The 144,179-nt window shown below is 38.0% G+C and overlaps 1 protein-coding gene and 1 long non-coding RNA gene across 4 annotated transcripts; both read left to right on the plus strand.

Annotated features, from left to right (window-relative positions):
* Window positions 1-9,332: 9,332 nt before the first annotated feature.
* Window positions 9,333-97,475, plus strand: LOC121653678. 3 transcript variants are annotated; one of them, XR_006012835.1, is made up of 5 exons: window positions 9,333-10,028; window positions 49,079-49,377; window positions 55,192-55,272; window positions 84,360-84,543; window positions 94,738-97,475. It is a non-coding gene; the product is annotated as an uncharacterized LOC121653678 (long non-coding RNA). The 3 variants fall into 3 exon arrangements; XR_006012834.1 differs by lacking the exon at window positions 55,192-55,272; XR_006012836.1 differs by lacking the exons at window positions 55,192-55,272; window positions 94,738-97,475 and adding an exon at window positions 85,243-85,423.
* On the plus strand, window positions 52,646-54,889 carry sox2 (SRY-box transcription factor 2). Its single transcript, XM_042007317.1, has one exon. The coding sequence runs from the start codon at window positions 53,040-53,042 to the stop codon at window positions 54,006-54,008; it is 969 nt and encodes a 322-aa protein (XP_041863251.1). The 5' UTR covers window positions 52,646-53,039; the 3' UTR covers window positions 54,009-54,889.
* Window positions 97,476-144,179: the final 46,704 nt, after the last annotated feature.

Here is a 144,179-nt window from a genome sequence, read left to right on the forward strand (position 1 = left end):
CTTTTCCCCCTTTATGTTATTATTAAGCTTTTAAAAAATGACTCCTATGCATCATTGGTTCCATGTGAGATAAAGCTATAGGATTCTGTCACATCTCTTGTTTGTATTTAGTCTGGAGAGTTAGGAGTACTCAAATTTAGCAAGCATTTCTGTTTCTTAATAAAGGTGAGAGGAGGTAAATCATTTAAACAGTTCCTTTGTCTAAAACCTGCAGAAGCAAACTTTGACTCGTTGAATTAAAAGGGGATTTTGAATAAAATGAAGCTCGTTAACGTGCCCAAATTGTGTTGCTTTTACAGTGCCAAACAACATATCACAAGTAAAAGAAATAGTCACTAATATGATTCAGTGTTTCCACTTTTGAACATTATGCATGCACAAGCAATGCTACTTACCTCAGATGGTACACTTACCTTGTACACAAATACCTAAACAAGAAATGGTTGTTTGTTAATGTTAATATCCAAACATTATAAAGAATTATTTAATATAGCATCAAAATGTTCTGCTAAAATATTTCTGCCTTTAATGTCCATTAGGATGGATGACAAATGGAAACAGCTATTTGATTGGTTGGCAGACATTTAAAACCACACAGAAAGTGTTATAGTTTCTCTATTTTCTATTTGTCTGTTTACTCATCTATGTATCTACATGGCAGATAAATAAGTACTTATTTAGCTGTCATGCTCAGGTGAATTGTTTCATGGTCGATCATCTCTTTGCCAGATTATCATTTGACCTATTGTTACAAACTTAGATACCTTAGCTTTTCCCACCATTTTTGATTAACCTGAACTAATCAGTAGGAGCCCTTTAATCAAAATAACTTTTTTACATCTTTAATTCTTGTATCAATGTGAGGAACAGAGCCTTGACCAACTAACTTAGCTTAACAGATACTAAAACCTTATTTTGAGTTCTTCCTTAAGTTTAACAGATGTTAGTTTTGCTAAGTGCTAATGTGAATCATTTATGTGCTGCTACTCTTAAGAGAGAAAGAAGTTAGAAATTAAACACCTTTTTCTTTAGCTAAAATACACACACTGAAACATAGTACATTGTCCTGAGGGCTAACAGCAGTCTTCCCAGGGGTTTAGGAAGCCCACTCGTTTTCCTGTAGAGCTGCACTGTCATGTAGATGTGACTCTGCGATCATCTCCTCCGTTTAGCATGCTGCCTTTGTTTTAAGTCTCCACCCTTCCTATGCACATGCATGTGTCAATGTGTATGTGTGTGTGAGTGTGTACACATAAGTAATTAAGTATCCCTCCCAGCATTTCCTGTCCTACGGAGCTCAAGCAGTGTTAGTCAGGGTTAGCTGCAGCTTTAGCACCTGCTGTCACTGCTACAGGCCCACTCACTTGTCCAGACATAATGCCTTTAGCTTGGTGATGAGGATTAGTGCTAGTAATGTGTGTTAAGAGCATTAGCTTAGGCTTGGGTGTGTAATAGATTGTTAGAAAGTAGTAGACAATAACAAGGAACTGCCAATAATCATAAATGTTGGAGATATAAAAAATAATGCCTGAGATTTGCTAAACAATTTATGTATGAGAAGTAAAATTTGTCTTGGTAACTCAGGTACACGACACAAGGACTCTATGTTTGAGCCAGTGAATAAGCAGAGGAAAGTGGACTTTATCGGCTTATCCATAATTCCGGAAACAGAAGTCAAAGAGAGGCGTAGCTGAGATTTTGATGACTATTGTTCTTTCTTTGAAAATGTGGACATGTGTTGCTCAAACAAGCATTTAGTCATTTTCAATTAAAGTCTTTATATTTGGCCTCATTTACCCAGTGAATAGCTGTGCAGTTGTTCATTCAAAGATGTACCTAAATATTCAAAATAGTGTAAACATTCTCAATTCATGGTTAAATTTAGAGGATTCAAAACTGATAATTAAAGTTTTCATATGATCTCCTGTAAACCATGATAATCGGGGTTGACCATACACCTGCCTGACATTAAGGTCTCTTATTCACAAGTGTCAAAGTCCAGTCCTGGAGGACCGTTATCCTGCAGGTTTTTGTTGTTTCTATGCTCCAACACACCTGACTGAAATTAATGGGTCATTCTGAAGAACTTGACAAGAAGCTGTTGGATCTATTTGATTTGAATCAGGTGTGTTGGAACAGCGAAACAACAAAAGCCTGCAGAATAGTGGTCTTTAAGGACTGGAGTTTGATACCCCTGTTTTAAACTGTTCATTAAGTTTATTTTCTATGAACAGATTTTTATAAAAAAAATGTTCATTGACATTTTGGTGGTATAAAATGAAACTACAAACAAGATGGGGGTTTTGTTTTGTATGTCTTCAAGTTACAGGAAATTCACATTCAGTGGAAAACTTTAAAACATTCGTTTACAAATTTCACATATGTACTGGTTTTTCTTTTTGGTTTTTTTGTGATTTTTGAAAAGAGTGATGTAGAAATGTTTCTTTCTTTCTAATCTTTGGGGTGTAAAATTGCTGTGTGTTGTGGTAAAATGTGTCAAAGCCTCTGGTAATCCCGTCAGCAGTTGCATAGGAGTTGAAGAAAAGTAACACAAAAATGACACTGAAGTCTAAGTCTCATTTAGGTTCCATTTATGTGTGTAAATCAGTATTCAAACACATACATACTCCCATGCATCCTTTACATTGGCATAGTTGTTATGAAACACATCCACTAAGGGGCAGTGCAGAGTTCAAAGTTCACCTCTAAGCTCTGATGTCAGTTTCAGACATTAGCAAGCATGACAACAGCGGAGGATTTTGTGATAATATACATTCTCAGTAAGCTTCGTGAAAAGAGGCAGCACAGCAAACAGCAGTGGCCTGTGCGGCCATTACATACATTACGGCTTTTTCTTCTTCTTCGACGTTCCTTGTGTTGGTCACACTTGAGCTACACTGCCCCTGCAGTTTTCCAATGGTATTGCTCCGATTTCTTTCACAACTGAAAACGAACCAAAATACATTCTATGTAAAGGATTCATGAGTCAGACAGAAACAGCTCTGTTGTGTGTGCTTTTAGCCTTGATCATCTCATTTTCTTGTAATTTGTTTCTTTTGCTTTTACACTCGTTTGGTTAGGTTTAGACCATAAAACTGCATGCAGATTCAGATACAGATCATAGTCCAAGTTAAAGAACAGAGCTTCATCATGTTAATCCATGAGGTCAGAAGCTGTGTGACAAAAATACACAGTTCAACATTTTATTTTATTTTATTTTTTACCAGATACTGAAAACTATTAAAGGTTACTTTCTGTGTGGTATCAAGGCTTCTGGATGATGTATGTAAAAGTATGATGCTGTCAGGGGGCAAGGAGTTTGGCTTGTAAGTGTAGACGGGTTATTTTTGTTTAAAATTCTTTAAGCAAACAGTTCACTCTAATGGAAGCCAGAAATTTATCAATTTGTCATGAAATGCTGTAAATGCTTTTAAAAGTCTAGCTTCCTAAATACAATGACTCACTCAAGTTTTCTTCACTGGATTTATGCCATCACGTAAAACTAGCTTCAGAGGTTAAACAACATGTGAATTATAATTTTGAATTCAATTTAAGCTCTAAGCACAGCTCAGTGTGCCTCAGACCTTTTGTACATCTTGACTGAAGTTTACTAACAAAGAAATCATTTAATTTGGTATCAGATCAGACTGAGTTGGGTCTGAATGCATCTGGATTGTTTTGGAACAAGCAAGACATGCTGGATCAGATTGGGACTGCACAGTTTGGAGGTCTTGAGCTATTCCATGGACTGGTCCCCTGCAACACAACAATGTGCCAATGTTCTAACCAAAAAAATGTTCATGGACGTGGAGGTGTGTTATCTGTACTTATGTTAATGTATATTTTACATGTCACTAGTAATGTCCGAATGAATTTTCCATGCAGAAAATTAAATTGTAACATGATCAGAATGTAATGTTGTGACTATTATTCTGACATATTTAAAAACACCTTAAAAACACAGAAAACTTTAAGCTGCATGTGTTTATGAGCTAAATAATCATATCACTCCCCCAGTGATTAGTATTCTTCCTTCTCTGGTAAGATATGTTATGATCACTGGTTTTCTGGAGTCCACTCGTTTTGACTGGCAGACAAACACAGTCAGGTCTCTCACTGGGTGCCAGCAGCAGACCAGGTAATGATGGTTATTTCAGTTTTCTCTACGCCTCGATCACCGTCAGTCTCACACTGAAACAGATTATCTCCTCTTCTCCTCCTCTCCTGCCATGTTGCCTTGTTTGGAAAAGAGGCAAATAGGAAGTGGGCCGAATACTCTCCTGTTGGGTATCAGTGGCGTGCCACTCACAATCACCCCTAGAATCATCAAATGGGGATCAGCACGTACACACACATACATTTGTATAAACACACCTGCACAGAATCATATGTTGAGCAACAGAGAAAAAGAGGAAAAGAGACGGTGATGGAGAAGAGCAAACACAAGTGTCAGAGGAAACTGAGCAACAAACAGACAATCAAGTGTCAAAAAGGAGAAATGACAGAGTAGAAAGAAGGCCTAAACAGAGACCCAAAGCAAAATAGGTCAGATGGTTGAAGTTTCCAGAGAAGAGACTGAGAAAAGAAAAATCAAATTAGATACCATCAGTGGGTGCAACAAGACATTAAAATCTGGTAGAACTCTTTGCTTCCGTAAAGAAGAGGAAAATCTCCAATAAGAAATTACACATTGTGGCTCTGAAATTGCAAAAGGTTGTCATAGAAACTCCTGGCAAGAAAGAAGCATCTGAAAGTGTGTGCTGATACAGCAAACAAAACTAAATTGAAATCTGTATCCTCCATGTTCAGTTACACAGCTAAAAAAAAGGTCTAATAAATGCTCTTTTTCTTCAGAGGGTGCTAATTCTTGTTAATTCACATCCACAACCTGAGTAAACTTGTGGTAGAAATAATATGACTGACTCTGATGTATGTACAGAAGCAGCGGGAGGGACTGAATGAGGGTTTCCGTGTTTCCTGCTGAACAGCAAAACGTCTCAATGTGTGTAAAAGACACAAGACTAATCACTCTCATTGTGGCTCATTTCCATGGTAACTCTCCACCGAGCGGTAATTTAGCCCCGCTAGCTAACGACATAGAGCGAGTCATTATCTTAGCGCCAGGCTAGGGCCTCCTATTTAATGATTCACACCATGAATGAACAATTAGAGGACGAATTGCTGGCCTGAGTTGGGGAGAAACAGGAGAAAGACACCTTTAAGGGGGAGAGAAGAGACAGGGCCAGTATGTAGTCACCCCATTTGATTTGTCCAACCACGCATCTATGTAGCAGGGCATTGCGTTCATGAACACTAACATTAATATTGCAGTTATTTAAACCATTTCTTTTTCTTATTCTGGACTTAGTTCATACACCTTTAAAGACAAACCAAGAAATACAAGAAAAGGTAATGATAAATTGGGATTGCATAGGTCATTAATTGGATTTAAAAAAGATACTTGTACGTTTCATGGACCTTTACAAGGATAAACATTTTGCTTCACTTCTTTAAGTTGCTTCAGCTAATTGAAAAAAATCCCACATATATGATTTCCTATGATATGGATCTTAAACTCTGGTCTTTATGGACCACTGTCCTGCAGGTTTTAGATGTTGACAAGTTCTGTACAATGACCCATTAATTTGAGTCTGGTATGTTGAAGCAGGGAAACATCTAAAACCTACAGAACAGAGATTGAGATCCCTGGTCTGTGATGTAAAAAACTTTTTTTAAGTTGCACTCAGATGTTACATTTAATCTTAAAATCCTATGGCAAAACCTAGAGATCTAGAAAAGTGTGGATTTTGAATTGAAAGTATTTAGGAACCTTTCAAACATATTAAAACCTAAACAGTAAGGAAGCTAACCCTGAGAGATAATCCTGCTATATGGACATAAATTTAGAAAACACTTATATGAGGAAAATGCTGGTTATTCCTGTTGGAAAATTTGTTGCATGGAAGAGATTATTAAAGAAGAACAAGGCCCAGTCTGCATACACACTTCAGCAAAAATATTCTTTCTATTTACAGCTCACACTCCTCTCTACCTCATACACATACACACCATCCCAAACAGCACAGCAACTCCCCCAAGGTCAGTGTGTTATTCAGACTGTACTGTCGTGTGTATCTGAGTGTGTGTGTGTGTGTGTTTCAGTTCTCTCTCTCACTGTCAGACCTTTTGTGTGTCTCCTTCTAAAGAAGCTGTCAAGTCGTACTGTTGAAGGGCTCACAGGAGGGACAAAAAGCATACTTTGTTTTGTTTTGTTTGCCTGCCGTCTTGTTCCGTCTGAATGTGTGAGTGGAGTGGGAGAGTGAGAGGCAGAGAGTGAGAGTGAAAGGTAAAGAGAGGCTGGTGAGAGTGGAGTATGGGGGGGGGCTAACATGTAATTTACTGTTTGCCCCACTCCACTGTACATTGTTTTAGTCATGCTAATGCTGCTCTTTGTTGGGCTGTAGAGATAGCCATCAATCACCTGTCAGATGCTTGAAACAGAGAGTGAGAGAAAAAGGAGGCCCCTGGTCCCCCCTCTTCATCCTCCTCTTCCTCTACTTCTTCTTCTTTTCCTCTGCTACCTAGCAAACTTGAGGTCCAGGGAAAGCCTGGCAGATGGATTCGGATCTGGAGTCCAGGTGAAGGATACAAGGAAGATTTGAGCAAATCAAAAAGTAGGAAAAATTGCTTTACCAGTCAGTTTTTCATAGTTTCATGATTATCTGTCTCCAGTAACAAAAAGGCCTCATTGTTTTCTTGTTGTTGCTTGTGTCAAGAAGCTTTGACAAAGGAAGCATCTAATTGTAATATGGCACCTCTGGAAACTTACTGTGCCACTCATAGTCGTTGGCCGCTGTCACCAGAAGACAAACCCTTCATTATGCTAGCTAATGTTAGTGCTAAGATAAGCTAACAGACCCATTAGTGCCAGTTCATTTAGCTCGTTAGCCAAAGCCTCAGGGCTGATGACATTCATTATATATCATTAGTGCACAATTAACATGTCTCGCTCTGACACTGCTGCTCCCAATGTTACACGACACTTTTAATCATGTTTTATGAAATGTTTCCGCTGGCGTGACATGATTTATGAGTTTTACATGACATGACTTTTATTACATTAACCAGCTGTGATCATAAATGGTGGAACAGAATTATTCAGTGTCCAGAGTCTAAATTCTGCTCAGTCCTCGTGAATGAAAACGAGATTTGGGTTTTCCAATACATTTCCCCCCATTTTACTGGCTTCTTGCTAATCTTAAGAAATACATTCTACACAATATTGTTTTCCTGTTTAGAAAATTACAGAATACAAAACTATTGGCAGAAAAAGATAGCTGAAATGAGATGAGACAGATTGTTTAAGTCACCTTACAGTCTGTATTTACCAACCCATGTATTTTTGGATATCTAGACCTGAACACCTTGTTTTATCAAAAGTAGGGTTGCCAGTCACAGATGTTGGCAAATAGCATTTTAGGAGGTTTTATGTTTATTTGAGGTTACTGTTATGGCCATTTAATTTAAATGGCTATTCTAACAATTTTCACATTACTTTATTTTATTTTGTAACATAAGAGTGTCTTTTGTTACTCAGCAGGGAGTAATCCAAAGTTAAAATAACATAGAATAAAAACAGATTGTCCTGATGTGTTTAAGAGTCTATACTTGCATTACCAGAAGAATAGAATTCATTATTTATTGAGCTTCACTCCTCCTATAAAAAAGGTTTCCTCAACTTTATGGGACTCATTATAAACCAATGGGGTGGTAATTACTGTGTAATACTTAATTTAGCTTCTATTTTTTTTTCTATGACACATGATGTGCTAAGCTTAAATATTTCAACTTATCTATGGATCCATTAATGAGCTTATACTTACTTTTTCTTATACACGTCTTATACAGGTCTACAGGGGGCTGTGGCCAATCCTAGCTGCTGTTGGTGGAGAGGTAAGGCACAACCTGGACAGTCCACCAAGTCACTCCAGGTTGCATTGTTTTACTTCTCAGTGCTGCCAACATAAACAACTAAACCTTGAAGCAATTTGGATAGTTGGCACATAACAGGAGCTCCTGGAAAAAAAAAAATCCAAACAGAAAGGTCAAAGATGACCAGCAGGTTCAAAACCAGAACCCTTATATTGTGAAGCAACAGCGCTAACCACCACCTGTCCACAAAAAGATGTTTCACTCCTGGGATAGCTATACTGGTCCATAGCTCAAAATTGAACAATTTCAGACATAAAATGTGTAAAGAAAAATTATCAAAACATTTTTTTACTTCATTGTCATTCCACTACAACTCCAGAAATGTTAAAGGACTTTAGATTCTTTAGAAAAATTTTAACATGTCTACTTTTCGCATTATATTTCTTCATAAAAGTAATATTGCATTGCTATAACATGTTAAATGCTAGTAAGAAGGCAGAATGGGAATAAGTCTGTCAACCTTTTGCTGGTGCTGTATACGTCTATTTCTCTAACAGATTTGCATCAATGTATGCATTAAGATTATGACAGAAAGATTTGACCCCAATTAAAATAATAATATATTTATTATTGCCCTAGCACATAAAGATCAAATACTGTAGATTTCCAGTATGGATATTGTTTATTAAAACTTACTTGAAATTTGTTGTGTATAAAGTACCATTTTGTAATATTCTGAAACTATATGAACATATTGTAATGATAGATGTCTATTAAGTAAAATATGTTTTCTGGATTTATTCATCTTTGATCCAGCAGATCTCCTTGTTTTTATTGTTCATTTCATGACATTTGCAACTTCTTAGTCTTTGAATGAACCAAAATATCTTTCTTGCCATGTCTTGTTTTTAAGAAAAGTATTGCTTCAAAAACGTCTTGTGCAAGAAAACCTTCAGAAATTCTTCATGTCCAAAGATCTAAGAATGTTTATATGCCCAAACGGTCTGTCATCACTACATACAAACACACAAACAGCAAAACTCTTTTTTCTCCCTATCACATTCACCCACCCACTGATCCACATACAGAGACATAGCGAAGAGTATTGATTTTGCTGTCTCCAGGCTGTTGAGGGTGTGTGCATTTGTGCTAGTGTGTGTGTATAAAAGGGATTAAGGCCTAGCTCGGCTGAGATACCATCAGCCATCAACCCTGCTAGTCCGCTTCGGGCTTTCCCGGCTGCCACATTGTCTATTCTGCTCCGCTATGTGAAAAATGTTGAATATCAACAATGGCTTTCAGTGGTGTATTGTTGAGTTTTTGTATGAACTAATCTTGCCTCAGTGAAAGAGACCTAGGGCTTGGACAAAACGTCTAGAGCCACAGCATTCCTAGCTGGCTCTCCCCTTGAACACTGAGCAGAAGGCTGGGGCTGAGGGAGGCAGAGAAGAGGGGAAGGCAGGCTGGAGAAGAGGCTGGGAGAGGGAGAACTGAGGCTGGGTTAGGAACTCCAAAGCTGGGGGGATAAGGAAGATGGCAGGCCAGGGAAGAATAGAAAAAGTGGGAAAGAGGAAGGGCAGGGTGGAACCCATCTAAGGTGAGAGAAAGCTGAGGGAGATGGAGGCTGATTAGAGGTTCAGCTATGACACCCTTGTGATGAAAGTGCTGTAGCTGGAAGAGGAATGCTAAGCTAAATATAGGAGTAGAATGGCAAGTAGAAAAAATTGTTGATAGCGATGGAAATGTAAGAAGTGGAGGGAAGATTCTGACTAGAGTGATAGGTGTGAAAAACAATGTGAAACATTTCTTACCAGCACTGATATGAAAGAAGTACTGGACATCTATTTAAGCTGAGGGACCAGATACAGGAGTAGGTTAGGCTTAGTCTGGATAAAGAAAAGATAAACAACAAGGGAGACCACTAAAGATCAAAACAGAGGCAGGAAAAACAGAGAAAAGCAACGTAATATCAGCGAGGACTCCATCTTTCTTTACCTGCTATGGATGTAAAGCTGATTTTTTAACAGCAGCTGACGTCCAATCAGACATCAGGATCACTGCCCTTGTCATAATGACAACCATGACATCATGACAAGGTAAGCTGACTGAAAGATTGGTGATTTATTGATTGTTGGTGTTATCGACTAAGTTACAGAACAGGAAAAGAAGACATAGCAGCGGCCATATCTTCTTTACCTGTTCTTTTCTTTTTCACTTTCACTTGCATTAAATTAGACCAGACCCAGAAGGAGCCCAGGTGCAGATGTAGTGTGAGTGAGGACAGCTACTTCCATGCAGGCCTTTACGGTTGTGCTGGTATTTTCATGCAGGTGTATCTGGTAGTAAAGAAGCCTGTAGTTCATGCAGTGTCTTTGTGTGTGTTGCCGTTCCTCTCGGCATGCCTCTCTCTGTCCTGCTGTGTCTGATGGGTCTCCTGCAGAGAGGAGAGATAAAGATGGCATGCGGTCCATATGCAGTATTTTTGTTTTGTTTGAAGCTGACATCTCCTTTATGTTCATCTTGTTATGTTTGAGTAACGTTTATGTAAATTAACAGTTTTCTGCAAATTTGCTTTTGGAAAATATTTATCTGAGTGACGTTTTGAGCTTCATCCATCCATTCAAAGCAATGCTCTCCCACCAGCTTCACCCAGATTCTGCAGAAATCAACACAAGATACTAACAACTGTGTACAGCCACAGCTGCAAGAGCAGATGCCTTTTTGGAGGGTACAGAAACTGAACTAAGACTGTATATTTATTTGTTCTAGCTACTGTTTTGCTAGTTAGATAGTTACAGTTTTACTGCAGCTACCTTTAATAACCACATATGTCAATCAAATTGTTTTAATGTTGCAGTCTGTTATAGTTGAGCTATAACAAATGTATTTACTTTAATCTAAATATATGAATATGTAAAGGAAAAGGAGTGTCAGAAGAGTTTAATAATTTTTTCTCCCCTTTTTTTTTATTTATTTAATTTTTCTGATTGCACAAGGTGACTACCAAAGTTTTTGTTGCTTCTATGGATTTTTCATAGTTCTCCTGAAAACGAGGTGTAGTACATGCAGAATAAGTTACCGCTCTTTCTTCTGGTGAGTCTAACCTGAGTTGTTTCAGACATTGTTTTTCTCTGGCTTGTGTGGGGCGCTGTGGGGTCTACAGGGGTCAATGAGGTTTCTCTCTCTCTCTCTCTCTCTCTCTCTCTCTCTCTCTCTCTCTCTCTGTGTGTGTGTGTGTGTGTGTGTGTGTGTGTGTGTGTGTGTGTGTGTGTGTGTGTGTGTGTGTGTGTGTGTGTGTGTGTGACAGTTTGAGGTCAGTGCCACGGAAACCTGGAACTGAGAAATGGTTGGCTTAACCACTCACCTCCACAACTCACACACACGCACCCACACACACACGCGTGCGCAGACATGTGGACATCATTGGAGTCTAATCGGCGGCCCATGGTGGTTTGTCCTCTCAGCTTGAAGCCCTGTCATTCCTTCCAGCTCTTCTCACAATTACAGCTCTGAACTGAACTAGAAAATCTGCTCCAATCTCACAATTAGTCCCAAGGCCACGCCTGTGTGTGTGCATGTGTGTGTGTGTGTGTGTGTATCTTCACATGAGTATTCTTGTGAGGACCAAGGGAAAAAATAATGTTAGCTTAAGGGGAAAAATTTACACACACACACATATATATATATATATATATATATATATATATATATATATAATGTATATATATATATATATGTGTATGTGTGTGTGTGTGTGTATGTGTATGTGTGTGTGGTTCAATGTGTTCATATTTGGCCAATTAATATTTTTGCTTCATTTTATCATTATAAACCAATTAGACCTTGACAATTATTTCCCAGCATCAAATTAAAATCAGTATTTTGTTTCTGTGTTCCTTTACAGCATGCTTTGTGTTTTTGTTGAAATTATTTCAAAGCAGATGTTTTCTGCTAAACTTCATTTATACTGTAACTGTACAGCCTTGTGATTGGTGCTTTAAAAGAGTACAAAAGATTTTTAGATAAATCATAAACGAATAAGGATGAGATACCCCCCCCCTTTGTCTTGCTGTCTTGTTTACAGTTTTTTAAACATCTTTTATCAGAAATAGACTCAGACAGGGCACAGTCTGTTAATTTAGAGTGAAAACAAGATCGTAGTTTTACATTTAAAAAAAATCTATTTTATCTAAATTGATTCTAATAAAATATCATTTTCCAACAGATAGTTCTGTAACCTACGAAAAATAAATGAACTGTAACATTTTGTGTTATTATTAATAATAATAATAATAATGATGATGATAATAATAATAATAATAATAATAATAATAATAATAATAATAATAAAAACATTCAACAATCTGGATGTAATGTAGAAAACAAAATATTGAAAGTTTTTAAGTTTGACACTTCATTAGATGCACGTTAATGTCAGGTTATCAGTTCCTCAGTTTGCTACAAACTGACAAATGACTTTCCTCTTAAATAAGTAAAGAGCATAATAAAACCTCAGGTTCGTAGATTTTTAAATAATCCAACTAAAGTCCTGACCAAAGCAGCAAATCCAGATGATAGCGGGAATGTTTGAGGTGGGATGAGGGGATGAAGCGGACAGCGGAGGAGAGAACACTGGTCAGAGCAGGATATCTTCTGTGGGAGGGAGGGAGGTTTTCATTGCCTGGGGGGAAGGTAGGCCTGACTGGGCAGCAACAGAGATGCTTAGTGCCGCATGGCTTCCTTCTAAAGACCCGGCCTCCTTTCCCCCTTGCGCATCTCACTCCTGTGTCTCCCTTTTCTCCTCTGCCACCACTTTCTCAATCATTTCCCTCTATCCTCCTTTTGTTCCATCCCTCCTTCACCCTCCAGTTCCTCCTGCCTGGTCTCTTTTTCTTGCTCCATTCCTTCATTCCTCTCACTTCCTTTTTTTTCTTTTTCTCCTCCCCCCCATCACGTCTGGGCCATTACAGACACTCAGGCCGGCTGAGAGGTGGGGGGTGTGTGGCTGCAGTGGTATGATGGGGAGATTGAGGAGGCACAAAAGGCCTGAGATGCAGCGGTCCAACGAAAGTGGCTGGCTTTGAAAAGAAGCTGGACGGCTTCTTAATGCAGCGAGTGGACGGACACACTTGGATAGACAGACAGAGCAGACTCAGCACTTTATCCTCATCCTTTAGCCGATGCCTGTTTTGGCCAAAAAAAGCACATCATTTGCTGCGCGCCGTTCCCTGTATGCCTGATGTTTTGTCAAACACATTAAGATGTGATGGAGGGATAGGTGGAAGGAGGAGGAAAAGAGGGTAATACAGCTGAAGGCCAGACACTTAAGAGGCTGAAAGAGAAAACTTTTTTTCTGTCTCTAAGAGGGAAGGCGTACGCATGGATGGAAAAGAGGAGTGTGCATGTTCAGAATTTTGTTCTGAAGTTGCTGTTTTTTAGGTACATTAAGACTTTGCACATTAGTATTTTAACTTTCCTACTGTGCAGCTCTTGTTTTGTTTTATACTGAATGAGAAAACATTGACAATGAAGTTGTATGCAGCACATTAACAGAGCTGAGAGTACCAATTCATTCATGCTTTCATTTTTTCACCACTTATTCCAATTCAGGGTTGCAGGGAACCTGGAGCCTATCCCAGCAATTAGCAGGCAAGTGGCAAGGTACACCCTGGACAGGTTGCCAGTCCATCTCAGGGAGACAAACAACCTCAGACTCATTCCTACGGAGAATTTAGACTGACCAGTTAACTTAACATGTATGTCTTTAGATGGTGGGATGACACCAGAGTACCTGAAGAGAACCAATACATACACAGGAGAGAACCCTTGCATACATGGGGAGAACATGCAAACTCCACACTAGCTCCAAACTAGGATAGCTAATAACCCCCCCTACACTAATAAAGCTAACTTTGTACCTTGAATCTTCAAATTACTAAACATGATCACAGTCAGGTAAAAAAAAAACCTTCATTAGTCCCTCAGTGGGGAAATTGCTTTGTTGCAACAGTACAGGCACAGTAAGCAGAAGCACACGTGTGATTTCAAACAAGAACACATACACACACAAATAATAAATAACAATATGTACAGTATATAGTCTGACATATAGCATATAAATATATACCTAAACGCGTATAAATATGTAAAGACAGTTTACACGTGTTCATTGTAAAGTCTGATAGCAGCAGGGAGGAAAGACCTGCAGTATCTCTCCTTTGCACAGTGAGGATGAATCAGTCTGTCACTGAAGTTGCTCTCCAGGGCAGAAGGGGTGTCCTGCAGGGGGTGGGACTCATGGTCATTGCCTGAACCTTTCTGTCACCTACCTCCTGCACTGAGTCCAGAGAACAGCCCAGGACAGAGCTGGATTTCCTGATGACTTTGTCCAGCTTCTTCCCCTCCTTCTCTGTGATGCTGCTGCTCCAGCAGACTACACCTTACAGGATGGCTGATGCCACCACAGAGTCACAGTAGGAGTGCCCCCTTCACTCCAAAACACTGCAGTCTCCATAGAGCCTGCTCAGACCCTTCCTGTACAGTGCTTCCATGTTGTGAGTCCAGTCCTGTTTATTGTTTAGGTGAACACCCTGGTACTAAGTCCACTCTCTCAATGCCAGACCCAGTGTAGCAGGAAGAAAACCACATCTTCCACTCCAATACCAGGCCGGTAGGCAAACTGCAGTACATCCATGGAGGGTCCCACCGTGGAGCAAAGGTGTTCCGGGATCAGTCTCTCCAGCGTCTTCATTAGATGGGACATGAGAGGCACCAGCCTGTAGCTGCAAAGTTCTCTGTTGTGCAATGTCTTTGGCACTGGTACGACACAGGAATCTTCCAGAGCTGTGATACCATATTCAGTTAGAGGCTCAGGTTGAAGACACGCTCCATAACTCCACACAGTTAATTTGTGCAGGACTTAAGGAGCCTGGAGCTGATGCCGTCTGGTCCAGCATCTTTTTTTTTTTTGCTTTGATCCTCCTCGGTTCCTTTCTCACCTGGGCTGCTGTAAAGAAAAGGGGTAGGCAGGGGGGTTCTGTGCTGGGAGGTGGCTGAGTCCAAGGAATTGTGGAGTGCTTTGATAACAGTGATAGTTGTGGTTGGAAACCTGAAGCTTTTCTATTTGGTTCAATTATTTCTGGCAGTTAAGAGATCAATAAAAAATAAAATAACTTTACAAATCCATAACTTTGTGGCACTAATCTTGGTGAGACAACATCAAATACAGGCAGCACTTTTCTTAAAAAGCTTTAGTCATAAACAGATGAGCTGAATGGATTTACTGTCCAGCTCCCTTTTTTATCAGCCTAATTCTCAGAGCAATTATGGCAGTTTTTATTCAGCGGTATTATTTCAGTCAGATGGGAGGGGTCCCTAAATCATATTTTCTGCCTACGTTTATTTACATGTGTTGGCTGTCTCTTTGTTGTGGGTGGTGTAGGAGTATTATTATGGATTTGGCTCTAGGAGCTTAGCTGGTCTGCGATTCTGATATCAGCTGGACTTTGATCAAATGCAACAAGCTTTAAATCCACTTTAATCAGAGCTGTGTTAGTTCACCAACAAGGAGATTTCATGACAGCTGCAGCTCAGGGACTTTTTCTGAGCAGCTGGGGAATAAATGCATGCTTAACAAAGCTTTTGTTTATCCTAATAATCTTTAATGAATATAAATATGCTCTAAAGACATTTCCTAAAAGTGGAGGAAAACTGGATGGAATGGTTTGGTTGAAAAGCCTGATGAACAAACACTTATCATTACTGATTTATTTGTCTTGCATCTTGGTCTTGGTCTTGATAATGAACTGAAAAGAGTAATAAGTGTAATAGTGTTTCGGGTCTACCTTAGGCAATAAAGCTGGATTCACACAGATGACATGCAAAGTTAAGTTTGGATTCACATAATCTGGCATACAAGAACTCAGGTGATTTGATTGGCTCCTGCACTAAATAATTGATCTATTCTTAACAGATGTCATCCTATTCAGATTGGATGCAAGGGGGAGGCTGGTCATGCTTCTGCAGTTTTTAATCTAAATTATGTACAGAAATAAAAAAAAAAAAAAAAAAAAACAAAAAAAAAAAAACAACATTCAAGATAAGAAATAGGATGGCTCACTGTAAAGACACTGTTCAGTTGTATTTGTGTTAATGTAATTTAACTAAATAAGTTTGTTTACCAGCCCTGGGACCACAGATGAAAATTTACTGGTGGCAAAGGGCACATTTACAGTAGAATAGTTCGGGGAACTCGGTTGAAAAAAAAAGGTCTACCTTATGTGGTTTGGTTTGCTTTCACACTGCACTTTACTAAAGTGGTGCAAACTACCTGTACAATGTTATGCATTACAAAAACTGCTCACTAGGGACAATAGTCCACAAACCAACCACTGACTGAAATGGACTTGTTCACTGCAAGTAAACAATGTAGAAACAATAAATGTATGCAGTCTTGAAGTTTGTTTTTTTTACTTTGGTGTTCAAACTTGATAGGGTTTTCACAAGAATCTCTCCCGAATGAGCAGCAGGAGAGGCATTGAGCTATCCAACATGTGGCACTACGACATATCTGACATTGTTTCCTCTTTGGTTCACTGGATGGTCCATTTGCTTTCACACTTCCAGCAAAAAGCACTAGGGTTCACTTACAAGTGAGACGAGACCCCTGGTTTTCAAGTAGACATAGTGCAGGGAATTCCACTCCATGATCTGTTTGGTCCACTCTACATAAACCCTGGTCCACTTCCACGGGTAGTACGGTTCGTTTGGAGCAGTGTGAACATGTATTCACACTCTGGTTTAGACCAAACACCAGGGTTCATTTCCAAGTGTATTTATGGTTACTCCATTATTTACTTGCAATGAACAAGTCTTTTTTAATCCTGGCCAATCAATAAGCTGGGTTTTCTTCTTCTTCTTCCTTTTTTCCTTCTTTTGGGGAATATCACCCATAACAATCAAGTTTTGTAATTTCTTGACACCGTAGCGTGAGTAGGTTCATTTTGTCTATTCCAGGTGTTTTGTAAAAATTCTTTTTGATCAGGCAAGGAGTTTTTAAAGGAGTTGTAATTTTACCTTTGGCCTGTGATAAGCCCCCTCATCATGGATGACACCATCAACCATGATGAAGAGGCATTCATGCTATCCTGCACATGGGACTTTCTCCTGCAAAGAGCAGGAGGCGTGACCAGCCAGGCAAAAATCTGTCAGATCGCCGGGCTGGTCACACCTCCGGGATGCCATCAGCTGATAAAGATACATCATGACAGACATTTGATGAGGTTTCTGAAGAAGACTGAAGTTACAGTCAAAACATGTAAAAAATTTAACTCCTTAAAAAACTCTTTGTTGATCAAAAAGAATTCTTAGAACTATTCTTGACCTCATTCAGGTGGTTTGGTCCATTTGAGCTAAGGACAGTGTGAACACAAACCAAACCAAAGGAAGGTGCAACACTTCTCAGAATTTTCTGCCCAATGGAGTCCTCCAGACGATCCTGGCGTGAATGCTCCCTTAGTCATAATTAGCCCTCTTGGGTGACTGTTGCTCAGGTTGTTGACTTAAAAAGAATTGCAACTTGGTCATTAATACATGACAAATACATGTTGTAATTTCTGGGGTGCTTTTCTTGACCTTCGTTACCAAAATCTCTTCACTATAATTACATAGTTGTGTAGGAGTAAGAGTGACCTTTATGTACCATGCAAATCTATTATCTGTGTATCTATTATCCTTTGATCACTCTGGTTCGAATAAAACTGTGATATATTTTTATTTATTAGATTTATATAATAATATATAGAATTTATATAGACACATTTTATTTTTTTCTGAAACCTCTTGCAATAGGGCATCATCATGTCTCAATTTTGATTTGTGAAATCAGTTTTGAGACTATCTTTCCCAAATATATATTATTAAATGTTACTTTTCATGCTTTACCTCAACATATTGATAGAGATATAGCATGTTCTGTCAGCAGAATATGGGTGTATGGGTATTAAACCTTAGTGAGTGTGCATATTAGCACAAACATGGGGTGGATAATAAAACAAAGAGGTTGTAGGAAATGAGAGGGGATGGATTTAATGCAAAACAATAGGTTTTTAAGGCTTAAACTGATCTGCTGCATACCTACAACAACAGCCAAACATACACACACTCCCCAGTCAGTGTGAGCATTTGCCAACAAGTTACACACACACACAGCTGGGATAACCAAATCCAGCTAGCCCTCTTCCAAGTTCGACCAAGTCTGTTCAGTGTAGCCACACACACACAACCATCCACATGCTGCTCAACATCCAAAACCTTGTGACGTCCAGGCCAACTCCCCATTTAACGCACACACATATGTATAGTGTAACCACACAGCTTAGCCCACCAGTAAGACCCACACAGGCGGCATCTGTGTGTGTGTGTGTGTGTGTGTGTGTTTGTAGCGGTCAGCACTGAGGCCTTTCTCTCTGGTTGGGGAGTATGGATGGAGGGATGGAGAGGAAGAGAGACAGAGAAAGAGGATTATAGTGATAGGGAGACAAAGAATGACAATAGTTTGCTGCATTTTGTCAGAGCGGATTTTATGGAAAAGCTGATTTGGAGTCTGCCACCAACAAACAACGATCGGAAATATGGGATTTATTACTAAATCAGTTTGAGAATTTGCAGGAAGTTTAACAACGCCTAAAGTGTGTTTGATACTTTTCAGTTGTGTGAGTGTTTATGAAAGCTCAATCAGCATCCTAACATGGTGTTTTTCAACAGTAATACATTATTTAGGAGCTAATTTGGTTTTGGTATGTAGGTATTGGTATATGGTATGTAAATGTTAAAGCCGTGCTAAGAGGTTTCACCATTTACAGTTAAGCATTTTGTGGCACAGATATATCAGCATATAAATTCACAAAATCCAGTAAATGTATTGGTCATGATTTAAGCAAAACAAGTCAAGTGGTGTGGTCTAGCTGTTTTGTTTTCTTTCCAATTTTGTTTTAGAAGCATGCAAATTCAGCCAGTTGACCCAGTTAATATCTGCCATGAGCTTTAACAGTGAAAAAATTTACCTAACATGCTGTAGGTCTACCAAATCATACACTATCTAGAAAGAAAGATGATTACCTTATGAACATTATAGGATTAAAGAAATCAATTTATTGCAGATTAACAGTCCAATGCATTTTGTCCTCTGCATTTAACAAATAAATAGTATTTATCCAACAAATTACAGAAACATGGTCTCTTTGGATTCTTTGCTCTTTTACTTCTCCCTCTGCTAAATGAGGCACTGCTGCCTGTGAGAGCCAAACCACTTTTACAGTTTAAAGAAAATGTCACCAAAGCAGCGGGTAGTGGGAGATCCAGGCACAAGGCAGCGTGAGGGTGGAAAACAGCAGGATCAGTCTGAGTGAATGAAATGATTTAATGTTTCAGAGTCGGCCTCGCCCCCAGGGAATGGAACGATATGGGCTCCTAATTGACACCAGGTCAACTGCCTCCCTCTCTCACACACTGACATTCTCACACTGCTTTCTGTTTCACACTGTCTCCGTTTTAGCTGTCCTTCTTTCAGACTCTCCCATACATGGTCTCCGCAGTGGCCCAGACCAGTCCAGCACTGGCTGGTGCTGGACAAACAAAGGCCTATGCTGTCTGGCTATAATGATGGATGACCACCAGGCTCATATCTTATAGGGATTTCACAGGAGTCAATTCGTTCCCAGACTGAAGTTCAAGTCAACTGCCTTCAAATGGATTCCCCAAAACTCAAAAACTGGGTTTTTAAATTCTTGAAAAAGCACAAATATTTTATGATTTTTATTACTCCAGAATTAACTATCAACAGAGCAGCAGTTAACAACAGCTGAATATGATTAGCAGGAAGTGGAATGTTTATTAGTGTGTGTATCAGCTGACTGACAAACCCTTGTGGTCATTATTTCTCACTTTTGCAGTGTGTGGGCATATTGTGACAGTGGTTGCCAGCTGAGCGCATGTTTTGTGCTTTTAGAGGGATTGTATTGCTGTGATACATTTTTTTATGGAGAAAAAGTCTCCATAATAGGCTAGTATTACTACATTTTATATGTTTTATTTCAAGAATTTTCTGAAATCAACATGAATTTTTCTTGTCTCTAATGCTGGAGTCTGGCTTCTTCAGTCTTCTGTTTGTGTCCCAAAAACTCCTGGAAAAAGAAATCCTGCATTTGAAGATTTTTTTTAAATCATACGTTTATTATTTAAGCTGCACAAATTTTCTTTGTAACCTTTAGCAGGTCATAACACTATTACACATGTTACAATATTTGTCCAAAGTACAGATTTTTTTTCTCTAGTGTCTCATACATATTTTGAGAATTCTCCAAAATAATTTGCTGACTGATTTCAGGAGATTAAATATAGAAGTATTTTTTAACTAACCAGCTTATAACATTTCTATGCATTTGTTTGAGGTAGCAGGGTTTTATTTTAAAGCTTCACAAAGCAGTAGCTGCTTCTAGATTAGATCCTTTACACAGAAGCATGCAAAACATAATATTTCCTGGGAAATTACTTTATTTTTGTTTATGGACATAAAAACAATTAAATAGAGGATGCAATCTCATAGCTTTTTTTTTATCAAACTATCATAAACTGAGTGAGCATTAGGAAGCTACAGGAGTTAGACACGAGTATCAGACTGTCAGTCTGTCCCCTGTCCAGTCCAATATCCTGCTCATTTTTTTTTTTATTAAATCTTTTCTTTTGTTTTTCACTCACTGTTCGGTCATGTTGAAGCATTTAACCATCAGTTAGAATTCTCTAATTTTCAAACACACATCAGCTGGTTCAGACACAAAAATGGGTGATTTTTTTTACTAAACTGAGAAGCAAAGTTCTGCAAAACCTCAGACTAGATGTTGGGAAAGTTACCCAAACAGGCTGTGAACCAAAATACTTGATTACAGTAAAAACAGTGAAAAAAAGCAACGTTATTTGCTTGTCTGGTAATTTTGTGTCTTTAAGATGCAAACCTTCACCTCATACAACCACCCTGACCTGACCTGGACTGACACTTTGGTTCCTGGTCGACATCAAGTTCCTTTCTCTATATATTGAAATAGATATAGAATATATATGAAATCGTGATCCTGTATTTAAATAAAATGACTAAAAAAAATAAAAAATAATTATATGCACTGCACTAGCACTACATGACAGCACCTGGGTCCAACTGGACTCAAAAGCGGTCTGACTATCACTTAATTATGACGTCCCATCTTGTTTGAATTCATGCTTGTGTTGTTCTTACTCTCAAATGTAAATCGCTTTGGATAAAAGCGTCTGCTAAATGACTGTAGAATAGAATATTCTTTTGGAATCTATTGAGCTACAGATCATAAATAGCATTAGCTTGTAGTTGTAAAATGAAAATGGATTAAGAGATGGAGAATTTTCTTTGAATGATGCCTCTGCTGCATTTTGTGAACCTGCTGGAAATCTTGCTCGAGTTTCAGACTACAGATCACATGTGGCATTTCAATCCTACTTTTAATGATACAATACAATACGATACACCTTTATTGTCAGACACATCTAATATTTCTTATGTGTCACATCAGCGAGATGTTTTACACAGAACAATATGTACACACATAAAATTTGCATTGGGTAGTGTTACAAATTTTCATGAACCTTCTCACTTAGTATACAAAATCCAAGTTTAATCTAATGAATGAATCAATGAATTCAGCAAAATCTAAAATTGCCGGTCTGGAGCTGTGGGTTAAATATTTATGTTATTTTTAATGCACATGGATCTGACTGAGCAGTGATCTACTCAGATGTAGTAGAGCATAATAATTATTCTTGCTCATGTATTATTTTTTTTTTTTTTTTTTTTTTTTTTACAAAAGTACAAACAGGCAAAAATGACATGAATTCCTGGGTTTGTTGTTGGCACCAGCTTGATAATTGCAGCAGCATCATGCTATTGACACAGGTGTATTTTATGCCATTTAATCACCTGGTATTATCTCAGTGTTGTTCTCAGGTTTCCTCTACAGTATTGTATAATGTGACCAGTACCGCCAGCAGCTCCACCTGCAGTGTGGATTTCACTGATTTTCGCAGAGGACTTACATCACAGGAGATACAGCAGTGATTTACTTTCTTTCCCAGTATTAACACCTATTTGAGGTACCTCATGCATTTGAAGAAATGATTTCAGTGTAACACTTAAGTGACCTTGTAAATATTTGTGAAAGTGAAAGATGAAACATCATGTTTTGCATCTCCAAACAAGATCAAATCTACTGAAGTTAAGAGACCTGCAGATGGAGGCCACGGCAGGAGGAGAAAGTGCAGGTGTCAAAGGCGACGCTAACAGATGATCAGCTCCCTCCCTGACATTTTCAACCCTCTGATTTATAACATGCAGCACGAGAACACGTCTCGCACATCTGAGCACCACCGCAATGGTATCTAATCAGATGCCAGAGGAGACGATGGTGTCAGAGCTTAGAGAAAACACTCTGATTCCCCACCCGCTGTATTGTCACTAAATGCTGCTTCTCACTATGGACTGTAAATGATTTAATTTGAGCGCCAGATGTGGCGTTTAGATTCTGCTTGTGCTTGTTGAGAGTGGCAGAGGGAGGAAAAGAGAGATGGAGAGAGGGAGGGAAGGAGAATGCGGAAATGACAGGAAGGAGAGAAACAGCTTGGCAAACCGACAGTCAACAGCAGCCCAGGCACTTGACAGAGCTTTCAAACACCATGATTGTGTGAGTGTGTGCGCTCATGAGTGTTTTTTTTCCACTTGTGTATCATGACAGCTGAATGAAAATCAATCTGCTTCTGCATCTGCCATCTTGAGTGTCGGGAGCACAGATGGGCCTTCCCTGTTACGCTGAGCTTGCTGGCAGCTGACCAACTCAGGTTTTTCTACCTTTTCCTTTCTCTTCTTTCCAATTTCAGAGTGCTCCTCTCCTCTCCTCTCCTCTCCTCTCCTCTCCTCTCCTCGATCTCGATCTCGATAATCAGATGCCAGCTACTGTGGAAGTTTTTCTTCTTTTTTTCCCCCTGCGTTGACATCTCCAAGTCAGTCTGACAGCAGATGTTTGTGGCCTTTCGAAGCAGCAATCTGGGCTCTAATCACCCTCATTGACGGCTCAGAGGGTCCCTATTGCAGCTCTGAATGGCAAATTAAAGCGTTTTTAGATAACGTTGGTAATTGGCTAAATCGTTCATAAGCCTGGAGATCACACTTTTAATCTTCAGCCTAACATGTCGGATCATGAAACCGAGACAGATCTCATCCATGTGTATCTTGTGGCACATTTCCTTGCCCCTCCATCCCGTTTTGGTTTCTTTCCGGATGTGCTACAATATGTTTGATGCTTAATGATTTGCCCATCAGATTAGCAAACACTAATCGTTCTCTCTGTTACAGTTTGTCTCTGTGTCAGGCTTCCCTGCCATCCTCTCTCTTCTCTCATCTCCCAAACCCATCTCATCTCTGACATTAACTCCATTAGCTTGGTAATTGGCTCTTAAAGCAGTGTTCACAGACTTCCAAGGCCACTTAATGTCCATCTTCTTTCCTCCATTCGCCCCTCTGCTCCCCAGTCGATCTTCTACCTTCCTCAGTAAATAGCATTAACTAGTCCTGCATAGAAATCTGAGGCCATATTAGTGTTATCCTCTCCTCTCAGCCTATTGCCAGGCTTATGAGTCCTGATCATTGAAGATGATATGACTAAGTGGATATTTTTTCTCACATCACTCCCAAATGGGGCTCCAAATAAACCCCAGCTGTTACAGATGAATATGTAAATTCTGGATATGGAGATCTCCCTCCATTTTTTCACCAGCCCAAGAAACCAAATCTGTATTTAAAAGATGTGGATGTGGAAATTCAGCCCATCATCACAGACTGCCCCCTCCTCAATGTTGGCCTCCCTCTTCATTTCCACATAGGAGATAAAATGTGATAGTATTTTTTTCTTGAGTGGAAATTTAAACTGTTTAGGCAACAGAAATTGTTAGTCCACATTTATTTTAGAGTTTCTTAGGAGGCTAAAAGAAATACCTAGATTGGATTGTTTTTAAAGAGCTTTTACCCACGACATGTGAAATGAATAGACAATATATGTGAGCAAAATGCTTAAGGATCTTAAAACCTTAAGGACATTTTGGTGCAAAAAGGTGTTTGGCTCAGTCAAAATTATCATGTTATTTGCAATCAAATAACTGTGTTTGTATTTGATTAGCTGTAATAATTTGCTGTACTACTGGTGACCTGTCCATGGTGTACCCTGCCTCTCACCTGTTAAAATGCTGGGATAGGCTCCAGCTCACCCGCGACCCGTAATGGAATAAGCGGTCAAGATAATGAATGAATGAATGAATTTGCTGTACAAGTTAAGATAAATTCATGCAGATATGTACATTTGAATCTTCACAACCAAGTTTTTGTCATGCAAAATGTGCACAAGTAAACCAGCTACCTGAGTCAAGAATACAAATTTAATTATTACTGGGTATAATAACACTTCATTGTGGTACATGCATAGCTTCTTTAGGGGCAAATTTTCAATGGATAGTTTGTATGACCCATAACTTTATTCTGTTTTTGTTTGGAGAAATACAAGCTAGCTGTATTCTGACAAGGAAAGTGTTTTAGAGAAACAATCTAAGAAGATTAACACAATTTAGGGCACTACTGATAACTCATACAGTATGTGGACAGGACTGAATTCATGGTAATACAAATCAAAACCTTTGTATAATTCTATATTAACATGTTCATACCTTGATATTATGTCAATACATTAATATTTCAAAATAGGCAAAGTGGGCCAATTTACTAGTTAATACAATATTTCTGTTGTTTGATTAAATGTCTGTCACATGCTTTCTGTAAGAATACTTAAATGAATAAATAAATAAATTACACCTTTGTTTTAAACCATGAATTTAAAGCTCTTTTACAGATTTGAAACCTTTCTGGTTTGAGTTATAATGTATATAGATTTAGACTAATTGTACTTAATAACACCTATAGCATCTTATTTCAGTACAAAAGAGCATACAGGGTTAACCTGAGAGCTCACACTAGCACACACAGCAAACTGAGCTCAGACTGAACACCAAACAAATTCATGACTGGCAATTTTATTGTCATTATCTTCAGTTTGACCAAGGACAGCTAGTACTGATACGTCTTGTAGGCTAAAGCCCTGTTTCCACCAATGGTACGGGTTGGTATGCATTTTTTGCCATTTCCACTGGCAAAAACTGGAAAGCATATCAGAATATCTAACACAACAGGCCCCACTTTTTTGGGACCTTTCCATTGGGGACCCCATTGCTCAGTGTTTTGTTTAAGTTTTTAGCTGCTAACATTACGATCTGAAGTACTGATAGAGGATTGTAAGTTCAATTCTTTCTTAGGTCTTTAAGTTTTTAAGCTGGTTTTGACTTGAAACCAAAATTATGCCTTGCATGTTGTTGTAGAACATCTGATTTATATACATAACTCATAGTTAGGGATATTCAACTTGAAGTGGATTAATATCAGTGCAGTTGATGCTACACTAATATTGTATCATGAATGTAGGGCATTTAAGTAGAATCGTAATGGTAATTGCTTAGTCTTAAACAATGTATTGAAACAAGAGCTAACAAAAGTGGTGGGCCACAACATAAAAATGTCTGTGTCGCGATAATTTATCATTTTTTGTCGTCCTTGTCTTGTAATGTCAAAATGTGAACTGTATGATGAATAGTGCTGTTTAAATAAAGGCTGTAATTAAACAAGAACATTTAGTGATCGATTCAAGTTTTAGACCAGGGCTACTCAATTCAGTCCTACAGGGCAGCAATCCAGAAGTATTCCTGCTTCAACACACCTGAATCAAATTAAAAGCCTCTAACAGCCAGTCAAATTATGTCCACTTACTCATTAATTTGAGTCAGGTGTGTTGGAGCCAGGATACATGGAAAACTGCTGGATTGCAGCCCTCATGTATGTTCGTTCGTTCGTTCACTATACCGCTTAATCCAATTCAGGGTTGAGGGTCGTAGTCAAGTTCTCTGAGTAAGTTTTCCTTTGAATGCAACATGTCTATATTAGAAGCAAGTGTCTTGCCAGTGGACTCCATCAACAGTGTAAACAGCAGTGCTATGTAGTGTTGCAAGGTGGCACATTTACAGTTTAGTCACAACTATTAAACTATTAATTTACTATTTATGAGTAGTTAGTCAGTGTGCCAGGTCTAACTGACTGATGAGCCACTTCTGTCCCATTGAATCACCCTGATTTTGACACTTCATTAGACTTTCTCTGTATTACTGAATGCACATGTGCAACTACCAAGGTGATTAACTAAAAAAAAAGAAAAGAAAAAAGAATTTACTTGTAAAAGTAATAGTGCACATTCATTCTGATGTCACACAAAAAGCCACTTATCCCTGACTTTTTATGCTCAGTGTAAATGTATATCTTCTAAATAGTTAATTATCTTAGTTTGTTTAGTCCCCCAATCTACCAGACACAAAGTTTGGGTTATAAAATGAACAACAATGCAGTTCAAACTTCACAACTGTATGTGAAAAACGCTAAATTAACTGGAGTGGTCTAGTTATGTCACTCCGTGGGTACACTTAAGCCATCAGATATGTTGGCTGTAAGCTCACATTTAGCATCATGCTTATGTTATGTCTTGTCCACTTAGATGTGGAAACCGAAACATTGGACTTTCATTTATAACCCTTCATCTTCTCTGGGCTGCTTGGTGATTATTCTTCAGACATAGTCAGGATTTCTACTAGAAGGGACAGCAACATCAGTCCAAACAGGTACCAAGATGCCAAGTGTGCTAAACAGAAACATTTCTCTGGTTGTTTACACTCTTTTATGATTCTCTTAATCCTTCAGATTTGTCCTTTACTTCGATGTTTATGTGCTATTTTGCAAAGCTCTTTTATCTGTTGTTTGAAACCTTGGTGGCTCTTCTGAGGGATTTTAGAAAACAGAGTAATTAGTTAGCGATAGAGAAGCTGTTGGTGTGAAATGATAGCTGCCACAGCCCTCCCCACCCCAAGAGAGAGACAAATCAATCAATAACCTGCTGATTTATTTCACGTCCTTATCGTCTCATTTAATTGCTAGCTCTTTTGTATCTGTGGATTCTTGGGGGAGGTTGCGGTGGTGTGAAGAAAATACATTTAGCAAGGGTGGAGGGATGCTGCAGAGTTGAGGGAAGATGCACACACTACTTTGTGTTGTTCTGTGATTTCTTTTTTTTCTTTCTTTCTTTCTTTATGCGTGGCAGCATTTTGCAGTGAGATGTTTGGAGATGCAGCACTCTGCTTCATATTTACTACTTCAACACTGCCTCCATTGGTTTGTAACTCCAACGAAGGAAACACACTCAGAGAAAGAAAGAGAGGGAAGAGCAATCCTTCAACAAATTATTAGAGAGAAAAAATTTAATTAGCAATATAAATGCCAGGCGGAGAACATTATGTGCAATTGTCTTGCTATCTTTCCAGAAATTAGTCTTTTAAAATGAATTTGCTGTATTAATCATCTCCTGAAATATTTTTGATCACTGAATTAATAGTTTTGCATTGGGGGGCTGTGTTTTTTTTAGGTATTCATTGACATAGGTGATTGCCTCTTAATTATGACAGCGTCCTCCTCCTATGCACGCCTATTAATTCCTGTGTTGTGGCGTCGCCGCAGCCCGCTGCCTGGCCCTGTATCTACTAATTACTTCTCTAATTGAATTTGCTCTCTGTTGCCAGGCTGTTTTTTAAGTGGCTGTTTGTTGCCGGGCCTCATTGTGTCTTTGCGTGACAGCTAGCTGCTCGCTGCCATGCTGACGGGAACAGGATGCACACTCTCTCGGTATTCATGTCTCTCCTTCTGTGTCATTACCTATACCTCCCAGACCTATGTAGTGCTTCCAGGATAAATGAAGGAGGGAAATTAATTACTGAGAGTCAGTGAAACAATTACATGCCCCTCCCAACCCACCACTTCTTACCGCCCTGCTCTCATTGGTTCAGGCCTATGTAGGATTGTTGTGACTGAGAGCCTGCTGCTCTTCAACCTCCCATTCAACATGGCATGTATTTGGCAGGATGATAAACAGCGTACAGGCTGGTTATTCTGCTGCATTTTCAATAAATAAAAAAAAAAAAAAAAAAAAAAAAAAGAAAAACAACAAAAAACAAACAGAAAGCTTGTATAGCTTCAGATACTTAAATGCTTGAATCTGGTCAGAGCTCATGTCGGATCTTCAGTGTTGACATGTTTTAGACCTTGATCCTAAATTTATATCTAACTGTTTATATAAAAATTATAAAGGCAGCCAAAATCCAGAAGAGATTCTTACTTATTATGTTTTAAATCAAAGTTAAATTCTCATTTCAGGTGTAATCTTGGTACTACAATGATTAAAATAAAACTGGTAGGTTATTTCATATATTCTTGTGGAAAGAAGATACTAGTCTGGATGTAGCAATTATATAAATTGTGTCAGTCTATTCAAATTGATAATAAACAGCCACAAAAAAAAATTTGTACTGATAAATTGCTGATGTTATCTTTAACAAAGTCAACACATCAGCTTAACCAAGATTTACAGAATAAAGATAAAAAAAATTAACGCTGATTCCAAAAAGCTTGCAAAAATGTGTAAAGTGTTAATTAAAACTGAATGCAATCATTTGTTAATCTCATTAAAACAATATTTTATTCACAATGAAAATCTAAAATATATATCAAACGTTGAAAGTGAGTGATGTTACTGTTATCTGAAAAGTGGTACTAATATGAAACAGCTGGACGAACTAATTCAATTAACTGGCTGCAGGTCAGTTAGATGACTGAGTGTTAAAAGAGCACCTTAGAGAGTCTCTCAGAAGCACAGACGATCAGAAAAAAAACTTTCCAAATTGTAGCACAATTTCAAAGTCACTTCTATATAAGTTGCAAAACAGTTAAATTTTACACCATCTGCAGAACATAATATAATCAAAAGTTTAAAAATATTTGGAGACATCTCTGTATACATGAGATATGCCTGGAAATCTGTTGCATGCTCATGACCATTGGCTCCTCGGGCAGCACTGCGTTAAAAACAAGTGTGATTTAGTCATGGAAATCCCTGCATGAACGAGCTCAGGAACACTTCCATAAATCTTCTGTGAACAGTTCATCGCAACATGAATGCTTTATCATCCAAAAATATCTTCTCTGGGCCAAAGCTCATTTAAAAGTGGTTGAGACTAGTTAAAATTGGTGTGGTTGTAAAATAAAGATAAAATGTTATACATAGAAATAATTTTAGCCTTTTATGTAGAATCCCAAGATTTCCAAAAATAATACATTAAGCATCCTGTCAACTCGCTGTAGCAGCAGTGAGATTGATATCGTTCTGTATCAGTTACATTCTCTTTATTTCTGCAGATTTGTTACTGCAGAAGAAATTGAACCAGCAATGTTGGAAAATCCTCAAATATTTAGCTTTTTTGTCTTTCATTGTTTTGACGTTTCCTTTGACATTCAGCAATGAAGGCTGTCTCTGTGCTGTCCTTGAAGGAGATTTGGTGAGTTGATGGAGATAAAGTTTTTACAGAAACATTACTTTCTACTCCAACATACACAGTTTTCCATGGATGTTTTTGTTTTAATGTAATGTTCAACTGGATGGATTCTTTTGGTCCTGTAAATTGCATGGGGTGCCTCTAGATTGTCGTCCTGTGACATTTTTTTTTTATTGATGCAATAGTGAGGTGTAATTGGTTTTCAGAAATGTTTAGAAGGGTGAAAGTGCTCACGGGTTGCTCCAAAAGTGAGTCCCCTACAGACTCCCATGTGAAGGTAATGTTGGGTTTTGAATTTTTTAAAGTGGCTTAACTTTCTGTTAACTTTAGGGACAGGTGAGTTACCCAGTAAATATGCATAGTCCTTGGATACTCTCCTAAACACATCTCTTGCACCTGTTCGCTAACTGCAAAGGTTCACGATGGCTATGACTAAATGCTGAACTTGGGGTTTTACAATCCACACATCAGTGAGTAGCTGTGCTCATTTTATTTACTGATGCGCAATCTAGCAAATTCCAAAGCAACCTTTTAATATCAGGACCAGATTATCACCAAGAACATTGCTCGGTGTATTGCTTTGCTATGTTACTCACCTCACCTGTCAATGATTTTCATAATATGTGTGACTGGTGTGTAGAAAAAAACAAAGAAATTTAAAAAGAATAACACCTCAGTAACAGTCTCCACATTTCTGTTTGATCTGTAAATTGTTCTCAGTACTTTACAGTGCTATGATACTTCCACAGACTTTCCAAAATACAACCTAAACTCAGCCAGATCTCCCCAGATGCTCCCCTTCATCTGTCACAGAAAAGAAAAAAAAAAAAAACATATAAAAACATGTCATAGTTATCTTTGTCCACTTGTCCAAAACACAATAGCTTTGGGAGATAGGATGATAATTTATCATTTTTCACAACTGTCTAACAATGTGAGAAGTCACATCTATACTATTTTCACTAATTCTAACTTTTTAATGTCTAACCATTTGCAGGTTAAAGTGCAACAGACAATTAAGAAATTCCATTGAACTTGCCTGGAAAAAGATCATTAAAAACATTTTTCTGGGTGGCTTTTGAACTTGCAGTCACATTTTCATTAAAGTCCATGGAAAAGCACTTTCCACAATTACCATTATTCCTTCTCACAAGCATTTATGGCCAATTAAAAACCAGCAAAATGTGGAAAATGGACGTCATCATGTCATAGAAATGTTTTGTTGATTTCCTAAACATCTCTTTTGGAAACTAAGGATGGAAAAGTAGGTGAACAGATTAGTTGCATGGTTGATCATTGCAGCTGGTTCAAGATCAGATTGCAGCAGGTTACCATTACAATAGTTTTAACCACAGATTGTGACATTTCTACACTTTTTAGACAAACAAACCTATTAAATGCTTTCTAGTGACCCATATGTAAGGATTTTCAGTAGATGCAAAGTATGTTGAGATTAAAGTAGGACCTTGTGGCTACTACTTGAGAGGCAGATATAGAGAAGGACATAATTTTTTTCTTTTATGGACAGTTCCACCTTAGTTTATGATGTAGTTCCAATAATATAAAAGGATATAAAAAGCTTGAGATGGGGTGCACAAAGAAGTAAGCAAACTAAGATGTGGGATTCTGTGAATAAGACAGAAAAAACATTGACATTGTTTTAAGACTTAAAGATTGTCTGGAATTTTGTTTTATTTCTTTTTTTATTTTTTTGTGTTTTTTTTATGTTACTTAGAGGAACCTTTGTTGCTGGGCTTTTTAGACTACACAACGTCAGCGTTTTGCTATGGTCATGTCAGCTTTCTCTCACCATGTTGCTCAGAATAGCCTAAAGAAGTTTGGCTGTTGGAAGATGAGACAGTAACATTACTAGTACCATTACTGACCCATCTCAGTCAATCCCTGCTTGAGTCTCTGTGTCAACTCTCAGCATCTTCTCCTCTATCCATCAGCCTGTCATCCTTCACTCACTCTCTCTGTCTTCAGCCACAGCCTTCCAGTGGTCTTTATCAAAACTCTCTCTTCCTGCCTCTCTTGATATTGATCCTTTCTCTCCATCCTCATCCATCCATCTTTTCCTCACTCCTCTTCTCTTCCTCTATTGATCCCCACTCCACTCCCTCTCTCCACTTGCTGTTATCTGGCTCTTTCTTTGTCTTCTTATCGAGGTTTCAGGGTTTATTCTGACTGCTGTTATTGACAGGCCTCTCGCTCCAGGGCCAACTAATGCATTCCTAATCCCACCTTTGTTAGTCTGGAATGCTGTCTCTCTCACACACAGCCTCACACACACACACACACACCCACACACACACACACACACACACACACACACCCATACTCAAGTTATGCTATTGCACAAGTGTGTGTAAAGAAATAAATAAATAAAAAGAAAGGTGGCCACAAGAATGATGATCCCAGCTTTCTATTTGCTGGAAAAACCATCTATCAATCAAAAAGGGCCTGCTGCCTGTCTAGTTTCGTATATGTGCGTGTGGACATACAAGCATGCACATGGGTCTTGAGTGACAGGCTGAATCGTGGCTGAAGACATTTGATAAGCTTGTATTGTCGGTCGCCCCCCTCCCTCCCCACCTCCTTCCACACCTCCACCTCGATAAGAAATACATTCGACTAGAGCTGATAACGGTGTCAGGAGCAGCAAAGCCCCACTCTAAAGAGACACACACACACCATGCCACGAGAGAGGTGTCTTTCTTCAAACACCTTGGCTGTAAATGATACTCTCAACAAACAGCGACGACAACACCACAAAAAAAAAAAAAGATCCAGATATCGTTTATGTGTGTGTGTGTGATGCAGGGTGTGTTTGTTGGTAGAATGATTTGTGATATGGCTGGAGTATATGCTAGGCTTATTGAATAAGGTCTTAGTGATAGCACCGCTATGTGTGTGTATGTGTGTGTGAACAGCAGAGAAAGAATACAGTAATAGGCTTAGAGCGGCTGAAGCAGAGTGTCAGACTTAACAAACAACACAATGTTCTCAAAGACTGACTGACAGCTGTTTGTGTGTGCGTGAAGCACACGTGAACAGATGTTGTTTGTGTGTTCATGAATGTTGTGTATGATTCATTGTGCAACAGGCTTTGCAGATGTAGGTCTAAGTTGAACATGTGTTGTGCACATCTGTCCCGATACACAAGCTTTTCCTGTTTCAGTATCACTCACTGAGGTTAAAAATGTCATCTCTCAACCGAAGCAGGCCACTGCCAGGCAGGTACAACTGCAGGTAACATGCCCCTTAATCAAAAAAATCAAGTGATTACCTTTGAAACAACCCTACCAAGTGAAGGAATGTCATCACTGAGGCTAGACACATTAACACCCAGTTTCTAAAGGTCATCACTGTGAACAGATGAATCATCATTGTGACAAAAATGTCACCACTATGAGATGAGGCATCGACAGCAAGGACAGGAATTGAAATGAACTGACATAGACTTGGTCACGGCCTGAGCTTTATTTCTGGCACTTTTTATGTATTTAAACCTGAAGTCCTGCAGAAAATCAACAGGTTATGTACAGAGTTACTTAGAATTGCATCAACTAAAATGAGCCAACAACAGTTTTAGTTTATTGATGATTTCAGTCACTTTAGCCCCTTTAAACAACAACTCTCAGACTTTATTTTATAATACATTATTCAGGTGCTAATATTGTAGATTTGAACAACCTTGACTGGTTTTTGTTCAGAAAATTGCCATTTTTCACTCCGTTTTTAAGTTGAGAAAATTGAGACAGTTGTTGATTATTTTTTTTTAAATAATTAGGTCAATTAAATCATCACGAAACCATGAAAACACCTTGAACATGACAGATGGCATATAAAGTTTAAGGTTTGTTATGCAAATTTATGCAAATCGGATTTAATTTGGTTAGATATGAAAATGAGTTTCTATTTTTACAATTTGACTAAATAAATAAACGGTGGGAGATGTATTAATTGACAGTAAAATTAGCAAATGTTTTTCTGCTGCATTTCTTGTCTTGTATTGATCTGATGGCATATTATACATTTTTGATAAGGAAAACTTAGAAAAAGTTAACATCAATATATGGGATACTCAAAATGAGTTTTTGTAGAAAAATAAAAACTATAAATACAAAAAAAAAATAAAAAAGTTACAATGATTGTCCAAAGGGGGGAAAATTAAACTGATCAGATATAGAGTATGTGCACAAGTCGTCCAGCACTACAGAGAAAGAACAGTGACCTGTGAAGAGATTTCAGGAATAAGGAAGAGGGCACAAAGTGAAGGAGATGAAGGAGATAAAGGAGGGAAGAGAGGGAAAGTGAAAAAGATAATGAAAGAGTGAAATTACCAGAGGGCAGGAGAAAAGAGGGTTATTGTGCATGTGCATTAACAGGGTGTATGATGAAGTTAGCTTTTTTGTGTTGTGTGCAGTGACTAGGGGCTAAGGAGTCGAGAAGAGAGAGGGAGGAGGTGGGAAATCAATGGCAAATTACACGCGCTCGGCTGGCCCATTGTACAGTATGGCTACTATATTCTAAAGAAGGCACTTCCAAGATGATGCAGCCAAATGGTGGATGGACTCCAAGATCATTTTTATTGATTTTGAGGAGCCATCAATAGAGGAGAGGGAGGGGAGGGAAGGAGGAGTAGGTGAGTGTATGCTTGATGGGGTTGGGATGTGTGTCACAGGACCAATACAATACCCCTGAATCTCAGCTTTTTGTCCCTGTCCACAAATTAGCAACACACCCCGTCCCACTGCTTTAATTTACATTAGTGCCTGAGTGGCGCAATGAAGGACACAGAGAGTCTGTGAGAGGGTTTTCCATTAAAGAATTGTTCTGGTAGCAGATGCCTGCATTGTTTGGGTTCGTGCGGGCAGAAATAGTTGTATTGGGATTTAGCTGTGGAGTCATCAACATTTCCACATCAGGGCTAATAGAGCTAAAGCTTTTATGAAGATTGAATTTTATGGTTGTCTTTGTGCAAAAGCGAAAAGTGTAGTGATTTTTAGGTACTCTGAAATTATTGAAGTGTCCATCCCAAAAAGACTCCAGCAGCATTGCAGACAAAAAGAAAACCCAAAGTCCACCAAGAAGCTGTTTCAGAGAATTTTTCATAGAATTTTGGATGCGATCTGTGTCAGAATAAATTGATTTTTGGTATGCTGATGCAGACATGTTGGCAAATAAGACTTTTAGTGTATAACTAAATAAATCTCACTTGCACAGGTAACAAAAAGAACATTTAAAGTTACAAAGAAAAAAAAAAGCAAAAAGTAATAAATCAGCATTTTCAGCACATATTGTGATTATATCATGTTTTTGATAACAAAAAAAAAAGTTTAATTGATAAAATTCAGCAACTAGTTGTCACGCATCACTGAATAGTGATGTGTGTTTCCACTATGAAAACCTTGACATATGTGCACGTTTCATTCTGTTAGATGGTCTATGTATCAGACGGCAACAAGTCAGCACTAAATGCAGCAGATGTTAACCATAGGAGGCCAAAACATGACAGCTTGGAGCTCTTTGGTTGAAGGCAAACACACAGTCACTTTACACTCATACATGATGATAATTAGTGGCACACTTATGGAGTAACACAGGAAAACATACCAATGGGTAGAGAGGTATAAACATACTCTGGTGGTATAAAGTGTATGCTGATGATGGCAAAGGCAGATGTTGCCATCTGTTGCAAGTTCCACTGGGTTTGTTTCATCAACAGTGGGGTGAAAAAAAACTCAAAACAGTAGGTTGATAAAAATGTACAAAACAGATTAACATAGCATTTCAGTTCCCAGCTTTTTGTTTCAATTGTTTCCAGAATAAATTAGCAGTGATATCAGTTACCAGATGCTTTGAAAAATGTAGCCAAAGTCACTGGTGATAAATTAGGGAAGCATTTACCTTCCGCTAATCCCTATTCCAGTAGCATTTTTCTTTTTGCAAAGCTGCCAGGATCTATTAGAAATAATGTTCTGTCTATGTTCATTGGAGAAAGTCAGACTGTTCTTCACAGCACTGTCAGCTTAGAAAAATAGCTGGCTGCACCGTAGATCATGTAATGCAATAAAGATCAGAAACAAAGCTGTATTACTTGATAATGAGGGTGACCCTACAAAAGTAGTGTAATAAGGACATCTTGTTGGGTAGGAGCATCCTTTTTTAAACAGCCAAATCATGAAAACACTTTTTTTTTTTATAAAATTTTACACTTGTGGGACAGCTGGTTAACACTTACAGTTTCTTTTCATCAGGCAATTATATTTTCCATCAAAATTTACAGGTTTTAACATGTTGGCTTCAGATAGGGGTGCAGGATTTTCCCCCCAGGCTGTAGGCAGAATGTTATTATCAGTTGACACCCAGTGAGAGAATCCACAGGCCAGAATTTATGAGGACACAAACTGTGCAGTCTGCGCAAACACAGAGAACATGATTTAACAGTGCAAACAGAAATCTCAATGAAGCCTCTTAGGGTAGTTTATGTCCGTCTTTACTGAATGCATCATTGCATTAGTACTTAAATCTAAATAAGGGTTATCTATTGCAAGAAATTTCCAAGTCCTTCAATTGAAATGATTTATTTAAACTAAAAAAAATGACCCATAACAGCAAAAAGTAGCAACTTCTACAGGTGACAGGGTGACACTACACCATGTAAGTTAAACAAACATACACAACACTTTAACCCTTACAGCTCCAAAGTAATTTTTTCCTCCAGGTGTTTTTAGCTGTTTACAGATAGTTATGCTACTGTTTCCCTACTATTCTCAAAGGCCAAATCAGCTCACTTTTGGCCCCACCATGTGTCGAAAACCTTCTTGGTTTTATTTCCACCATAAAGGACAGTTATGTTTGAATAAGACATACCGTTTAACTTTCTTGTCAGTTGTTGATCTTAGGCTGCTCCTGATTGGACATTACCATAGATTAAATTTATATAATTGGTATAAAGTTTTACAGGAAGTAGATCCATCAAAATTTTTGTGTCAAAATAGAAGTCTCTCAGCAGTATAGTAGTGATAGCTAAATTTTTTTTTTATTACTCAGTGTTCGGGGGGTTGACAATGATCTAACAGCGTTTTAAGGGTTAATAATACACTTTTGTCATGGTTGCATTTGGGCAACATCAGTTGTTTAGGGGTTAGAAAATGAACATGGTCCTGTTTAAAATCCCTTAGTTTCACAACGCAACTGTCACACTCATGGATACAGTTTTGCTTGTTGCCTTGGTTACATGTAAATACAAAATATTACAACAACACTGTTTCTTTCTTGTTTATTTTACACATCTAATTTACTTAGTTACAGCCAGAAATCATAATCAATGATCATGGATAGAACAAAAATACAATCCTTTTTTAAGATGACTGTCATCTTAATGGATGCCTTATTTACACCACCCAAGACAACATGTTCTTCAGACATAATAATTGCTCCAGCCTACATGGAGGACAGATCGCAGAGACTTAATGGAACATTTCTAGTTGTGTATTTATTATTACTATTTAAGAAAAGCTATTTATAACTAGATGTGACATAAATGCTCCTTTTCAGTCTCTGCTGTTGTACTACCATTTCCACAGTTGCTAATAGTACATATGATTTTCTATATTTTACGTATTCCAGTAAGCTCTACATTTTTCATTTAATTATTCAAAATTTTTCCAAATTAATCTCTGTATTTCAACTTATATTTCTGTTCTTATCATTGCTCAAGCAAGAAATAACTTATATAAAACTTAATTTTGCAGCTGTAACGTCATTCTTGGAGAAGATCCTTTCATAAAGGTTCAGCACTATCAACACTGCCTTTCACACTCTCATGTGTTCTTGCATATTTGCAAACCGTCTTGAAAACAGTCACTAAATTATGCAAACAGTCTTGATTTATTTTCCCGTGGACCTCAACACATTCTGTGTCTTTTAAGAGCTAGTTGTGAAATTCAACAGACACTGTTTAAATAGGATGGCTACAACATGTGTGTGTGTTCTAAGTGTAAGTCACGATTTGCCTTTGCCACAATGTTTGAGCCTTTCCTGAAACACACACACACACACACCCACACACACACACACACACACACACACACACCCACACACACACACACACACACACACGTATTATCAGTGAGGTGCTAGATTTCTCAGCCTTAAGATAAACACTGAACATTTATGACTTTTTGACTTTGCAGCTTGTTGACTTTCTGATTCTGACAAAGTCTTTTGCTGTGGGAGACACTGCAGGATGAAAAAAACCGTGTCCATGTGACTGAGCACATTTGACCAGGTGTTGAAAAGAAAAAAAAAATTCTTGTTCAATCAGTACCTTTAAGTGTGTTAGCATTTTGTATTTTGTGAAATTGCCTTACTTAAACACTTTATTAAGCAGATTAATGTAATCTTTTGGTCTAATGATGGTCTTTTTTGTTTTTTTAACCAGCTACCAAACAGAAAAAGTAAATGTATAAGACAGCATATATGTTGAGAGTTGTATTTCTGGAACTTATGTCCCACAGTAAATATGACTCCTCAATGTGACGGTGAATACACTGCTGCCATATACCAGCCTGTAGATAAGCAGCAACAGAGATGTGTATGTCATGCAATATGTTATTTAGTAATTTTGTTTATTAATGTTGTTTTTCTGTATAAATGTCATTAACATAGATGATATTTTAATATTTTTCTGTACAAATAAGAATAGCAATAATTGTGTCAGTTAGATAAATTACATACAGGAAGACCAAAAACTACAGGAGCATAATAAAATCTAATTCTCTTAATTTTGATTGGGAGCTTGTGTGTACCTGTATGTGCCACATGTTCCAGTCTATGTAAAGGCCAGGGGAATGTCCTGGTATGTCACCAATGAAGAGCCTTTTCCTTGCTAACCATCCAAGTCCATCACAGTGGTTTGATTCTGCCATGCTTATCCACAAACCTGGATAAACATCAAAACTCTCCTCTCCCTCTCTCTTTGCTAATCAGATACCAAGCTCAGTCACTTTGTTAGAAGACACGCCAACATACCCTTGGTGTGGACCACTGCAATCTCTGTGTGTTTCTGCCAAGCCTAAATCTTCCTGTCTCTCCTGTTGCCTCAGTCCATCTCTACCCTGGTGACCATGGCTTACAGGCATGGCTTGCAGCACGTACTGTGTGTAAAACCTAGTTTGAGAAATGCATCCATAAAGATACCTCAGATAAATAAAAGAGTGTGAGACATTGTCATCTAAGCAGATGAGTCTCAAGTACAAGAATGAAGATGCATCATTGCACAAACAGTAGCAGCAGTGGTCAAAGTGAGAGCTGTCTTTAACAAAGTGCAATGCAGCACTTGAAGAGTGCATTAATCCCTTAAACCCCGCCCATATTGTCAGAAAAAAAAACACCTAAAAAGACACACCGTAAGTAAATGAAAATTTCTCCACAAAAACAAGGTTCATGTGCATGTTTATGGTGTCTAGGGAAATCTACAGACTTTAGAGTATACATCAGTGTCTGTTACTACACCTGAGGATAACACCATGCTACTAATGATGGAAAAGCATACCATTTATCATCCTTAGCAGCAAAATAATTCCAAACCTTAAAGTTTACTTTGAAATGCACTTTTGGTTTTGCTTAGCAAACATTAGGGTCTTTGAGTAAGACTTGAAAATAAACACTGCTGTCCTGCTTTAATTATTTATGCATTCATGTATTTATTTATAGTAGGTGATTATATGTTTACTTTTCTTTAGCTCTTATAAGTGCATCTTGTCAGGAACCCTGATACAAAATAACACATGACCTTAAGGTTTTAAAATGTTTAAATTGTTTTAAACTTTTTAGATTTTCCTGAACATGCTGAACTGAGGCTTAACTTTGCTTTCAAAAGGGATCTTTTCCTAAACCTGGCAAATAAGTTGTAGAGTATAAACTTAACCAAGGATTTGTGTTGTCTAAAACAAACAACAGTGAGCCAAACAGTGATGTTTAGCAAAAACATGAACACAAAGGGGATACAGTCTACCTAACATAATTTTTCTTGTCAGGTTTGCATGTTCAAACTACTTGGTGAGGTTGAGTGAGCTCTATGGAAAGTTGAGGAAAGAGCTTCAGAGAAAGTAACAGATGAGTCTTTGATGCAGGAGATTGAAAAACATTTTTCTGGCCTGATTTAAGAGTCAAACAGAAAATGCACAGCTATGTTGAAAAATGAATATGTCATATATGAGTCTTCTTAAATACCAAAAATAGGTTAAATTCAGCATTTTATCATCACTTTCCTTTAGATATTCATGAAAAACACTGACTGGTCTGTCATTATAAAAAATTATCAAATCTACACAACATTCCTTTTAAATGTGAAGAATATTTAACTTTTCCAAAAATATGAGACTGTCCCCACGCATCTTTAGTTGAATATTTTTACAGTATACAGCATGAAAGTTTCACTCAAGCTTTTAGTTTAAGGTCAAGCTAAAGGTCAATGCCTGAGATTAAGTGTAACCATGAGAAATTAAACATTCATTATCATCAGTCAGTGTCCTGGCTTGTATAGTAAAGCAAGTGTGTATGTGGTGTATCTGTACGTGTGCAGGCGTGTGTGAAGGTATCATCCCAGCTCGGTAGCAGCTAGCTAGCAGCTAAATGACTCTCCACACTTCATTAACGGCGATGAGGTGAGCTGCTCATCTCTTCATTGTTAGCTAGCGCTAAGCTGCAGTAATCCCAAACAAAGGGCCAGGGCCTCGCAGCAGCCAGCGTGGATTAGACCGCTTTCTAGAAACATCCGAGAGAGATTCATTCTCATTCAAATTGGCCTGTAAACAAAACCAGCTGTGGCTGGAAGAGAGATGAGAGGAGATGAGTGTATGATGGAGTGAGTTTGAAATATACCATATGTGCACATGTGTAATATATCTACGTGTGCACACAAGTCATTGTGCATATTACAGAATCTGTGTTTTAACATTGGGCAGAATCAAAGCATGTGTGTGACAGAGGCTTAGAAATGGATAGAGTTTCACCCAAATTATGAAAGAACACGTGTTCTTACCTGCCACTGTTGGAATGAATGCTTGCAATTAAGTTTTCTTTGTTTATTTGTTCAGGCTTTCAGATACCTGTATGTGAGACTTGTACTGCTCCTCAAAGCAACGAGAGACAATGAAATTTCAGCTCTGGGGCCAATTTTAGAGAACAGAATGCAAAATAAGTGTCTAATGTAGTCCTGGTAGACAGATACATTGAAAACATATTATGTCAGGACATTTGCATTTATTCTTATTTTAAAGTTAGTTTTTTTAAATAACTTCTGATAAGGGGATTACCATTGTTTCTGTTTTTTGGACTACTTGTTTTTGTCTGTTATTTTGGAAATGTTTCAACTTGTTATGCTTCATGGAATTCCTTTTCTTTTAAAATAGAAAAAGAACTCCACTGCTTCCAAGACTCTGTACACCCTGGCCAAATCAAACTATATAGGAAGGAGTCTGTGTGCATTTGTCCTTCCCTTTTTACAACAACCGTTATCTGAAATTTACACTTGAAAAGTTTAATAGGAACCAAAGGAAGAGCAGTGTTGAATGTTTGAGGGGTAACTTTAAATGGAAAATGTAAAAAATGAAGAAACTTTATATGTGCAAAGTTTATATTAGGGATCATCAGTCCTGCAGGTTTTAGAAGCTTATGTGCTGCAACACACCTGACTCAAACCAATGGGTAACAGCAGCCATGTGCAAGCTTGACGTAAAGCTCTGGTTTATATGCTCACTTGAGGTGGCTTTTGTCCCTGTGTGAGAAGACTTGATACACATTACCAGGAATGGAAACAACTATTTGATTCACTTTTGGCCTGTCAAACATCAAAATGACTCAGCAGCAAATTTTTCTTCTCATGTTTTGTTTCTGATTAGGACAACTACTTCTTCTGTTGAATTACAATTACTAGCAATATAGCCGGTACTGCCACACTCTGATAATGTAATGCAGACTATTTTATTTGCTTTTCATCACTTGGGACTGGCTTTGCTATGGAGTGGACACCTGGCTAATGTCACAGGTGTTTGTTAAAATGACAGAAAATGCAAGTTTTAAATTAATTCATTTTTCCTTTAAATTATAACCACAAATACTGTAAAATAAAGCATATCTGGGTTTAATGTTTATATATATATATATATATATATATATATATATATATATATATATATATATATATATATATATATATATATATATATATATATATAGTTTAGTTTAGGTTTTAGTAGGTCTATGTCTATGTCTATGCCACTTGGTTAGGTTTAAAGCAAAGTTCACACTATGAAACCCCCTAACAGGTTAATTAATCCTCCTTGCATCCTGTCGCTTCCCTGAGTTCTACCAAGTGAGTAAAAACCAATTTGATGCTGAATCTTGTTTCATTTCTTGTTCAGTCACTTTATTTCCTTTCCTCGCCTATTTTGATAATTTCCCTTTGCATTTCTTTGCTGAATCAATCATAGTGTGTGTCCAAAACAATGTGTTGACATCAAGTTGCTGGCATGTAATGTGGTACCGCAACGCAAAAAGCAGCGGTCATATGATGCTCTGCTTGGTTGTTAAGTGCAGTTTTTCAGACTTGGAATGCTGTAATGCAATGACAGCCCTAGAAAAGTGCATAATGAATATCTGTGCTTCTGACTGGTTTTGATGGCAGACTGCGTTTAAATGCCAGAAACTGATGTAGTATTGCTTTACGGAAACGTTGTTTTGAAGCAAAACAATTAATGTCATAGCTCACAAATTGATGAGTCCTGCTCCATCTGCAAACAAACAAAAACGTGATGCAAACACTCTTTAATATGATGCTTTTCAAAGTTGTAGATGTTTGCTGCTGGGTGACCATCGGCAACAACACTATGTTATTATGTAGTAATACTGAATTATTGCAGCTAAATGTTGACAATTCATCCAGCTCTTCCTGCAATGAGTTACTATAATTATTTAATCATAAACTCATTAGAATATTACATCATTTTAAGCAAATGCACGGGCAATTTAAAACATGGTGTTCTATCATTGTTGTCTATGCATTATCACCGCTATTTGGTACACTTTTGTCATGGAGGAAATTCAATAAACTCATTAATAATTAGCATCTTTTCACTGGGCATGCATGAGTGCAGAATAATTCACAAAACAGTCTACAATCACTTGTATGTTGCTGCTACAAGAGGAAAAAAGATGGCTAAAGTAAAAACTGTGAAAGGAAGATGTGTTGAGTGGCACTGAAAAAACAAAATATGATAATTATGATAATCACTTAATCTAATCATTGTTGCATTTTACAGACAAACCGAGTAAAAAAAAAAAAAAAAAAAACTACCTTCACAGCAAAGTTTTGTTTTATTGTTTTATTGTTGCTATCAATTATTCCAATGCAGAGCTAGAAATGCAAAATTTTTATTGCATACATGCTTGACAAGTTTAAATGTTTTAAAAATGATCGTTCACATAATGTTTAAGTTCACATTTCTAATCCAGCGTTATCTCCATGTTGGTTCACCTCGATTGGATGTACTGGTGGCCTAGATCACAGCCATGATACCTAAAAGCGAAGCTAATGAAACAAGAATTTATGCAAAAATGCTCTGACCTTCTCACTATGTGCCCATGCCTGTGGTATCAGTGTGTAGTGCCTGGTGTACCTGGTGTAATGTGAGTGTGTGTTGAAGTCGCAAGTGACAATGTGTCCTGTCATCTGGATCTTCCTCTCGTGTGATGGATAGCTGTAAATCAGATTCAAATGATTTAATTTTCTGGTCTTTTCAGCCTGCTGGATGCAGCCTCTGTCACAGGCTCTGCAATACATTTTTAACTGTCGCTCAAATGACGAGAGTCATCCTTTGAGCCAGCCTGCTAATCTGACTGGATCACTAATAACCATCAATCATCACAGTGAAGAATTCATTTCAAAGTCAGCTACTTCATCTGTCTGATCTGTGCATCTAATATTTTTATATATTTTTTCTTCATTCTGGCAGATGATCAAGCATATTAGCTATTAGTCACATTTTCTGATGCACATCCATTTTATAAACACCAAAGTTCTTGCTGGATTTACTCAGTTTTAGCTCTACTTCAGATGAACTGGGCTATTATATAAACCATAATTATAAGAAGAATCCAGTAGATATGTTTATGATTGGATAATCAGAATTCCCATCAAGTATTTGTTCAATGTAATGATGAAGGATTGTAATTTTCTGGTTTAACAGAAGTTAAGAAATCTTGACTTGAGCACTAGTCATCATCAGTCAGTAGTTATGGTTTGATTGCCATTAAATTACGCAAGTTAGCAATCAAGTAAACGTAATAAAGGCTATCCAAAATAGTGCTTAATCAACCTAAATGACATTTTAATCAGCATCAAGATAATCCAAGTCTATAGTGATGAGAGCAGTCACTTATCCAGGCTGCGTAATGTCATGTTTAATCTTCAATCTAACCCTGAACTCTAAATGTTTGGATGTGTGTTTCACTGCATAGTGACATTTAACTCAGTCTGTAAGTGGTGTTTAATGATCTGCATGCAGAACAATCTTCTTGTTTGCTCACAGTGATGTTTGTTTTCATGAATAAATGTACCTTCTGTGTGAGTGTGTGCCACTGTCATGTCAGTTTAAGTTTGATTGTCTGTACATTTCATTTAGTTCAAGTGGTTAAATTGTATATTTTTTACTTTCACAAAAAAACCCACATGAAATAGAAAAAGAGGAATGACTGTTTTGGTGAGAGTGATAATGGCGTAGAACTATCAGTAATTCATTAAAATGTCCTTCTGTGGTGCAGGCTTGTCAATAAAAGACCTCCCCATCTCTCCATCGTCCAGGTAAAGGGGTACCCTGCACATCCAAAAGTGATGCTTTGGGTGTACCATCTGCATCCAAAATCACTGTATTCAACCATCTTGCAGGATGTGATAAGTTGGGAAAGAGAATATGCTGGCCTTGGATATGTAGAATACTTTTTGGAGACCTTTTGACCCCTTACTGGATACTGACACTAAGAAAGAGGAGAGAAAAGGTGCATGGATAGCGTAGGGCAAAAGGCTGCTCCATGAGGACTAAGCTTTTCATGCAATAGGTGCACTCTTACACAACCCCAATTTAGAATACAATTAAAATCTAGAGATGTAGAACCATAACAAAACAGCTGTTTTGATGAAACTAAGAGTGGAGTTGCACAGCATTTCCTCCATCAAGTTCATTGGTCACTCCTGGGTCTGCCACAAGGATCTGGTGCTGTGCCATGGTGCTGATTGGTTTAGCATTAGTTCTTCAAGCCTTAAACTAATTGTTTTGTCATTATTACTCCTTTTTTCATATCACTAAGTCAGATTAGTGATGGGGAACGAATGGGTTTAAATGTGTGGATTCATATGGAAAATGAGCAAAATGTTGTGAATAAATAAACATTTGTTTCTGACGGTGTCACTTAAGAAAACTCGAGTAATTAACAAAGTGATTTAAAAATAATCTTACATTAAATGAGTTTGCGCCCAAATACATGAAAACCTATGTAGTCAAGCATTTATTTAATGGTATTATGATGGGAAAAGCCACCTTGGGAGCTTCTCTCGGTGCAGAAGCTGCATGATGTCCAACCATGGAGGTCAAAAAGTGGCAACCATTGAAAACTTTCTGTGCTGCTCTGGTTAAACTGTGTTGCATCCTTAATTAATGAAATGCCAGGATAGTGTGCCGTTCAGCAAATATCTGACAGCTGTGTTTGTATATCCTCCTGCTGCTTCCTGAATAAGCATCCAGCTGCAGGACTGACCAACCACCTACGCTTTGGTGCTGGTCAGCACTTCGGTATCTTCAAAGCTTTAATCCTCAACTGTCTGGCTTCTCAAAGTATGACCATGTCCATATTAAGGTAGATAAATTTAAAATGCTGTTTACATATGGACATTTTTGCCTACACTAGCATTTTAAAATCTTTTTGAATTGTTGTTTGTCCAAAATTAAACTTGAAAGCAGTATCAAAGCTGCACACTTCATTATTTGGTGGAGAGGGACAGTTGGTGGACAGCGCCTGATGAGAGCCTGAGCTACAATAAACCTTTACTTTGACACACAGTGACCACATATGTAGAGCTAAGCTGATATATTGTACTAATGGTAAACAACTAAAAGAGGACACAATCTGTTTTTTGTTCAAAATGAGTCTCCTTATTTATACCACTTCCTGTCTGTCTCCTCAGCTTGCGCATGTCATCACGCTATTAGCATTTAGCTTTAAATTTCAATATTTATTTATAAAATATATCCTTTTTTTACTATTGAAATGTAACTAGTTTCAACAATAAATAAATCATGTTTTTGTGCACATGTTCTAGTTTACATGAAACCTGAATTTACACCAAAATCTGAGAGTTTGTTTTGCGTTTGGACTTTAAAGCAATTAATGAATAATATACTGATCCCCCTTTGCCAAATGAGGTTTAAAAGTAAATAATTAAATAAAAATAACAACCTTGATGAAAGTAAATTAAAGGACAGGAGTTATGAATGACAAAGAGAAAACATGAAAAGCAGTCTTGTACTCATAATATTCGATATTTTTAGGTAATGTTGAGAACCTTGGCTGAACCCGAAAACAGCTCCTCAATGACACCATCTCTGCTCAAGGACGAGCATATCAGTGCTAATGAAAGGCCGTTTGTCTGTGTGTGGTGATGTTTGTGCGTGCAACATGATTGACAGTTGGCTGGCTGCATCTCCTTCAGCCAGGGCCCCTGAATATTGTGTCAATGTGTCTGCATCACACACTCACTCACTCACACACATACAATGCAATGCAGACACACAAAGGGGAGAAAAGCCCTCTGTGGTTCTCTCATTAGATTGGGCTGCAAAAAAAAAAAAAAAAAAAATACACACAAAACAGACGTGTCTGCTCTCATGCATATGGAAACTGCAGCATATATGTGTAATATGCATTTGTGTGTATGTCTTAAACAGCATAAGTCTGTATGTGTGTGTGTGGACATTTGCTGTGTAAGTGTGTGTGTCAATAGACAGCTTCAGTGTAAAAGTCATTAGCATTCAGCGATGATGTTGGCCTTTCTGAAGGCTCTCTCGATGCCAAAGGACTTTCTCTTCATCTCTCTCCAGTTTTTCAAACATGCTATCACATCCTCTGGTCTCTGTGGAAGGTTTAGTAATTAAAACCACTCCAGCTCTCTAATATGAGCATTTTGACTATGATTTAGAATGTATGGCACAGATTGATCAGATAAAGCCAAAGAGTCATATTTCGTTACCACTAAGCCTATTCACACAAAGAGCACTGATCCTCACTCTCTCTCTCTCTCTCTGGCATCTGCTTTCTCATTCACATCTTCAAATCTTCCTCTGCTGTGTTTCCTTCCTCGGTTTCACACAAAATGTTTGTTAAGCCTTTTGCTCTTGCCACATTCCTGTATTGCACCCCAAAAGGTCACCTGTTAACAACTCTCTGTATGATTCAGGGTACAAGCCTAATAATGAGTAATTGATGTCACATAGCATCTTTCTTGTTTTCTCTTGTTTGAATTTTCATACTTTTAACTTTTTTTCTTTTGTTTTTACTTTTGGTCTGTCTTGTTGGAAAACAATGAAATTCCAAATATGTTAAAAAAAAAAAACTCTTACGTTAGCCTGAAAACTGCATGGGTGTAAGATTTATTATAACAAATTAGTAAAACACTTTCTTCTAAAGCAATTTTCATGTGTCACATACAAGAAGCTGAATAAGCGGCTTAAATCACATACATACAGTATGTTGTACATCATCTGTGGAAAGGAGCCAGTTTAGTCATAGCTGATGTGAAAAGGACTAGACTACTGATTTCAGCAATTTAAATGGATAGTGCTTTCAGTAAACAGTTACACAGGAAGTAATGAGTTTAAACAAAAATTTTGTCACATTTTTTAATAGGGAAAAATATTTTTCCTTTTAAAAAAATCTGTTTCTATAACTGTGCTTTTTCTTATAAAAATGTATGATTTGGTCAACAATCCAGATAAATATGTACACCTATAAGAAACAGGCTCAAATGGATGTAAGGCCTTATTGTTAATTCACTGGATGTCTGTTGCCAAGTATGTTTTCTCCAAAGTCGATGCAGATGAATAATGCTTCTGTATGTGTGACTCTATGTCAGTCCACTTCAAAATGGTTTCTTCTGCTCTCTTCACCTTTTCTATCCTCTATTATTCCTGCCTTTATCCCCTTTCCTTCTTCACTCCTTCCTGCTATTCAGCTCTCCAATCCTCTCCCCTCATCGCTTCATCTAGTGCCCCTATCTCCTCCTGCTGCCCTCCACCCTCCATCCCTGTGATAGACAGGGTGTCCTCACCTTGTAACGATCAGTGACATCCAATATGTTTGGCTTGGGATCATCCCCTGTGTGTCCATTGTGCCTCTGTTAAATGCTTTATTGATTAGCCATGAGTTAATTACAAATTACATCAACCGTGGGCAGACTAAGGTGGCTTGTACATGAAGGATGCAGGATCCATCCCGGAGCAACTGAAACATGTTGACTACACACACCTACAGGCATGCATCTCAACCTTCGCAGGGTTACATTAGTCATCCTCATTTTCCCCCATTATCATCCATACATTTACAACATTTCACAGTGCCTTATCAGTGCTTTAAGGGCATGCAATATATTCTGGGCAATTGTATAGCGAATGGTAGAATTAGGAACAGGAGGCTTCTGGAAGAGTCCCAAGATATGCACAGTGAATACTTAATTCTGTGGAGCACAACTTGACACACCCTATGCTAAATTATAAGTGTGCTAAATCCACTGCAGACCTTTGGAGGCTAATGTATTCTGGATTTAAGCTCTATTATAAAATCCATAACATGCCTGCACCTGACCTGCTCTCCTTCAGCCCTCTGGAAAAAAAACAGCTAAAAACGGACTTTTGCACAATGTGTAATAATAATAATAATAATAATAATAATAATAATAATAATAATAATAATAATAACAATAATAATAATTGCAGTAGAAGGCACTTTTTCTAGCATTTTCCCTTTTCATCCCGTGTCAGTTTCTCTTTGACATTGCCGTGTACTTTGCAAAAAGAAAAAAGGAGCGAAAAAAATCTTTATCAAATCCCCATTCTGAGGCTTTCAATAAGGCAGGCCATTACCTCACTGGCGCTTTTGTTCGGCCTATACAAGAGAGAACAAAATGGTTATTCAGGAGGACGCTTTAGATTTTTATTGTGGGCTCGCTATTCACAAAGAGCACCGTTATTGTATTAAAAAGAACCATCTGTGGCAGAAACAATGGCTTCAAATTATCTGTGAATACCCAGTGAACAAAATATAAAGCTTTTTCCTGCTCATTATGTGGGCTAAGCTAGGGGGTGGAAGATAGGAGAGGCATAGACTTTGCTATAACTGACTTTTGTTGTTCTTGCTTGCATTCTTCTCCTTTTTAAATCGGCCCCCTTTTCACATTGTGTGTCGCCATAAACGGCTTTTCTTGTTGCAGGGCTAGCGGAGAGAAGACAGCGGAGCTTCAGACAGAGAGCGGGGCTGCGCAGGGACTGTTCTCCGACCACAACGCACCGGCTGTCGGATCGAGCCCGCGCGGATTACCGGGGCTACGGAGGGTGGCAACACGCAGTACGCGCTGAAAGATGGGCGCCAGCGACCGGAGCTCTACCCCGGACCGACTGAAGCTGCTTCATCGGCTGAAGCGAGAGGAAGATATGAAGGAGGTTGACCGAAATGGCTTCTTGTTTAATTTCTGCCAATCAAGAAGAGAGGAGGACTACTCCCAAACAGGCAGTAAGTTGGAGAGCGATAGAGAGGAGAAGCCCAGTGTGTGTCCGTGTGTGTCGGTGTGTATGCAAGTGTGAGTGAGAATCGGAGTGTGTGTGCGTGTTCGTGTGTGTGTGTACGTGAAACACGCAGTGTTGTGGAATGACACCGCATTGCATCTAGAGCTCGTCGGAGTTGTTGGTCGTTTATATATGTGTGTGTGTATGTGTGTGTATGTATATATATATATATATATATATATATATATATATATATATATATATATATATATATATATGTGTGTGTGTGTGTGTGTGTGTGTGTGTGTGTGTGTGTGTGTGTGTAGGGAGAAACATGAAAAATTTATTGGAAGAGTAAAAAGAAACAGATTCTTAGATGAAGTGTGAATGAAGTATGAATTGTATAATGTAGGATTTATTTATACATTAGTTCTTGTGTTATGCGCAATTATTATTGTCTAAATAGTTTTATATAATCGTAATTTTTAATGTTTAAATATTTTAATGTTTACTTTACAAAATCCATTATAATGTTTTACATTTAAGGGTTTCATGATAATTTAATAATGCAGTTTGTGCATAGTAACATTCTCATTGATTTTTTTTTATTTTAGGTTAAACATTTTTGCAAATAAATTAAATCTAACTAATAAACCATGCTGCAGCAACATATATCTGCTATTCTTGTCATAAAAATAGTTAAATAAGAATTATTTTACTCATCTTTTGATCCAGAGGGAAAGGGGATTTGCTCTTTTTTCCGCATTAATTCATAAAGACTGACTTATTAATATTTTGATAAAGTATTTACTGTTCTGCGTCTTCATCCCGTGTTACGGCCCCTAGTGGCAAGAAATACAAGTTTATTGCACTTCTCAAATCTACATTTCTCTGCGGATATATACTAAATCATTATTTCTTTAAATTAAACAGAAAAGTCCCTTTTAAATTTTGGCAATTAAATGTATATATTATTATCAAGATTAAATGCCTCCAAAAATCAGTGAAACAAACTCAAAACTATATTTTAGATTGTTACGATGGAGGATCAGTTGAGAGGTTTATCCTAAGTTGTCATATAAAAGCTGTAATGAATTTTTTTCTTCTTTTCTTTTTTTTTTATTGACAGCATTTTATTCAGGCAATTTTTGCACAGATCCTATCACCTAAATTTGTGCAACACAACAGTATTGTAGTATCACAGCATGCCACTCCTTGTATTTGCAGGATCTGCCCCAACCTGGTGTAGCGGGGGGGCTTACAAGTGGTCCGAGGGAACCGCCCAACTAGTTTCTCCTGTTTTTTTGTCAAACAACGGCTTTAATTCGGGGTGATTGTAGATGCAGGGCCATTCCCAGCTGGCTGGGGCCTGCTTTCAGAGAGATGCAGGGCCCCGCTGTTCCTTTATTATCCTAAGCAGATTAGAGGTAGTGGGGAACACACTCAGATGCAGATAGCAGCCGAGCGGCCCATTTCAACCTTGCATTATAATGGACCGAGCTGCATGTGTCGCCTCTCGCAGCCTATTAAGCACAAGATGAATCTTATGTAAGGTTGCCGGGGCCGGCATAATGAGAGCACGGGGGCTTCGCTCCTCCATTTATTATCAAATGACTAAAACAAAATAATAAGGCTTGATCTATTCACTTTCAATTATGATTTAATCTGGAGACACGAATTTAAATTAAATTATTTCAGGTGTGTGTACTTGATCTATCTTTAATTATTGGGATTGTCTGACTTTGCAGAGCCAGACAGGCAGCAGATGGGTCTGCAAATGTGTTATGAAATTAAAATTGACTGTTGTTGTGAGATAAATATAATTTTGAATAAGTTTTACCATTTCTTATGTCTTGAATTGATCTTGTAAAAGCGGTGATTTTCTGCTTCTTCCCTCTACTTTGAGAAAACCCTCTTTTAGAGGTACTTGTAGTTAATCTTCTGTCCAGTAGGCGGCAGTGGTGTCACGCAGCACAGCAGCATGAGCGGAGATGGAGATTCGAGGTTTAGGATAAGACTCTAAACAAGTGGTATCAACACTTTCAGCCTCTAAAAAACTTTACTCGTTTTGACTATTAAAGCCATGTGAGCGAATGACTTATCTTTAGAGTGTGACGGTTTCATTTCTTGATAATCTCAGTCTGGTCGGTTTGATCCAGAGTTAAAGGGAAACAGGTGGAGGCGGCTTTTCATTCACACTAATTGGCTGACACGCTTGTTGGGGGCTTATATGAATGAGCTGCGTCTTTTGTAAAAGCACACTTTATCTTAAAATATTCTTCACCTTTATTTCTCCTCCTCCTGTGTCCCCCCGGTAGGGCCTGTCTCACCCCCCACTACAAAGCCCTAACAACAACAGCAGCACTGGCACTGGAAGTGGAATGGAGTTGGGTCTTTGTCCGGACAGATGTAGCGACAACATCCCAAACAAAAAACGCTTATTTGTGTTGAGATGAGCCCGTCTGCCTTCTGTGTGTTGGCATTCAACTTCACTAAACAAAAGAACTAGGGGGGAAACATCTTGGATTACCTTTCCCCTTTTCAACGATAAAAACCAGTCGTGGTCCCCCCCTTTCACGCACACATTCACACACAGCACGGCCATTCAAAGCTTTGAGTTAACTAACAAAGTTTATTTAAGTGTTGTTGTGTTATTGGGCCTATAAGTGGGGGGAATTAGTGACTTTTTGATTTTGAACAAGTGACACGGGTCATGGTTTTTAGAAGAACAATGTTGTTTCTACTTTTAGTAACATATATAAATATCAACAGTTAAACATTTCATTAACACTTTTATTAATCTTTGTTCTTATTTCAGTGCCAATATTAGCAAGTACATTTGGGCCCATCGTTGTAATCGTGATTAAAGCAAAAGAGACTAGGGTTGCTACGCTAGAATAATTTTTGGTAAATCTTATGTTTATTCGGAAAAATTTTCGCCTCACAGGTGTAAAGTTTGGAAAAAAGCGCTTTCTTTAAACATGCTCTGAGAATCTGTGCATCTCATTCTCACTCCGTATAAAGATGGAAAATATTCATTAAGAGCTACTATATATAAATAATGAAAAAGAAAAATCTTCAAACGTGTGGAAATAGTAAATATGTACTTTGTATTGGCTCATATGGGCAGCCTGAGTGAGTGCATGCCTGTGTGTGTCGGGGCAGGCAGACCCCGCCTATTTTATGCTAATTAAGGCCTCCCATTGGTGTGTCAGTGGAGAAGACCTGCTCTGATTGGCCAGGTCGAAGCCATTTATTCGCTGACAGCCCCGTCACATGAATGGTTGTCTATTAACTTGTTCAAAAACTATCTGGAGTTGTCAAGGCTCAGGCGGACAGAGGCGAAAAAGTACAGTTTGTTGATGCTTTTTCGGAGAAGCGACGGGAGAAGTTTTGTGGACACAACATAGCAGGAACCTACTGGGAAAAAGGCTCTCTGTCACACACACTCACACACAGTCTGACACACACTCAGTGAGAGGGAGAGAGAGGGAGAGTGTGTGGCGACGCGGCTTGATGCTCGTTGTTTTTGTTCAGACAAAAGTTGCAGAGAAAATCGACAGGTAACTTTAGTCCTGCGCTCCTCACTGTCTGCCTCTGGCTTGTGGAGTTTGTCTCTGGTTTTCTCTTTTTCGTCTGCTCGGGAGCTCCAAATAAAAGCTGTTCCTGATGTATAACATGATGGAAACTGAACTGAAGCCCCCAGCTCCCCAGACCAACACGGGGGGGACGGGCAACACCAACACGTCCGGCACCGGCACCAACCAGAAAAACAGTCCGGAGCGGGTCAAGAGACCCATGAACGCTTTCATGGTGTGGTCCCGAGGCCAGAGGAGGAAGATGGCGCAAGAAAATCCCAAAATGCACAACTCGGAGATAAGCAAGAGGCTTGGCGCTGAGTGGAAACTTCTGTCGGAGAGCGAGAAAAGACCTTTCATCGACGAAGCCAAGCGGCTGAGGGCCCTGCACATGAAGGAGCATCCGGATTACAAATACCGGCCCCGACGGAAAACCAAGACCCTCATGAAGAAGGACAAGTACACCTTGCCCGGCGGGTTGTTGGCTCCGGGAGGAAACGGAATGGGCACTGGGGTCGGTGTTGGCGTGGGAGCCGGACTGGGCGGTGGAGTGAACCAGAGGATGGACAGCTATGCGGCGCACATGAACGGCTGGACCAACGGGGGTTACGGTATGATGCAGGACCAGCTGAGCTACCAGCACCCGGGTCTGAACGCGCACAACCCCAGCCAGATGCAGTCCATGCACCGCTACGACATGAGCGCCCTGCAGTACAACTCCATGACCAGCTCCCAGAGCTACATGAACGGCTCCCCAACATATTCCATGTCTTATTCCCAGCAAACTACGCCGGGAATGACCGCCCTGGGCTCCATGGGGCCCTCCTCGGTGGTGAAGTCCGAGTCCAGCAGCTCTAGCCCGCCCGTCGTCACCTCATCGTCCCACCGGGCCGCCCCGGGCTGCCAAAGCGGAGATCTGAGGGACATGATCAGCATGTACCTGCCCGGTGCGGAGGTCAGTGAGCAGACCGCCCAGACCAGGCTACACATGTCCGGGCACTACCAGAGCACCGTGCCCGGGACGACGATCAACGGCACGCTGCCGTTAACACACATGTAAGAGACACAAAACACAGAAAAAAAGAAAGAAAAAAAAACTTTTATAAGATAAACTGTGGACTACTTAACGTTGGACTATTTTTGTACAGAAAATTTTCGGGGTGGGGAAAGTTGTATAAAAGTCTCCAGGAAAAAGGACACACGACTTTTCTTTTCTTTTCATTTTATTCTAAGGAAGCTCTAGAGGAACGGTAGGAGATGCCCTCTTCACTGGTGGATGAAGTTTTGGAAGACTAGAAAGTGGGAGTCGCAATCAAATGTTTTATTATTGCAATCACCTTTTGTACAGTATTTATCAAAGAAACATTACAATCAGATGAAACTGTTTGTTAACTGCAAGAGGTTGCATTTTTATTTTCTTTTTTTTATATATATATAAAGCAACGCCAGTTCTGCAGAAAATATAAAATTGAAAAAAATGGCAGAATTAAATGGGAGCGATCAGTTATGCTCCTTAATTACTTGCAAACATTGGAATGAAAAGGGACACAAGATACAGTTTGTTTTCTTTTTTTTTCATTTAAGGTCAATATTACTAAACAATGTTAATTTCTTTGAACGATTAAGACATTTGTTCTGTCATACAGCTTAAAATAGGTTGTTAATTTATATTTTCCGTCTCCCACTTTTCATCTGTTAGAGGTGACGCTTGTGCTCTTTATTTTCTAATTGATTTGTACAATTTCTGTATATATATATTAAGTTTTTATTTCAAAAATTCATTCCCGTAGTTGTATTTTAAAATTTGTGGCCTGTACGCAGATGCCAACCACTCCATGTATATATTACCGGAACTAATACCATCCTTATAACAGTTACAATTTCAGCTGAGTATATTTTTTTTCAATATGCAGTTTGAAATGAATAAATTTTGGAAATTTGGATACTTGAAATTGTATGAGTTTTAATTTGTTTCTGTCATTCATATATATATGTGTGTGTGTTTTTTGTTTGTTTTTTGTTTTTTTGGCATCACATGTTGAGTTGTCATCTCTCTGTGGAGTTTGGGTTTCTTATCATCTTTATTATTTTTGTAAATCAATTTTTTTGCAGCTTTATAATTTTTACCTCCATTACATATATATAATTTTTTGTTTTTTTACTTTTTTTTTTTTTACTTTTGAGGCGAGAAAATCAATCAACAAATCCAGTCTGTCGTGGTTAATCACGTTTTTGTTTTCTAGTGTCTGCGGATGGTCCCCATCAAGCCAAAGTTTCCTAAAAAGTGGGGAAGATTTTTCCACCATAATACCCAACATCCCCAGGTATAGACATGTCATTTCTCTTATATAATTAAAATATATATTTTTTATTTTTAGAGATTGATTTATATCTTGAAATAGTTTCGTTTTTATCGTTTTAAATATGCCTTATACATCGAGTACTTGGCATAGGCGCCTTCTTTTGAATCGGACATAAAACTTTATGGGGTGAAGAAGTATTTCAGATTCTTGTAATCTGACATAAGGCTTTCATTTTCTAATGACACCACTCAGTAGCATTTCCTAATATTTATATTTAGTCTAACATTTAAGTTCAGTTTTTTTTCTTTTTGCTTTGTAGTGTTAACCTCAAATCATATGTGCTAATGTGGAAATCTTCCTTTGCTTCTCCCAGAGTTTTGTTAACAACTGTAAACTGAAGATGAGCCGCCTTAGGAGACAGACGAGAAGCTTTTTCTTTTTCACTTTGTGCTTTGAAATAATTTCACATAGATTTTCCAGTGTTCTCGTTTTATTTTAATGTTTAATCAAACGGGTCCTGCTGTTTCCCGTTAACCCCGCGTCTCATGGTTCAAGCTCTCTGTTGACTGTCGCTAACCCCCCCTCAAAAAAAAAAAAAAAAATCTTCCCATGCTTTTTTTCTGCCAAGCAGGCTGATTTCCCCACTCACATAGTAATAATAATAATCCCTATGATGAGCTAACAGCTCTCCCTGGATGTAACTAACGGTTTTAAATCTGTGGGGAGTGGGTCGGCCTCAATGTGTGTGTGTGTGTGTGTGTGCAGTGAGGTAGATTAGGGCCGTTGAGTTTTGCAGGCTCGGTCCCGGGGGAGCGTCAGATGAATATTTGAAGAGGCCCCCTCGGTATTTATTCGTCCACTTCTCCGTGTCTCTCTCCCTCCCTCTCTCTCTCTCTCTCTCTCTCTCTCTCTCTCTCTCTCTCTCTCTCTCTCTCTCTCTCTCTCTCTCTCACGCAGACCTTCCAGAGGTCAAGAGATCGTTGGTTACCCCATTAATTATTGATCCGAGCGGCCGAATAGCTTGTAATAGCCAAGAACGCATATGATAAACAATTTGTTTCTTAAAAAGGTCGGAGAAGACGCATTAAATTCCCTTCTTTCTATTTCCATGAAAACCGGGCCTCTGTAGGCCCGGAGGCCCTGCGAAATTATTATTTTTCCCGACTGATCGCTGCACCTTTGATGTAATAATAATGAAAGAGAAAACCTTTTGAACTGACTGAATCCTACTTGATGTATTTGATTATTAAGCTTGTCATACTTGTTGCTAAGAATCAGTAAGCTCGGATTGATGTACGGGGAGCTTTAAAACCGAAAACAAAACCTGAACCACATTGTTTAACATTTAAGTGAAATTACATTTTGATTTTCAATAGAAGATCATGTTTCCGGTGTACCATACTTCCCGCTTTGATTTTTAAAATTTTTGTACTGTTTTTTTTTTTTTTGTCAAATTTCCAATGAAACAAACAAACAAACAAACAAAACTTTTTTTAAAATTATTTTCATATTTATCCCTTACCGTGTAACCACTTATTCACTTCCCCCAACCCCCTCTGCTTTTACAAAATCAGATTTAATCACGGGGAGCTACTCCTGGCGCTCCTGTTCCAACATTAAATAAGGGCGCGCAGTGGCCAGCACTTTGGAGATACAGGGTATTCCGGGAATCAAGTGTCTAAAATGTTACAGCTCAGGTGTTGATGCGGGGACGTGGACGGAATTCATTATGACACTTTCAATAAATCTCATCAAATTAATGAAAGCACTTTTAAGCGGCAAACATGTCAGATCCATTGATGAAGAGTGCGTTAACCCAGTTTCAGCCGGGTGGCTGTAGAAGCTGACAGGGCCTGATCTCGGTTTTTCCACCCTCATCCTTTTCATCCATTCACACATCTAACCATCCGCCCGTTCATCCATCCATCCATCCATATAGCCTTCTGTTCCTCGCGTGCAGAGTCTGGCGACCGCTGCTCGAGGATATTTAGCCTGCAACAGGTGGTAAGCGCGCGCCACTTTTTTTCTCTCTTTTTTTAGCCCCCGGTTAAAAAAAAAAAAAAAAAAAAAGAAACGCGTCCAGATGTTATCTGTAACCTGGCATGTGAGTGCGCCTTTGTAACGACACAACGAGGACTTTCTGTATGGTTTTCCTGATATATTTTTTCAGCCTTTGCGGCTGTGGGGAACAAGAAACAACATATTTATATCTTCTAATAAAGCATAAAATGATTTCTGTTGAAGGATTTAGCCTCTGCAGGTCATGAAGCATCCTAAAGACGAAACAAGCCATGGAGCAAACAGGCCTCCAAAGGAAGAAATAAAGGAGAAACTTATAAAGAAAATAATGGATAGAATAAATAAAAATGAAGATACAATAACGTGAGAACATAGTTCATTGTATCTGTGCATTGTTTTAGTCGTTGACCGCTTAATCCCACATTTTCTGTTTGTTGTTGAGATTAAATGATTTTTTAAATTAGGTCAAATGACCCACCTACATGCACGCGCGTGCACACAGGCAAACAATACGAGCTTAGTGACCTGTAATCCCACTAGAGCCACTTTCCTTTTTCACCACGTTGCGGATGATAAGGAGGAGACTGCATGACGTCATCTACACATGAAGCAGTGTGTGTTCCTCCCCACGCTGAAGCTGCGCTGTCTTATACTCCTGCATGACATTAACCCAATTATCATACACATTTATGTTCTTAGAAAACAGATAAGAGACAACGATTGATGCTAGATAAACATTGACAAATTGTTTCCAGGAGCTGTCTTTTACCCTAACTGATGAAAGAAATGAAGACGCTTCAGGAGTTAGCCAAGTTTTTATTTCAGTAAAATGTATCTGTGAAACGGAAAATTTTGAAAATAAAAAATTATTCTACTACAACCCCGAAGTAAATCAACGCTTCCTAAATATTATTATTATTATTATTATTAATGTTGTTGTTATTGTCTTTTTTTGTTTGTTTTGTTCTTTGCTGCCGGACATTTATCACAGAGAAGGACAGAACTGTCAGAGCAGAGAGCTGTCGTGTGTTTCAGCTGTGTGTGTGGGTGTGTGTATGTGAGTGAGTGAGAGACAGAGAGAGAGGGAGGGAGAGAGAGAGAGAGAGAGTTTGGAGCGCAGAGGGACTGAATGGCAGCCAGTAGCCTGCTGATCTAGCGCAGGTGCAGGGAAGGGAAGCGGGTGGTGTGTGTTTGTGCACGCGCATGTGTGTGTGTGTGTTTGTGGAGTGAGTTTTCTCTCTATCTCTCTCCCTCTCTCTCTTTCTCGCGCGCGCTCTTCAACTGACATGCGCACACATACACACACATGCTTTCCTCCATTGAATAGGACCACACACTGACACGCCAGCGTGCCATCAGCCTCGCGCTGCTCTCGGCTCGGCCCGCATTCTCAGAGGCTCAAGGCCTTTGCGACACCCCCAACCTTCCCCCATCCTCCTCGTCTTCCTCCCTTCTTCGTTCCCCATGTCCTCCCTCGCGACTCAAGCTCCGTTTATCATTTCTGCTCATCGACGCAGCTTCATACAGCGCCATCAGTAAAATATTGCGCAGTTTGCAGCGGAACACCAACAAGATGTGACTATTTTGTCAACTTGCTTTAACTGTAACTTGCTTTCTGATGGACTGAAGGGAAGTCGTGCAAACACAAAGCAAACATTACATTTTAGTATTCGATTATTAAGCTGAATTCTGCTTCATCTATAAGAAAAAAAAGTCGGAATTAGGCAGCAGGCGCGCTTTTTTTTGTTTTAATTGTTGGAAACTTTGACCTAAACTTCCACTTAAGTAGCCAATTTCTTATCCTTTCCCGACTTTTATTTGATTTCGCAGATATATTTGACAAATTGTTGGCCCATAAGTTACACAGGCTAATTAAAAAAAAAACATGGAACGAAAGATCAGGATCGATTTGTTTCCTGAGATTGAATCAAATTATTGATGAAGCTTGTACTTCTAATTTAAGTCTGTTTTGCTCTTTAGAGAGATTAGCATGCATGGCCCGGAAGAAAGGCGAGAGGCCAGGAGATGAAGGGGGGTAAGAGGAGTTTTCTCTCTCTCTCCAATGAGAAGAGAGGACAAACAACAATATAAGGTCTGTTGTACTGTAGTTAGGGAAACCCTTCTGCTCTGCACTAATACTTTTCTGAGACGAACCAACAGATTTAATTACATAAAAAGTTGTTGGGATATATATATATATAAGCCATTATTCACTATTTTAAATTTCGTTTACTGACAATAAGAGATTTCCACATGCAAATAGGTTTGTCCTCAACAAAATACAAGTGTCAGTGTGCACATTGTCTTATTACAAATTCGAGTTAATACAGCCATTATGATAGTATAACGGCAGGCTAATTGGCCTTTTTTCCCTCACAACAATGCAACCAGATCAGCATCTCTTTATTATTTAATAATGTCAAACGCTTGGCTGGCTGGATGCTGAGCCTGCTGGCTGCTGTGGGGAAAGAGGACAATGCAGCTCCAACTCAGGAGTTTTGCCTATAAGTTACACTGTCATTACACTGGATTTAATCTACTTAACAGATTTATTATTATTATTATTATTATTATTATTATTATTATTATTATTATTATTGTATTTGGTGCTGTAAGATACCCAGCTTGAAGCAACAGGTGACTGCACATCTCCAGTTTTGGCTTATATTTAGGTAAAGTACAGAATGGTTGTTGATCTTTCTATTTATTTATTTAGCTTTAATTTTGTTGCTTGTTTTTTAAACTTTGTGTATGTAGTGGCCTATGGCATGTGCAAATTTGAGCCTGGTTTGTCCATTTCACAGAATTAAGAAAACTCAACACAGCACAGTAACTGCATAAAAATCCTCTTTGTTGAATTCATAAAAACAGGGCAGCAATTTCCTTTCTGTTGTTTCTCTGGACCATCAGGTTTCCAGGTTGACTGCCACCCATACAGGCCCGTCTCAAGCAACTAATAGGGACCCAGAGGGGAGGGGAGAGGGAAAAGTGAGGTTGTGATGCTTGGTAAAGAAAGACACACAAGAGAAGAGGCAATCATTGCTGTAGTGACTGTCCTTTCTTCAGTTAAACACACCCCCGTTGCAGATTTGGATCAGTTGGCTGAGGTGTCTCAGCTCATCCAGCCACAGCTTTGATTTTTTGGCACCGTCACTTGTTGAATCAGGGTGATTTTGAGACAGAGGTCTCGATTTCTCTCCTTGAGGGATTAGTCTTTAGATAAAGATGGTGTTGTTTGTGACACAACCAACAGAATAAAAAAAGAAGCCTTCTGCATGAATTCTCACGGTCTGAGAAGTGTTGAGAAAATTGATTCATTCCTTCACTGTGACATAAAACTATAGTTCATACAGATGAAGGAATATGAGGCACTTTTCATGCCTTGTTTGTTGTGAAATAAATGACTGACTATATATCAAATCATGGAGAACTGTGAATGAGGAATTGATTTTAGAATTCCGCATCTCCATTTGTCAGAAAGCAGATTTAGCCTCTGATTTTTCTTTCACAAATATTTCTGTGGTGGCATCACTAAGCTGGAGGTGGCTCGTCGGCATTGGGATTTTCTTTGATAGAGAAGGCTGTTGAGCTGATGGGACTGGATCATCATTAACAAGCTAACAGACACAGGAACCCCCCCGACTGCTCCCCACCCTTCCTCTGGTCTCATTTCCCAGCATAGACACTAACCTCTTTCACTGTGTCATCAGCCTGACTCTCTCCCTCCACCAACTCCAACATACAGCACAGTCCATTGTTCCCTGCCTCCCTCCTTCTGCCTGGCCCCCCGACCCAACTGTTGACCAACAACTCCAGTCGCACATTAAACTGGGAGAGGGACAGTGGGGGTTGTCCTATTTTATAATATGACACATTCAAAAATGAATGCTAAGAGAATAAAAAAGTAAAAAAAAAAAAAAAAAAGCAAGTCTAAAGAACTGAAAGGGTGTGTCGCTCAACGTTTTTATCACGTATACATGCTGCCAGGGGATAAACAAGTACATAAAAGAAGAGAAAGAACAGAAGGAAAAAAAAAAGACAAAAAACTCAGAAATGCCAAGGAAAAGGAAAACTTTCCATTTTGATTTAAACACATGATATCCTTCCAGCAGTTATCTCTGTTGCCTCTTATTTCATATGTTCGGGAATAGTAAGCACCACTTAATACAGAAAGAGGGAATTTTAAATCCCGCGTGCCTTTTCAGCCCTCAGGGATGTGCGCGAGCCCTCTGAATGAAAGCTGTGTGTGAATGTCGTCCCCTTGCAGATATAAGTTTTTTAAAGTCACTTGAAAATACAACTACATTCATTAAAATTTTGTTCACTTAAAATGTTAGAGCCAGTTGCAGCATCGTTAAATGTGGAATTATGTAAAACCTCGGCAACAAATATTAATAAGCAATGATAATAAAGAAAAAAAAATCTTCTTATGGCCTTGGAACCTTACATGCAGCGAAAAATGGGATGTCAATTAAACTGACACAATGTGGCAGATCTAAAATCAAGTTGACTTACAGTTTTTAATTAAATTAGAAAAAAGTTTTGTGGTTTAAAGTAATAAATAATGTAAAAAACAACATAATTAAGTTTACGAATCCCAAGTTTTTACATCTTCTACGTGCTTCCTTTAACTGGTTCTTTATTAGTTTATTTTAGTTTACTTAAAAACATAATTTAATAATGCAACTCAAGTCTTTTTTAGAGCTCTCTGTGCAGAACTATAAAGCAGTCAGTGCCTCCAGCAAATTAGATTAGTCAGTGTTTTAGAGGAGATTACATTTCCACATGTCAGTAGTCAACGCTTGGATTGTATATATGTGTGTGTGAGAGATTGTTAAGTAGACCTACAGGACAAGGCGCTAATGTGTTTTAAGGGTAGGCTTACATTACAGCATGTCACAGTGATAGTGTAGCTGTTCAAAGGCTGCACTGACATCAAAATGACAGGCCCCTCTGCTTCATGCAAACACACACACACACAAACACATGGGCTGTGCATACATGCGTTATCTCCCAGTCACTTGTGCTTTCTCTGCAGTCCACTTATTTTCTCCTTCCTCCTGAAATCGACACATCAGATAAAAGAGTCTCTGGCCAGTGGATGGAAGCATCTTCTAAATGCCACTTACTAAATGTTGTTGTTGGTCTGAGTAGTACACACACACACACACACACACACACTAATATATTTAGACTCTCTCATTGTACTGGTGTCATATTGTTACAACAAAATCATGTTGACACACAGTCCAACACGCCAGGTTACATTCCAGCATGTGGAAATATCATATCTCTTTCAGGAGTGAATTATTCATTTGACCCATGACCCTGAGCTGTTTGCTTACAGTGCGCCCTCCATTCGCTCATAAGTAACTCTAAATATTATGCATTCAGGATGGATTCTTCACCAAGAACCACAACGATTCAAATAAACTCAATCAAGTTTTATGTGTTTATTTTATCCAATTAACCCGTTACAAAAAATGTTATTGGAACCATATCATAAAAAATATTTACTATTACAGCTGATGCAGCAGTGAAAATGGTCCATATAATGTCAAAGGAGTTGATTTCATGAATCATTTCACATAGCAGCGCACAAAAGCTGTCACACACATCAATTTACTGGCATATTAATCCTAAAGATAATAATGCCATCATGATTTCTCTTTAATTTAGTTATAAATCTTTGCATTCTTCGGATTATAATCTATTTGACATGTTTAATTTGTGAGGGAGCTGTACATGTGCATATGCATTTGTTTGTTTTGACTAATTCAGTCTCTATTTCTTTTTTTTTTATATAAGTTCTTGCATCACAGACATGGTGAAACGTCACCTATGGCTGATTGTCTGATATATATCTATGGTTCTTGGAAAACGTGAGATTGAACGGGTTCAAACCTTATCTGTTAAGTTGCTCAACATTAAATTTCCAATTTTAAGAGAAATCAAGTGTGTGGCCTATTCCCCTTAAAATGTCTGCATTCATTCATCTCCTGACGACGAGCTTTTTTCTTTCATTATGTGCGAAATCTCGTTCCCATTCGATTGTGTTGACTGCAGTGCAGATTTCGATTGATTGCATCAGTCACTATCAGGCTATTCTGGAGCTGGTGACTCTGAGGTCTCAGTCTCTCCCTCTCTCTGTCTCCCTGACAGAAGCTGTTGTTGAATGGAAGAGTGGCCTCTTTCAGTGTGGGTGTCCCCTCAGGGCCAACTGGGAGAGATAATCAGACAGGACAGTTACAGACAGACAGGCAGGCAGATGCAGTGGACTGAAGTTGTTTCTCCCCGACTGTGAGGCACATTTTACAGCATTTGAGATGGCTGTTTGTCATTTTCTACAAGTTGTGAATTCACTTCTGGACAATAGAGGTCATTATTGGAATTTTTTTTAAAATTATATTTATAAAGATTGCAAATCCTTGTTGTGCAGAGAGTAACATTGTGCATAAACTTGTGCAACATCTTATCTTTAAGTTAACACTGATCACAGATTAGATTAGATTGGATTAGATTAGATTAGATTAGATTAGATTAGATTTAGATTGTTCATGAAATAGGATTAAGCTGGTATTTCTACACCTAGAGAAATAAATAAATTAATTAACTTTATTAATATAATCTATAACTTGACATGATCATCCCTCAGTATGTGTCTGTATCTGCCTTTCTTTCAGTTGTTTTGTACACATATAATGTTCAGCCTAGATGAACCTCTCTGCACTCTCAGGGCAACCTAATGAGCAGAACAATGACTTATGTTACTTTTCTACAACTTAGAGATCTTTGAAAACCTTGATGCACAATGCAAATGTCCCAGTGACATGATACACGCATATTTTAACAACCACTTGCAAACTCCTTAACAGGTTGAAGAGACAGGGTGGAATGAGTCGTCAGACTTTTAAACTTATCTCCAATTTCCATTGAAGTCTGATTGTTTTGTCTTTCACAAATAGATTTGGATTAGAATAAGATCAATGTCTGGCTTACAGAGCGTCTTTCCACAGAAATGGTCTTTGCTCACAATGACGTGAAACTGGGCTCTTTTCGAACAGAAATGGTGAACCTGGATGTGGCAGAAATGTAACCTGCTTCACAAGTTTATTCCAGTTGCTTGTTGGGCAATTGTTTAACAATCAACAGAACATATTTTTTTTTCTTATTACCCAACATTTTTTTTACTCTGCAGCGTGAACACAACAAAAATGTTGTGATTTGCACATAGATACAATATAATAATATTAAAACCACAGGGCAAAATTCTCACTTACATTCTTTAAGATATAAACTGGCTTTACATTTGTTGACTAATCTGCAGCATATTTAGATAATGAAAGAAAAAACAGCTTGACCTTTATGTTCATTTTTCAAAAGACTGCATGCTCATTACAACCAGCCACATTACTGGAAGTTTCCATCACAGCTTTTCTGCGTACACCTGTATTTGTATATGTGTGTGTGTCTGTGTGAGTGTGTGTGTAAAGGAGGTACAGAGAGACACATGGTAAATATAGGGCAGACAGAGAGCGGTCTGGCTTGGCCTGGGTTGGGTTGGGTTGGGCAGGTCAGTGCAGCAGCATTTGATTGTAAATAAGAGAGGAGTCAGTTCACACGCCGATCAAGTGACTGCCGGGAACAAGCGAGCCATTTGAATCAGGTGGCTATCTCCCTATCTGAGAGATCAGAGCCCTGTCACCCCCCCCAAACCTGCCTCCTCCCTCTGCTCTCGTCATTGTGTGTAGCGCAGTAAGGGACACACACACCAGTGAAAGGACATGTCCCTCCTTTCTAGCTATAAGGGCAAGCAGAGTGGCTGGATGAGATTTCACTGTCTCACGTTAGAAAACTAGAGGAGGTAAGAGGAAGAGAGGAAAGCAGAGGAAGATCCCTAGAGTATAACACCCTGAGACGTTTCCTGTCATTGGCTTTGACATCAGACCAAGTTGCTGCATAATATCAGAGAATCATATGGAGATATCAGGTGATTTAGTGGAAGGTTTTTTCTTGTTTTCTGGGCAGAAAAACGGGGGGTCATTTTAAGACCTTATATGTTAAACTTTGTTCAAGTCTTGGTTTCGGTTTCTTGTAGGGATACGTTCAACATGTAGAAAGTGTATTTAAAGCTCTCGTTTATGGTAATCTTATCTTCAATAGCAGCACAGGTGGTCTGGTCTCACTTAGCCAGTTAATCCGCTTTTTACTATTAAATCTATTTAATGTTCAAAAGTGTTGATAAATGAATATAACAAATTCACAGAGCGTGTGGACCTGCTTTTATTTTCATTATGAATAATCCAAACCAACAACACAATCTTGAGTGTTGAAAATGTGAAGTGTGCTATTTTTTTTATCCTTCTTTGCCTGTCTTAAATTCTTTCTTTTTTAAAATTGGATCTAATTTAATTAATTTTTGTCACTCTGCAGTTGGTTTAATTGATTATTTCTGACTTATTTAATGTGAGCACCTATTTCACCTGAGGGGGGGACACTTGTTTTGACTAGCACACATCTAACAAGAAGAGGCTACTCAGTTAGCCTGGTTGTCACAGTAAAGACCTATGAAAAATGGATCAGATCCCATATGAAAGGACACACACACACATTCACACACTTACATATGTTTTTCTATGCTGCATCTTGACAATGACCCCCAGGGGAGATGATGATGTGGTACAGCTGCTGCCTGTTCATATTGATTAAATGACATCCAGGATCATTTACCGATTAACCGACTGATGGAGCTCAATTGCCCTGAGGGAGGTTTCAGGCCTGTTAGCTTGGACACCCTGTAGTTTATGTCTAGAGGCACCGCTTTAATGTGAACATCATCTTCTATTCCACTGAGAACTTGCAGGATGCACATGAGGCTGTTTAGTTATTTCTTTATATTATAGCAATCAGTAGTAAAACATTTGTACATTTGCATTCAGAATAACACATACAGTAGCAATGAAAGGTTAATACCCTTTAACTTTTTTCTTTCTATATTTCCTTTCTAAAACAGATATGAATGTTTGCTAAAGGAAAAATCTAAACAGAAAAATGAGCAAAATTTGCTCAAGGTCTAAATGGAAAAAAAAATCAAATCAAAACAAAACAAAAACAGTAAAACTGCACCAAAAAAAAAAAAAATATGCAAACAAAAATGAATGAAAATTCTGGGAAAGACATGACAAAACAGAATAAAACTAGCCGTCCCTTGAGAGGAAAGAACATGGCGACTCCAGAACAAGACGGGGTGAATAGTTTGTAAAAGACAGGACATTACAGGTAAAAGTGGAACTGGACAGACAAGAAAAATGTGTGACAAGAAACGGACAAGCAGAGCAAGGTCTGCAAAGGTCAGAAAAGGACTGGACATGTTGCTGCCTCCTTTTCATTTTGCAGTCTTATGTCCAGTGTGTGTGATGAGTAAAGAGCTATGGCAGTTCTGAGACAATTGGTAATATAAACTCCTGCCAACTGTCCCAGTACTGAGAGTTTTACCTCATTCTAATTACGTAGAGTGGGTGGCTTTGGGAACCAGCCAGGTGAAGTTGTTGAACACTGATTAAAGGAGATATGGATCAATCACTTCAGTGACTGTGTGGATGAGTGACAGCCAGCCTGGGGACACAAACATGAAGATTATTGATTTTGAGTCACCTAACATCAGATCTCTGAATTGCTCTTCTCAAGGCAAACACAAGCAGTCAGACATTTACAATTGCAAGCACACCCACACACTCAGTCATAACAGGTCTTATTTCTTTAACACCATCACCATTTTTTGCGTGATTCTATGTCAGTTGCAGCTTGATTGACAGGATTTGTAGTGTGTGTGGCTGTACAGGCAGGAATTGCCCTCTGGCCATGTTCTCTGAAGGTCTTGCAGGATATTTAACAGCATGGAGCGAGGTCTCTATGGCACTTAAAGGAAGCTATTAACCATAAAATGTTATATACTAAGATGTTTACAGCTTGTGATGAAGTGCAGACTAAAAAAAGTTCAAACATGTTGGTCAATACAAAAAAAGTGGTGAGTAAATAACCCAATAAACATAAAAAGCAGCAGGAGGTGCTACTCTGAAATTCAATCACACCTTCAGTTTTTCTTAACCAACATGAAACACTAAGTAATATAACAGAATTATGAAATTCTAAGAGGGTAATGAATAATTTGTTTTAAAAAAAACTATTGTCAAACCCTTTTTATTTAGTTAAATTTGGTCGGAGCTTAATCTAAGCTACAATTATAGACAGAGACAGGTAGATTTAATAAGTTGTTGGCTAATAAGACAGATACAAAGAAAAAGAAACATTAAATTGCTATAAATATAAGTTGCTTAAGCTCTTGAACCAAGAATCATTAATTCATTGTCTTCTGAAGGATTGTAAGACACTCAGGCCTTGAGGTAGCAAAGCAACCCAAACCATGATGCTCCCTCCTCTATTTAACAGTTGGGAGACTTTTAATGTTGCTGTGAATGGTCATGTGCTGTAAACCCATACTTTTGTTTAGTTACTGCAGACAATTTATTCTACGAAAAGGTTCAGAAGTATTTTGACATTGGCATAGTCATTATCATTTTATCTATTCATTTTAACACACTAAAGTTATGATTATTTAAAGATATAGGCTCATAGTGCAGACTCTAAACTTAAATTAAGGGTATTCACATTCATATTGGTGGAAGGATTTAGGGATTACAGCTCTTTGAAATGCAAAGCCCTTATTTCATGAGCTCAAGTGCATTTGCACAACTGACTGAATAGGTGTTCCACTGCCAGGTGGGGACTATTCTTCTGTTATTTCCTTTGCCAGTTTAAGAGTGGAATATCTGATTTGAAACTGTTGTTTGGAAATCGATCAGAAAAACTTTTAATCCTAACACCTAATTGTTTGATGGATTTTGATATAAATAGCCAAGTCTTTAGAAATACTTTTGGAGCTTTTCCCAGCTTCATACATCTATATATATTCTCAAAGGTCCTATGAAAGTTGCAGTGATCATAGCATAGGTCACACCAACCAGTCTATCTTAGAAAGGGCTACTTCCCACTACCCCATATTGTGTGCCTACATCTATGGTGACAGGCACTTCTACAACCTACACTCCATGTATCATCTGCATAAATGAAACAAGCATTTTTTTTAAAGCACATAAGTTCAATAACTTTTTTGTAGCCTGGATATTTGTCTTTTCTCTAAAGCAGTCAAACTGGTTGCATGCCATTACTTTAGTCACATTGTGTTTGTTCATATTTGTAACTGAAATGAGGATTGGACTACCATAATTATTACAGAAATTTTGGTTATTGTAACAAGCATTTTCTTGCAACCTAAATCATGTAAATGTTTTTCCTCCAAGTAATGCAACCAGAAATGAGACCATCCACTTAATAAATATATACAAAGTGGGCAGAAGGAGGAGATTTGTTGTTTAAAGCATTGGACTCCAGTACTGTATTTCCTCCTTCTTTGAACAGTTTTATCAACTATAGTTTGCCTCAGCTTTGATATGACTGAAATATGCTTAGATGAGTATTCTTTTTACTGATTAAAATGTTGACAGTAAACTAAGTTTTGCACAGCACTCAGATGAGCTGTTGTAACATTGTCAAAATGCTTTTTGGAAGTTGTTTTTTCAAGATGTTATGAATGCAGACTTGAGCAGTTTACCATGTCTTTGCAGAATATATATATATATATATATATATATATATAATTCTACTTTACTAAATAATATGAAGTGCATTCGATTAAAAAAAAAGCATATTGTATGAACACAAGGCAAAACTGAAGTCTCTACAAACAAACACATAAAAGCTTCAGTGTGGCTGATGATAATGGGAGGGGAAGTGTGTACTGGGAGCAGTCGCCTAATAAGGCTAAATACCAGACTGTGAATAATCTCCCAGTAAACTGTCTACTCATGAAAAACACAGAGATGCAACAGCAGCAACTCTCGCTTTCTGCCTGGCTGCCATCCTCCTCCCCCTCCCCTCTCTACCTCCCTCCCTCCCTCCCTCCCTCCCCCCCTCCCTCCCTACCCGTCCACCAGCCTCTGTCCACACTGGTCCCTCTCACCCTCTCCTCTTTCTTTACTTTTTCGCTCCTGCTCTTCTCCTTCCTCCCACCTCCTCCTCTTCCTCACTCCTCGTCTCGTCTCAGTAAGTAGGATAAGACTTGCAGAGCTCTGTCGTCGTGGTAACTGCCAAAAGTATTCAGTTTGAAGTTTGAGGAGGTCAGTTTGCGGGTCAGGGTACCCCCCCCCCCCCCCCCCCCCCCGACAAGCACACACACACACACATGCAAACAGAGAGGACAGAGACGGGGTGTTGAGGGGACCCCCATATGGGTCGGGGCCCTTTTACATGTGGGGATCAGGAGGGGGAATTGATGTTTTTGGAGGGGCAAGGGCCATTGCAAAGCTCTGCTTCTGAAACAGTTGTGGTGCCAGAACTTTTTAGAATTTTGGGATTGAAATTAAGCTGATTAGAAGCGATATCAGACATTATTGTATGTGGATTTTTTTTTCTGTTCAGTAACCCTGATAATTTCCATTCACCTAGAAAGATGACCATGCACTAAGCTTACGCTTCAACAATTACTTCTTTATGCTAATATGTGTTTCAAAGAATCTGTCTTTGAATGTGGAAAGAAATTGGAGCCTCATGGAAGTAAATACAAAGTGAGTAAATCAATACCACTAGGAAAAATATTCTTTTATAATTTAAAGTATGTTGGTTTTACTATTATGAGAACTGATAATCTTTTTTGACTGTTAAATTTGTTTTCAGCAATGTTACTTTAATATAGGTATGAGTCAGTTTACTCTACTTTTAGAAAAAGCTGAAATAAAAATAGAAATCAAACTTTTAAATTAATTAAAGTTGCATTCTCATGCTGAAGTTAAAAGCAAAAGGACTTAAATGTACACTAATTAACTTGTAGTTTATACTAAAACTTGACTGAGCTTAGTACTGTCTGCTGGGATTTCAAATTATTTCAAGTGTGCACGGTTTTTGTCCTCACAGAGTGTACGTCACAAAAGCCGGTGAAACACCAGCTCTGTTCCAACACCCCCAAAAAACAAAACCATTAATTGTGACCCAGCCAAGGTCCAACAGTTACCAAACTTTTGTGTTGTTGTCAATGAATTTTTGTTGTTGTTTTGACTGTAGGCCAAACTTTTTCTTTGCCCAAAAACAGTCCTGGTAGTGAGCAGTCTCACACCTTAAACACTCGAAACATTGGGTGGTGGTTTCACCCCATCAGTCCCAGACAACTGCTGCCCACCAAGCAAACACAGAAGTCCTCCACTGCCACCATACTGCCGCTGCAGGTGCAGTGGCAGCCACTTTATCCCCACATGTTGTTTAACAGTAGTGAAGGGGCAGGTTGCAAAACTGAACTCATTTATGCAAAACAATGGATTTCTGGATGCTTCTCAGACAGATGACAATTATTTCTGGCACATTTGATTATTAATAAAAGTTGGTGTTTGAAGGTCAGCAAAGCCTCATTGATTCTGCTTCAAGTGCAAGTCAGGTACCTGAGTTGTTGAAAGCAGAGATAATTATAGTCACAATGAAAAGTATGTAGTGCAAACTTTATTTCCTCTTGACACTTCCATCTGTTTCATTTTCCCCTACTCTTTCTTTGTGTCTCTATTCTGGGTAGGTTCTGATGTAAATGTTTTCAGTCAGTTGGCGGCTGAAGCTCAGCAGGTGGTCCACCAAATCCACCGTAACCCCCGGCAACCCCTGTCCAGCCAATCCAAATGCTGCCCTGCCTGCCACTGTGCTTAGTTATCCCTGACAGGATCCAGTTTTTGTGTGTGTATGTGTGTGTGGGTAAGAGAAGTAGCACTCTTCAGAGGACAGGATGTCTACTTGGAGTGGTTATTAAAAGTTTATTAAAGTTTTCAATAGTTGGGAGATTGGGTTTTAGTGTCAGGGAGGATGGAGACATCTGTGCATATAATCTGTGTCTGCTTCAGTGTTGAAACACAGTTACTGTCTTACTTTTAAAAAATAATCTGATTCACTTCCCAGCCATGTGTGTTTCTACTAAAATAACACAAGAAAGTCACAATAAAACTGATTCCTTGTTTTGAATCCCCTGTGGGCTTTTAAGGATTGTGGGAAATGTAGCCATTAAACCACAAGAAATTCTTTTAGGGTCAGACTAAAAAAATCAAATCTACTTGATATAACATCACAGTGAGTGTAAAATGCACAACTAACACTGGTACAAAACACAGAGTTCTACATTTGAAGATTGGCCAAAATAAGAGGTGCAGTAATGACTATTTATTTTTGAAATTGTGCATATTCAAAGTATTTCTTTTTGAGCATCCTTCACTCATTAGATATTTTCAAAATTTTAAAAGATTTAAAGTAAACCTGAAATGTATCTCGATGAAATTAGACTCGTAGACTTTCAGTAGTTTCTAATACACACAACAAATAGCATGATTTTAATATACTAGCATAATGAAATAGACATGTAATTACTTTTTTACACTAAAATCAAGTAACTCACACTAAGACTACTGAAACCAGCTTAACATTTAAACTTATTTGTTTACTTGACAGTATAATACTGCAATTAACTACTGTTTGATCATTTTGAATTATGACATATTAATTAATTCCTTTTTTCATTACCACTTTTTCCATTTCAGGGTCACAAGGGAAGGGGAGGGATACTATCTAAAACCACCGGGTGAGACATAGGGTATCACAGATCATGAAATGTCATTTTATTGAAATATTGTTGATCAGAAAATTACATTTTTTGCCAAATCATGGCAGCAACTAAAGACTAGTCTAAGAAATAGTATAGAAATAGAATAGAAATACTTTATTAATCCCTTCTGAGAGCCCTCAGGGAAATTTGTGGACCAGCAGCAATACAACACCAACAGTAAAGCAGGACAAGCACAAGACACAATATATACAGGTACAAAGCAAAATAGAGGCAAATGGAATGCAATAAATATAACAATAATAACAATAAGATAAGTTAAATAAAACAATATAAACAAGCAAATAAAATAATATGTAAAAAATAAAAACCATGGAAGATGGGCACTATAATAATTTGATAATAAATAAATTCCTATAATGAATGAATAATCACAAATAAATATGTAAGCTAGCTAAAAAGAATTGACGAGCTCAAAGAATTAGCAAGAACACAGCAGTAAAATGGAGATTGCAGTGTGATGTGTTTCTTGGAGCTTGAGACAAAAACATTGATAGGAAATCTAAAAGGAAGTGGTTCTGCACTTTTTTTTTACATTCATTTGTTAGCAGTGATGTTTTTGTACATGTTGTCTTTCAAAAATCAAGTTCAAGAATGCCGGCTCTGTTACTTCTTTTGGGGACTGATCTGGAGCTGATTTTCCAAAGAAGAATCCTGCAAAAACTGTTCAACATAATGAACAATTCTTCACACTCTCTATACAAAATAGTGAGAAAACAACAGTGTATGTTCAGTCAGAGGCTCCTTCAAGTAGCTTAAAGTCATAAAGATACAAGAAGTCATTCCTGCCAACAGCAAGCCCCTCCAGAATAGTATAGCTGGTAAATAATTGTTTCTAAGAAGTAATAAATAGATAATAAAACCTAGTATGAGATTATAATTTTCCCTCAGGACATTAATAAAGTATTCTTCATTTCATTTCATTCATTTCAAACCTCAGTGGTAATCAGATACTAACTGCACAGACTACAGACAACCAAGTGTCTGTTGGATAAAATGTTTTGACAATTTGAGTTTCAGTTTTAACATCCAGCACACTCTTTATACACCTGAGGAGTAAAGAAGAAGATAGCTGCTGATGCAGTTTGATTTCAGTTCTATGAAACAAGTCAGCACATTTATTTACACCTCATATGACTCAAGTCTCATGTGACTTTTATAAATTATTGCGAGTTATACTTTCACCTCTACAAATATGCCATCAATTATCAGTATGTGGAAATCAGAGCTTTGCATGTCCAAGATGTTCATAACATTTTTTTCTTTTTTAATTTCCTTCTGTTAGGGATGTGATAGTAATGATGAGCACATGGAGATGTTTTTATAAAAATATGTTTACGTGCACATGTGTGTGTGTGTGTGCTTGTGAGAGAGAAAAGAAGAAGCAGCGGATGGATGGGTGGATGGTGTGAATAGCTGAGCTATCATCAGCTTTGATTGGCTTTGAGAGGCTCTGAGTGCTGGGTCCATCCCAACCGCTTTCCTGGGTCCTTAGGAGCACTGGGTTGTGTGTGTAGGTGTGTGTGCACATATATCCTCGCTCTGTGTGTCTCATGGTGTCTGTGTGCAGATATGTGTCTGTAGAGCCATATTAAGCTCCTGTATGCCCTGCAAAGTACAAAAACATACAAGGGCATCCAGGAGGATGAGTGGTTTTAGAGACTGCTATTCATCCTGAGGATGAGAGCTGGAACTGCGTCAGCAAGCAGCTGCTCCACTGAAGTGTCCTTGAGCAAGATACTGTTTTTCCTATATCCAAAGATTCAGAGAAAAATGGAAGAACACAGTTTCTGCTGCTGGATAATTAAAGTATTGTAAATCAACTACATAACCTAAAAAATATTTTATTTTAAGTTCCTTAGTTCTGATGAGTACTGTACCTCAGCCTGCAGCAGCTCCAGACTGTAAGGCAAAAGCTAAGAAATACTGTTCAGTCTACTCAGTTACCACCTTAAAAACTTTCCCTATGTTAGCCGTAGTGCTAGCAGACTGAAAGTGCTGCAGTCACCTAACAGGAAAAAAAAAAAGGGTTTCCAAGACCTTATTTCCCCTGTATGGTTCAAAGAAATTCAACCAATAAACAATTAAGTGATGAGAAAAATGAGCACTCATTTCCTCCAAGCTGAGAGGAAGTATTGCCAACCTGATTGCCCAACTCCTCCCGCTCTTGTCTGAGCTGCATACATACCAAAGACAGCACTAGAGGGAAGAGAAAGGCTCTCAGTTAATATTTAACCAGGCTATGTAAAGACACAGTGAGATAGCTGAGCTTATGAGCAAATACACTCATGTGTGTGGGACAACAGTTTAATGGCCTAAATGTATGGTAATACCGCAGCCCTGAAGAGGCAGTGAAATGCTTAAAATGTACAAAACATGAATGGGTGAACCCTCTGAACTGCTCTATGGTGTAAAATGCCATACATATAATGCAATTTGTTGTGAAGTGTCAGTTATACTATATTTTATAAACTGAAGCTTAAAATGGAAATGTTAACTAATATTTCATCTCCAATTGCGCATTAATTTATTGGAATTGGTAAGACATCACCGAGTATCAAATATCACCAGCGGGTGGACAATTAAGTGTATTTAAAAAGTACACAGGTACATATGGCAGATTAAACTTCTGCAGAAGGCCAAATATATCCAGAAGTATAACCTCACTGTATACCCTGTTAGGCACAGATGCATTCATGGATATCTGCATGTATGTTAAAAAGAGAAGCCTTTGTTTTGTTTTTTTTTTTTGGCCTAGTTGGCATTACTTGAACCATGTGGCTCTGTGTGAGTGTGCGCATGCCTGTGTGTGTTGGTGTTTTGTATAGAAAGTGCTGCGTGCAGTAGAACGGGAATTTGGTGCCATCAGCACAGTGATGTCAGCACACAGACAAACAAAGCCAGAATCCAAACCCCACTCCAAACTCCCCACAATCCTGCTAGAAGCTGAGGGGGGCCCAACTCTGGGGTCCTGATACCGTGAAAGCACACATACACACATGTTAACATGGGTTTTCACACATACAGATGCACAGAAATGAACACGCATGCACTTGTGTTCACTAATCGGGAGGCCCACACATGAAACGCAAATGTACATACTTGTATTTGCAGTCAGCATGCACAGTAACGTACATTTAGTGTCTAATATACATACAGTTAAACCTTAGAGTTATATAAATACCCTAAAATGGTCATGATCAGCCTTAAAAGGGGATAAACCAAAAATATTTTAGCTTAAAAAACATCCTTTAACTCGGAAGGCAAAACCACCTGAAAAGCTATGTTTCTTTTCGAAATTTTAAAACAAACTGAAAAGCCTTTAAGAATCTGAAATTAACAGGGGATCGTCTTTTAGAAAAGAATGCAACTACTTATTTGTAGGAAAACACCTGTAAAAAAATGTATCTTTTGGTAGCTTTTATTAATTTTTTTGTCATTTAAGCCCAAATGCAAAGTCATTTGAATACCACTTTTTTGAGAACTACTCTGAAACAAGCCGTTGACACACAGGCGTTTGCTGTTGCTACCAGAATTCGACTTTGCATTGTGTGTCTGTATTAATTCTGTAACAGCCATGAGTGAGCAGTCAAATCAGAGACACACCTCTGTTTGCATTGGCCTGCCCCTCTGCCACGCTGCACCGGGCTCAGCCGCATGCTTTGCAATTTGGGGGGGTGAAATTACTGTTTTTCTGTTGTACTTCTTATGAATATACTGCGGCTGCACTAAAGGGGATATTAACATGAATATAATAATGTGTTTAGATAACATAAGGCTGTATGATCTCTAAGGGATCAGACAGAAAGAGAAATGCTGAAAGAAACGCACCTCTTTGATTTGTTTGAACAGGTAAGGCTGCTTGGTGAACATTTTCTTTTTTTAATCTGCACATAAAGATAATTAAACCAGGTAAAAACAGAAAGGTTAAAGCTTTTTCTCTGATAGTTTAAGGAATATAGAGTTCACACAGATGTTTTATGGCTTCTTCAGGTTATCATAAGTTCTTCTGATGTAAGATGTAAGACATGTATGTCTTGGACATCAAAATTTTATTGTACCCTGTGAAATGTTGTAATCCATGCATCAACTGTCTCTTCTGCAGATATGGCACTTTGTACATATTTATATGGGATTGGTTGCTGACTTCCATATTTATCTTACAAAATACTGAGACAGTCTCTCTTCTATAGCTGCTCACTGAAAAAAGGAAAAAAAAATGGCAAGACTCTCACAGGAACTTTGTCAAGCAGAATGTGATGTCACAGGGTCAAATCCCACCATGTTAGCTGGACGGTGTGCCACCGTATAAAGGAACTGTGCAGTTTTCTGTTTTAATGCTGCTGTAGTATTTCTTTGTTGAACTGTTACACAACAATTAGCTACTGTTGCTGTTTGTCTCAGTTCTTTAAATGCCCCTCTGTCCAAAACAGTCAGAGCCAAACTGGGGCTGGTAGTGTGTGTGCGTGTGTTTGTGTGTGTGTATGCATGTTTATTTGTGTGGCTTTTGCTTTCTTTTTTGGGGGGGTGGAATCAGGATAAGTGGGCATACTGGACCCAAACAGGTCCTCATTGTACTGATGGAGGAAGAACCCAGTCGTACTGCAAACTATTCAGCCGAGTTTGAAGTTGATGTGGGGGTGTATGCACTGTGTGTGCATGTGTGTATAGGTGCTTTTGTTTGTGTGTGTGTGTGTGTGTGTGTGTGTGTGTGTGTGTGTGTGTGTGTGTGTGTGTGTGTGTGTGTGTGTTTACAGTGTGCTGGGAGGCTTGGAAACTCTAGTTAAATGTGTATTGAGGGGGTGGATTTTATCTACCCCCATCCCTCTTCTTCATTCTGTCTATTTGTGTGTGTGCGTGTGTGTTGCAGAGGAAAGATAACAAAAGTTTCCTTTGACCCGTGTAATGAAGGAGTTCTTCATATTTAGATGGCTGCTGTTACTTTTGCTTCGGCCAAACTTTCACATCATTGAAAGGATCACTTTAAACTTTCTGCAAGTAAACTTCACTGCAGCACATGAGGGAGAAAAGACACCAAGTTACCGGGCCTGAACTGTATTTGTTGCCTGGTAACACAACCTTGGATCCAGAAACACTGGGAGCTATTGTGGGTGTACAAGGATTCACTGTGAACTCTGACCTTTTAGTCTCAGCAGCTTTTCACCAAGTCTGAGTGTTTTATAAATCTGCCTTCTGTAATTTCACAGGATTGATTTTACTTCTGCTATAAACACTGAATAGATCATCATATACGGTATTATCCTGCCATCGTCTATCATTGCACATGCTGTTTCAACCCAGACCTTTAACTACATACTGTGTATTAAAGAAAATTAACTAAATACTATGAATTAAAAAGGAAATAAACAACAACAGACTGCCGTCACATCACAGAAGTTCATGTCTCAGACAGTTACTTTGCATTTATTTCTGTATCATTTTCAGTGATGTAACTAGGGGTTGAAAATACACTCAAGAGAACCAGACAATACATGAACTGGATGGAACATGGGAACTGATGGGTACACACCCAAATACACACACCCAAACATGCACATACATGAGCACCCACACACACAGGGATTCTCATAGAGAGACACAGGAATGCCTTGGAGGGTGCCAGTCATGCCCAGCTTCCGCTGCGCTCCAAATTGAGCGTGGCACAGAGTGTATGAAGTCAGCCGTCTGGAAGAGAGCCAGGCATTGTTGCACCAAGCAGCTGGATGGTAATTACTAGGGAGAAGGGGAGAGTAGCTCTGCCACCTTCCCTCACTACTGTGCAATAGTAGTGGGGGAAGATTTATTATAAAACAGGGCTGAGTGAATAGTTATCTGCTGAGCATAAACAATGACAGGCCTTCATGAAGTGCACAAAATTTTTATTTACAGACATGATTATATAGATGACATGTAATGCAACACCAAAAACTGGATATCCAGTATTCACAAGGTGCAACAGTGTGTTTCCAATTGAGTTTACAAATGCTGAAATGCTGACCTGCAAAGAAATGAAAAGGGAAAATTATATAGTTGACTTGACTTTGTTCCTTTGGCTCCACCACCATACTGCAAATATACATATAGATATTATTAATTTAATTAAATTGTATATATATCACAGCTTCTTTTAATTGAGGGGATTATATAGCTGCTCTAAGTTTTTCCTTTTTATTTGGAAATGAGATAATTTCAGTTGGTTTTGTCGATTACATCAATCACAACTTTATCATCTCACAGAATTGTTCTTGCTGTCAGACCAGCAAAGATTTTAGGCCTCTTTGCAAGAAGTTTTCTTCACCAACAGCCAATTCTTTCACTGTTGTAAGATGAAGAACTGGTCTGAAATTAGAAGAAGCAGCTTTATTGTCATTGTATCAGTAGGACAAAACAATAAAATGATGTTGGCAACAGTCAGTCAAGCAGCAGAGAAACAGTAAATAAAAGTATATAAGTACAAAAATTAGAAGAACAAAGAAAATATTAATAAATAAAGACTACCGGTATACTAATCTTAAAAAAGAGAAAATTTATACAGTCGTGCCAGTAAATATATGGTATCCATATTGTGTATACAGTCATATACAGTCATTTACTGTAATCATGAGGCACAGTCACATTATTGCACATATTTCAGGGAACCGTCAGGAATTATAAACCGGTTCTGAACCAGCCTTCAGCTCATATACCGTTAATAAAAGATGAACCTCTGCTACATCACCTATTGGTTTGTGGGCTCCTTTAAAAGCCTGGAGTTCAACATTTTGGCATTTCCTTGTGTTCTGTTTGACTCTAAATGAGTCCTGCTGTATTAAAAAGGAAATTGGAAACTAACAGTATTTACCTCAGATTTTTTTCCACTGATAGAAATGCTTTAGTTAATGGCCCTTCATTGTATTCACAATGCAAAAGGCAAATTTACGTTTTGTACAAAAGAAAAACAAAACTGTAAAGAATATTCCTCCACTGTCATGAACCAGTTCAACTTATATCGGGGTTTAATCATCCACTTCATCTGTGCAGACATACCATGGTGTGTTTAGCAGTTTTAAAAATATCTGTTGTGTACATTATCTGGTCTTAAATCACAGATGAATATAGATAAAGTGAAATACATCATGCTGGAGGGAGACCGGGTGCATGGACGAGGGAGAGGAGGTGGAGCTCTGCAAACGTCCAGGTCTGAGGAATGTGTCAACTTGCTGTCAACTATGTGCTGCTTTGTCATGAGACCACAGAGCACTGGAAACACGTAAAAGCTGCCTTTTTCACACCTTCGAACCCTCCCGCCCTCCTTCTTCCTCTTCACCCCCCCCCCCCCCCCCTTTCTCTCTCTCTTCCCTCCACACACACACACACACACACACACTGTGGCAGCAGTAGCCAGGCCAGTGCTAGTGCAGCTGTGACCAGAACAATAGCATTCCTCAGGTTTTAAACGCTTGGCACTTAGATTCCTAACAGTCAAATTCCTGGCGGGTAGAAGCCGGGGGTTGCTATAGGACGCCAAGAGCTGTAAGAAGCCTTGTAAGGAGGCGTACAGCTGTAAAGCACTGTGTGATTTGGCTTTTTTATGAGGGATGGATTGGTGCATGGGGGGGCAGGGGTGAAGTTCTGTTGTCCCTCCTCACCTTCTTCTTCTTTTTTTTCTCAGATGTGACATTTTCAACACAGCAGTTGCAGCAGTTTAAGCTGAGAGGTCTCCTGTTGCTCTACCAGGGCATCATGTGTTGATAGAAGCACCTGCTAGGTCAATATGTGTGTCTTGTAATGCGCTTTTGGCACATGGGCTGCTGAAACTACACAGATGTGCTGAAAGTGACACATTACTTTAAAGAGTGTTAAATTAGGTGTTAACAAAGGACGCAAACAGGGGGTCGGTCGTGTTTATGTTTTTAGCAGGGAGATGCCGCTCAGCTTCTTTCTAACAAGAAAGATTATAAAAACACTCATTTCCAATTTTATTTGTTTTTATCATACAAAAAAAAAAAAAAAAAAAAGCTCTACAGTGTTTATGTTACTCATAGTTTAAGTTACACTAACATTAAAAAAGAAAGAGAGAAAATAAAAAGCTTATATTCAGTGGGCCTCACAACATGTGCACCTTCTCTGGTGGTTTGAGCTCACACAGCACTGAGCTGCCAAACTATCAGCCCATCTGAAATAACCCCCCAAAATAACGATTCTCTCATTAACCACGCCTGTTTCACAATTTAAATATAAATGAATCTAATTTAGAAAACCTCGGGCGCGATGAAGGGGACTCATTTAGAGCCAATCAAAAATTAATGAGGGCATCTGGAGAGAGAGAGAGAGTGGAGAAGGGCCCTGTGTGGCTTAACAGATACTGAAGTTAACAAGCTACTGTACTTTAAACACTGGAAAATCCCCATTAATTTTACATTTAATGCAGTACTGTATTCTGAATGGTGGAAAAGAGCTTTAATGTTCATTCAAACACATTTCAGTGACTCCTTCAGACTAAATCTTGGCCTTTCACTGTCAAGCCTACTTTATTTATAGAAACATTACACATTTCTTTTGGAGGATCTTATTTAAAAATGTTGGTGCATGTGTAAATCCGCTCTGAATTATCTATAATTGTAGCTCTACCTCACAAGTTTGTCTACTTTAAACAAATGTTCACTTTGTCACGTCCTCTCCCACAGCTACCGATCTAGTGGCTCGAGCAGATGCCAGCCAGCTCCCACAGTGACTGTTTGGTTTTGCAGGTTTAATTCCCGATGGGTTTGGGTCTAGAGTGATTAGGTTGAGCCCTAAAGGCCAGCGGGCTTGTCAGATGTCTCCACACATTAATGTCGTTCTGCTCACACCCTGAGCCGACAGCACAGCAAGGCAGAGGGGGAAAGAGAAGCGCTGATCTGGTGTGGTGGGAGGCGCAGAGGGATAAAGAGGAACTTCATGTTTAACTGTATTGTTATTTTATTGAATCACAAATTAAAAACTAGGAAGTTGAACCACTCAAACATTTTTCTCAGGAAGGAATCATGTGGTGGTGTTATTGATTTTAATTGTCCTTTAAAACCCTTTTTTAATTAAACTTAGGAGCATATTATGAGATTTTCTCTGGCTTCTGTGGTGAAGCAGTTGTGAGCTACGAGACTCCTTTCTGATGACTATCAGCTCTTTTCTGCCGATAAAAGCAAACTCACTGGTGGATGCTACCTCAACATTTTCTTTAGCCTTTAACCCTAAAACCAGCTGAGTGTCAACACAGCCCACTTTCCTCTGCTGGATTCAAACAAACTTGCATTGTGTCTGTGCACAAACAACTTCCTGAATGCAGACATGCAGCTTGTTAGTGGGTGGGGAGGGGGAGGGTGGACTACCCCCTTACTAAAAACTCTTCCTGCTTCTGACCTCCAACCTCATCCCACCCCACCCACACCCAACACTTACACTTTACACAGCATGGTGCAGCTATAGGAGAGGAGGAGTGGGTGATGGGAAGAGGGCATTAGACTTTAGTGTGTGCATAGGTAGAGGAGGTGATGTTAGACTTTAGAGTGGGGAGATGGCGGGGGAGAGGGGGGGACACTTGTGTCTTGTTCTGAAGGAGAAGAGAAATAAAGTGTTGGAGCTGGAGGGAAGAGGGGAGATGAGGAGACCTGCTGAGAGGGCAGCCTATACACTCCTCCTCCTTCCTGCTATACCTCTGCCTCTGTCCCTCTCTTCTTTTCCTCCCTCCTCCCCTCCTCTGTCTCCAGCCATGGGTGTAAAGTACATTACATGCTTGCTAATCAAACCTCCATTACAAGTTTGGAGGGAATGAAGCAAAATCTAGAGTGTTCTTCTTTGTTCTTCTACCTAACTCTTAAAACTCCCCTCACTTTTGACTTGCATGTAATATGCGTGCATTATTTTAGCTGTAATATGCAGCAAGTACAGCAGCAACATGACAGCATTTAAACAAACCACTAGGCACCTAAAATGCATTACATTGCATTTCTTCTTTTTTGTTTGTTTGTTTTTTGGTGTGACAAGCAATTAAATTTTCTAAAAAATGTATTTTGTCACTTCCTGCGTGACTTGGCAGTAAGAACAAAGCCACAACACACCATGTTTAAATAATCAGTGTCTTTAGTCTCTGTATGAACCACCTACCCCAATGTCTTCATCCCATTCGTTGTTAAAGTGACTTAAGTAGAATTAACAGTTCTTTAACTTTTTTTATGTTAGCTATAATTGATGCAAGACCTTTGGGCTTTCTGGCGATTCAATTGATTTAACTCTTTAAAGCCTGACCCAAGAAAAAATGGGCAGAAAATTCTAATTTTCTTAATCGGAGGTCTTTATCTGGCCCTTTAACAAATGTAAAAAAAAGATATATAATAAAAATATTTTTTGTATGTTTACTATCAAAATTATTGTTGTGCAAAAGATATCCATCAGGGGGCAGAGGACATGTATTGGATTGTGTTCAACAAGGTTTTTAACAAATATTTTACCATAAAATGATGAATAAAAGTGCTGAAAGTTGCATGTTATGAAAACGTGTTGCAATAAGATGTTGAAACCATGTCAAGACAGCAAAACTGAGAAAGATATTCCTTTTTCTATCCAATTATTGGAAATATGTTTAAAATCTTTGAAACCAACGGGACTTTTCAATTCATTTGTTTTTTAAATCAACACCAGAACAAACTGAACAAACACCAATTTGGGAAGTTATTTTATTTCATTGTCTCATCTCCTGGTTATTTTAATTTTCAAGTCCAAAACGAAAACAATTTAAATGCTTTTAACAATTTACAAATTCAACTTCATTCCAGAGCTTTAAGCCAGCTGGCGGCCCATCTGCGTGCATTGTTTTTTAAGACAAGCATCTTGTAATAAAAAACAGACCAATTTACTAAGGATTTTCTTTTAGCTTGGTTTTCTGTGGTTACAGGTGTGTGATATGTCCTTGAATCTCATCTTGGGAGGAATTTAACTAACATTTTTCCTGTTTGTTCGATAGCACTTCACATGAAAGCCTGGGGGTCAGCCTTTTATTATAATAATAATAATAATAATAATAATAATAATAATAATAATAATAATTATTATTATTATTATTATTATTATTATCTAAATTCTCTGAAGAACATGTCTGACAAAATTAGGTTTGGAGCAAGGTGTTTGGTAACATGAGGCAGACATAAATTTATGCTGCTAATGGGGCAATAAATCAGTTTAAAGGTACCACTGGTGTAAAATTTAAATTTTATGATAATTAATTAACAGTTTTACTCATACTCATAGAAGTCAAACAAACATGGAGTGTATCCTTTTCTTTTGAACCTTAATGCAGTTTCAGACTGGATCTTCATTTACAAGCAAATATAAGCCCAACTCACAGAAACTCAAATAGACCGGTGCACTGATTTGAATAAGCTATAAAAGCCATTTAAGAGCTCTGTGGTCAGCCAACTATTCAGACGATCAGAGGATGAGGTTTGCACCATACCACACTGGATCTACTGTACACAATAGCTGGACTTACATTTTATAACTGATACACAGCAATACAAAAGAGACAGCAGAGACAGTCTAACAGAAGTAATTATGCATGCGATAAACTGAAGCTCAATTATCTGTCCTAAGAGCATGAGCTTTCCTGGCATTAACTGGCAAATATAGAAATAATGTCCACTTTACTATCAGGTATTATATATAAAATACATTGGTAGAAGTGATGCTCTTGAGTCTGTAAAGAAATGTTTTATGACAAACTAAAAGTCTGATTTCATAGCATCTTTTACCACACGAAGACTGCGACTGCTGTATTACTGCCAAACCAAAAAGTGACAAAGGTTAGGTTTAACTGTTATTTAATGCTACTAATAATGTAGTGCTGCCTGTCCTAACCTCTCCTTCTGTGAGTAATTGGATTTAGCGAACACCTGTATGAGTGTAGATTGTTCAGAGGATTATGGCCCGGGAAGCCTTGAGTCACCACTAATTACCATCTTCCTCTGCCTGTATTTCACACACACAGTCCCTATATTTGCTCCTTGCACCAACATCAGAAGATTTAATTGATATTGTAAGGCCATTACTGCTTTACACACAATCCTTTCCAACAGTGATTTACTGCTTATGTCTTCATCATTTTGTTTAATGTTAAAACATGCTGCCTTAGTAAGAATAAGACATGATCATGTTCTAGTTCTGATTAACATTTTAAAGAAATGCACCTCGTGTTAAAGCTGTTGTATGTAGTGATGAGAGTTGTTTTTTTTTTCTTTTTTGTTTGTTTGTTTATCTTTTCCCTTGATAGTGCTTATGCAAAGATTAAATCGCATCCCTTTTTTTTTATTTGCAGATAAACTTCCAGAGATCCACAGAAGCTTGTTGGTCCCCTGTTGAGATAATGGCCATAATTTGCTTTGGTGCCTGCAGCCATACCACATGTCGTATCCTCCCAGTAAAATGGAAATACGGGCGGTCAGAAGTGTTAATCTGAGCTATTCAGATAGTTCACATGCAAAAAGTCAAATATGTTGTAGGTAAGTATTGAGCTTTACCATCTTATTTTCTTATTCTGTAGGAATTTTTTTTTTTTTTTTGGAGATTAGGCTTTTTTTGTTTGTTTATTTATTTATTGAGTGGGGTTTCTTTATACACAGAATAGCTGAGGTAAGAATCAGCACTCTGGTTTTGTGAAAAGTGACAGACAACAATTAGTTTGAACATGATGTACCATTTGTAAGAACATCTGTCATTCAGCAGCTCAGATAATAATAGAAAAATGTGTTTGTTTGACCAAAACAAGACTTAAAAGCATGTAAATAAAATTTAATTTATTTATTTGTTTACTGCAGCATCATCTAAGAAAAATCATCACTGAAGTCATTTTAAGGCTATGCAGGTTTATTTGTATAGCAAATTTAATGTACAACACAATTCACAATTCAAAGTGCTTTACATAAAATATTAAAAGAATTACAGCAAGAAGCATTAAAAGTAGATTAAAAAGAAACCTCAAAAAGAAATAAAAGCAGTTAAAGACAAAATAAAAAAAAGCTAAAGTAAAATAAAATAACATCATTTAAGACTCTGCAGTAAATTTCACTTGCACAATAAACCCCACCATAGAAGGTTTAAGCAACACCACAGGACTAACTTTCCAACCTAAAAATTCCATCCTTCTGACTTTTTTTGATGGGAGACTGACATTTATTCATGTATCCATCATTTCCCTTCAGTATCCCAAGGCAGAGAAACCACAATTCAGAACTTTTGTTATTCCTGCCCATGGCATCACGTTACAGCGGTGTTTCACTTTATGGTACTACATCACACACCAGCAACTGGATATCAACACATTGGCTGTTCTGAACAAACACCATAGCTAATTCAGCAAAGAAACCCAAGAGAACATTATTGGAGGAAGCGAAGAAAACAAAGAAAAAAAAGTTACAGAGTAAGAGGTAAGACAAGAGTCAACATCAGACTGACTTTTATTGGCTGGGGAGAGCTCAGAGAAGAGACAGGATGCAAAATGGATGCCGAATTAGCCTTCGTTAGGGGGCGTATAGTTCAATAGTGTTGCTTTAAAAACAGCTGAATGTCTTGAACATGTTTTGCACACAGTCCGATGTCCAGCATACTTTGGTGAATAACTTGATTACCCTCCCATTCATGCACATTAGGACAATGACGGTGGTCCAGTTTAATGGTCACCTCAGTTTTATTGTCGATAGACTCAACTGTTCAACCACAGTAACTTTGATGTGCAAATTTAACACAGTTAGACCAAAAGCGTTTGTGAGAGTTGGGTCCACTGGACTGTTGGGTTTACAAATGTTACTTTATCAGTAAATTTCTTTTTCAGCTCTCTTTCAGCACTCGTGCTCATGAATTATGGGGGTAATTCCTTAATAATTTTGATTTAAAAAGTGCATAGAAGGTTACAGCTCTGATTAATTTCTTTATATTCAAAATTTGTATCCTTTAGCATCTACTAAGCTGTATAGGCTTAAAGAAATTAAGTTGACTTATCATTAGTTGTGCTTCGATCAGGAGATGAAGTGATGATGTTAGCCTCAAAGAAAAAAGTTGATGGAAAGTTTGCAAACACATTTGACTTTAACACTGCAGACTGCTCGTTGTTACCAGTGTCAAAGATGCATAAATAATCATTTTTTTCTTTCAATAAAAAAAAAAAAAAAATAGATACAACTGCCAGGTTGTTAAAACAAGTAATTTCTTACAGTTTATTGTGGTTTATATCCTGTTAGTACACTATTATGAATAGTATTGGACTATATGATTGAAACAGCTCGAGGCCTTGTTGAGGAGTAAACCAGTGACACTGGATAGACAGAGGAACTGAAGAGGAAAATCTCCCCTCTGAAGTTGTTTCTCAAGCTCTCTAAACCTGCCTTTGTAAGGGGAAATGGAAACAATCATACAGCCTCATTATGTGCAGTAACATGAATATGGGTCAGTAAGTCAGCAAAGCTGGTGACCTACAGCCAAGTTGTTGGAAAAGAGAGGAGGATTCAGGGAGAGTAAACAGTGTGTAATAATTCAGGTGAAGGAAGATAGGGGAGACTGACATGGATGGAGAAATGTTCTCAGTCCCACAGTGAAATCTGAGACAGCAGTGCAGCTGTTGACTGAGGAGACAGGCAGAAATAGGGAGTGTGTGCGTTTGCGCAGGTATTACTCTTGTCAACTGGGACCTACATCTTTTTACGTAATACTGGGACTTATCCTCCTTATGAGGAGACATGGCAAGTCCCCATAATGTAAACTATTAGTTGTAGTCGTGGTTAAGTCACCAGGAACTGAAGTCAATGGAAAGTCCTCTCAATTCATGAATACACAACTCTGTGTGCATGCGTTTAGATGAGTGATGAACAGACCAGACTTGTCCTGGAGTGAAAGAGCTCCAGTGGCTTAAAAACACAAATAGACACTCATACAGATACTCACACACACAGGCAGGTAATACATCATGGTTGTGGGTGAGAATGAGGAAGAGGAGAAGGAGAGAAGACAGGGAGGGAGAGGCAAAGTGAAAAAAGAAGGGATGGATAGATGAGAGATGGTAGGGAAATATGGGGTAAACGGGCACCCAGTGGGGGATGCAGGGGAGCAAGAAAGGCCAACGGACAGTTCACTCAGCCCAGCTGATTTATCTTAGCGACCGAGACATTGATTACATTATTAAAGACACATTGTCACTGCTGTAAAAACTCTGTAAAGATCACCAATTAAACAAAGTCTGGTGTGTAATAAAATATATTTTTTTTTAGATTTAGTCGAGCCCATTACAAGTCTAGATGATATGATTTTCATCTTAAACTGTAACTTTAGTCTCTCCAGAGGAGAAAATCTGTGTTTTGGCAAGTAAGTGATAACACACACACAAAAAGCTGAACATAAAACAATAAATGAATACTTACAAGAAACACACAAACAAAATGTTTTTTAAAAATACTAAAGATAAAAGCTCATATAAGTGTAGCAGTGCATGACAACACTGAGATTTCTCATCCATCAGCTTTACACGACGTTAATCAAAATTTGAGTTTCATGTCCTTCACTTATTCACAATTAAAAAAAGATTTTTTGAATTATCCACAAATCACAATGAAAAATACTAGTTATCCAATCAAATGACTTATTCCTACTCCCAGTTATTTTATTCAAAGATAATTGTTTGATGTAATGTAATAATTTATGTATACTCTACCATTTATTAAAGTTATGTTATTATAAATATAACAAGTCAGATTAATATTTAAAAATGTAAAATGTCAACTATTCAACAAAACTATTGATAAAACTCTCTTTGCTTTATACAATATTTATTTATGAGGAAAAAAAGAATATTCACTACCAAATATATAGTTTAAAATAATTCTCTGTTTACAGTAACAGGAGAAGTAATGGGTCCATTTTACTATAAAACAGATGAGATGGATTAAAACAAATGCTCATGAACTACAATAAAAAAAAAAGTCAAATGAACAGGGCCAAATTCATTAAAAGTTGTAAACAGGGGCATTCCTGAAAGGCAAAAAAGTTTTAGACATGTTACTGGACAGATATCCTTTTTTTCTGTTTGGTTCAGAACTTTTTATATTGCACCACAAACCAGTTCTCTTTTAAAACTATTTCATTTCAGCACCAACAAATGGACACTAACAATTTGTGAAGATGACAACTTCTTAGTGGAGTAGCATCACTTTATAATTTAGGGTGAAACAGGTGCAGTTAGACTTTAAAACTGTGCCCAGTGTTACTTTAAGTCTCAGGGTAGCAAGATGCAAGGGGGGAGGAAGTGAGTGATGGACAGCTAGTGGGAGGGGAAGGGAGAATGGGGGATGGAATGATGGAGAGAGGGTGTATAGTGCAGCAGAAACTTCCCATGCTGGCCTCCCAGTGTGGCTACGTAATGAGGGCAAGGGACACACACACACACACATGCACACTCTCAGACACACACTCAGGGCTGAGCATGGCCCCACGGCTGATTAGCGGCACACAAAGGCCCCAAACAGAAGTAGCAGAGGGCACACAATGGGAGCAGGGCCTCAAGGCGTGGTTTACTTCTGCCCTAAGGGAGGGGGCGAGAGAGGTAGAGGGACAGAGAGAGGCGAGGAAAGAGAGAGAGAGAGGATCCCACTGAGTTGGACAGGCAACCAAAGTTGGGTGTGGGGAGGTGGAGGGGGTTCAGTGGGGTTAGAAAAGTGACAGAAGCGGAGAGGAGTTTTGTTTGTGTGCTGATAAAGACATGCTGGAGTTCTACTGAGTTCTATTTGCAGTGGCTGCTGCAGTGTCTGGAAAACAGGTGAAGGTTTCAGCATCACAGCTGCTGCTTTTCCACCTGAATGTGTTTTATATATGAAGCTTAGTTAGAAAAACCCATGAAGGAGAGTGAAAGCAGATTGATGCAGTGTACACAACAATCTCAGTAATTTGCTCACACTCATCTAGAAGTTATGTTTGGCTTTTTATAACTTTCTGGGTCAACTGATTACATAACATATCTCTTGAAAAAAGAAAATAAGCATAAATTGTAAAGTTTCTATTTCTAGAGGATATAACATACTCAAACAGGCTCAAAAATGTACCTATACCTAGTTAGATTATCAATTTCTTTGATGGGAAAAACTCTAAAATGTCTTTAAACATGTTGAGGCTGGTTTGCTTTCTGTTAAGGATCATAACTAAATCTGTCTCTGTCTCTTTTCACACAAGTTTTTGTCAGCTTTCATTAAGTTGACAAGCAAATAGCTAGTGTAGCTAGTGCAAGTTCATTCTTCCCATGAACTATTTCAGTCTTCAGTTCATTAAGTTTAAAATAAATATTTTACATTCTTATTTCACAATTTAAATTTTGAGTTAATTCATAGTTAAGTTCATTTCAATTATTATAACCTATTATAAGCGCCAAAGTAGCAAAATTGCAACAAGCACCAGGCCATGCCTCCAGAAAGAGAGCTTAAACCTGTTACCACTTTCCACTGCCAGATGGCAGACATGTGAACCGGCTGGCCATCAACAACTGGCTGCAGTCATCAACGATCGGCCGCCACTGCATTACCCGTCATCCCAAAGTAAAAAAACCTATAACTAACCAACTAACGTGTTGCTGGAAAGCCATGCCCCTGAAGGGCAGTGTTCTCTGGAGCTTTTGAGGCTTTTAGGGGGTCTTGCCCTTTCCTGACAACTTTTTTTTTTTTTTTTTGTAATGGCAATGACTTGCGGATATCGTTTCAAAGTGGATGGATGCTTCAACTCCACATGCCTTTTCAAATTAGAAGTCATTGAGGCAAATGTTCTAACTTGCTTTTTAACTGCAAGCAAACAAAACTTGCATAGAAATGTAGATTTTTTTACTGTCAGAATCTTCTGCAGGCAGTAGGTAGTACAGAAAGTATGTGATGCTCATGCTGCGTCTGCAGCTCCTCTCCTTTCACCTCCACTTCCATTTCTGAGCGGGACTGCACCAATGTTGTGTTGTAGGTTTGTTATGCTACAATACGCAATGCATGGCTGGTAACAGTTGGTGTAGTGCCGGTGAAAATATAGGCAGTGACTGTTACAGGACCTCACATAATCCAAATAAGTTCATGTTCTTTATTTAAAAACGTGCTGCGTTCAGTTCAGCGTTCACAGAAAAATGAACGTATTCAATTAGCGCATTCAAATGAACGCATTCATTTTTCATGCACAACACTGCAAATAGCAGAATGAGAAAGTCCAAGCAGTTAAATGCAGACCTAAACCAGTCAAACATGGCTCTTTGTAAAATTTATCAACATCTGCTGTTGCCAGTATCATCAGATTAATCTCCTATCTGTTAGCAGAAGTGATTGGAAGGTGTAACCAGTAATGGAGGAAGTATTTAAGTAAAAGTATAAATAAACAGACAAATATATATTGTAGTAACAGTAAAAGTACCTCATTAACCTTTTTATTTAAATAAAAGTAAGTACTTGTATCTAAATTTACTTAAAGTATTAAAAGTAAAAGTACTTGCTGAATGTAATGCATTGATCTACAATATAATTAAGTGTGCTGACTGTATACATATCTTAACACCTCAATAGTAGGAGCTGTGCTTTTTTAATGAATGAACAATGATACAGATGAGGCTACTGGGAAAACTTGAAAAATCTCATATCAATTATTTGAAAGGTTATTGTTCTTATCGTGTTTACCCTGTGTGAAATAGTTCACAGTTGGATTTATGATTCTATGAAACAGGATTCTTTTTTTTTTTTTTTAAGTGGTGACCTGTAGAGTTAAATGCCATTAACAAAAAAGAAGACTGACTCTAGAATCCATTTGAGTTTTTTTTTTTCGTTACCAACGGTTAGTGCTACTGCTGCCGCCTCTGAGGGTGAAAACATTACCTACCCACTTTGATTGGTTTGGTGGACCAATTCCCTTATATTATAGATCACATAAATCCCTTCGGGAAGAAAGAGAATTTGTTTTTTGATAATGACCGTGGGACTATAACTGACATTATTTTGCTTATCAAACGGGTATTTACCAAAATGATAAAATAAACTTCAGACAATATTTTATTATCATGAATTTCTGTTACTTTTGGGAGTGATATGAAGGGTGTGAATCTGAAACATTAAACTCCCTGTTCATAGCAGCGGTTATATAAAGACTATTGGATGGCCCATGCAACAAACAATGAAACCCACAATGTGACTAATGTTTAACACAACCCACTAAATGTAGCGGAGAAAAAAGGAAATATTTGCTGTAAATCAACTTAAGTAAAGTACAAATACATGAAAAACATGCTTGAGTAAAGTAATGAAGTACTTGTAATTTGTTAATTCCACAACTGTGTGTAACCACTTTGTCTGGAAGGAGGCCCAAATTTTTAACTTTGTGGAAACTGGTCTGCTATGAAGTGGAGGCAGGTGGAAAAAAATGGTGTTGCTATCTGCAGTTAAACATCTAAGTAAAATATTTACCCCCATTTTGTTGCTTCACAACATCTTCTTTATTTTTTGAGAAGTTCTGATTAAAACACCAATATAAGAATTACTGCTATTGACCCAAAACAACACTTACATGAATCAAATACTCATAATGTTGGAGTGAAGTGCTCAAGAACATTCTTCTCTTCGGGTAGTATGATAATATTACTCTTGAACTTTGCAGTATTGCAGAGATTTATGGTGACAAGTATTGCAGTAGCTGTATATGGTAACAAAATCAAAATTATAAAAAGAAATTCTTATTCATTCGGGTTGAGGCAGTAACATAAAACAAAATCACAGGCCTGAACACTAAAATGTCAAATGATTCTTTAAGGAAAGTTTTACAACAGAACGTGTTAAAAGCTTAAACATAATCCCACCAGCTCTTTGCCCAAACACATCTTTCTTACAGAGAATGAACATTATATGTAAATGTCTAATGAACATGTTCCTCTTTTCACAGAGGAGCAACGGTCGCTGTAATCTCAGCTGTTCAATTAGCTGCACTGACCAGGATGCCACCAACACTTCATTTACACAAGGCTGAAGCAACAGAATTAACCTTTTTCTGTTTCTGTCTGTCCCAAATTCCCTTTCTCAAACAGAGATAATGTAGCAGAAAACGTAGCCTTTTAGATTTTTATTTTATCATTAATTTCACCTTAAACACAGATGTTTTTATAATATTTACTTAGAAGCAACAGAAAGACAGAGGGGGGGATTGAAAAAAAGAGTGTGTGTGTGTGTGTGTGGGGGGGGGGGGGGGGGGGGGGGTGGTTGGAGGTACAAAATCTACAAAGACAATTTAGCTTTTCCAGTTTCTCTTCCTGTTTTTCCAATTACTTAATGCTATTTAAATAAATCAGAGCTGAGACACACGCACACACACACACTTACACACACACACATTAACGGTCCTCAGCAATGAAGAGGCTCCTGAAATATGTCACGCAGTAATTGTATTTGATAAATCATAAAGGGAGCCCATCAGAGAAAAGCTAGCTGTATTAAAATGATAAACTAGACAATTATGAAAAAATCCCTGGCCTTTAATTTCCTAAACACACTCTAGAGAGGGGCCGTTTAAGCTGCAGCGATTTGACGAGATCCTCAACACATTCTCTCCTCTCAGACAAACTGAATTACACCACAGGCCTCGGAAATGTCTGTAACATTAGCAGGACATCTCAGATCCACGCTCACTTATGGTTAATGTCTCCTCACCACGGTGATCTGTAGCTTCAGAGGACATTTGTCCAACAAAATATGATGCTTATACTTAAATAAAAACTATTCGTGCCTTAAATGTCTGAAAAGTACTTGCTAACATTATGTAAAGATTTTCACATGCGCACCATGCAGAGTGCTGAAATGTTCCAGAGATGTTCCAGAGTCGTGGCATTCACGCCAGACTTCTTGCAGAGATTTTTTTATCCAAGTCTGTGGTACAATCCCTGGAGACAATATATGAACGAGTCAGCAGATATTCTGGAGCATTTGCTGTTTCTGCACACATGACCATGTGTTGCATCTTCTTCCCTGTATTTCCATCCACGAGAGCACATCTCCAAGTGATGTGCTTGTAAATGAGAAAAAAAAAAAAAAGGCAGGAGTAAACTGTCTGGTTTCTTCTTTATGTGTTAAAACATCTCTTGTCAAACTGCCCCTAACATATAAAATTGTTTTGATTCAAACTTACTATAAAAGGAGCAGGAAATTGAACCACTGACAGTGATTGAATGACCACTCCTCCACCCTTGCTACAGTCACAGTCAGTCATCTGTGTTTGTAGCTAAAAGCACAAATAAACAGTAGTAGCTGACTAAAAATGAGACATCACCTGTTGTGTTTAATAGTTTTGAACATCAATGGAGCTTTTACAGGGATAAGATACATTAGAAAGTAAGTTTTAAAGCTTAAAATCTTGTACCTGAAAATCAATGTTACAGTTTCATTGGAAAAAAAAATTATCCATGTACGCTTACCTCTCAGTCATGTGTCACAGCACAGACGAAAATGTCTAAGAGTATGAACATAGAACGAATACAGTAGAGTTTATGTAAACACTAGCACAGTGAGGTACTGCAGTCTGGCTAATTAATCGTATTGTTTAGTAATGTACTAATACATTACCTGACTCTAAAGGCAATGTATAGGCAGGTATAGGCAATGGATGGAAGGGTATTATGTAAAGAAAAGTAAAACTTTATACATTCACTTCTTATTACAAATTTCCCAGCTGAGCTATTGCTATTATCTTGGAAAAAGTCAACACTTCTCGTTTATATTAAAGTTTCATAAAACTAGAAATCTTTTATACTTTAATCTAATACATAATACATTAATATAGATTTTCAGATGCAGTGTGTTTCCTTTTCTTTATTATTTGGTCTCATTATAAAATGACAATTCATAGTCTGAGAACTGATATTGTGTCAGATTGTTGGCAGTCAGATCTGGTATCATGTTGATGTAAACTTCACTCAGCATGCTTCCAGCACTAAACCTTCTACTGTCACAGGGATCACATTAACTCTTTGAGGCCCAGATTTTATTTCTCACGGTTGCGTAAAAGTCTCATCCCTCGCTGGCTCCTTTGGTCGAGACAGGCATGACGCGTGAGATCTGCACCACAAAGAGTTAAATAAAAAAATCTGATCTCTGGGTTCCTCATGTAAGTTCAGCCCGACTCTGTGTGTGTATGGGTGTGTGGGGGTTGTAGGTGCTTCTGTGTAAAATAACACGGAAAAGGTGATTTTCCACTATAGTGAGGTTTCCACACTATGTTTCCCGAGGCAGCGGCAGAAGCATGATTGAATTTTGTGTATGTGTGTGTGTGTGTGTGTGTGTGTGTGTGTGTGTGTGTGTGTGTGTGCGTGAGAGAGAGAGAGGGAGAGAGATAGAGAGAGAGAAATAAAGAGAAAAGGATAGAGCTTGGTCTGACCAAGAGACTTCATCCCCGTGTAGCTCCACTAACCTCCACCAGTTTTTTATCTTTCATTTCAACTGTTGGCTGAATTAAGATTTCATTATGTGCCAATAAAGTGAGCAAAATACATTTAGTTTTACTGCAAATGTGTTTTGTAACATAAAATGATGAATATTTTTCCTCAAAAGCAGACCTCCTGGAGATTTTAAAATGTATAAACCTGATTTTATTGTAAAGGAAAGAGGAAGACAAAGTCACATCCACCTGTCTTTCTCAGACACTAACTGATTCTCTCCCTGTAGGTGATGCTGATGATGTAACATCAATCCAGCAGAAGAGAAGAGGAAGATGCAGACATTTCACACACACATAGACACACATATCAGAGTAAATGGAAGTGCAATGTCAGGGGTGGGAACCCTTTCCAGGTGAATAACACCTGATTATACTGGATCGAGTTAAACTGGAAGGACATGGATAGAAGTGAAAATGATGCTCCAGCTGGAAAACTCTCATAAAAAAGACTAAATAACCTTGAAATAATGCAGATAAAAACATGCTTTGGAATATTTATTTTTGCAGGTTTAGCAGTATGTGGTGTTTACATTTACATTATATTATGTGAAATAATTCTCTTGTGTGCATTTTGTCATTATTTTCTTAAGTTCACGTATCTCTTCTTTCACTTTCCACTTAATTTATGACAGAGTTGTGTATTTAAATGTCACTTAATTATGTCCATTTTACTGAAAAACATAACTCAGATCTATTTTGAACTATTTGGTTTTGTTTGTTCTTCAAGATCAGAAAAAAAAATTACACCCCTTTTCCTCCCCTAGTCTCAGTCTTTGAACTGTTGTGGGGATTGAGGATAAACACTTTCAAGGATAACTGTTCTATAATTGCTCTGTGATTCTTTTTTTATACTCTTATTCACACTGAAGGAATACAAATAAATTATGTTTTTCTGTGGCCAATTATGTTATCCATAAACCTGTTATTAAGGCCGTACTTTACATTTAACCCGTTTTCCCCTTAGTTGTAGATCACTGTTATCATCCCACCAAGACATGAAATAAAAAAAATAGTTTTTCCCCCTTTTTCTCCCAAGATAAACATCCTTTGTTGTGTATTTGTGCAGTATGTTATTTATAATGTGTTTCCTGAATCATTTTCTTTCATCAACTTCTTTTGATTTTCCTGAGATATGATCAACTAATGTGTTGGTATTTTAAATCTTGACAATATTAATTAACTAATTTGTTTCTGTATCATTAAACAACAAGAACCGATGAGGACTGTTAAATCATAGCACAACACTTTTAAAGTTTTCAACATGCTTCAGGTGGTTTGGAATCATTTCATTGTCCCATGGAGAAGAGATAAGTTCAAATATTGACTCTATTCTTTTTGTATTTGTTTCTTTTGTTTTTGTTGTTTTCTTTTATAGCTCGGTTAGCTAAGCAGTTGTTCCTCAGCTGAAGGATTAGTGGTTCAATCTCTGGTCCCGGCATCTCTTCACCACTGAGGCATTGTTATAGTGTTATAGATTTTTTTTCTTTTTTGTCCAGAGAAATTCACATTTCTTACTTTCAATATTTGTTACGTATAACCTTTGTAAATCAGCTGGTGTTCCCCTATGATCAAATGCTTATTGATCTTCTAATACAGGCTACTACATAATAAACATCATCCACATTTGATATATCTCTTTAGATTTATTAAATGGAATAGATTTATTAAAATGGGATGCACACATTAAAAACTTCCCATAGCGTTTATCCTTTTTTTTTCATGTCATCAGTACAAAGATTCAATAATTTTTAAACACATTTAAATGAACTAAATTGTGCTCCTGGCTACTCGCAGCAGTGAGTGTAATTGATCACATAGCTGTGGTCATAACTCACATTCGTACGGGGAAACTAACACCCAGATCATGTATGTGTGTGTCTGTGTGAGTCATTTTAGACTCTTTATGTTGCTTCCTTCCCCTTCTGTCTCTTTTCACCTTCCCCATCCTCGATGCCTCGGGGGATGAAACTGACTCAGTTACATCAGACCAAACAACCCCCCCGCCTGTCTTTAGCCCTCTCACATATGCACACACACATTTGTTTGTCCACACTCTAGAACCACATTAGTGTGTTTGACCTTATTGATTAATTGTTTTCTATTGATACAAATCAGGATGATCCATCATTGATGTCTCTGTTTACGGGCAGAGATGAGTTGATAGTGATGGATAACAGATTAATCAGTAAACACTGTGAACTAAGAGCACGGGCACACACACACACACACACAGACATGAACACAGTGTTTTGGTGGATTTCAGATTTAGACTAAAGCTATTAGTTCACAGCTTGTTTCTGCTTTAAAACAAATTTCAAAGGTTCATTTTGATGTAAAAACAAAAGAAAAATGTAAAGAGAGTATGTAAAAACAAACAAAAAAGAACAGATTACCTGTAAACCAAAGTGTAGAGAAACACACCAACTTACATAAATAAACAGATATTAATGTTACGTATTGTTTATATAGGATCCCTTACAGAGTTGAATGATGTTAGACTGTCTCAGCATTACAACTGGGAGGTGAACATACATGAAATTCTAGTATTTGCCAAAGAAGTCCACAAGAATGATTTTTCTATCCCAAGTACACGCGTGCAATTTTGTTCCTGTCAACCCCATCACACCCCTTCACTTCCACCCACCCGTCTTTTTTAGAGATTCATGTTTATTAATTCATGTTAATTAATTTTATTAATTAATATTTTTTAAGTTAGGTATTGGAAAGAGTAAATGAAAATTTGTTGATACTTGATTAATTTAGCAAAATAAGCACATTATGCTTAATTGAGGCATATTTGTCCTTTTATTTAAAAGTTGATGTGACTGATAAGGTCACAGGATCAGCTTTTCAAATTTTGTTCTGATGTAGAAAATGAAGATCCTAGCTGTTTATAGAAAATAAACATAACCAATACTCACTCTTTAATTAAAACTGTCAAAATAAAAATAAAAAATTCTGATGACCTCTGAGTTTCTGTCTTCAAGAATCAAGGCCATTGGCTCTGTTTGTGTTATTTTCCTCATTTTATTATTATTTTTTTCAATTAGCAACCACAGCTCTGTTTTTTTGCAGCCATGTAAAGTGTATCCTGTACCACCATCTTCTGACAGCAATGTAGCTTATTCACTGATAACTGATGCTCACTTTCCATTCAGACTTACATTAGCCAAGTTAAAAAACAGGGAATTAAATGAAAAAGTAGTAACAGTCAGTAGCACACTGCTAGCTGTGTTAGCTATGGCCTAACCTGCAGTATGGAGCTCAGTTTGTTGACTGAGGACACTTGAACATGTGGAACAGGGAAATAAACAACCCTGTAATGAACAGACAACAAAATCTGTGAACAGTGACTTAGTAGGTGCTCATCAGGAGCTGAATGAGTGATTTCATACTAGGGCCTGTGTGATTCTTGCTTGCTTCTCATAATTATTGACTAATAAAAAAGTAAAGTGGCAAAAAGCTTCTAAACTCTTTTCACAGAACTTTGTTTTTTGATGCCCATTAGAAACTGCTAAATTAAACATTAACTCAGTTTAGCATTTGTGGAGCATTCCTCCTCCTCATAAATTTGATTAAATATGACTTAAAAAAAAATTATCTTGATGAGAGAAACAAGGTTTATATACAGAACAAATTGCAGAATAATCAGGTTTAACTGTAACAAGGTAATGTGAATCCACTTGTAAACAGATTTAGTTGAAGGTTTTGTGACTTGTAGTGTTCTTTTTTTCTTTTTCATTTATTGTTTTCACTCTAGTCTCTGGACCAGTGGAATGATGGGATGATCTGGTGAGTGTGAGAGTGTCGCAGAGAGTATTTGCTGGCACCCAGAGCATCCTTTGTGTTGCTGGAATTAACCATGACTTGTCACGTGTAACCGGCTGCTAACCTCCAACCCCATTCAGGAACCATCCCCTGTTTGTGTAAGTGTGTATGTGTGTGGATATGTGCGTACGTGAGAGAGAAAGAGGTCAAGCTGTCACAAACACAAGCAAAATCATTGTTCTCAATAGAAAAACACAGTTGCACTCAACCAGTTCTAGCACACATGTACTAGTCTGGCTTACACTGGATCCCACCTGCAGGTTTTGATGGGACACTGATCAATCTGCAATTACTGAAACAAAAACACATACAACAGAGCTAAATTTTAGTTCACATTTTGTTTCACACTGTTCATTCATATTAAACTTTTACCAAACAAGAATTATAATTAGAGACTTTTGTGGGGTCTTAAAGGAAATATCTTTCAAAAACATATTACAGTCAAAACTTTGATCCTTTTCCATGTTATAGGTATCTAAATCACTTCATTTTCAACATTACTACTCCTCGGCAATTATGTTTTTGCATGTGTTCTCACAAAAGAAAATAACAAAAGAAAAACGAAAAGACAATTAAAACCAAAAACAAAATACAAGTAAGATCGGTCAATAACGGTTGAAAGTGTAGAGAGGAGACAGTTATGTTTGCAGCTTGTCAACAACTGAGCTGATGATGCAGCATAATAAATCAGCAGGTAACATACTCAAGGTGTTGTATCTGTATCTTTTAAAGATGCACCATTTAACTTTTCGACCTCAAAACTTCATGTTCTGGGCTTGTTTGATGGCACAGTGACATCTGTTATGTACATTTCTGGCACAGTCACCATCCAGGGGCATCCTGAAGCTGAAAAACCGCACTATGTGACTTTTGATTTAGGGACGTCGCGTGACGTTGCAGCTGAATCTAGTTTTATGCACTGCATCGTATGTCTGTACGTCAGACACCGTGGCCACAAGAGGACATGAGAGGAAGAGAGGGAAAGAAAGAGAGAAAGGGACAGAAGACGACATAAGACAAGAATCAAGAGAAGTCTTTTATTGCTGGAGAGACCTCACAGTACAGTTAGGACGCAAGATGGATGCTGAATTAGCCATTGACAGGGGCGCGCCATGAGAAAATCTGCAAAAGTTCCATTGTACATCGCTAAAGAACCTCATTGCCAAGACTTAAAATTCCTGTCAGAATGGATGCTCCTTCTCAGTATCTTAGTAATATTTCCAGGGTTACACCAAAACTGGGGTTCATCCTTTTTTTCTGCCGCATCCTGTTCAGGCGCTGTCTCCTTGATGCAGCCATGTCTTACAGAATCAAGATAACTATCCATTCATCCATGATACTGCATTGATGATTTGAGTTTAAATGACTCATTCAACCAAGAAATTCAGATTTTTGAGTCATTGGAGTCAATGTGGCAGTCACCCAGTGTGCACAAATCCATATACGCACCTTCCTGCTTCCAATTCTATGATACATACAGCTAAGATTGGAAGGAAATCTATGTGTTTTATGTTTCCCCCACTTTATCTCACACATAGTAAAATAAAATATAAACGTAACAAAGCAAAAGTACAATGAATAATAGTCTATAGTGAAGAAAAAAAACCAAAACTTCACATTGGGTATATCCATCACTTTTTTCCCCATTTTGTTCTTAAATATATTTTAAGACTCAGTTAATGTAATGAAAAGGCAAAACTCAGCTCAACTTGTCATTGAGTTCTACGCGTTCTTTACGTTATTTACGTTACGTTATGCAAAGAGTAGCCAGTCACCCACTAGAGATAGAGCCTATCTTCAGACTAGAAGGATGTAGGAACTGACTAACTTTGCTTATTAACTTTGTGTGACAAACAACATGTAGACGGGATTTCTTTCTACAGAGTCACTCGCAGACCATCGGAGCAGCAGACTTTCAGCTCAGGTGAGGGAGCGACTCTCTCAGTGGTAAGAGAGTTTGAGCTGGGAATGAGTGACTGATACCTTTGTACTGTGAGCTACTGAGTGATGCGCTCGTGTTGTGGGTGGGGCCAGGTTACTGCCAACTCTGTACTGTCTTTTTAATTCCTTCAAAATTCATAGCAGGGAGAAAAATAGCGAGGGTTCCTGAGGGAAATGGGGAACTGGGTTGAAACAAGAAACACAAGCTGTTTATCTCAGAAATAGAATGATTAACTTGATGTATTTATACAAGTGCAGTCAGGATGGTAGTTGCACAATAGTGATATGTTGTTTGGGGTTTTCTCAGTTAGCTAGCTTGAGGGAGCAGGGAGGAGTCAATGAATAAGTCAATGGATATGAGGAATCGTGATTCATGAGTCAGTGAAGTGATTCTTAAATATTAAATGATTTGTTCAGGAATTACTACATTCCTGATACCCTTTCAGTTTGCTCTCCTCTTCAAGCTAATCCATTTTCATGTAATTTTTTTTTTTAATTAAATAATTTTATATATTTGGTTGTGTATTGTTTATTTAATTATGTTCTTCATTTTTCTATAAATATATAGGTCTACTCTAATAGTAGAACGTTCTATTTTTGTTTTGTCTGATCGAAATAAAGCACATTAAAAAGCAAAAAACTGCATTCCTTTATGTTGAAATCAAACATTACAGGCCTTTTTGCTTTATTTGCTCTGTAAGACATTCTGCAGCAGTATCAAAACTCATATATGTAAAAAAAAAAAAAAAAACTTTGCATATGCATGAATACTTTGCTTTTAAAGACTTGCAGTAATGTCTTTTACTCTTCTGAGCACAGTCTTCATAAAACATCAGATTCCTGTCTTTCCTGACCTGGACCCACAGAATGTAAAGTGGAGAGCAGAACCTCTCCTGTGTTTACTGTAATGACACTGACATCTCAGATCTTTCACTTCTCATGTAACACAAGAAAAACAAACAGTGTTGTATATTAACCTGTCAGTTAATGTGTCATAAAAAGTGCAGGCAGACAGGTTTAGGTGGCTCAGAGCGCCGTCTTGTGAATACGCACACTGACACTGTAATTGAAAATATAGCCCTTTGTGAAATGCCCTTAAGCTCCCTGGAAGAACCCCCGACCCCATCCCCCACCATCTACCACTGCCTTCTCTTGGCCTGTCTAGCTGCCATGAAATCAAATAATCAATTTCACTCTTGGAGAAGGGCTCTGCTAATTATCTGTTAGTCAGAGAGGTTACTGGAATCTTTCTCCGTCTTCTCTATATTGCAAATGCATTTTATATTAACATCTAACATCAGATGCCTTTTATTTAAAAAAAAAAAAAAAAAAAAAAAGAAAACAGAAAAAAAAGAAAGAGTGTATAAAGTTGCATTTCAGTCTATTTTATTGTTCATGGCTTCACAGTAATTTCCATGTCATGGACATTTTAACTAAATTCAGCACTTTGCTTTTTTACATTTAGGCTGTTACACTGTTATGGTATTTGATTGATTGATTGATTGATTGATTGATTATTATTATTATTATTATTTACTTATTTTTGCCTATTTGGTTTGGTGGAAGTCTCTGCTCTCTGAGTGATTCAAGTCTTTGTCTTTTCTAGTGGAAATGCATAAGCTGGGGAACAATATTTTGTTTTTTTGCGGGGGATTTTGTTTCATGTTGCTCCTGCAAAGATGTGAATTATAATTCACAGATGTGAGCTACAGTAGAAGATCTTCGAAGTTTTACCTGTCTATTAGTTTCATTCCAGAGATGAGGGCTTGCTTGGTTTAGTACTATGTTTGAACTCTTAATGTAATTTTCAGGAAATAAACTACTGTAGGTAATGCTGGTAGCCTCAGCATTCACTTTTGTTAGTCGTGTATTTTGGGCGTGAAACCCATATTGTGCCAATGTACAAGGTCACCCAGACAGTTTATTCAAGAGCAAATTGTCTACAAAACATTATACGAATGTGTTTCATAATGATGTTTTAAGGAAAAAAAATATCAGGATAATAATTTTATGTATCATACTGTTGAACATGAGTATTTTCCAATAACTCATTGTACTTTTGTATATTGTGGGGGGGTTTGCAAAATCTTTTTTACACAAAAATCAGGACAGCACACATGCAAAATGAAAAAAAAAAAATTAAATAAAAAGAAAACAAATCTAGGAGACCACAAAAGTTAATGGTCAGAACTGGTTTTCAGCATTTCACATTTCTAAGGCCCACAAAGATATTTTTAATGTTTCAATGCAAACCATAAGATCCTGGCTCCATTAAAAACTCGTCACGTCATGTAATCTTTTTCAGATGCAAACAGGTTTTTGAGGCTTTATTATGAGGCAAATAATGCTTGTTTTTTTTTTTTGTTTGTTTGTTTGCTTTTTTTTTTTACCTAATTAATCCTAACCTGGTAGTGTAGATGTTTGCAAGCCAATGAGCTAAAGTTATCATTTTCGTAAATCATCATGTGTAGAATCAGTTACCATATGTGCTTTTTTACATTGAGAAAACTTATCTCTCAGGATATTTGCAAGATGTGTGTGTTTTTGTATATTTAATCCATGTTTGCATGTAATGCGTTCTTTAAATTATCACAATATTTGCCACAAAGTCAATAACTAGCTTCAATGAAGTAGTAGCAGACTGATACCTTTGGACAACAGACGTAAGAAAGCCATCTAATGATGACATAAAAAAAAGCAACATGTGTCAGGTGTCACGTTCCAAGAATCAACCACTTCCAACAGTCTGGATGATTCCAGCAATGTGGCGAGACCTAGCAAGATAGTAACCATAGCAACCACAGGTGCGTGTCCCTCCTTGTCCTCTTCCTCTGGAGTCATTGTCTGCAGCTGGATTAAACTCAGTCCAACTCATCCTTACTGAGTGTAGTAAGTCACAATTACATTTTTGTTTCTTTGATGTTTTACAGAGTTGAAGGATCGGTTTGGTTGAGCTCTAGTTGCCTTTCTATAAGTGGAACTTATGTAAACTTATGCAGGTTAGTACTGTTCCTCCACGGTTCCTCTTTGACAGGAATGTCGAAGTTTGTTGAGTTGCCAGAGCATGATGAAAACATCTGTGTTGTGGTGAGTGTTAGCGTTTTGTGTAAAATTTGATCCATGGATTTGAACATATGTCTCTTAATATCACTATTTAAGTTTTTGATTAACTGATCTCAGATAGTCTGTCATTTAATTATAAAGTCAGATTTTTGGTTGAAATTGACTTTGTTATTCATAAATGAAATATTCTATTTTCTGTTTAATCTGTCCTGTTACATCTGATATCTGCTGGATCCAATTTTAAGTACTTGGACAATTGTCAAATACTGAAATATTAAACTGGAATTTGTCCTCTTATAAATTCATAAATCATTTGATAAATGGGGCCTGCCCACAGCAGTCAATTGCCTGGTCTGGTCCTGTATCCTGGAAAATACTCCTTAACTCCTACTAAACACAACATGCAGGAAGATGTGACCTCAGCAACAGGTGTTATGCTCTCCTCTTTTTTTTCCCCTTTGGTCATATTTTGTTGCTTTTCTTCAGCTTGAGGATCTATTTTAACATCATACAATAAGGAGATTTATCACTCTAGTGATTTGTTGTTTACATTTCTATCCATCAGCATATGAATACCTGTACGTATAGTTTTTTAAATCTGTTTTCGGTGAGTACAGTGCCAAGTAACAAAAACTGAGAACCAACCTTTACCTTTAATCTTTACCAACCTGAGCAGAAGTGCAGCAGCTCTGATGTTCCATCTACTGTGGCTGATGAGAAAAGTCATGTTTGTCTCACTTAAACTTCATTCCCTTCAAATCCTAATTTAGCTGAGTTATTAATGACACCAACAATAAGCAGCCCTGCACACTCAGTCAAGGTGCGCAAAATATGTGTATTTCCAGCATGGGCACCCAGTGGTGCCAGGGAATAAGAAGCATGATGTTTATCCACATGAAATATACTTATAAAAAAACATTAGCTTAGTCTGTTTACTACTGAGGCTACAGCTCTGAACATCAAACCTGTCCACAGAAAGAGCTGCTCTACAGCTCGGACATCGGGTCAATATGAAATGATGAAATCATGAGTTGGAGGGGAGGAAGAAAAAGTCTAAGAACTGTGGCAAGCGTGCAGGATGAGTTTCAAATGAATCATTTATTGCATCACTTTCAGTGGAGTAGCACAGTTCTCTATCCTTTCTGCTCTAAAAGTGAAGAAATTCACAGTGTGTGAATGTCAGTGTCACAAGTCAAAGACATTATCATGCAGAAACACGTGGCCATTGAATATTATCGTATAAGCTCTCCATTTACACAAAAGGAAACCAGGATGGGAAATGTAAGGTTCAAGTTTTTGGAACCTTGTAAAACTGCAAAGTTAATCCAATTCAGGATCACAGAGAGATGAGGCCCATCACAGCAACCATCCATGGTCAATTCAGAATCTCCAGTTAACCTAACCTGCATGTTCTTTGGATGAAGGAGGCCGGATTACGTGGAGAGAACCCAGCCGAGATGCAAACTAAGAACCTCCTTGCTGTGATGCTAACCACCACACCACTATTACAGATGAACCTATTTACACCAAATGTTAGTTAAATATATATAAATATATAAAATCTTGATAACTTCTAGAGCTCAGCATGGGCAAATCTCTCTAATAGATTTCAGAACTGTTAAAATCATACTCATGTAATCAGAAATTGTTCAACGCACCCACACCTAATTTAAAACAATGCTCCTTTCAAGCAGTTGCACCTCAACTAATACATGTCTTTTTATGTTATACTGAGTTTTGATTTCCTTAACTAGTGGATAAAGACCCTAAAACTATGCAAGCTGCCTGTTAGGAAACACTGTCTTTAATATGTCTTATTGTTTATTGTTTTTATTTTTCTTATGCACATTGTAAAGCATTTGTGATTTTTATCTCTGAAAATCACCCTCTGAATAAAACTTCCTTACACATCTTGTTATGAGATCAGTTTGCTTTCTCACTCATCTAGTGTAAGCTAACAATTCCACATTGTGTCACTGCATATCAGACTGTGTCCTTCCTCACTTCTTGCTGCATGAGAACTACAACAGAGTCTTAATGAAGTGCAGGCCATGGCCGGGGCTGATGGAACTGATTGCCCACAAACACAAACAACAATACAATCTCAGTGTGAGACAGCAGACAAGTCTCTTTTCTGCTAACAAGAAGGAACTTAGTCAAGTCTATCTTTCTCTGTCTATCCTCCCATCTCTCCCAGCCTCCAGCATCTCATTTTTTACACAGATGTCCTTCATTACACTTATCATCTCTCCTCTTGTTTCATGGCCATACAGTATGTAGAAGTAATTATTTTCAGATTTAACATGCACATGAATAGTTCATATTTTTTATTTAATTATATGTTTGCTGTTGCTTCTTTAATGATGAAGTGTTGTTTTACTAAATTTCATCATAAACATATATGAGAAACAGTTTACCATCCTAGACTGCCATATTCTGCCACATTCCTGAATCATCATGCCACAAAATGTTATGTTCAAAGCTATAATGGACCAATTGCCTTTTGATGTTATAAGCTTATTTCAAGGTTTATATTAGTTAGATATTTTGTTTTTTAATGTTAGTTTAAAGCCATTTTACACTGACTGTACTAAGAACTGACTAGAAAAACATGTAATTTTATTTCTACCATAATTTTATTAATATAATTACTTAAATTAATGAGTCATTGTGCAGAAATTGATAGGCTGTTGGATCCATTTAATTTGAGTCACTGTAAACAGTTATTCTGGGCCAGGCTGCAGGAAGGGGCCAGTACAATGTAAAATAGCAAGTTTGAAGTTTGGCTAGTGTTATTCTGTAAAACAAATTAGATATAAATCTGACCATATATGAAACCATGTGATCCGCTTACAACCCCTTATAATGATTACAGTGATGCTCATCTAACATTGGATGGGATTGAATGAATGAATAAATGTGATGCATCCAACCCAATCATATAAATAAAGCTCCACTCAAAAACTTCAGCTGTGTTTCTGTAAATTTTCTGTAAATTATGTTGTTGTAAAGTGGAGAAACTAATGGAAAAGAAATCCTAAAACACTAGATCTAAAATTCAATTCAATTCAGCTTTATTTGTACAGCGTCAATTCATGTCATCTTAGGGAGGAACTCTGTTTTGGTTGGGTGGCCTTCTGCCTCAAATGATTGGGGTGGAAAACTATTTGGCCAGGATGTAAACACATTTAAGTCCAAGGTAATGGGTGAAGAAAAAAGGAGGGTTGTGATAAAATGGTAGGACCCTGAAATCACACAGTACCACACAGGATGTTTGCCTTACCCATGGCGCACTCAGGGAAGCCTGGACTGGGAGCCTGGCCAAGTGTTTGAGTGGTACTCCAAAAAAATTGAATTTTTACTATTCTTTTTTTATTATTTTTGCCAACAGGGAGGAGTTTATTATCATTTAAAAGCACATTTGTCTGTCAAAAATATTATCTCAAGAGCAAAAATGCTTTAATAGGCATAAAACATGACATGAGTGCTGGTATTATATGACCACTCATGGCAGAAAGGTGTCACATCTGAGCAGTAATTTTAGTGTTAAAAAGTAGTGGTTAAAAAAAAAAAAAAAAAAAATTACTCAGCAGCAAATATTTGAATGCAAGTTTATGTTTTTATAAATGATTTTATGTGCAGCCAAACATTTTAAACATAATTTTTCTGCATGCTGTGTTGTCTTGGCAACAGATAGCATTATCCTCTTAGAAACAAGCTGAAAGGCATTTCACAGGAGGATACTGTGCACCTTGGCAGCACTCTGAGCTAAGTGTTGCTGGCCCTAACTGCATCCCTCATATCACCACCAAGGTGAAGCTGCATACATCTGAAAAATCAGCTGGCACAGATTCATACAGTTAACAGTTTCTGGCTTCACGTGGATGCCACAGAAAGTCAGACATTATCCTTTATGGATATGGCTCTTGTGTTGCCTGTCAAACACAATGTCCTTTCCTCTCCTTTTCTAAAAAATACCAAAACACACACACACAATAACAAACAGAAGTTAAACTATTTTTGACATGCAGTATAGAAGATGTTTGCACATATGGAAGCACCAACCCTTTCATGTTGCATAATGATAAGTGAGTTAAAAGTCACTACCAAGCATTGGCATCCAGATTAAACATAGTTCAAACTCCAGGCAGTTATATGGGAATGGAACAAAAACATGAGAACATCACTGCCCACTTTAAAGCTTCTTCTAATTTCTCTACTTCAAACAAACCACACAAACAAGGTGTCATATGAAAGCAGAGACAGCTGATTACAAAGATGTCTGTCTCACAACTGCAGGACAAAAACTGTGCGAGCTAGCAGCTAAAATAAAGCATGTTTTACTTTTGCTGTTTTGTGATAACAATTTTTATTTCAGCTTTGATTTTCAGCTCTAAAAACTCTGGTTTTTAGAGCTATTTTGGGTTTTTAGTGGTTTCCATAAAGGGGGTTTTAGATAGATAGATAGATAGATAGATAGATAGATAGATAGATAGATAGATAGATAGATAGATAGATAGATAGATAGATAGATAGATAGATAGATAGATAGATAGAAATACTTTATTAATCCCTTCAGAGAGCCCTCAGGGAAATTTGGGTACCAGCAGCAATATAACACCAACAGTAAAGCAGGACAAGCACAAGACACAATATATACAGGTACAAAGCAAAATAGAGGCAAGTAGAATGCAATAATAATAATTTTATAGTGAAGTATTCGTTCTTCCTATCATAGACTATCTCGGGCTTCACTTCTTTCTGGATTCTCACGGAGTTTCTAAGATGAATCTGGGGTATATTCGTTCATTCTCCTGATTCTGACCATTGATAGAGGTTTCTATCATCAACACCAGTCAATGTCTTCCTGAGATATTTACTGTGTAATGAAAACATCAGTAATACTGTTCAGGTTCACTTTTTTAACTTCTACTTTTGCACATTTCCTCATTAGACATTACTTTGCTAAATTAACTGGGCTGCTATCCTCTGGTTTTCACTGAAAGTAATGTTTTTTTTTAGAAAGATCTAGCCATTGGCATTTCATACTGTCTTCTAGTTGAATTTACTCTGACACAGGTATGTAACACATCTTGATTCTGACACTTCTTTAATAATAATGTCTCAGCTTTTTTTAAACCAAGATTGGACATACAACCCTTGTAGTTCTTAAGATATACTCAATTTATTTTGCATATGTAACTTCAGACAAGAGGCAGAAACAATAAGTCTCATCAAAATGAGGTTACATTTGCAGAATTTCCAGGTATGTCCTACATAACAGTCTTTTCACTTAAAGCATGTGGGTAAAACAGCAGCCACACAGCTTCTGTATTATCGTTAGTATTCTGGATTATTTCTTTGTTGCTTTGAGGAGAAGGCTTAATCACCTTGAACAGGATCTCCTCTACCATTGACCACTGAGCAGCTCAGGACGGTGTGTGTGGTTTTATGAGGACATGTGTGTTGCTCACTCATTCGGAGCATGAAGAACAGAAAGAGTTTGCAGATTAGGGGAAGCTCAAGGGATTAAGGTCATTTCCTGTGTTTAAGCTGTAAATTTTTCCCCTGTGGTACTTTAGGGTACCACAGGGGAAAGACACACCAAGTACAACAGTCCAGCCGGACTAAACTTATAGAATTATGTTGTGAATGAACTTCAGATACAAGGTGGCTCTGTATCTTATACCCCATGCATGTGCACTAGTACTTAAAGCCCTTTTTGTGTGTTTAGGAACAGCTGTTAGAGATCTGGGGTCCCACTGTTGATGTTGATCTCTAAAGGTCCCAAACTTTTTCTACATGGTAGAACAATAGAGTTAGACAAGATGTCGTTGGTTTTGTTGCTCCAGTATTTGCTGGATCACTGATCACATGTTGGAAGGCTTGTTATGAAGCATTTCCTGGTGCCATCATCCTAAAGGGTTGAATTTGAGTCCAATTTGAGAAGAGGTTTTACAACTTTTGGTTTCCTTAGAATGTGTAGTTTTAGTATCTTGCGAGACCCATTTGAGAGCACTGTTTTTAACGTTGATCTTACATATATACATTACACAAAAAGTTAGGGATATTCATCTTTCAGATGAAATCTACAGAAAATTTAACAATCCATGCTATCCAAAATTATTTCATGAGTGTAGGACATTTAAAGACACACTATGTAACTTTACAACCTTGAAGACCCACTACAGAACTTTTGCAGACTTTCTCAGTGATACATCCTCTATCTACAGCTAAAGGCCCATTTATGCTTCATGCAGAAGACGAATACGCAGACCGACAGGCAGTTTTGTCCATTTTCTGCAATGATTATGCAATTAATTTGGTGCATTTTCACAGAGCTTAGCCAAACATCACTCTACGCATAAAATGGAGCAATACTGCCAAAAAATTGCAGGGTCAGTGCTGAGCAGAATAGCCGACATGCGACCAGTGAAAGAAACAAACCAGAGAAGAAGAGGAAAAGGAAACACATTTCAACTGTCAAAACTGCATGGGCTTTTGAAGAAAGCATATGTGAGTGTTTGGGATATAATGGATCATTGGAAACTGTTTTACAGTGGCTCATTACCACCATCAACCGGAGTCTGAAACTGACGTTGGATCGCAGGAGGGAACTCTGAACTCAGCACTATCCACTAGTGGAGAAATTAACTTAACCATAGCAGCATAAAAGATGCATAGAAGTATGAGGACGATGATGTAAGATGATGTAAGACATCATATGACGACATATGACAAGGGAGCATAAATGGGCCTTGATTTAGCATCCATCTTGCATCCTCCGTTTACTGTGAGCTCTCTCCAGACAGTCTTATCTTGACTCTGGTCCTATTACTTGTCCTCTCCGAGTCAGGAACGCAGAGCTTTATGGTCAGAAAGTTACGTAATGAGTCTTTAAAAATCTGTGTTACTGACTTGTTTTGATGGCACCATTAATATGTAAACTTTTGGAGCCATTCCTGCCCAGCAGCTGAGAAATTGCACTTCACAATTTTTGCCACCAGGAAACTGTGTAACGTTACAGTTGAGTTCTGCCTTACATACACAGCTTTACTGGTTGGAGAGAACTCACAGTAAAGGTATTAGTGAATTTTGGTAGATAGGGGAGGCATCACTGAGAAAATCTGCAAAAGTCCCACAAGGCATTGTTAAGTAGAATCATGTGGTAATTCCTTCATCTCAAACAATTGAGAAAGAGAATAGAGCTAACAGCAGTGGTGGGTATACCCCAGCATAAAATGTGACAATAACTTGGTGTGGTTTTGGTCTGATTATGTCAAAATATGAGCAGTTTGATGACGAGAACTGTTTAAGTATGTTGAACCAGAACATTTAGTGGTCAAGTAATGGTTCAGACACTGTAGATTTTTTGGACATTGCCTTGTTAGAGAACAGCATGTTGACATGTAATAGTTACAGAGCATTTAAAGGTCATTCTGACATCATCCAAAAAGCCCAACTCCCTAACTTTTGGTGAAAAACACTTAACCTCTCATTTGTTTTCACAGGGACGCTATTGTGACTTCCATCAAGGAGACTCAGCTTATTCCCATTTTCTGGGCCATTAAATTTTTATGGAAAATTACTTTTTATTTTATTTTCCACTCACTTTACCTGCCTCTTGATTAACATCAGGCACCACAACAGATTATTTGAGTTTATTTTAAAAAAAAAAAAAACTGTAAGATGGGTTCTGGAAAACATACTTTCAATTTTAAACTGATCCTCTCCCAATGTCACTACAATATTATCAAGTTCCACTATGAAGAATAGCCAGGCTACAAGTCTATCCACAACAGAAACATGGCAGCAATCCTTCAATTTAAAAACCTTTAAAGTCATGCTTGGTGTCATAAAAGTATGAACAATTGCCATACAGCTCTATGAATTACATCACATTTTATTTAATCACTAATTCAACAATTTGCCCTGACTATCAGGTTGGATAGGAAGTTGGATTTTAGTACCAGCCACATTTGTTCTGCCTCATCATGATGCCGCTCTTTCCAGCTTTTAACTTTTATCTGTTCATTTATCTTCGGTCTCCCAGTGTCCCTTCTATGTAGTATTTTGTTGTGAGTTATCTCTTCCCCTTTCTTCTCAACATTCTCACACTTTTTTTTCTGCTCTCTTCTCTTCTATAAGCTCTTTGTTGGTTGATTAGTGGCCTCTTTCACTTGCATAGACACACATACTCCACACATACTAGGTTGTTTGCGTGGTGTATTTTTAGTAAAGTACGTACTGGAAAAATAGCACATTTTGACAACAGTGGTATTCTTTAGATTGTGTGTAAGTGAGAGAAAGACATAGAGTTGCCAAGCATTAACTGCATGTGTTCACCACTGTTTGCTAAAACTTAGAATAGTGAGGCCTGTTTCTCAGTGAAGAGAGCTCCTTTCTCTGGTCTGTTAGTGACTATCACCACCACTCTGTAGCCTCCACCACAGTCACACAATCCAATGTGGCACAACATAACTTACAGTCAAAATAGAAATCAAGTATTTTTGAGGAATGAACTGAGATTGATTTTCAAAGTTTAAGATATTCACTGTATCCTATATTTTAGATACTTTACGGTAGTCTGCAGGCAGGATAGTCTGTAGATTCTCTGTCCTTCAGGTAACAGTCATTTTAGGGCTGAACTTTTTTGTGCATGTGTACAGTGTCTACATGACTTACACACCTTTCTTTTTTCCCTTTTTACACAGAAGTAAACAATTTTGGGTATATATGTAAAAGTCTGCTTTACGATTTGGAGGAAGGAAGGTTAAAACATTATTATTCTATTTTTGAAAATATGTGTTAGAAGCTATTGCAAGTCTTGTCGCTGTTTTTGCCCACTCTTTTTATCTTATTTGATCAGCTTGACAATATTAAATGAATTATTATGTTATTATACACCCAGCTACGTCTTGGAGAAATACATGGCTAGAAAACAAAATACCAGTTCTGATGTGAGAAAAGAAGATCCTTTATGGTTTAAAACATGAACATTGCATGTATTTTTGGTTGCTTTTACGTCCTGTTTTCTGCTTAGAAGGCAACTAGTCTGACTCACTACCCACAAGACTTACTGCATATCAGACAAAAGTCGCTGTTAAAGAATACTGACAGTGACATGATCATCTTAATCTGGTCATGTAAACTGGACATAATATATGATCTCAAAGTTTAATTTTTGAATTTTTTGTTTGTTTCCTGGTTAAAATGATAAAATCAAGCTGTTCACTTTACGTATTTACACTTTACGAGCATTGATTTGCCAAACTAAAAACTTTAAAGCACCTCTCTCATGCATTTTCCTTGGATATTGTGTTGATCAGGATTTAGTTTTTCCTACTGTAGGCTGTTGTAACTTTTGCATTTTGTCTTACCTTTTTGCCGATTATGTCAGCAACTTCCCAGTTGCTGACATAATCGGCCCAGTTGCTGTTAACCATAAGAAGTTTATTTATTTATTTCCCTAATACCATCAATGGATTAGTTTTATTAAGCGCTTTCCATTGCCCAAGGACACAACAACAGATTGACTGTTTCAAACCGCCAACCTTCTGATCATTGGATGACCTGCTCTGCCACCTGAGCCACTGCCTGAATTCCTCTTTTGGACTCATATTTGGTCAAGGGTGCTTTGACATGCGCTGTACCGTGGTGTGGTGGTTAGCACCGCAGTTTCACAGCAAGAAGGTCACTGGTTCGAGCCTTGGCTAAGGGGAGGTTCGAACCTGGGGGCAGTGGTCTTTCTCTGTGGAGTTTGCATGTTCTCCCAGTGTACGTGTGGGTTCTCTCAGGTGGTGGCTGTAGCTTAGGAGGAAGAGCAGTCATCTTTCAACCGGAAGGTAGGCGGATCGATTCCAGGCTTCCACTGACTACATGCAGAAGTGTCCTTGGGCAAGACACTTGCCACGTTGCCTCCCAATGTGCCTATCGGGATGTGAAAGGTTGAATGTGATAGGTAGTGAAAGCGCTTTGAGTGGTCAAACTGACTGGAAAAGAGCAATATACTGTATGTACAAGTCCATCCAGGTCCATTCTCTCCAGGTTCTCTGGCTTCCTCCCACTGTCCAAAGACATGCATGATAGATTAATTGGTCACTCTAAATTCTCCCAAGGAGTGAGTCTGTCAATGGTTGTTTGTCCCTATCCGTGTTGGCCCTGCGATGGACTGGTGACCTGTCCAGGGTGTTCCCTGCCTCTCACCTGTTAAAATGCTGGGATAGGCTCCAGCTTACCTGTGACCTGTAATGGACAATAAGATAATGGATGTATGGATACTTTGACAGGAAATACAATGTGTCTTTAAAACAGGCTGTTATTAATAAAGTGCCTTAAGTTTAAAGTTGATTCTTACTTGTCTGTTAGGTGCAGACGTCATCCCTTGAGTGACTCATGATTTATCAAATCAAATGAACAAGGACTGGAGTGAAAAAGCAAGACTCATTACTTGTGAAATCATGATAAGAGAGACTGAACAATCTAAGAAAAAAAAAATGGCTTGTGATCCCTTCGCTTACACCAAAATGAGCAGAGTCTAAGCATGGAAGAATTAGTAGTAATCCCTTCATTTAAAGTTTGTAAATCACTTCACTTTAGTTAATTAAAGTCCCGGGAAAAATTATTGACTCTGTGGAGGATGGTCATCACTTTGTCCACAACACTGTGGACAATCCTGCAGACAGTGGCAGTCGTCATTGCCCTGTAAGAGGCCCTCACAGGCAAGCCAGTAAATGGTGACCAGGACCTTAATCTCATGGCTTCATCTATGTAGTTTTTTTCTGGGGCAACATTTGGACCAACATGCTAAAGTAGCTCCTAGATAGTCTAAAAGCCAGTTTTAGGTCAGCTCCTGAAAAAAAACAGGTTTAAGACTGGCACATTGGTGTTCAGTCAGCAGTAACTCTGTGCAGGATATTGGTCCTGTAGGAAAGAAACAATGGGATTGGAGAAACTTCGAATTAGACTAATTTTTGAACTGAAAGATGAATTTATTTAATCTCTTTTTTACACATTGCAATGTAACCTAAAGGTTGTAACTAACACTGAATATTTTCTTCTAGTTGGTGTAAGATGTAAACGCCATTGCAAAAATGTCTGCAGTTGCCCTGTAGGAGGCCCCACAGGCAAGCCAATAACTGGTATTAAATAATTTAATTAAAATGTTCTTGTTCATTAGTAGACCAGGTTGATGACAGTATTTTTTGTTAAATCCATCTAAAACTGGACTGGGCTATGTGTACCTGATCTTTTAATTGTTTGTTGTTCTAACTGTGTTTGGTGGACATAGAAATGGTTTAACTGAGCTGTTAGCTGGATGCTAACCCCTTATGGGCTCGACACATAACCCAATGACAGCAAGAGGTGAAATTCAATGCCAACAAAGGTGAAACCGAACATGCGGGACGTGACAAACAGAGGCGACGGAGGCAGAGCCGCACATCGCGCACTATCTCTTGTCTTCAAGAAATTTGATTGGTTATGATACTGGAGGTATTTTTTTTACATTTTCAAAGCAGTCCATGACAGGCAAGGTATGAAGGATGAAGAGTCAGAAGATTTTGCTCGAATTGAAAGAAATCTTGCTGTTTACTGTACAAAAGAGAAAGACAACCATGCGTTCAGTGAATATCATCACTTGATAGTGGACCTGGAGGCTGATCCAAATAAACCCAGGACCTATGTTTGGACAAATTCACCATGGTGCCACGCAGCTGCCTTTTTATTTACATCTCTATAAACTTTGTGTGAAGTATGGGAAAGTCAGTCACAGCTAAAATGATCTGTTCTATCATGTTGAAAGTGTTTGCAGACTGCACTGTATAGCCTGCTCTCAGCTCATTGGTTAGTTAATGAAGCCCCTCACAGATTGATTGTAGTGCCATGCAACAGCGTCAAAAATGGAACATTTTTCTATTTTCTTGTGTCACGCGCAAGCCCCCGTGAGCACGTCTATGTGAAAAAGTGCAACATTTTTCATGCGCAAATGTTGCCTGTTGCTTGGCTGGTGGAGGGCAGCGATTTTCGCCACACTGCGCAAGTTCCCGGTAGCAGAGGGTGCAGGCACAAGAGGTTAAGCTAAACAGTCAAGCTAAGAATGCAAAGTTATAGACGTTATAGGCAAGAAATCTGAATAATGAACCATTAGGTGCATGGTTAGTGTGAGATATTGTGAATATTTCTCTCTCCTCACCATCTAGAAGCTGTGAGATTCTAATCCTGCTTTCTGTCTGTTCACCTGATGCTGATATTCATCAGATACTGTTCCTTCTGTGTTTAGAAGGAAGCAGAAAAAAATTATTTTCTCTATTTATGCATTATTATTTTGTTGGCAGCGAATACCGCTGAGGTTTTATTCTAATAAAGCTTAAGAAAGTTAAATTTAAGAAACAGTTATGATGTGAAAGATTTCCTGATCAAGGACATGCATAGATAAAAATGTTTCAGATAATTACTTTTACATTAGATGCAACCTTAATTCACCACCCCGCTAAATTTACTGTCCATGTCCATGTTTTGTCCTTTGTCCTATTTCAGTGCTCTGCTAGCAGCCATGGTGGGGAAACACAATGTTTGTATTTACTTATTAATGTCACTCTGTATAAGAGCCTTAAATGCCTAAAATGAAAAGCATGAAAAAGAGAATCGAGCCTTGCATTACAATGCTAACAGTAAAGCTAGTGACCTCTCTGTGCCACCCCTACTCACACTCAAACACACACAAACACACACATACACAGGGTTTTCAGTGTTCCTTTCTTCATCACAGTCATCTCTCTGTTCCTCTGGTAAAGCTCGGAGCTGGGCTGGTGGTTTAATTAAGACTAAAGTGGCCCCAAAAAATCTTCCAAATGAGAGAGCGCTGAACCCCTGTGGAGCAAAGAGGAAATGGAACGATATAAGGATAAAAGAAAAGAGGGGGAGTGATGAAAAATTTGCCAAATCCTGGGTTTAAACAGTGATAGACTCATCAAGATTACATAAACTTTCCATGACTCCACTCTTAGGTTTTATATACAGAACTCTATTAACACCCACCAACAAAGGTTGCTTGAAATCCATTTAGGTAGGTACAAATAAAAATCAAAGCAAATGGTTTTGGTTATTTTTAATGGCAGCACTATCGCTACATTTACCATTTACACTACTCCATAGCGCATCATACATCCATTTGTTGTGTGCTTACTTTTATGTGTTACTGCCTGCCTCAACAGAGTGAAATTTAAACTAATTGACGTGCAGAGCAGAAAACCAAAATGTGGTGGTGGTTTGGTGCTATTAAGAATGAGACTAGTTAGGGAGAAATGAGGACTGAGGAAGTAAGACTTAGAAAAAGTGTTTAATACGAAATGGTGGAAATTGGTGTTTGACCAAGAAACAAACATAACATAATGTATGGACTGCAGTGTCTACACAAAAAAATAAATAAATAAATAAACATTTAATCTTTGGGAAAAATTATGTAAGGTAGAGACTGATAGACCACAAAACTGCCCAAAGTCATCTGAATAGCCAGAACATAAAGATCATCAAGACAGACAGAAAACAAAACCTTGAGAGAATACTGTTGGGTGAGGATGCTTTTTCATGCACAGGGTTATTAACAAGACTACTTTGCACATAGAGACAATCAGGAGCTTCTTAGAAATATCTCAAGTTTAGTTTAACTAGCAAAAATAAACAGCAATGATGCTGTGAAGACAGGATAAAATTTGGGGGCGCATGTGTCAATGTGCATCACAAAGATTCTTTTTAGGACAATTACATGAATGTATTTATTAACCCAGAAGCCACCCATCGCGCACTGTGTGAGCTTGTAGTCTGTTTCCAACCATGCTGTTGAACCAGGCCACCTCGCCACAATGTTGGTTAACTGCATTTGCTCATCACATACGATATTGATCGAATGACATTGTTTCCTGTTGACATATACAAATTCCTCATGTGATGGTGCTTTTATAGTAATGTGTGCTCAGTCGATAGCTCCGAGTTCATTAGGAAAACTGGCTTTTGCTGCAAATTGTGCTTTAATGTTACCATGTTCGGCTGTATTGTATGGGAATATGATGTACCTGGCTCACATGTGGATAATTCTGTCCCACACAGCTGTCATGGCTCGGGTCAGGGTTGACTGACACAGTCCCGATCAGTTTGCCAGCTCCCTCTGGAATGCTCCTGTTGCTGGGAACCCCAGTGTGGTCAGCACCTGTATGGGCACAGGCAGTGCATGGCTCCTCGCTGTGTTGCGCTCCAAGACCGGCCACAACTCTGCACACAGTTCCAGGAGTATTGCCCTTGGGAACCTAAAGCAGTTGATGAGTTAGTTGTCATCGTGTGCTAGTAAATCCTCTCTGTCTCTGAACATACGCTTTCATCGTATTGCACCAATTACAACGTCTTCTAACACTGCTACAGCAGCCATTGGATTTAAAGGTATTTTTTTTCACCTCGTTGTGCAGCTTTCATAGCCACTCATGTAATTGCAGACATGTGGATGTGTTATTTGCTCATCAGTGTTAATTGTTCATGTGTCTCCAATGTGCACATCACTCAGTCTGAGGACTGACTGTTTTCACATTTATTTATTATAACAGTTTCCCAGCATCACATCTAAGTTTTGCCAAAGCATCAACAGTTGTAGAAACGTGTGTACGCCAGCTGTTAAGTTAGTGTAAGGCACCCCACGTTTCCATAGTCATTTCACTCTTAATATATCTGAACTTTGCCCTGACAAACAGCATAAGCAACATTTTTGCCACCCTTTGTACATGAGGCCCCTGGTTATTACTGGCATTTGTTTCCTATTTGTTTTTCTTTCTTTTTTCTAATTTAAGATCTTGAGGCATTCAGAACAATCTCCATCAATCACATTATTAATATGTACTTTAAACACACGATTATGTCAGCTTCCACAAAATTCTATAAAATAACCAAATAAGTTGATTGGAGTTATCAAAATAAAGATGAGGAGGTTAAGTATCTTTTACTTAAAACAAATAAAAACATTTAGTATTTTGTCCTTATTATAAGTAAATGTCGAAGACTTATGGAGAGTCCATTTCATAGAGTTACAGTACAATATTCATAATAAACTAGATTCTATGATTTATAGCAGCCTAAAATCTTTTAATCGGTTTGTAATTCAGGACTTATTTAAAGCCACTTACTCATGGTAGACAAAGCATGAGAAAATTATAGCTAACTTACGTAAGATGAAAACAGCAATGAGGTCACTTTAAACTCTATAGAGTAGATCTCCACACACACACACACACACACACACACACACACACACACACACACACACACACACACACAGAGAGAGAGCGATGTGGCAGGGTTTTTGAAGCAGAGCAGGCAGACACACCTGAGAACCTGCATTCTCTGTTTGAGAAGGGAGACCTGTTGTTACCTGCCTTTAGGCTGAGTTCACACACAAATACACACAAAGTCTATGGCTAAACAAACTAACCAGGTGTGTGTGTGTGTTTGTGTGTGTATGTGTGTGTGGGCAGGCGGACCCTCCATCAGCATCCTGTCACACAGAAGATGTTTATCCAATTTGTCAAGATAATCTTTCCTCAAACTGGCTGCCAAGGAGGGTGCCTCTTACTCACTCACACACACCTGGGGGAGGTTCACCGATACCCACTGCTTGGCCTGAAATGGAGGCCCTCTCTTCCATCTTGCTGGCAGGTCACTTCTCTGGGATTCTGTTTGTCTCAAAGTCAACTTGGCTTCATTTTAATATTACTCATTAAAGAAATGCTTCAAATTTGGTCAGACTTGTCAGATATTTATCTTTAAACAAAAATTTAATTATAATCTTCCACCAAGGTGAATTAAAAAGTGGATTTGTTGTTGACAAGGTGAAAAAAAATATCTTCAACCAATAGAACTAGACCAGAATGATTTACAAGGGAGCATGCTGCTTCAAATATTTAATTTGTTTTAAATTATTTATATGTGCATTGCTAACAAGCTCACAGGTCAGTACAGAAATTTGCAATAAACAGTATCATGCAACTAATATAGATTAAACTTTTGGTATTCACTTTTGTTACCTGATAAGTTGATAAGAGGTTATGATGACTTCATTATGCAGTTCACAATTAAACACAGTTAAAGCATGAAATAGAGTATCATTGTCAGTTTATTCTAAATAATGTTGGATAATATCTATGGTTCATATTAAATGATTAATTTGAAGCAATTTAGATGTGACCAGCAATGCCTTCATCCTTCTCCAAACATCTGGAAACAACTAATGACATGCAACATTTGACTACTATAGATTCTTTTGATGGCTCTGCACAAAGGGATCTGGTTACTAGTACATTGAATAACTGGCTTGCAGACAGATTTGCATTCATTGTTGTCATTTGCCCTTTTCACAAATGAAATACACAATTGCATAAGTGTTCTGTACAATTCAGACAGGATTGTGGAGGCGTGGGTGAGCCACAGTGCATGTAGTATGTTTGTGATTTGTACAAGATTGGATGGTTTAAGAGACTTTGTAGTGCCACAGTTTTCTGACAACAGATGGTAAGCCACTACAAGCACTGCTGTGTATCACGAACAGCTCTGTCCTCTCATAATGAGCTATTACATCAAAAAAGAGTGGAGGATTGAAGCAGGTTCAAATACTTATATGGCCCCGGTATGACCGGTGTCAGAGCTTGGTCCACATTGCCGGCATTAAATCAGATTTGTTTCCATTGAGGGTTGGAGACTCCGCCAAGGCTGCCTTTTGTCACCGATTCTGTTAATAACTTTAATGGACAGAATTTCTAGGTGCAGTTGAGGTGTTGAGGGGATCCAGTTTGGTGAACTCAGGATTAGGTCTCTGCTCTTTGCGGATGATGTGGTTCTATTGGCTTCATCAGGCTGTGAACTTCAGCTCCTGCTGGAGCAATTTGCAGCCAAGTGTGAAGAGGCTGGGATGAGAATCAGCACCTCCAAATCAGAGACCATGGTCCTCAGCCGGAAAAGGATGGAGCGTTTTCTCTGGGTCGTGAATGAGGTCCTGCCCCAAGTGGTGGAGTTCAAAGATCTCAATGTCTTGTTCACAAGTGAGGGAAGGATGGAGCAGGAGATCGACAGGCAGACCGGTGCGGTGTCTGCAGTGATGCAGACTCTGCATCGGTCTGTCGTGGTGAAGAGGGACCTGAGCCTAAATGCAAAGCTCTCAATTTACCAGTCGATCTATGTTCCTACCCTCACCTATGGTCATGAGCTGTGGGTAGTGACTGAAAAAACAAGATTGCAAATAAAAGTGGCCAAAATTCGTTTTCTCTGCGGGAGCTCCCCTTAGAGATAGGGTTAGAAGCTCGGTGATCCGGAAGAGGATCAGAGTAGAGTCACTGCTCCTCCACATCGAGAGGAAGCCAGATGATGTGGCTTGGGCATCCTGGACACCTCCGTGTAGAGGTGTTCCAGGCACGTCCCTCCGGGAGGAGACCCCGGGGAAGACCCAGGACACGCTGGAGGGACTACATCTCTTGGCTGGCTGATGAGCTGGCAAATGTGGCTGGGGAGAGGGAAGTCTGGGCTTCCCTGTTTAGGCTGCGCCCGTGACTTAACCCCGGATAAATGTTAGAAAATGGATGGATGGATGGATGGATGGATAGATAGATGGATGGATAGATGGATGGACAGACAGACGGACGGACGGATGGTCAGACAGAGAATTAAAGCTTTAGCTGCAGCTCAAACATGCTTAGGTCATTCATTTGGCTCAGGCACTGAAAAATATAACTTGGTGCTGCAGCTATTTATTGTAGATTAAAGCATGGCAGAGAAGAGCTAATAACTATGTCATATGCTTTTTATAATATAACAACCTTTCAAATTCATCATGTCAACTACTCATATGTCAAACAAACTCATGACTATCCTGATTGCATCGAAATACACTTGTTTTGTGTTCCAAGCAATACAACTATTTATTGATGTAGCCAGAAAAACATCAGTAGGCTTAGTACACAAAGTTGTTCTGTGGATTAATAGACAATGCATGTGTGAAGGTGGCTATGTTGCCCATTCAGTGGGTATCCTATCCCTATTAAATGAATTAAAAAAAAAAAATTATGAAAGATTTTATTTCACTGGCATGAAATTATTACTTAGGACCATTGTCTTTTTTCTTTTCCTTTTTACTTCGAAAACATCTAATTTTAATGTATTTCTTCTCATTAATGTCATGAGAGAAAATATAAATCAATCTTTTCAAAAATGTCTTTTTTTTCCTTTTTCTTTCCTTGTGACTGGTCTGGAAATTCTAACCATCTAAAGAAATAAAATAAAACTGTGAAATCATAAATAAATAAACAAATAACAGTTTGAAAATCAAAAGTAATAATAAAAAACTTAAAAATATATACATTTTTTTCAGTTTAATCAAGACCTTTTTTTTCTTTCTTTTTTGCTGTTGTTTTTTTTTTCAAATCAGACCTAAAAATAAGGCAGTTTGATTTAGACTGGTATCTACGATTAAGATTTTGGTGAAGCTGAAACACTTGAATAATCAACCTTTAAAAAAATAGAAAAAGCTACATTATGCAGACTTAATTGGCATATACTTGATAATTATTTTATGTATAATTTACTTTTATGGCCAATTTCTTGTGATTTTTGTTTTTCTGAGAAATTTTAATAAATCACAGTAAAGATCTTTAGATTTTACATTATTGTTCAGCTGGAAGGTAGCATTGTATTTTTAACTAGTTATAGACAAAGATTGATTAAATGAATTAATCAAAAACATGTATTTTGTGATTGAAGCAATCATGTGTTGCAGTGTGATCTCACTTTTAAAATGAACCAGACCACCATCAACAGCTTACTGTGATGCAATCATAGTGTTATTAAAAACAACTATATTGTTAGCATAAGCAGGAAGCTATAAAGCTGTAACCAGTAACTTATTTTCCTAAACTTGAAACAGGAACACAAATCTTCTGGTTGAAGGAATCAATTTAGTGGTTACCTGAACTTGAAGGTTGGCCAGAAAATTAAATCTGAAAAATGATTTTCTGAGATGTGGTATTCTTTATAGATAACAAATCTACATAACAACCGAAAAAGATATCTGATATAATGAACTCAGGATTAGAGCTAAATACTGGCAGTTATGTCTAAATAAAACTGATGCTGTGATTTGCGTTAATAAGCAGTTTAAGAAAGCACGCATACCTGCACCCATGTTAACTGCACACAGGCACATTTGCATACTGAAACTTGCTCTCTTATATGCCTAAATGCAAATACACACACACGCGCGCGCACACACACACACACACTATAGTAAAAAATCCTGGAATGTTGCAAAGCTGATGATTTTCTAATGCATATTTTCATTGGCTATGGTGAGGATTAGTATAAAGGGATTGGAGGGGAATATTTACATGGTTTTAATGATTCTTCAACTTTATATTTAGAGGTTCATTTTATCAGCGCCAATCATCTCCCAGCTTGGAAAACAAACCACCAAGTCAAGCAACGGCACAATTACACGCCTGTGCCATGTTCTCCTTGGTCTGTCGCCTTCGACAACATCTGTACTGTTACTGTGTAACACATTAAAATGTCTGCGGGAGGAAAGGATGAAAGACTTAACACTTTAAAGTCTCAGGCCCATCCCTCATCAAACATTTTCCCACTTGTGCTTCTAAGTTCAGCTGTATTAAAGAGAAGTACAGAAAGCTTCATGGGAAAATTTGGAGTCTCACTAACACTTCACCTTGTCTCTTAGCTGGAAACACTCCATTATCATGTAGATGTGTGTGATTGTTGAGGAATTATAGTTTAATTAGTGTTACAGCATGTTGATGATATGGTGACAGGTTACACATACACACAGTTTGTTGAAAACATCCGTTAGTCTAAGCAATTTAGTTTCTACCACCTCCTGGGTAAAGACTGCCATATGTAAAAGTCAACCCAATGGGTCATCTGTTGAAGAACCATTAGAAAAATAAGCACCCAAGTGCTCATTTGAACAAGTCCACGTGACATCTCATGTTGACACATTACTAAGGAAATGAGCAAAATCACTCTCTAATGTACCAAAAACGTTGCAAAGTATTTTTTCTGTTTTGTTTTGTTTTTTGACACAAACCACTTTTCATAAACTTAACAAAGAAGTTTGACAGTACTCAGTCATAGTTTTTTAATCCCTACCAAGTAGTTTAATTACCAAAACCTAACTAGCAAACATATGAGTGATTTTTCCAGATGATCTCTTTGTTCTTGGATGGTAAATCATCTGATGCCTGAGGAGAAGTTAGTTTTGAGCATATTCCTGTGAGTTGGATTTACAGCTTGAATGAATGATTTATAGTGTGTAGGGAGGTTGTAGGGGTTGGAGGTCTTATGGAATCTGCATTTGTCTTGATTTGGATCAAAGCACACCTGCTGTCTGCGGTCATTTTGTATGCAGTTTAAAATGCTAACTTCATGAGCTGCCTTTTGGGCATTATTTTAAATTTGTGTTTTCTAACTGCAGAAAAAAAAACAACAAAAAAAAAACATGTGTACAATGCTAAGGTCAACAGCCTCAGTGGATACGAACATGAGCTGAAAGGCAACATCCAACATTAGGAGAATTCAGGTGCTTGCATTAAATAATGCTGGTCCTTTTTATCATGAACAACAAGCAGGAGTTTTATTTCTTATTGATGTTCTCCTTCTGGTGTGCATGCATGAAACAAAATAACTCCTCATTTACAAACTCTAAATATATTCCGGAGATTTTTTCATTTTTTCTTTTAGAAGGGGGCCATGTCATATTTTTGCCCTTGTTTCCATGAATATCTATAAATACAGTCACCCAAACCTTAATGAGCGTTATCAGACTTCAGAGGAAAATGCCTTGAAAGCTGTAGCTTGCAAACCATACACACACACACACACACACACACACACAAGGCTGCTGAAACTTTCCTTATCTGAGGTGCAGAAGAGCTCCAATCAGAGACAGATACTTGGTGGCACCATATGGCTTCAAAACTAGTTGTAGCCTGCTCGTCGTCTCTCTGTCCTGTATTATGTCGTTCCCTCCCTCTGTCATGCACACGCAAAGAAATCCCTCACCTTCTTTAAAGGGAGGACACACTCAAAAGCAGATTTGTCATACAAAAACAGAGCAGTCTTATCTTAATCTGTGTTTTGCTGTTTTGATGAATGTTCGGATGTTTTTCCTGCACCAGCTAGTGAGGTAAGTGGCCCACACACACGCATATGCAGTAAAGGAGATGGAACGGGTCAAACAGGTTTTCTTTTTTCTACTAGACTGGGACTAAACATGTAGTGCTTGCTCAGGAGAGGCTTGCACCATCACCGCCCAGTTCACACAGACCTGCTGGGAATCCTAACATCTCACTGCTGCTCTCACAGGTGGCCTTTGTGAGTCCTTATCGACAAGTTGCTCAATAGAGTAATGCAGTTCAAGGGGACAAAAGTATGTGAAGGCTGATGTTATGGAAAGTGTTAGAAAGATTAGAAATAACCATAAATTATTCAGTTGATAAGACTGGAACACATTTATCTGTCACCGAATGAATTCACTACATTGTAATGCATGCTTTATATGCCGAATATGTACATACTATGTATTTTGGACCTTAAATTTTAAAATCTACATTCCTAACATCAACAATTAACATAGATACAATATTAAGCAAAGTTATATTAATGAAGAAAACATACTTAAGGCTTCATTAGCATTTGAATTACATATTGTGAGCTGCAAAATTTGTCACTTCCCATATTTTCTAATATAGAATTCAGTCACACAACCATGCATCATACATTGGCACTGCTAAACAAGATAAAAGATAAAAATAATGACATCTCTATGTCTCTTTGCACTCACTTGCTGCCTGCATCGGTTTTCCATCATTGGGTGTGTCTATCTGCAGAGTTTGCAGACATTAAGTCAACCAGCTTGTTGCGATGATAAATAGGCTGCAGACAGCTGAGAGCACCTTCTGTCAAGGAAATAGTTTGTATGTAGAAGGCAGAAAGTTGCCTCAGAATAGACGGAACAAACCTGCTTCAGCTTTTTAAAATCAACATTCTTTAAAGGTTGTTGTCCATGCAGATCGGGGTTTGAAAGTTAAGTCAGAAAAGAAATCAGAAATTCTTGTTTATCAGATTGTGATTTCATCTTCTGAAAAGTCTTGTGGAAGCAAACATGATACAGACATCAGTGGTCGAGGAAGCTGATATCTTTCTGTGAAGCAACCACTGTGCGTTGTCTGGTATCAGGTAGAGCATAAAAGAATGGCATTGCAGGTTGAACAGTGTGTGTGAACAAACAACAGATTGATAACAGTGTGCTTACATCATAGTGTCAAACCCTCAATAATTGGAAAATGAGTTATGGATTCTACTGTGTAGAATGCTAAAGTCCTTTTTTCACTAAAACTTAGTCAGCACACAAATGTTTTCCTCTTACTTAAAGCAGTTGTAACCTTATAGAGATACAAAACGTAAAATAGCAAAACATATATAAGTCATCATATGTCGCAAATCCCTACCCTCTGTGTGATGTTTAGCACAGCACACATATTTCTCTATCTTTCTGGTTAGGGTTACTTCTATAAGTGTGCTTACAAAAAGTAGACTGAATACATTTATATTTACTTTCTCGGTGTGCACTTTGACAGAGTAGTGTTACCTCAAATTGAATACAGCAAGTTTGTGCACCTTACAGAGAAGATGATTGCAACAGCTGACTTTGAGCGTTGCACCGGCTGCCTCTTTTTGTGAATGTTTACAGCTTGTTAAGCCTTGACTAAGTATCCTACACAGCAGTGAAGGGGACAAACTTAATGTACATATCTAAATGGGGACCATTCAGGGTGAACCACGTTCAGCATTCGAAACTTAATGTTTTCACTGTAAAGATGCTGCCATGCTGCTACTTATTGTGCAATGCATGCAGCCACACTAGCGGGAGTAATGTAATGTGTAATGTACAAACTCAAAACAGTAATGCTTTGAGTTAATGGAAAGGACCTTAGTTGGCAAATGTTACTGTAAAAAAACATGTATGACATTATAGAAGATATATGGTTAACAAAAACTCAGACAAATGATGTGAAACACTGTCCACTGTGACTTCCTTTTAACACATCTCAGTTAACAATACCACACAACGTCACAATGACAGAGACGTATGGGCCAATACCTTCACTAGTAGCAGTAAAGTACCTTCTTCTAATGAATCGTCTTAAAATTGTTCTAAAGTTCATCAGATTTATAAATGTGCTCATAGACTGTAAATTGTTTCTCTTGGACTGGTGAATACCAATATATTTATAAGTTGAAAGGATGGACTACACCTGAAAAAGCCCATTAACGGTCAAGACTGATAGGCTGTATGCTGACAAAGGCAGAGGTGAGGAAAATAACAAACATCATGCAAAAAGAATGAATAATAAAATAAATAATAGTAAAAATGTGCACTGAAACCTGTTTGTCCTCATTTTTGAGGAAACAGATCAGGCGAGAGTGCCTTAATAGACACTAGCTGCATTTCCATCACATTTCAATAAGAAATGTATAATTATGATACAAAAATTATCTCACATTTTGCATAGTTTTAAACAGTGTGAAAGTGTTCTCAATATCTTAGTGTATGCATGTTTCTGGCTGCTCACATGATTATGGCATATTTTGTATTTTGATTTTCAATCTTACAAAGCCTCAAATACAGTACAATCCTGTGTTTGTGCTTGTGTGATCATGCATTAACTGTAAGTGTCCAGATGAGTGTAAAATAGGGTCGTTAAGTGGACAAAAAAAAAGTTTTCAGTATGCCTCAATCTGGTTTTAGTTCTGTCCCAAAGCACAGTCTAATGGAGCATGACAGCTCCCTGGTTCCCTGATGACCTCTAACCCCAATCATGGTGGTGTAGGACCCTTCCCTACCTTGCACTACTCACACACACACCTCCGCACATTGTTTCAACAGATTAAAGGAGATTGCTGGAAAACTCTGTCAGACGTGCAGCTTGTGTGCACAGCAGAGCGAGGTACAGACGACTGGGATGTAATTTTTTCACTTCCTGTTTCTTTGGCCTTGTCTCTGATTTGTCCCTTACTCTTGCCTGCATGTTCTGTAAATCAACACATTAATTGGTATTTTGGCTTCTGCCATGCTGTCATAAGGAAAACACTTAACTATTTTGTTTTAATAGTAGTGACAAAAATAGTCAGGTCACATTTTCCTTGTAGGACGTTTGTTGACATTAGGCTGTTTTTGTATCTGTTATCACATCTAATTTCTACATACCATTCATTTCTATCAGTTTATGTGGTTTTTGCTGAATTAGCGGCACTTTTTTTCATTTTTTAAATATTTTGTGTTTGACCACATGTGGGGTCTAAGCACTAACTTCAGTGGCATTGTAGTAACCCAACTTTTTCCCATCATTAATGCCAGCAACACACACACACACACACCCACACACATTTACATCTGTCCATCTCCTGTGGTTAGTGACAGTGTTTGTCTGAGTGTGTGCGGCTGTAAGACGCTTCAAATACTTGTGACAGAATCCCAACCAAGCAGAAAAGAGGCCATCACACTTGTATGTACATGAGCAGGCACATAAACTTGTGTGTGTGTGTGTGATGCAGATTTCCAGTGACAGCTCACTGCTGGGGGTCATCTGGAAGCAGCTGCCTGGGGGACAGAGGGCAATACACACACGCACGAACACACACTCATGGGATGTCATCATGTATAGTTGGGTATGTTGTCACCAAAATTTCAATTAACACATTTGCAGCAAATTATCAATGACAGACAACACATCTGAGCCAAAAAAAAAAGGACCAAGCCCAAGTTCAGTTAAAACATCTCTAATTTATTTGATACAATGGAAGAGGGAGGCTTACTTGTGTAGAAGTGAGACATAAAGCATCACATTAAGCATTTGCACAGGTACAATAACAATGCAGTAGACTGAATTGTTGCATGCAGTGATTTTATTTGCCAGCATGCTCTCAGCTTAATATCAGCAATCAATGTGGCTACAGACAACAGACAACTATCATTTAAGAAGCTCTGTAACATGAATTAGTTCATATTTTGTTTAAACCCCCAGTTTCATTCACCTGCTCTGTCTTTCATCCATGCTGATCTGTCTTTATTTTTTCCCTTCACTTTCCTGTCATTCTATCCCCCCTCACTCACACACATCCCGTTCTTAATAAAGCCTCCTGCTTTCCATCCTGCAGCTGTATCCAAAAGACAGGAGGATGTAAAAAAAAGGGGGGGATGAAGTAAGTGGAGGATGTGGAAGGAGGGCAGGAGACCACCAACCCCTGTGGAGAGCACTGCTCCATTCCCACACCACAGGTGACTGCCCTTCATTCCTCCTTTTTTTTTTCACCCCAGTGCTCCCCTCTATTCTTAAAGTAACCGTTTAGACAAAAAAACAAAAAGCTAACATTAGAAGTTTTAGAGAAAAGTGCAGATACAGTAAAGCTGAATTCTGACCAGATTTCTGTGGTAAGCTTAAATTAAGAACCTGAAAGATAGAATATTGATTATTGATGAGTACAAGGTTTATAACATTTCAATATTCTATTGTGATAATGATTAGTTAGGCAACTTCTGTTTGCAAGCACAAAATTCTCCCAAGAGGATCTAGAGAATGTTGCTGGGAACAGGGATGTCTGGTTTCCCTGCTGAAACTGTTGCTTCATTACCTCAAACTTGCATAATTAGAGGAAAATGAATGTATTGATGGATGCAATTATTAGGTTAATCTATTGTGTTTTGACAAGTCTTGTAACCTGAGCAAACTTTGACTCTATAAGTACTTTTAAGGCACTTGTAAGGCATTTTTACTTACAAGTTGTAGGAGGCACAAATTATACAATAGCCTGTCTTGAAAAATACCTCCATTTGAGCACCATCTCAGCCTATGTTGTCCAAGGACTTTTGATCAATAAATTCCTTTAAGTTTACCTTTACTTGTGGTTGGTTAGGTTTAGGTGAAAAGGATAGAAGTTTGAAGTTAGCTATTACAGACCTGAGAGCTGATTTACAAAGAGAATCATCAGAGATGGGGTCATGTGCTGTGATGTTCAGGTCCATGTTGTTTATTTGTGATGCAACTATGGTTCATTTATGTTGCATTTAATGGTTACAGTTTACAACAGGACAAACTGATGGCTCTTAAAACTTATTTGAGTTTGTTTAGGGCTCTGTTCAATTGACGAATAAAGCTGTAGACACTGCGTCTGCTTGTAGGGAAGTTCTTTTTCCTTTTCTTATCAGTAGGAAAGCTGTGAACATTAACAGTACTTTCCAAGCAGCACAATGTGACATTGTAATGATGTTATTAACTACCCACTAGCAAAACTTATAACTTAAAAAACCCAAACAAAAAACAAACATCAGGAGGAAAAGGGTGACTTTATTTTAAAATTATGAGAATAACTGGACTGATATTTTCATGCTTTATGATGAATTCATGCTTGTACAGATTATAGAAAACTGTTCAAATAGATGTTCATGTATTTAGAATACTTGGTCTTGTGTCAGTGCCGTCAAAAGAAGAAATAATAGCTGCACAGATGCATTTTAAGCAAATAAACGATGCGTAAAAAATTAACAAATGTAAATAAACAAATACCTTTTTCATTTCTTTAATGGTAAAATATGTGTTAAAATAAAAACAGGAAGACTTAGAACTATATTCACTTTAAACTAAACAAAGCTGCCTTTGCAGGATGTTTGTGCTCAGCTCCCAATTTTTTATTTTATTATTTTAGTGATTCTTTCTTTTCTCTGTTTACAAATTGAAATATGAAAGGCTTTTTTTAACTTGGTCATAAAACTACAAGTGATCTTAGGACAGGAGTCATGAAAGGTTATGTTAGTGCCATTGCATCAACATTAAAGAACTTTTAAATAAAGAGAATTTTTCACAGCTTCATGTTCATGCCAGATTTAATACACATAATTATAATTATGTATATTGGTCAAAATTTATTACCTGCTTTTATTGCAAAACAGACCATAAGTAAGGTGTTTAGGCAAACATTTTGAGTAAAAAGAGTATATATATATATATACTATATATATATATAGAGAGAGAGAGAGAGAGAGAGAGAATAGCACTATCACTGCTGTCATGTTTTATTACTGCCTCTGTTTTCTTCCCTCAGACTTCCCACCCTTCTCCCATATTTGGGCCAAAACATGAGCTCACCAAGCAGTGAGACATGGGGGTTCAAGTTCCACAATAGTTCTGCATCACATTATACTGTGTGTGCATATGTGTTTAGGTGTGTGCGTGTGGGTGTGCATTATCACACTTCATCTCTTGTTTGGGTTTCAGTAGGTTACACACGGCTGCTGAGAGGAGGCTGTATGATGATTACCATTCATATTGCCACAATGAACTCATCTGATTTCATGCACACAAACCCTCTCACATATAAGCCGACACACAACATGCACGCTCATGCGCTTAAGTGAACATAGATCACGGCAACGCTTTTGCATGAAACCGGTTACATAAACACATATACTGTGCCCATTCACAGACCACAAAACTGCTGTAATAACACAAACAAGGTGATCTCACTCATAGCTTTGTTTATGTTTTCTGTGACCTCAGCTTAAGTTTAACTGTTGTTGTTTGAATTTGAATTCCCAAGTAGAATACAGTTTTTGAATGCTGTCTTTGTGAAAGAAATAAATACCCTCCTACTCATTTTTAGAGCTGTGTATATTGTATGTAGTCATAGTTTCTACCATAATTGTGGTGTTTCTTATTTCTTTTTTACTGTAGCTTCTACATTTGTCTTCAACTTTGTAACACATGCTTTCACGTAAAATGGCGAGCTTTTTGATTTGTAATTACATTATAGAGCATTTAAAGAATAAAACAGCAGTACAGAGGTCATAATGATATAATAAGTGCAGGGTCAAGACTTCAATGACATTACAAATTCTGTTATGTTGAAACAGGGGTCTCCAGTTCTGGGCTTTGAGGGACACAATCCTGCTGTTTCCTTGCTCCAGCACACCTGACTCAAATTAATGAGTTATTATGCAGAACTTCATAGGCTGTTGGATTCATTGCTTTTGCCTCATGTGTGTTGGAGCAAGGAAACATTAAAAACCCACAGGACAGCAACTTTGAGGGCCAACTTTGGACTTAGGACTAATACTCTGTTAAAATAACATAATTTGTAAAAATAAAAGATAGATAAAACATTTATGCCAAACAAAAAATCAAACCTGCACACACCCTGCATAAAGAACAGACATAAAAGCTCGGTCTAACCTCGGAAAAAAAACCTCTGTAGTTTATAGGCTCCTTGATTGAGGTGCTCTCCCAGTTGGTTTAACAGAGTCACAGATTACTGTGAAACTCAGTCCAGGAGATTCCTTTCAAACAGTTGGCATTTGGGAAATGTTGAGTGCATACATACTGCCAAAAGCAAATAATTATAATAACCTAACTGGTAATGCAGAATCAAAATGATCCCTATATTTTTCAAGTCTGCTGTACTGCAAAATAACTTCTGAGACTAATGAGGAACTTTATCTTTAGACTAATTTAGTAGCCATTTTGTGTCTTGTGGGGCCAGCTTTGCTTATGTGGCAAGTTCTTATTATCACGTATCTGCTGATAATTTAGTGTCAGATTGACGACTGTTCACCAAAATTTAGTGTTTTTGTAGTTGGAAAAAAATCCAATGTTTCATCGGCCATGACAGCATGTCATATCTCCTTAGCCCTCTGTATGCCCGGTGTTCCACCACGATGCAAACATGCCACCATCAGTGGACAAACCACCACCCTGTCAGTGTCACACAGACAGACACAATGAGTGGTAATCTACATGGAGTAAAAGCTCCATCTTTTTCACATTTACTTTTTTCTTTTCTTTTCTTTTCTTTTTTAACCACAATTTAAGTTTTCCACTGCTGTTTAAACAACCAAAAATAGTGCAAGTTCTTTTACTCATGTTTTCGGTTCTGATATACAAAAAAAAGCCACCTCTGCGATGGCAGCGGGTCTAGTTCTGGTGTTTTCCTGGATTAGTCTATATGACTTTGCTTAACCCTTAAGCAGAAATATTTTGCAACACAAACTGGGAAGCAGAATTTATAAATGTAGAGATTTGAAAGGCCTCTGTGAAGGCACAGTGAAGCGGCAGTTTGCATTTTTGCCTCACAACACTTTGTTTTCACTTTTGGTATTACTTAAAAAAAAGAAAAAACGTATTAGCCTTTAACATGAAACACTACTCCAGAATTACATTATAACTGGTGTCGCTGTGTGTGACCTTTACAACATCAGATAAAGCAAAAGGAGCCATCATTTTTCAAGGCCTCCTCGGGACTGTCAGATTCCTTTGTGCCACGTATTGTATTTTTAGTAAATAAACAAGGCATGACTAAACCGTAAAAGTCATTAGTAAATGTCAAATAAACCTGGTCCACCAGATATCCACATGCAAACTTTCTTAAAGTATGACAACAGGTGAGGTCTGCGGGGGTGGAGTTTAAAACCTTAAGCATGTTCTACATATTATGTTTCCATAGTAACTACGGTGCACCCAGGTTTCTACCAGTCAAGCTCTAAACCCTGTATGACCTGATAATAAACAGGACACACACACACAAACACACAGAAATCCACACATTCAAAAGCGAGTTGATCATGAAGGCTACAAAACACGGCTATCTGCTGTTGGATAAGAGATAGGAAGACCTCCGAGAGCCACTTATGTATTAATTTGTGACCTGTTAGATATAAAGACAGACTGATGGATTAAATATATGGAAAGGAAGGACTTACATTTAGTGGAGACTCACAGAAAGAAGGTAAATGATGCGTTAGCTTGATCCTACACGGAGGGATGGACAATTTGGGGGGAAATGTGTGTCAGATACTCATAGACAGACAAGCTGTTAATTTTGTCAGACAGGTACAGAGACAGACCGGCTGGTTGATTTTCTTGTTCATAACAGCTGTAATTATTGAATTAGTCTGAAAGTTCAGTCCAAGGCCTCCTCACATTTCACATCTGAGCTAAGCTGCACCACATAGCTGTAATCCTGTACCTGCCAGCCTTGGATCAACTTGTGTGTATGTCTGTTTGCTGGTTTAAGAGAGAGAAAACACAAGAATGGGGTTATATGTGCTTGTTTTTGTATATGAGAGCAAGTTTGTGTGTTCAATTTTACCTCCCCTTCACACCCCTTCTCCTCCTCGTTCCCTCCCACCCCCTCTGTTAAACACATACAGACATACACACACCTGTGTTAGTGTTTTCAGGTGTATTTGGTTTGGTTTGGTTGGAAGAGAGGGAGTGGAGTTTAGTGTATTATCGCCCTGAGAAACCTCTGATCTCTAAATGTACTCACTAAAACCCTGCTGCTTGGAGGAGGGTTTTACACTGATGCAAAGACACACACAAATGCCAGCAGGTGTGTTGTGCCCAGTGTGAGCACTGATTTGCACATAGTGTTAAACAGTGCACAAAGGTTGGCTGTACGTGTGTGTGTGTGTGTGTGTGTGTGTGTGTGTGTGTGTGTGTGTTGGTGCACATAGTACATGTCTGCTGAGAATCTTTGATGAGAAGTAATGAAAAGGTTCTTCTTGTGAAGCTGCTCTAGGTCTAATCCTGCCTGCTGACAGAGCTTCATCCCTACCACTTCCTCATATGCACACCCATACACACACACTCATAGAAAACACACACTTTTAGCAGCTGGCCTGGGCTTGACGAAAAGGTTCAAACTGTAATTGGCAGGTTATACTTTTCTGGAGTTGGAAAATTTCTGTGACACTGGTATGTTTTGAACTTTGTATGTTTACAGAGTCAAACAACTGCTCTCCACTCCGCTGCAGATGTGTACGTTCTTCCCATGCAGTACTGTGATATAAACATATGCTTGGTTGTATATATATATATATATATATATATATATATATATATATATATAAAAATATATAGTTACCAATAACTACAAGTCAAATGTCCAGACACATAAGCTTTGATGGGAAAATGTGTCCAATATAGAGCCATTTCTCCTTTACTGAAAAGAATGAAACATTTAAAATACTGTGAAGTAAAACTAATCATGAGCTTTGCTATAAGGAAAATACCTACATTGAACACCTATATTACAAGTAGATTATGAGCATGCATCAGAATCTGTTTATCTAGTTAATTCATGTGGCAGTTTATATAGAAATATCCATGAAATCTGAGGTAATAATCTAGAATATTTGGATTTTTGCATGTAACTTGTGTACAGTAAAATTTGCAGAACAAGGTTAGCATAAATACTTTTCAACCAAACTGTAAAAATTTAAAACCATAAATTGTTTAGTGGAGAGTACAGCTCAATAAAATTCCCATGTCACATACATGAAAACACTAGCACTAACACACAACACAGAAACCAAAATTAATATCAAATTGTGTCAAATTTAATGACAGACCAGAATGCTAACAAAAGTTCCCTACTTTTACAAGAGCAGATATTGTTTCTGGACTTTTTGTTTTGATTATCTAACCAGCAGGCTTTCCATGGGGGTGTTTTGTAACCTGTTTAATAACTGTAGATAAAACCATGTTGAGTGTGACCTGTGCTGTCTGGTCATTATAGTATTTTATCAGTCTGAGCCATCAGTGTATGCAGTCAGGTGGAAAACTATACAACTGTTACCTTCCTTCTCTGTCATCACATTAACCTAACAGTATTGTAGGCTCTCTCACACACACACACACACACACACACACATAGAATGGGAATTATTAGAGGACATGCATGCTTGCACATACACACACACAATATAGAGCATCAGAGCAAGGACGCATCCGCCTTATTCACACTATCCATGAATACATGCTCTTTCATATGGTTTCTTTGTCTTGCTGCTTCTGCTTAAAGTATTTGCTGAAGGATGCTTGCATTCATTATATTAAGTCACATTTTAACGGGATAGTGATAATTCTTTGCAAGAAGCAGTTGCAGATCTTTCAAAACTTGTTGATTTCTGTGATATATGAAATGTAAATGATGGCCTCTCCTTACACAGTTTATGGCTTCTTTAATTAATACATTAAACATTTTCTGTAGTGTGAAAGAAGATGAGGAGACCTGTTTAGGACCCATTTGCCAGTTCACCAACTCAAGTGTGAAATCTTGTTCTTTATGTGCTAAAGGTTTCCTTTTACTACTAAGCTAATCATGACTTTTCCACTTGATGTGGAGTAGGTGCTGCACAAGCTGACAAGTAACAGCATCCCAGACAAAAACTGTTGATGAGAACAGCAGGAATCAACCACAAGCTGTAGATATTAAACAAATACTAAACAGTGATTTGACAGATGCTTCATAGTGCTTTAGAGCTTAAAGCATCCACCCTGATTAATGATAAACCTCTGTTGGGTTGTGCAATACAACCAATCCCTCACACCCCTCACTTACTCATTTATTTAATTTATAGAAGTATTTTTATATAAGTAAATATAGAGATAGATCTGTAGAATTTATTTCAATTTAAAAAAAACTTGACATAGAACAGAATAAAATGTCTTTTTTTAATGATGAGAAAAAAAATCATTCATTACCACAGGTATATACTTCCTTTTATTATTCACTGAAAAAAAAATGCATTTGCATTTTCACTACTATCTGGGTGAAGAAGACTGGATGAAGATGAAGGAAAGTGGGAAAATTCCACAGGTGTGAGATTAAGTTAAGGCTTTGTTGGCTTGCATGGGCACAGCAGCACACACATAAACAAACTCAGAACCCACACATATACAAACATGGTGAAGCATGCAGCTTAAATGTTGACCAAGTCATTGGGAAATACTGGAGTGAGTGAGCAAACTGAAAACTATGATTTCCACTGAGTGGTGTGCTAAGCCTAAGCTTCAGCTGGACAAATGGCCATTTAAACAAAGCTGCACCTGAAGCAAAGTGTAATTCCACTGTTCCCTGAGACTTGCTAGTTTTTTACAGTTTACCATGTCGATGCCCTATTTTAACAACTTCACACATATTAAAAGAAAGTTATATTTATTTGCTAGTTTTTTTTTTTTTAGTTTTCCTAGTTTCCAGTTGCATTTTTATAAATGAGGCCAGTAACCACACAGGTGAAAAATTAAAGGGCAAACCCTGAACCCTGATACCAACACTGAGGGGATCTAATGCATGAGGGACATTTTTACTGCCGTGTACTGGGGCTTTTTTAGGATGATAATGCATTTAAACATTGGAAGAGTGTCTGAAAGGTTTGATGAGGACACAAATTAAGTGAGTCATGTACTATGGTATCAAATGAGTGAATATCCTTTGGAAGGATGAGGTTTTCATTCCTCTAGTGGACTTCCAGCGACCTTGAGCACTTGTCAGTGCACTGGAGCTGATCCCATTTCATTTTTAGACTTTCTGCAACATTACTCTCTTGTCCTTCCCACAAAAGTAGATTTTTGGGTGTCTTTATGCTTCTTTTATTAAGCGAAGGAAAAATATGATAAATATACATTTTATATGTCCAAGATTGTCATGCATGTTTTAATTATATTACATGCTTATTTAAGATATTTCTAGAGCATCAAGTTGTCATTTACATCACAGTGTGTTGAAATACATTATTTGCAAGCATTAACTATGTGTTACACAAGACTATTCCTCCTTATGCAGCAAGCCTTTTCTTGTCTTGTGACATCACTTGCCAACACTGATGACGTTAGCATCTATGTCTGCGTGGAAAAACTTGTGTTGAGCTTTACTGCATCAGTTGTGTTAAGATATGCATTTTGGGCCCCTGAATACATTTACATTTGTAATAAGATGGGTGTGTGAAAGAACTGTGTGAAAATGCAGCCCAACGACTTTTTCTGTTTTGCGCATACCATGTAGAAAGTGTTTGTGTTCAAATTTGTGCTAAGCTGGCTTTGGGCTTCATATGTACAACTTTCTTTTAGTCCCAATATCACAGTGGAAGGGGCATGAAGGTCAAAGTCTGTGCAGCTCCAGAGAAGCTTCATCACATAAAGCCAGAAACTATTTACAGAACAGAAGGTTTCTGTAAATATCCCTTTAATCGGTGTAATGAAAACACTAGCAGAACACAACCACAAGCTGTACCATAATAAGCCATTAAATATGGATTATAGAGGAGTTACCCTGAGGTTCTCTCTCTCAGTCTCTCATGTGCTTAATATTGGGTTGTTCAGTCAGTGAGAGTGAGAGTTCACACACACACAGCTGTAATTAGCAGCTTAGGCTGCCAGCCAGCTCTATACATGCACTGTGATATGTATGTGTTTGTGTGTGCAAAACGGACAATGATGTATACATGTTTTTCCCTCAAATGTGTTTCTGCGAGCCCATAGGTGTGCATGTTTGTGCATACCTGAATGTTTGTGTGTGCGTGCGTGCAAAGTGAGTCACATGGTCATGCGTGGGTGTTGTGTTTGTCTTATCTGTGTGCTGATGGAGAGCTGAGGTGCTTGGAGACGGGCTGTGACGCGTATGTGCTTATGCGTGCATGTGTGTGTATGGGTAGGGAGATTGCTCTTTAACACCTGGTATTAGCACCAGTAATCCTCACACCACATCATACTCACGCACCAGTCCCATGCAGATCACATTTAGCTTGTCCTCTGTCCTGCTTCTAAGTATTTCACAACAGGTTTTGAAAAGGGGAGGGATGAGGATGGGGAGAGGGTTTGTTTGAGGTTGAAAAAATATTGAAATTGGAAGCTTCCTGGTTAAACATACCAGTCCTTTCCGAAGAACGTAAAATGCAGAAGAAATATTTAGTTGATTTCTCATAGTGTTATAAATAATCATACACAAATAAGTCCTGTGCCAATAGTCACTCAAGCTCATGAGTATGTAAAACAATCAGATAATGAAAAATAAACGCAAATAGGAGAGCAAGCACAGGCTGGAAAAACCTGTTTCCTGGTAACTCCAATTCCAGAAAAAGTTGGGATGCTTCATAAAATGTAACTAAAACAGAATCTAATTCTTTCCAATTAATTTGTCTTTTTCTCTGTTAGATTATATTTAAAAGAGGACAAAGAAAATATGACAATTGCTGAAAGGGAAAATGATAGCTTGTTTTGATTTTGATGGCAGCAATGCTGCTCAAAAAAGTTTGTGGCCAAAAAAACACTGGAAAAGTAATTGGCACTACAAAAAACAACTGGAGGAAAATGTTGTAATTTGGTTGAATGCAATAGATCAGTAACATGGCCAAGCATTTTAAAAAGTACCTTAGAAAGGCCGAATCTCTCAGGGGGTGAGATGGACAGAGGTTCAGCTGTCTGCAAAAACCTGCATCTACAAATTATGGAGTAGTTTTTTAATTAATGGTCCTCGATGTAAAACTGCAAAGACTAATTATTATTATTTCTTTATCTATATTAAAATACATCACCAAAAGAGTCTAAGGGCGCATTTACACCAGGATAGTCTAGAGACCACTCCAAAAGAACCAGACTTTCTGTGGAAGTGGACCATGGTTTGTTTAAAGCTGACAAAACAGTACCAATGTGAGTGCTCCCTAAGAATCTAGAATTATCTCTTTGTGCAAAAAGACCTGGATGAAAATCTAATGTCTGTTGTGTACCCATGAGCTTTGGGCCCTCAGGTGGCACTGCAATGACCTCATGGAAACCATTGTATGCAGTCAAAAACACTTCCAGGAAGCATTGTATGAGAACACAGTTCACTGTGCTATCCAGAAATGCAGGTGAACATAATGCAGTTAGAGAGCGGTAACATTGCCCTGTCCCAAAATTCTGAGACATGTCAGTCAATTAAAACTCAAAGTGAGCTAAAATTCTTCATGAAACAGTAAAATATTTCTCTTTCAACATTTTATGTTTCATTATGTTCTATTCTGAATAAAATGTTATATATATAAATATATATATAAAATTATTTTATGCAGCTTGCATTTTCCACAGCATCCCAACCTTTTTGGAATTAAGATAGTATGTTTAATCTTGTTGTGTCCCATGGAGAAAATATACTATTTAAATCCAAACTTGTGCGAGAAGGCTGCAGTGAAGGCAAACTATAATAGCTATACAATAAATTTTTGATGAACATTTCTTTTTGTTGGTGGCTCTAATTAAATGATTGTCTTGCCAGGCCTGTTTGGAGGTGAGCCAGGCTGCAGGATAGAGTGCCACCAAGCTGTTATATGATGCCGCACCTGATTTTACATGTCAGTCAAAGTGATATTTGATGCACTGTTTCATTTACTTCAAGCACAGTTTTCACAGTTTTGCTCAGATTGTTTCATTATATTCAGACTGTATAATTATAGATAAAATGTTCCTCACAAATGATATTTGAAAAGTTTTAAAAGCAACAACATTGTTGTGTATTTATTAATTTTATTAACAACAACAAAATTTCTAGTCCCTGTTTGCCATACTTATGAGTGGAGATGCAAAAACATCCTCACAATGTCTCACATTTCTTCTTTCCTTTGAGAAACGAGTTTAGCAGCGTTGGGACTAAAACTCATCCAAACTTAACCTGATTTTTATGTTATAACTGTCTCTGTATGAATCAGCCGGTTTCCACTTCGATACTCTTTCATTCTGTTGATCTGTTGCTCCGTTTATGCAGTCTACTCTCCTAGCTCTGCTCTGCTCTCCCATATTGGATTTGCGCTCTTAATTATTGATGGAGGAGGTATTTTGTAAAGCTAAAGGCCAATAATCCTTGGTGTCAAATTCGAAATTAGTTCCTCTTCCATTATTGATGTTCCTGAGGGCAAGAGGTTAATAAGAGGAACTCCAGATAGATAGATAGATAGATAGATAGATAGATAGATAGATAGATAGATAGATAGATAGATAGATAGATAGATAGATAGATAGATAGATAGATAGATAGATAGATAGATAGATAGATAGATAGATAGATAGATAGTATTAATCAATCCTGTAAATTCCTGTATGATTCATATCAGTGAAGCATTTGGAATAAAGTCTCAGACATGTTTCAACACAGCTCTTTTAATTAATTTAATTAGCATATAAACCATGCTGAATTACAAAAATCTTATTATCTTCCATCAGTTTTCCATATCTGCTAATTCCAGTACAGGGTCATTGGAGGGGCCGAAGTCTATCCCAGCAAGTAGCAGATGAGGAGCAGGACGGACAGGTCACCAGTCCATCGCAGTGCCAACACCACCACCAGGAAGCTTCTTGCTGTGAGGCAGCAGTGCTAGTCACCACACTACTGTGTTTCTGTATGAGGTCACGTTATTAAAAAGTTAAATAAAAATCTCTTTTAATCCGAACAGATTAACAGAAAGTCATTTTTATAGATTTATCAACACAGTTGTGTCATTGTTATTGTTTTATCTGTTAAGTTCAGCCATGTTTGCCATGTCATTGTTCAGTTTTGATTAGCTGTAATTAAATGTAATTAGTAGTGTAAATATGCTGGGTATCAGTGAGTCAAGCATCAACATTGCAAGAGTTTTTTTTTTTGCTTATATTTTCTTAAAGTTATTAACTCTTTGAGTTCTGTGCCAATCTTTTAGGAATATGCTTGAAAACCACATATCCATAATAAAATGAGTATATCTCTGCAGCCAAAAGACATATTTGAATACTTTTTGAGTCATAGTAAAGAGAACAGAAGTAAATGAAGATGGCAAAAAGAAAAAAAAGTTTTAGACCTGTTTAAAAACAAACAAACAAACAAACAAAAGAGCAAAAGAACAATTTCAGAAATAATATGAATATTCCTTTAGAGTGACACCTGTAGCTCCAAACCTTGATGTTAAAATATGTGAACTTTATCCTGGCAAATGTCAACTCAGGCAAAATGAAGCAGAACAAAGCGAGACAGATAGTTCATGCACAATATCCAAAATGATCATTAGCATAAGTAATAATATCACATTGAAGAATATAATATATATATATATATATATATATATATATATATATATATATATATATATATATATATATATATATATATATATATATAAAACATTAAAACATGCATACAAGCATGTACATCTTAGAACTCTGTTGTGAAACATGTTGTCTGAGCTGGTGCTGAGTTTTCTACTTGAAACAGAGAGTAGGCTATAAGTTGTTCAGAGTGCAGGCGGAGTAACCGTTAGACAAGACAGAGGCACCAGAGTCCATGAAGAGTCCCTCAGGGATAGCAAAAACAGACAAGTAGATTGGAGTAAGGTAATCATTGGAGACAGAATGTTGCAGGGAACAAAGGAGTTCATGGCTGTCATTCGTTTTTTTTGTTGTTTCATCCATTCTTTTGTCTGAGGGAGAACTGTAGGAGCCAAGAGGCCCTGAGCAGCAGCTGGCAGGTAGGAAAAGAAGGAGGGAGGGAAGGAAGCAGTGAGGAAGGAGATAAGTGAGTGTAGGAGGGGGCAGTAGGCAGGTGATGGACTGATGGGTGTTGAGGGTGGAAGGTACAAACGGAAGGATGTGGAGTTTCTGACAGCATGGCATCTTCTTAAGCTGCATCTGTATCATATGTGATTAAAAAATTTTGACTATTTAGTTCTCAAAGTAGTGAAATAATCTTTAAATGTGAATTAATTTAGAAATATAGTAAACACAAAACATTACCCAGATGTTCTATAGTTAAAACATTTTTTTAAGAATAAAAGAATGAAAATATGCAACAGCAGTACATAACCAACAATGATGTATGTAGTAAAAATGTAAAATCATGAATACAAAGAAACTTATTTTCTCTTTCGCTCTCTCTCTCTTTCTCTCTCACACACAGACATGCTTTCGATCTCAGCTAACCAGAGTCAATAGCCTGCAGACAGACGAGTGTGATTACAGCAGATACTGTTGCTGTCGCTGCTCAGCAGTTTCTCTCTGTGTCTCTGAGAGAGTAAAAGGGAGATGGGAAGAGAGAAAGATGAAACAACAGAACACTCTCTGCTCTGTTAGTCCACCTGTTTTGCACGCGGCTGAACATTATTGTTGAGTGCCTCATAATAATGTAATTGTCATATATACTGCGTGCAGTCTACAGAAGAAGAACTTGCTTTGCAACACTAAAGTAGCTTTTTTACCCCCAAAACCTCTTATACATAAATACATACATACTGTATTTAGAAAATGAACTTTTCCTTCCTCATGAGTGACTTTGTAGTTTAATTTGAATGTCCTGATCTACCTGACTGGCCGTCTGACTAAGGCCTGACAGAAGGTCAAGTAGGAAGGAGCTAAAGAAAAAATTAAAAAAGCACTTTTTAAATAAATGTCTGTCATGAAACAATGCACAGTAACGGAGAGATTATCTTGTTTATTCCATTCACAGAAAAATAATTAGATGAACTTTTAGCCAATGTTTATTGGTTTGTCAAAAGGTTGACTTCATCCCTCTAAACCAGAATGAATTAATTCTGATTAGTTTGAGTCTATTGAATCAGTCCTGAATGATTATCTACACGAGTTATTTTTTTTTACTTTGATTGGAAATGTAAAAAGTGAACTCACTTTTAAATACTCTCTTTTCATCTTTCCATATAAAAAATATGAAAAAGCTGAAGGAAAAGTCATATATTATCTAGATTCAAACTATTTCTTTACAACAAAGAATGTAATATTATTATATGCAGAATAATAACTAATACATTATGGGTTGGTGATGTTCTGATCACTTTTCAACCCCTCAAACTCCCATTAGCATTACATTTTAAGTTTTTACCAGATTTACTTATTCTGTCTCTCCATACTTGTGTTTCCATGTTTCCAAACAAAATCATTTAGAGGCTGTCCCCTATAGCTTATTATATCCAGTAAGATGTGGACATCGATTTTCATTAGAACAAAATAAAAAAACAACAACAACACAATACATAAAAAGCTTCTGAACTAACAGGCTCTTAGTTTCTTCGACATAGTTTTATGTAGAAAAACAGATCTCCTTCACAGAATACATTTACGCAGCATACAGGACCTTTAATGAGACAGAGATGGAAGGTCCCCAGCACCATGAACACACAAACACATAGAAACTGTACAAGTACACTATACTGAGGGCAAGTAATAATCAGATGTGCAAATAAGTACAAATTTACTTTTTAAAAATGTTTTAAGTTTAGTTACTGAATGCATACTCTGAGCTGTAAATAAACATGGCAACCAGTCTCCAAGCAGGTCAACTGTAACCTAATGTCTCGTTCATACAGCTGACTTTGTATATGGGTGTGTGTTGCTGCCAGTGCCAGGGGTCCATTCACTTACACCAGGCAGCCTCAAACACTCAATCACCCATTTATCTCAGCCTGTCTTCACCCAGACACACACACACACCACCCTAACCAGGCAGATGGTTGTGCCATCCCTGCCAAAGCAGCGTAGCAACCCACACACACAGACACGCACAAATAAAGGGGAGTGGAACGTCTGTTTCAGCTGCCTCTCCTTGTCAAAGAGAGGCGGGCATCAGCCGTGCCCTCCATCAATCCATCATTCTGCCCTCTCCCTGTGGGGGCTCCCCTTTCATGCCCACCTGTTACTGTTATATAAGAGTGAGTATGTCAGAATGGAAGGAGCAGGAAAGTAATAATAGAAAAACAAAACAGAAAAAATGTTGTTTTGGTTTAAAGTGTCACGTTATTAGCTCTCTGATGCTCTCTCTGATGTCCGCATGTTGTAATAGATGTGTTTTGCATTTGCAAGTCAATTGTACAGGAAATACATTTGTAAGGGGATTTAGTAGTTTTATGAACAAATCTCTGTGCTTTAGACTGAACATGCCCTTATTCAAACACATTAACAAG

Source organism: Melanotaenia boesemani, chromosome 14 (assembly GCF_017639745.1).
Source record: "Melanotaenia boesemani isolate fMelBoe1 chromosome 14, fMelBoe1.pri, whole genome shotgun sequence".
In the NCBI taxonomy this organism is placed as follows: Eukaryota; Metazoa; Chordata; class Actinopteri; order Atheriniformes; family Melanotaeniidae; genus Melanotaenia; species Melanotaenia boesemani.

What these genes read in the sequence shown, in the direction of transcription:
- sox2 (XM_042007317.1), top strand. Translation starts at nt 53,040, where the DNA reads ATGTATAACATGATGGAAACTGAACTGAAGCCCCCAGCTCCCCAGACC.